A 131,061-nucleotide genomic window follows, 5' to 3' on the forward strand; every position below is an offset into this window, starting at 1 on the left:
CCTCTAGGACACGAGGTCCTACAACTTGTTTTGGCCACTTCCTACCTATCAGGAGGTGACTCGGGCACCATTCTGGACACTAGTCCTTGGCAGGCTCCAGGTTCTCATCTACATGGGTGGAGGTGGGGAGATGCTGTGGTCTGTAATGAGCCACTGCCCTCACTCAGTGTGGTGTGGTGAAGAAAACAGGCTTGGACCCACGAGGGCTTGGCTTACAAATGTTCCAACTTGAACCTTGGAAAAAAAATTTTGGTACAGCTGTAACTGTGTCAAGGAATGTAGTCCAGTGTCATTTTGGGTCTTGCAGTGTGGCAGGTCACTTGTCCACAGGTACCTGGACCACAGCACTCTCACATCCTGACCCACCACTGCTGGGAAGCTGCCCAGCCCATATGAGCTCCATCTTCCAGTCTCAGGAATGGGAAGACAGAACAGTGGGCGCCTGCCTCCAGACCCAGAAGACAGCACAGTGAGAGATGCCAAGCTCCGGGGCATCCTCTGTGGAATTGACTGCCGCTGCAGGCCCAGACGCCTCTTACTGGGGAAACCAGTGTTCCCTGATGCCACCCCCACTGAGCATCCAGAGACCCTGGTGCTATCTATTGCCTATTGCCCAGCTGCTGCTAACTCCACCAGGACTTGCTCTTTCCCAGTGGAAAATTCAGCAGACAACATTTCTAGAAATGCTCACACAGCCCCTTCTACTTTAGAAAGGTCCCACTCCTATCCCAGGAAGACTCCAGTGTAGTGACCACAACTCTATTCTATTTCTCGAGGAAACTGTTCTTAGAAGAGGCCTGAAGAGAAACATGACTGACTAGGTAAGAATAGAGGCTATACCAGATGTTTGGGGCACTCTCTGGAGGTTCCTAGGGCAGCAAGTAGACGCTCAGCCAGTATTACGCAAGGGGGCTTTTTCCAAGCCCTTTCAGGGGCCATGTGCTGGACAGCAACCTACGCTGAGGAGCCAGAGCACTGCGTGCAGGAGAGGAGGACCTGCCTGGAGAAGTCACATCCAGACATACAGCCCAGCAGCTCCTATGGAAAAGCAGGACTTGAGCAACAGGGGGCAGCAAAGCACAACCGCCTCCTTCAGCTGAGCCCTAGGGCAGCCTCGGGAGGCAGGCAGTGAGGGGCAGGAGAGTTGGCCTCCCTCCCAGGGGACAGCTGCTTGGCTGGCCAGCGGTACCGGCCAAGTTTGAATTTGAAGTAGAGATATATGCCAGAAAAAAAAAAGAAAAGAATGATGCCCTGTGCAAGTGGGATGTGGCTAAGGCTCAGAAGAAATTTCCTCAGCAAGAGGAAAGGATACACTGACTTCCCCCAACCCAAGTTATGACTGAAAACTGACACATACACCAATGACATATACATTTTCCCTTAAGTCTCTTCCTTCTAATTCCCCAAATTTCTCTTTGTGGCTTATATTTTGGGATAGAAATGGAAGCAGAAAAGGAAGGGCTAAGAAGGAATTAGAGGTGGAAAAGGCAAGAGAAATAATAATGAGAATAAACCAAATAAAGAGAAATAAACCAAGCTTGCCCCTGTGTTGGTTGCCTCTCTGAATTCTGAAAAATCTTTGTCACAGTCCACAGGGACCTCTGGAATGAGAAGAACTGAGACAGAGAGGCTGGAGTAAAGGAGCAGCAGACCTCAAGACACATGACGATAGCTACCCTTGCTGATTTCACCCCTTTCTCCGGTCTCACTTCATCCTTGTAGATGGAGCCCCTAAGACACAACACTTCATCTTCTTGTTGGGAAAAAGCTGAGTGTTGGGAAAAAAGCTGAGGCAGGCCTTGCATATCTGACATAATGTCCAGGGCTCAGTGCATAAAACCCCTCGTGGCCTCTGGAATGAGTCTAGACTTGCTGGCTCCTTGCTTCTAGCTTAAACTGGAAGAACATGCTCCCCATTATCTCAAGTAGCAGAATATGTTCCATATGCTTCAAAGGAAATGCTAAACCATCACAGCTGTAGATCATGTGCTTGCCCTTTCGACTCACACATTCTTGCCACCTGTTTCTTTGTTTGATCACCAATAAATAGTCTGGGCTTCCAGAGCTCAGGGCTTTCACAGCCTCCATACTTGCGTTGGCCCCCTGGACCCACTTTCTCTCTCTGTCTTTTCTCTTTCCTTTGACTCTGCCAGACTTTGTCATCCCCAAGGCCTGGTGTTGGATCTGATCACCCCAACATTCCTGGCTGCCCAACATGGGGCAACAAAGGCCTTGGTGAAGGAATCCTAGAGCATGTGAAAGCAGAGGATGCATCATCAAAGGACACCCAAGGATGACTAAAGGAAGCTTGGTGGGAAAGCTGAGAGCTCGGAAGAACCAGGGTAACAACAGGACAAAGTGAAAGCAAACATTCTGCTTATTTAAATTTCTTAAGGCATTTATTATGAAGAGGGGGAGTGAAATTAGTACTCAGAATTTGTTATCACTGTTTAGTACAGTAAAGGAGTTTTGCCCATGGTTCCTGGAACAAGGGACTATGGAGTTGGATGAATGGGAGAGAATTGGCAGAGATTTTAAAAAGGCGTATAAAGATGGAGCAAAAATTCCAGTTTTTGTTTGGTCAATGTGGGTGGTAATAAAGGCAGCTCTTGAGCCATTTCAAACAGATGATGAGGCAGATTCAGATGAGGAAGAGGAGGACGAGTGTAAAGAACTAATTTCAGATTCTGAATGTGAGGAACAGAAACCGGAGGAAATTAAAGAAAAGAAAGGGAAACAAAAAAAATATGTTTTACTAGCCCGTCGGCTCCACCTGTTGAATTAAGTGAATGGCCACCTCTTCTCTCTCCCATTAATGGGCGAGAAAATGAATTAGCTGAAGAACACTGCTCCTGTAGTTGCAACATTAAAACCTGGAGCAATTGGTGTTGCTATACAAAATTCTATTCAAAAAGCTAGAGCCGAGGGAGACCTTGAAGCATGGCAATTTCCCGTTACTATAATCCAGCAAGGAGGAAAGGAATTCAAGCAAGCCATTGCTCTGAATATGTTAAGGCTTGCAGTGGCATTGGAGGTAACTTACATAAGGCTACTCTTTCGGCTCAGGCTATGGCTGGATTAAGAGTGGGAAAGAGTATGTCCCATTTCTCAGGCTCTTGTTTCAATTGTGGGCAATTTGGACACAAAAAAGGAATGTCGAAAAGGAAATCAAAAGGCAAGAACTACTACCGTCAATCAACAGAAACGCCCTGGTGTATGCCCCCATTGTAAAAAAGGCAATCACTGGGCAAATCAGTGTCATTCTAAAGATGGACAGCCTCTTTCAGGAAATGGGAAGAGTGGCCCACCTCAGGCTCCTCAACAAACCGAGGCATACCCAGCACAACCAGTGACCTTACAAGCGTACAACAATTGTCCCCTGCCACAGCAGGCAGTGTTGCCATAGACCTTTGCAGCACAATTCCCATCTCCCTATTTCCTGGAGAGCTGCCAAAAAAGGTCCCTATGGGAGTTAGAGGACGCTTACCCTCAGGAACAGTTGGTCTACTACTTGGAAGGTCTAGTCTAAATTTGAAAGGTGTTGCTGTTCATACAGGAATAATTGACTCTGATTATACCAGAGAAATTCAATTAGTTATTAGTTTCTCAACTCTGTGGTCTGCCTCCCCAGGAGAAAGAATTGCTCAGTTGCTGCTGCTACCCTAAACAAAACTAGGAAGCAGCACAGTGAAAGAACAGGAGACTTTGGTAGTACTAATCCTGCAGGAAAGGCTGTATATTGGGTTAATCAAGTGTCTGACAAAAGACCTATTTGCACAGTGACTATTCAGGGAAAGGATTTTGAAGGACTAGTAGATACTGGAGCTGATGTCTCTATTATTGCTCTAAATCATTGACCCCAACACTGGCCCAAACAAAAGGCTTCTATAGGTATCGTTGGCATAGGAACCACCTCAGAGGTTTTTCAAAGTTCCTTGATTTTACCATGTCAAGGGCTGGATGGCCAGGAAGGGACAATTCAGTCTATTATTACACCTATTCCTGTCAATTTATGGGGTAGAGACTTATTGCAACAATGGGATGCTGAAATATCTACTCCTATGGATGAATATAGTAATAATAGTAGACAAATGATGAGAAATATGGGATATCGCCTGGGAGAAGGACCAGGAACATAAGACACTGCATATGCAATTGCATTTAGCTTTATTAACATTAAAATTTTTAAATTTACAAAAAGATCAACCCATAACTGCAGTGGAACGACACCTGACAGGACAAAAGGAAAATAAAAAGGCTGGACAAGATATATGGTGGAGGAATGCACATACAAAGAGCTGGGAAAAAGGAAAGATAATTATATGGGGAAGAAGATTTGCTTGTGTCTCTCCAGGTGACAATCATGTGCCTGTGTGGGTGCCCACCAAACATCTGAAGATCTATCATGAGCCACAGCACCTAGTGGACCCACCTGTACAGTGCAAATTGAAGGTTTGAGAAGCCTCCATTTGCTTTCTCTGTGCCTTTTATTAGAAGGGGCCTGTTTCTCATTATCAGTGGAAAGTTTTACCTCATGGAGATGAACGAACCGTGTGGGTGCAATCCCCATAACATGGGGACAGATCAAGAAAACCGCACAGGAAGCTGAGAAACTGCTGGAGCGCCAGGGTTTTACCTATAGATGCTTAACGGACCAATGCTTTCTGACTGACTGCCTCTCTACCCTGAATACAAGAGACCCTAATAGTTAGGCAGGAGTATCATTGCCCCCATTCAGCATGAAGAAGTTACAGAAGACGGACCTTCATCCTGAAACCCCTAGGATTAAGGGTCCTCTTGTAAAAGGGAAAGGGGAGATACGTGGGAAGCATTCAAACAGAGTGACTCCATTTTGAATAAGGGCTAAGAAAAGTGAAGTTGGATCACCAACTGGCAATTAAGGGCTGCACAGCCTGCAATTGCCTTGCTCAATTAATTTAAAAACAAAAAGAAGCCACCTCTTATGCTAGTAATAATGATAGCTGTGGCAGTTTTACAAAAAAGAGAAGGGGGACATGCTGGGAAAAAGCTGAGTGTTGGGGAAAAAAGCTGAGGCAGGCCTTGCACGTCTGACATAATGTCCAGGGCTCAGTGCATAAAAACCCCTTGTGGCCTCTGGAATGAGTCTAGACTTGCTGGCTCCTTGCTTCTAGCTTAAACTGGAAGAACATGCCCCCCATTATCTCAAGTAGCAGAATATGTTCCATATGCTTCAAAGGAAATGCTAAACGGTCACAGCTGTAGATCATGTGCTTGCCCTTTTGACCCCCACATTCTCACCACCTGTTTCTTTGATCACCAATAAACAGTCTGGGCTTCCAGAGCTCAGGGCCTTCACAGCCTCCATACTTGCGTTAGCCCACTGAACCCATTTTCTCTCTCAAACTGTCTTTTCTCATTCCTTTGACTCTGCCAGACTTCGTTGCCCCCAAGGCCTGGTGTTGGGTCTGATCACCCCAACATTCTTTTTTTGGGACCAGTCACCACAGTCTCACTCTTAACCACCTTACTTGCCCCCCATCCAGGCGGCACCAGCTTTGTCAGGCATCCACGTCTCCACATGCATACCCACCAGTTCCCCAATAACCACCTAAAGGGAAGGCCAGACCCATTCTATCACTTGGGTTCTTTGGAAAGATTTGCCCTTTCACCCGCAATGGGCTTGATCCAACTCTCCAGGAGAAGTCATCTATAACAACTCTACTCCTCTCTCCTGCTGGATAGCCCCTTCTCTCCCTTGCTCTCCCTTTTTACCCCTGCCACAGAAAACCTGGCTTCCTTCCTCACCCAAATCCCCAGAGTTCTGGTCAACACCTCTTATTTGCGTATAAATATTCTCTCTTCTACCTCTCCACACATCATAGCTCAAATCTGGGACAGATGCACATCTTTAGATGAGGGGGGCTAAAATAAAGGCCAGGAAGCACCCAATTAAATTTTTGTCTTCAGGCACTTGTTTGTCTGTTTTGTTTGTTTGTTCTTTTCCCCTGGAAGGTTGATTCCTATCTGACCCACAGTATGTACCATCAGCCAGTATGGTACAAAGTGCTTATTCCACTTAGCATGTTGCATTTCAAAGCCAAGTGTGCCCTGACTACCAAGCATGTCCAAAGCCCATGGCGTGAGGAAGTCTCCTTGGACAGCAAAAAGGGAATCCTCCCCAAGAAAAACGAAGACCCTCCCACCATGAGTACCCCCTTAAGAAGATACCACCACCTCTTCCATTCTACTCTCACCCCACTCAGGGTTCCCCAGCTGTTTTCATTCTGCAGACCTGTTGCTTTGTACCTGTGCAGCAAGGCAATCAGATGAAAATCACCCAGAAGGAAATAAAAGGCAGGGACCCAAGCATAGGAGGATACATTGGCTGAAGTACAGGTGAGAAGTTGACCCCTGACCCAGGAGATCTTGAGAGAAGTGAGCCACAGCAGATTCAGAATATACCTCTAGATGGCCTCTGGAGAGGACAGGAGGTCACTCTAGTCTTGCTGAGGCTGATTCTTAAAGAAAGAGCTTTTGACTGAACCTACCCAGCACATTCATCTGTGAGGTGGGTGGCATCAATAGAGGGCAGGGTTGGCAAGAGTGGAGCCGCCACCAGGTGTCCTACCTGGACATGACTTATCCAATGACAACTAGTGCACATAGCGATGAGCTCAAGATCTAAAAATCTAATCTAAAAATAGGACTTTAGGAATGAGCAAGAAAATGTATTAGTCCTTCCCTTCTTGCCTATCTTGTTCTTCCCAGCACCCCTGGTCAAACCCAGTCAAAATAGTGGAAAATATATCCTTTAAGAAAAAACAACTGAGGCTCCTCAGTCAAGGGAGAAGAAAGCTAAACATTGCTGTGGGGTTCACCCTATTGTCTCCCACAGGCGTTGCTAACGCAAAGTGAACCTTGATACCTGTGTTCTCTGGCATATCAGGCAGGTCTGTTTGGAATTGGCCTGGAAACAGAGCCCACTTCAATTTGGGGCTTCTTCACACCAGGCTGTCTCACATGCTACAAGTGCCACTTCCGAAGCTGTGTGGGCCTCGTCGGCACTCCTGGGCAGCCACAGCTCAGACACTGGTATCGCTGCTGTGCAGAAGGCAGGCTCCCCCATGCAGGCTTTGTCTCCTGGGCCCAAACACCTTTCCCCCTCACTCTGCCCTGGCCAGGTCTCCATCCTACCCTCAAATGCCCTCACCTTCCCTCATGCCCTCCAACCAGGTGTTCAGTTAAGACCCCCAAAGTAATTATTCAACTTAGTCCTGGTTTTCTTCAATGGTCTGGGGCTAACACTATAAAATGAAACAGAAGTACCACCTCTTTTGTGTCTGACCTGAAGCAGTCCCAGGTTGCCAGCCAATTTTATTGGCAACTAAAAGTCTATGTGCATCTTACAGCTGAGTTGAAGGTGGAATGTACAAAAGCTCAATGCTTCAGTGGAAAAATCAATGGGTAAATAAATTTGATATGCATAAGCTAAAGAGTATTACTGGAGTAAAATATGAGAATAGAGAGCTGCTTTTGTCTAATACTTTCAAAGCACCATGAGTTTGACTAAGTTTCTTAAGGCACTGGAGTCTCTATTTTCCCCAGTCTAGATCTCCTAGCAATCACAAACCTCTCAAGAGTAAGGACCATGTCTTACTCATCTTCCTATCCCTGGCCTGCTGGTGTTGGTAGCACTCAGCAGTTGTGCAGTGATTTTTGAATGAACGAAACCACTTACCCTTTGCCTCCTGTCCCCAGCCCCTACCATCCCTGACCCTCCTCAGGTCCTGACAGCTGAGTTACCTGTGTGCTCAATCCTGCCATACTCCCAGCCCAATCTGGAGACAGGAATTCTTGTTCAAGCTGCCACCGCTCTGCCCACTGTCCAAAGCAACTCACCGCCCAACCCCCATAGTCCACCCCTGGGTTGGCCACTAGTGTTCTACAGCTGCTGTTTGAGTCACAGCTTCTCCACCATCCCACACCCTTTGGGGGTTGCTGAAACCTGGAGTCTTGCACCTCAGGGTTCACCACCGCGTTCCTCCTTTATCTAAGGGAGCTTCCTCGTTTCAGATAAGCAGTCTGGTAAGTGCTCCATCCTCTCACCCTTTGGCATGCTCTGTGGCCCAGTACAGAGAAACTGTCCTCTTAGCCTTCTCCTTTGTTCTTGTCCCCACTCACTCTCCCATCCTTGCTTTTTCCTGAAAATCAGAGCCTAGATCTGACCTTCTGGCCCCACAAGCCTGCTCCTTGTTAAACGCAGACTGTTCTCAGGCATGACAGCTGTGATCTGGGCTCTGCCTTGCTCCTCTGGTGAGATACCCTTCCCCCATATCCTACTGTCCATTACAGAATTGCATGGGGGATGGCTGTGTCCTTTGCCCTCCCAGCCGGCCCCACCCACAGCGGCTAAACCAACACCAATGAGAGAGCCCTGCCATCTCCAGCCTAACTTGCCAAGCTTCGTTATGAGCAAAAGATCTGCAATGTGGCAGTGACCTCCCCACAACATAACTGCATTCTGACCTCCTTCTTGCAGTGCCAAGAGAAATGATGGTGAACTAAGTGCGGGGTGTGGGGTCATTCTCAAATGCGGTCATTGCTACAGAACTAGGGTTTTTGGTTAGTTACATTCTTTGTGGAAGGACAGGGTGGTGGGTACAGGTCCCTGACAAGCAGACATGCTGAATTGTTTGAGACAATCCTACTCCCTGTGACACTCTCTCTATGTATATATTTAAATGAAGGTAATTTACCTCGTGCTTTCCTAAATACACAAATCTTTGCATTTCAAATGCCTTGTTAGACTGTACTCAAGATTCCAGAGACATTTTAAAATAATTCATTTTCAAATCATAAATTTGGGAAAAGGGGGCCTGGGATAAGCAAGTTGACCGGGCCACTGCTTATGCCATTCCCAGCACAATTCTGGGCATGGAGCAGCTCTCCTAGAGCCCCTGCCCCTGACTCCTGCTCCAGGCTTCACATTCCCAGAGCCACACTCTCATCCACAGGGAGGTGAACTTGGCTCTGCTTGTCATCATTCTGGGTTTCTTTCCATGGGAGGCTTTTAAACCAACCTGTCTCACATTGGCTGGGTCCTTTGGGGCCTTCGGCAATGCTACAATGGCAGGTGTTTGCCTACAGCTTCCCACTGTGCCCCCTTTTCTCCCCACTCTCCAGCCAGCCAGGGTTCCTGGGCATCCTCTCCCCACCCGTTGCCAAATAATTTGAGGCAACCTTGTTAACCTTCTGTAGAGCTATTTGCATTTAAAGCCTGTTTGGAGTGAATCAAGGACTGAAAGCTCACCCCATGAAGGGAATTTTTAATATTTAACCTTGAAGGGTGGGGAGATGAGAGGGGAATGGGATAGAGAGGGAGGGGCTATGGAAGAGTCTTATTCCAGCTCCCCAACATCCTACACAACATTCATGCTACCAGTCCCAGCAGAGGCTGGTGAGGGCCAAGCCTGAAGAGCATCCCCAACTTTCCACCATGCCTCTGTCCCCCACTAAATGCCAAGCCTACTACTGAGTGAGTGGAAGTGATATAGCAGGCCTGAAACTGAGGTTGAGTTGCAAAACCATCTTTTGAGTGTGGTCTCCCCTGGGGTCGCAGGCCCATTGAGCCCTCACTTCCCTAACTCCTCAGAGTTTCTATTTAAGGTTCTGTTCAGTTTCCCAGGAACTACCTGGGACTGAGGCATTGTGTTTCCCTTTGCACAGTGCCTGGCATATAGTAAGCACTCAGTAAATGTTAGCTATTAATAATAAAAAGAAGAAACCCTGGATAGCATCCGTAGGGTGCTTGCATAGATGCTGCTAGGAGCAGCCATGGTGGTGAACAGCAAAGTTCGCAGCACATGGTGGACCATTCATTTACTGTTTCTGAACTGGAGGAAGTTTTGGTTCTTTAAAGTGGAAAAAGAATGCCTTCTGACCACATGATAACAGTAAGAGCCCTTTTTTATACCTAAGTCTTCAGAAGCATGAAAAATGTCTTCCATGAATTGGTTACACATCCTGTTCAATGCCTAAGATGGAGATTGACAACCCAAACCTCACTTGTTTTCTGCCTTGGCTGTGAAAATTCCAATTGGCCAGGTGATATAGGGAGCTTTCAGAGGACCTGGCACTTTGTATGGAAAGGGGTAAGTGTAGGGAGCTGTGTCAAACCAATTAAGCAAACACTATTTGCAACATACATGCCTAAAGCCAGGGAAGAGAAAGATGAACAGTTGTGTGCCACCCTCAGAATTAACCTAGAAGCCCAGGACCACTGCATTGCCTTTTTCCTTCCCTCCGAGCGTCATGTTGCTCTGTACATGGGGGTTGAGATTTTGCCTCCTTTTCCCAAGACTCTGGACTTCCAACTGGTCCTCTAGTGCTGCTCTGGCTTTTAAGCAGCTTGGCTGGGGCCCAGTCATTGATCCTCTTGCCTAGGATCTTTGCCATGAAGACCAGAGCCCAACGCCCAAGTACAGGTGAAGCCCCATTTCACTTTGAGCATCATTATAGCCCTAAAGCATTGCCCCAACCTCCAGATTGGAGGCTTTGGGATAGACACTGGCTACCCTGGTTACCCCACCCCCTTGGATTCTGTCACTGAGGTCCCAGCATGCCATGTGATTGAGCCATCCTAAGTTTGGCAGAAAACTAGGTTTGAGGCAGATCATTAAAAACCTTGAAAGTAAAGGTATGGAACTGAGAGTGGGGGCACTGGCAGTTTTTGGGTGGGAATATGATCTGAAACATGCTTCAGGCAGTAGCAGTGGGCAGAGAGGATTGGGTGGGCAGAGCCTAAAGGCAGAGACACTGGTTGCATGGGCCCAGATGACGCCCCTTAATATTGAAAGCAGAGGACCAACGTGAGAGGTGTTTCCAGAGAAATGGGCTTGCGGAGGTGTAGAGGAGGAGAAAGTACCTTATTACAATGAAAAACTAGATGATTCCAAGCCCACTAGAGAGGGGAAATGTTCTTGCTAATAAAAAATGAGGAAGGAGACCAGCATTTGACAAGTGCTTATTGTATAATCAGCATTGGTAGCATTCACAGAACATGAGAAAAAAGGACTTCATTTCAGAGGCCACACAGAAAAGTGTACAACTAGGATTCCAACTTAGGTGTATGACTCCAAAGTCTTGATAATTTCTGTAAAGAAGCCGCAGCGGGACCAACATAGAGAGGGAAGATGACAGCCTTGAACATGTTGACATGTGGGCATTGAGGACTGGACATAGATGAGACTGGCTGAGATGACTCTGGGAGTCTGTTGCAGAGTCGTTATCATGGAAACTCCACGAGTGGGTCAAATCTCCAACACAGAAGATAATCAGGGAAAAATCTCGGGCTAGAACCATGAGCAATACACTCGGCTTAGGCACTAATGAAGAAGCAGAAAAGCAGCCACGAGGGTAGAGGTAACTTGGAGAGGGTCATTTAACTGGAGTCCAAGGAAGAAAGCACAAAAAAAGGAAAGAGAAGCCATCAGCTTAGAACACTTTACACTGACAAATAGGGTGGGAAAACAAGAAAAGGCTGGCTACTTTAGCAGTCCAACACACTGGGACCTCTCGTCAGTCAGTCACTCAGTCCGTCAGATGCAAGGCAGAGAAGCTATTGAGACAGCAAGTGTGGACTCTTCTTTCAAGAAATTTGGCAGTAAAAGAAAGAGGAGAGACCCAACAAAGGTGGATGAAGGTGAAGGAACTCTCCTTTGGACCAGCCTAGCAATCAAATTGGACAGGCAGAGTCACTCGGCTCTCAACCCTGGTGATAGTCAAAGAGAGAAATCATCTCCAACTAGGGTTAATTATTGGCCCTGAACAGACTACACTTTAGTGGCAACCGTTTTATAATGTTTCTTCTTTCACCCCAACTCCTTGCTGGTAGTGAGTTTATAACCACCACCAGCCTGCAGAATAATTTATTTCAACACAGTGCTAGGCTCCTGGACGTCATCCAGTCCAGCCCTCCACTCCCCACTGCAATGGGATTGACCCAGCATGTGACGACGAGGTGCCTTGTGGATCCCAAATTTATGGAAAGCTTTCAGCATTTTTGCAAACTGGCAATCATCTCTGTCACAGTTTTAGTGTGTCCCTTGGCATATGCTTTTCAACGGTCTTGAGCCTTTGAATTGGGAAGGCAGCTGTCTGGGGAGAACAATGTCAAATAAACCTCAGGGGAAAGCTTCCTTCACTTGCACGGGGGCCAAGGGAGCTGAAATCCTGCCCCTGCTTTCCTGCCAAGCTTTGTGTCCATCCAGATGGGCCACCTTTTCCTCAACTGCACAAAAGAGCACAGGGTAGTGGGGGTCCTGCCTATACATTTATACTGGGGGAAGGTCAGGGTCCTTCTTCATGGGCAGAAAGTAGCTTTTTTTTTTTCAAGAGATGCCATTTCCTTTGACTGGGGCCGTTTAGTGGACACAGGCCTGGTCCCCAAACACCAGGTGCTCTGATTCTCTGCTTGGCATTGAGGGGCATGTCTGGGAGAATATGGATTGAGTGCTCCACTGCCCATGGTGTCTTGGGTAGAAAAGGCCACCCTCCAGAGGAAGCGACTAAATAAAGCAGGGGAAAGGACCAACACAATTGGCCGAGCTGTGGGAACAAGGAACAAGGCTTAAGAGTTCAGTGCCTTATAATGGACTTTGGGGATTTGGGGAAAGGGTGGGAGGGGGTGAGGGACAAAATAAAACACACTGGGTACGGTGCACACTGCTTGGGTGATAGGTGCACCAAAATAGAAATCACCACTAAAGAACTTGTTCATGTAACCAAACACCACCTGTTCCCCAAAAACCTATTAAAATATTAATAAGTAAAAGAGTCCAATGCCTGGTGAACAATATTGCCAACTGTAGAATTTGCACAATTATAAACAAATTTAAACTGAATTTAGCACTATGAAAAATAGCTCACTCCCTGGAATGAGCCAGCTGAGACCAGACTACAAGAGGTTAAATCATGTGAAAACTCTTACTTTTAAATGGAACTACATTTAGTCAAGAACCACTTGTGCAGGGTATGCCTTCAAATCAAATATTGTTGCCATTTGCCAGAGAAAATGTGCTTTAATTCCTTGACGCCAAAGAATGCCTGATACATTGCATAATGAAACCAGAATAATTGAGCTACTTGTTCATTACAAAGATCTCTAGCTGAATACTCAAAATTCTTCAGCAGCTGAGTGGGCTTGGAGCGAATTAACAACGTGGTTTGTTTGTTTTTTTTAATTAATTTGAGGTAGGACACAAAATTTACAATAGAATTTTTTGTGAAGCACTGCTGAAGGCTTTTTACTCCAAGAAGGATGATACACTATACATTATTCTTTGTTGACAATGCCAGGGTGATTCAGAAGGACAAGTTAAAACGTTAGCCAAGGCAACGCACAGGAGCGCAGACCAGCCCCACTCCAGCCCCTCTTCTCTCAGTTTCCTTAGGATCCTCTATTACCCGCTCCCCTCCGTTCCTAGGCCCAGCCTATCATTCCTCTCTATGCAGTTACTGCCAGATTGCCTTGCCTCACTGTAACTGGAACATCTATTTTCCCCATGAATCTGTGAGCCCTGCAAAGTCAGAGACTGTGCCTTGCTAACACCCCAGTCCTCAAAAGCACACAACAGAGTACTTGACACCCAGGAGGCTCTCAGGAGGCATTGCTGTTGAGTGTAGAAAGCTAGAGTTAGGTAAGACACTGTGGAATATAATGGAAAATTCTATTGAATGGAATATAATGGAAAAACCAAGTCTAAACTCAGAAAGACAGATGCAGGACAGCACTGAAGCATGGTCTCGGCATCTTCCCATCTCCTGGGCAGATAAAAGGACATTCAAGTTGAGCTGGGTCCCTCGGGTCCAGTTCTGGATGGCTTCGGGGAGCTAGCCAAACCCTTCTGTTAGGAAGTCCTGGCAGCACAGAGGTCTGTGGAGGGCAGAGAAGAGTGAGAAAAGAGAGAAGTGACACAGTCAAATGTGGCCAGACCAGGAAAGGCAGGCAAAAGAATGTTTCTGGGAGCACATGAACGTTCTTAAGAACACAGACAGGTTGAGGACGACCATGACCAAGGACAGACTCCTGGATTTCCAGAAGCTGCTTGATGATTCTTCCATAGATTCCAGAGAGGGGAGGCTAGAAGCTGGATGGCAGGGAGACCAGAGAGGCTGGGGCCTGGGAAAAAGATCGCATCTTTCTAGAGCCAACATGAAGGGGAATAGGCGGGGACAGCCGCAAGGAGAGGCAGGCAAGTCAGTTGGGGGCCAGGGAAGGGAACAGACACGGGAGCTTTATTTTAGAGTAACTCTCTGGGCAGGGGTTTTTGTAGAAGAGGCCTTGAGAGAAAGAATCTGAGGAGCAGAGGAAAAGTGTGTTCTTTCCCTGAGACCTGAGGGAAAGAAAAAGAAATGGATGTCGATTTGACATGCTTTTGTGAGTGTCCCTCTCCCAAGTCAAGGTGGCACGTGGGGGCATGACAGGGTTGGAGACCTTCACAATCACTTCTCTGCAGTGTGGGCCGGTCTTTATAAAGAACAGACAGGCAGTCATGCGGCTCCATGGGCCTTTGTCAGAAGGCACTGGCACCTCTAAACTGGTGATCCCCAGCGCCAATCCATGGGGCCAGTGTACGTCCATGCAAAACTTGCTCAAATTACAATGAGGTACATTTTTCATAGTGCTAAATTCAGTTTAAAAGGTTGTTCCTTTATGCTGAGATTATATTCTCCTCACTTTTTTTGGTGTTAAAATGCTTCATGTTTGCTGAACATTAAACAATGATGGTAGATCAGAGTTTGAGTTTTTTCCCTCAACGTCCTTACTTAGCAAAATTTAAAAATGGTGCTCTTAGTGGGTCCTTCCTCCCACCACAATTTATTTTTCATATTCCTGTTTGTAAAATAAATTATTGGGGAGCAATTGTTCTAAAACTAATGTTTACACACCTTTACAGTTTTAAAAAGACAATTTTTAAAAAAATGAAGTATTTTTGAACACCCAAGGGGAGAAGTTTCTGGTTTGCTCTCCCGGGTAGGGTTTACAGCCTCATGCCAGTGTACCCGTTGGATTGCGAACTGTTTTCGTGAGGCCCTGGTTAGAAATGAGCAGGAGGCCAACACTTTTTGACTCAACTGTTTCCAAAAGGGCCAAGTGATGACTTTTGTGTCCATCTCTCTCCAGAGACACCAATGAACAGGTTTGAGGTGGGAACAGGTTCGCACAGCCCTAGGATCCCAGACCTTTAGACCTGGAAGAACTTGAGAATTTATCTTGCCCACATTATTCTGATGGAGCAGATTTACTCAAAGCCATGCAACCAACTAGTGGCAGAGCTGAGACAGGCCGACTCCAAACAGCCCGGCCAGCCGTCTCCCTCATCTCCACATGCCCCCGTGCTTAGGTTTACACCAGCCTCCTCTTCAACAGATGAGCCTCAAGCCAAACGACAGCTGTCTTTGCCCAGCATGCTAGGTCCACTGGGGGAGACAGAGTCCTGTGGAGTAAAGCGCGTTTTCTCCTTTGTCATAATGGCTATTTGCCTCAAGCGTCCAATGCCTTCCTGATTGTGTGACTCAGAGCTGCTTGCTGCAGCCTCTCATTCCCCTCCAAGAGGGGCTTCTCTTTCAATGACCCAGGGGTCAGTTCTAAGACCCAGGCTCCCATAAGCTACCTCAGCTTCCATGATTTCAATAAGGCTTTCCTGCAGTCACCCCCACTGCTCTGCTCCCTCCCCTGTCTCCCCTCCCTGTTCAATGCCTACTGCAGTAGGGGTATCTTGTTTTTAGTAAACTCTACCTGGTGTGGATCCCAAATCTCCTATATTGGCAATAAAATTCTCATTGTAGTCTCCTTGTAGTCAAACCTGTTCACTGGTGTTTCTGGAGAGATTCACTGTAGGAATGACAAAAAAAAAACAAAAACAAAAACAAAAACAAAACCCTAGGTCTGGTGGGGGCCTAACACAGTAACCTTACAATGTGACTGCAGGGGTATTATAAAAAGAGGCATTAGGAGAGGATTAAGGCTACTCTGAGGAATGGGGGAAGATGCAGGAAGGCTTCACAGAGAAGACATTGGAGCTGGGTGTTGAAGCAGGAGTTAGATGTGGGGAGAGGACCTTCCAAGTCTGGCTCCCTGCCCCTGGATATTGAATTAACCCCAGAGAGCAAAGCAGCAGCTGAAGGGGAGTACTGCATCAAGAGGCCAGGAAGACTCACCAGCTGGAATGCTGCCACTGTTCAGGTGGTATAAAAACCAAATGGTCCTTCCTTACTGATTTGGATATGCCACCAGCTGATATTTCAGAGTTATCTGTCCACTGACTATAAACTGAGATTTAGTACCCTGATGTCATTTAAGTTACTCTGTGTCTGGTGCTTGTTTAATTAACATATTTAGATTTTGTACAATAATTTAGTTTTATGGAGCCCATGCTACAAAAAATAAAGTGTGATAATCGAAGCTCATTGAAACAAAGAAATCCAGAAACATTCTACTGGTCTTTGTGGAAAGAGCATTCACATAGGAATCAGGAAGAGTTGGCTTCCAGCTCAACATCAGCTAAGTGCCTCAGCCCTAAACCATCATCCACTTTACTTTCTCATCTGTAGAAATTTTCTAGGGAGGGAAACAGCAGACTAGATGGTTTCTAAGGACTCTTCTAGCTTGGCCATTTTTAGGATTAAATTCAAGGGCTTCCTTTTGTGAACAGCGGTCCAAAACATTCCCTTCCATGCCCATCAATCATGTTTAGCATTTGCTTCTGAGGCTCCGAATTCCCTGGCTTTCTGAGGGAACTCTTAGCATTGGTAGTTTGTTGACTTAAAAATAGCTCAACTGCTGCTGATCATCATCCCGCATTAGCTACTGCTGAGGAGAAGCCAGCAAGGCTGAAGGAAGTTAGAAAAAAGGAGCTGCGTCTGGGGCAAAGAATCATCCCTGGGATAATAGGATCACTGCTTTTCCTTAAATGAGCAAAGCAGGCCTGAGCTCATTGCTAATGTGAGCTTGCCCACATGGCTAGTGGGAAGTTGGGAGAGGAGTGGCTGGGACCAGGCACCCCATCTGCCACCCCCATGCTCCATGAAGTTTTGCTGGAAACCGGCAAGGCCTTTTTCTGCCCCCAGAGGGCTTCATAAAGAGGTGAGGGGCCGTCCGCCAAGACAGAGGACACTTCCTTCTGAGGTTCTGTGTACTCCTTTCCATTGTTGATGGGCATCTTCTATCTAAAGGGCTACTGGGCTTCTTCCCACCACCAGAGCTTCCATCTGATCCCTGGTTTACATGGCTTTCTGTTGAGCAAATAAACTTACACTCATCCCCACCTCCAACAAGACAAAGGCAATTCATTCACAGGAGCTGCTGCTCAGCTGACAGATGTTTTGGCCTTCTGGCCCTGAAGCCAGACATGCTGCTGACCCCAAAGGTGAAAGACTCTGTCCCCCATTCTCATCCCCCATTGGCCAGTTGCTACCCAGGATCATCGAAGAATTTTGTCATTTGTCTTTCCTCCTCTACTCCTGCCTCCACAGCTCTTAGTGGCTCTTAGAGCTGTTTCCAGCGTGGCCTTTGGTCAGGACAGCTGGAGAATGGAAAAGATGGGCCATGTGATCAGGGCTGCTTTGCCACAGCTGCTCAAATTCTGTGTTTGCAGACTTAACTGTGCATTTGCAAAGAAAAGGCCATCAGGAGTGTTTTCATGCAGTTCCCCACACACAGAATGAGCACCCTCAATGAGAAGTTCCTTTACAGGAATTTAATGGCAGCTGAAAAAATAAGTGCCACCTTTCTGGCTTATCCTAGTTTCGATGCTCAGCAATCTTCTATTCACTTGTTCACAGCCCAGCAGGGGAGATAAGACCTTTGCTAAACACCCTCATTTTTAGAGTGTAGGGGAGCACCCAACCAAATGATTGTTGAGTCCAGAGGAGGGAACATTGACCTCCCACTGGACACTCATTGAAGGTTCTACAGAGGAGGCGACATTTGAGCTAAGCCAAGAGGAGAGGTAGGATTTCACTGGGCAGAAATGGGGATGGGAGCACTTTCATTCATGCAGTTACATTTGTTTGAAAGCAAGAGAATGCACAGCCAATCTGAGCCACAGGAAGAGTGAAGCAGCAACCGGTAGTCAGGACCAAACCATTGTCAGTGTACTTCCACAGTGGGTCTGTCAGCTCCCCTCGGAGTCCTGAGCCACCAGGAAGTACTGACCCCAGTTTGAGGAAAACTCTTATTTAGATGATTTTCTTCATAGAAATCCATTAAAAGGGTTTTGAGGAGGAAGTGACTCCTAAGGAGCCTTTAAAAGAGAAGGCAAAGCCATGATCTCAACTTCTTGTCTAGGCTCTGTGGAGTATTTCAACATTTTTCTACACAATTTACTGGGTTCTGTGCTCATGACCTAAGCTACAACTAACAAGAGGGCCGCACGCAGCCTATTAGCTTCTCATTGTGGGATAAGACTCTCAAGAAATCACTTTGGTGCATTTCAACTGCTTTCATAGGAGAGATCATCTCTGGGGCAGATAGTTGGGTGTGACAGAGGTTTGAGTCACCTATAGGAGAATTGAGTGAAACTGACCCCTTGTTCCCCAATCAGTTGTCAAGGCAGAGAGTTCCAAAAAGAAGACCACAAAGGGCCTGCTCCGCCCACCATGCCTGCCAGGCCTGGAGCTCCAGAACCCCCTGTGCCAGCAGCCTGAATGCAGCATGTGAGCAGTACCAGCAGCAGCTCCTCCTCCAACCCTATATTGGGAACCAGCAGCTCCTGCTGCCTTTCCCTCCTACAGCGAACACGCTTGCCCCCAAATCACACCCCCATTCTATGCCTTTCTTATTGTATCAAATGCTTGGGGATCCCTATTCATGCAAGCTATTTAGTTTAAAAATATATGGTAATGAGGACATTCCTCAAAGAAAACTGTAACCCACAGAGACATAAAACAGTGGTAGGCCCCAAACTGAATTTGGACACCAATATTATTGAACGCCAGCAAAGTGTTTTTGGAGAAACAGCAGGAAGGAAAAAGAGGTGAACAGAAGTGAATAGGAGGCTAAGAAAGGGAACTACCTTTCCAGGGAAGACAATGGAAACATTTCACAGGGTGGTGAACTATCAGAAGGGAAGTCAGACCCAAAGGTGACTGCCACATTGAGCATTAAAGAGGTATTTTCCTGGGGCTTGGAATGATCATAGGAAAACTGGGCTTTTGAGGCAACCTACTGGGGGCTGACAGAAGCTGGAGAGATCAGCTGAAAGAACAGCTATATGAAGAAATCCCCAGAAGGCAGGTTTCTCATACTGGACTTGGCTATATTGCCTCCTCTCTCTGATACCCTGAGATTCTTTGTTCTCCTCTATGGCTGTTCTTGCCCTTCAAAGGCAGACATTGAGCATAAAACTGAGATAGCACAAAGCTTCCTTTCCAAGTTAGATCAACTTAGCCTTTCTGGTCCTAACTTGACCAGAGGCAGGCTTCATCTCATTTTGGATGCACGGGCTACACCTCCAAGACCAAGGCTCCTTCTGCCAAGGCAGGTACATAAAAAGTGAAGTAGAAAATGAATGCTCTTCCCCTCCCAAGGGGTCTTAGGATTGGAGGCCAGAGCCCTGCATACCAACCCCTATTTGTGCTGACCCCCCGCATGCCTTCCTTCCCTACTTTTTCTGGCCATCCAAGATGTGCTAGTGCTCTCTCTGGCCTGAGTCTTCTGCTCTTCATCCTTTGATTGACTAGACCTGATTTGTCTGTCAGCTTCTATTTTATCAAATATCACTGGTTGCTTTGTCTTTGCAAGGCTAGGGTTACTGCTGGCTAACTTCAGCCCATAGGGAATGATTAGAATCCTGGGAAAATACCGGTTATGCTGGGATTTAAAAACAAAAGTCCAAAGCATGTCGTGCCACCAAAGATAAAACAAAACTTATTCTTGAAATTTGCACAAATATTATAAAAGTTAAGATTTTGGTAATTATTTCTCTGTCAGAGAAAAAATATTCACAAGATTCCTTCTGTAACCTCCACAAAATGTAGAACTGCAATTCTAAAATAGCAACAGTGGGGAAAAAAAAAACTGGGTGCAATAAAGTGTAGGCTTCTTAATCTCCCCCTTTATCACCCAGTTACCCCTTCTTGATCATTTCTGGGGGGTTCTCATCAAGTACCTCACTGTCATGTTCTTGCCATCTAATGTTACCTTCAGTCTTTTTTTTCACCTCTACCTGCCCTCATACTCTTCAAATTATGTGTCCATTCTGGCTCTGCTGACAGGCATGAGCTAGTCAATAATCTGGAACTATTGTAAATTCAATTGAGCAGTCCTGGGCATATTCACTTTTTGGGGTGTTTCCATCTGCCATTCTCCTGTGAAGGAGCATTATTCCCCTGAGGGAATTCGCTGACCAAGAGGCCTTGCCTAGTCCCAAAGGTGTGTGATTGGCTCCACTTGTGAATCACAGACTCATAGAATCATGGGGCTGAGAGTTGGTTTAACTGCCCTCAGAGGGCCCTTGTCAAATCCAAGTCTGAGTTCCCAACTTTTAGCTAATTCAAAACAGCGGCCTATTTTCATCAGGGCAATGGTAGGCAAGATGTTAAAGCAGGCAAAGCGTGATCCTTGGTGTCCTCTTACTAGAGAAGGTGGCCAGGGTTTCCTCGGCCTTTTACCCTTCTCTGGCTTTCCCCCCTCCCCACCGCCCTCACAGATCACAGCCTCAGACTGAAGGTGTCTGGCTCCATAACTAGCACCATCTCCAATCTCTGCCTGTGGAAAGTCCCCTGCCATCTTTCGAGGTCCAGCTCAAATGCGACCTCCTCTGGCAGGCCTTCTTTGATGTCCAGCCCACATCTTTCTCTCTTCTGAAGTCCCACAACCCATGAAATTTCCCTGGGTTGAAATTGTACTCAGCAATTTTTGCCAGTAGACAGTAAGCTCCTCAAGGGCAGGATCCATGGCTGATTCATCTCTGGGTCCCTTGTAGGGCTGTGCCCCGTAAACCCTCAAGGAGGCTTGCAGGCATGGCTTGGGGAGGAGTAGGCTGTGAGGAGCTCAGGCTGGGAGTCTGCTTCTTCCCGAGGCTGGTAATTTCCCTTCCCTCTCGGTCTCCCAACCCTGAAGGACCTCTCTCTCTCTTTCACAGTCTTCAGCTAACTGTCACTGGGGGATAGAATCCTTTGGAAGGCTTCAGCTGTTAACAGTTTAGAATGTCGCTGTTCCCAGGAGCCTTTGCACTGAATAGTGGAGATGGGGTGGGCAGGTGTGGAGGGGTTAAAGAGGTGAGGGTGAGAATCTTCACTCCCCAGTGACCTGCACTCTGATTAGAGAATTTAGGCAGGACAGGCTGGGCCAGGGAGGCCTTTTGAGGGTGAGAGAGCTAGTTGTTGACACCCTGCCAACCATAGCCCCTTAGTACTCTGAACTGCTTTTCCTATCCCTCTGCCTATGCTCTTTAAAAAAATATATCTATGTCCTGGCACATGCTAGTCCTTAAATAAGTAGTAATTAGTATTGTCATCACTATAAAGTCAAGAATGAAAACAACATAAACAAGTGAAAATACACATAGCCCAGGCTAAACACACAAGTGCTTGGAGATGCCAAGTAGGAGATGTAGGTGGGTTTTTTTTTAGGCAGAGCTTCTGAAATGCAGTGTCCATCTGGGTTTTGAGGCATCTGCCTTCTTGGTGGAAAAAACTGTCTGAGCAAACACAAGGAAGTGAAAACCAACAGGTTGTGTGTACACAAGAATGGCTAATAACTGAAGAGATGGTCCCTCTAAGGGGCAGATAAGTAGAGCTGATTCGATGGCAGGAGGCAGTGAGAGGGCAGAGAGGAGCCAACTTGAAGGGACACCTGACGACCAACTCACTTTTGGCTGCAATTGCATGTGTCCACGCATCAGTAAGAGGAAATGTCTTCTAGGAGCCTGAAAATCCCAGGCTGAGGATGATACATGGGACCTCATCCAAAGCAGCAAGTATAAAGGAAGAGGCAAGGTGCAGGATGCAGCGGGGTGTTCAAATGCAGAGAGGAGGGTGGTAATAGTGGTGATAATAGTGGTTTCAGCCTTTCCACGCTCACCAGTTGCAGCAAAAAAGTTCAGAAAGATAAGACCAGGGAGAAAAATAGAGGATCAGGGAGGAGGAAGTCATTAGAAACAACTGTGCTCTCAGGGCAATTTGGCTTAAATATTGACATTGTATTTAGTATTTTGCTAGTGATTTAAAAAATTAACATTTTTATTGTTTTTCTGGGTTGGAGGGTATACTGAGGGCTTGACAAATGTTGAGTTGAAGTTCTGGGCTGGCCCCACTCCCTGGTGCTAAATTTGCACAAGTGATGACCCTTATCTTGGGGGTGTTGTGGAAACCATTGCTTCCACTCCACTCATCTCTTTTTAGCCCCTAGCTAGTCAGTAAATCTTGACAAATTAAGTCCTCTTTACATGGCTTATGCTTCTCCCTACAGTGTCGCTAAGCTAATACGGCTGTAAAGTTTGGAAGGGAGCCAGCAATGCTTTCCAGAGGTAAAACTCTCTCCCTATTTTTTTCCAACCCAAGCCCACTCCCATGTCAAGTTAACCATGGTTTTAAGTGGATGGTAAGATTATGGGAAATGTTTATTTCCTTTAAGCTTTCTTCATTTTCCAAATATTAATTCCATAGCTAACTTTGTCTGTTTTAATGAAAGAAACGTAGGTTGCAGATTATTGGAGATTATTGAAGTTATTCTTAGAAAGTCTTCTGAGAGAATCCTCCTAAGCCATGAAATTCCCAGTGACTTGACCATGTCTCTGTGTCTCTTTCAAGAGAAAATCCTCAGCCTAATATTCAAGGTTTTTAATTTATTTTTTTAAAAGATGCATGACAAGAAACCCTACAAGGTGAGCTTTAAAAATGCGTTTCCAAACAGAACATTTGCCATCCATCCCCCACGTAATTGGGTCTCTTCCCTTTTTTTTTTTTTTTTTTTTTTTTGAGACAGGGTTTCACTCTTGTCACCCAGGCTGGAGTGCAGTGGCACAATCAGCTCACTGGAACCTCCGCCTCTCAGGTTCAAGCGATTCTCCTGCCTCAGCCTCCCGAGCAGCTGGGATTACAGGCGCCTGCCACCACGCCCAGCTAATTTTTGTATTTTTAGTAGAGACAAGGTTTCACCATATTGGCCAGGCTAGTCTCAAACTCCTGACCTCAAGTGATCCGCCCACCTCGGCCTCCCAAAGTGCTGGGATCACAGGCGTGATCCATCGCGCCCGGCCATGTCTCTTTCTTTCAATGTAGGATGTCACTCATGAGCATCAATTCTTCACTGCATTAAGGAATGTTTGATTTCGGAAAGTGCCTGCGTATAGAATTGTGAGGGTGTGGCCTATGTCTTAAGCCTTGGAGAAACTCAGCTAGCAGAGAAGAATGGAGAAAGTGGTCATAACGTTACGATTATCTCAAAACCAAATGCAGATAATATGACCTTGAGCACAAGGTGCCACAGAGACAGGGTTGCGGGATGATGGCGGTGATAGACAGGGACACAGGATGAAAAGGGCTTTGGGCCTAGTGAGACCCTGAGCAGAGGAGCCAGCTGGTACCATGAGATAATAAATTTGTGTGTGTGTTTTTGTTTATTTGTTTTGAGACGGAGTCTCGTTCTGTCGTCCAGGATGGAGTGCAATGGTGCAATCTCGGCTTACTGCAACCTCTGCCTCCTGGGTTCAAGCAATTCTCCTGCCTCAGCCTCCTGAGTAGCTGGAACTACAGGCATGCATCACCACGCTGGGCTAATTTTTGTATTTTTAGTAGAGACGGAGTTTCACTATGTTGGCCAGGCTGGTCTTGAACTCCTGACCTCAGGTGGTCCGCCCACCTTGGTCTCCCAAAGTGCTGGGGTTACAAGCATGAGCCACTGCGTGCCACCTTATATTGCTTTAAATTAATAAGCTTTGGTAATTACATAGCAACAGAAAACTAATACAGTGAGTAAAGAGGGAAGTAAATGTTGAGGACTGAAAGGATGCTACATCTAGGGCACTATGAGAAACTGGGAAGCAAAAAAGCACCCTGGCTGGCTGGAGTCATTCTGCCAGAGGTGTTGAAATACAGTCAAGCAAAGAAAACCTGCTCTCCTCCTTAGGAGAGCAGTACTTGAATCCCCCTGGCAGGGATTTAACCCAAAGTCTCCTTTACAAGAGGAGTGCTCAGGTGAGTGGTGCCGGCTATGGCTCCGTGACTTCTACCCAAGAAAAGCTTGGTAGGGAGAGTGGAATCAAGACAGAGGTGAGGTGTACACACTTGGGTACACACAAGCACTGCCATTTTGTGGTGCATTCCCAGTTCTTTCAAAATATTGGAGAAATAAAAGCACAGCCCGTTTATTTTTCCTCCAAAAGAGCCAATATTTGGGTTTTCTTTCTTCTTTTTAACATTTTTGGAAGGGTCACAGCAGTTTTGTTTTTTTTTTTTCGAAAAACTGGTGAATCATTTTAATGTTTAAATCATAAAGGATTCAGAGGGACTATTTCTTTAATGTTGGAAATAATTGGAAGTTATATAATTTGCACAGGAAGAACAAATAGCTTTAAAAAAAACCCTTTATCTCCTTTTCTTGCACCATCTCAAGGGCCCTAAATGCCCACTGGAAACATTTTTAATGACAAAGTTACCTTTATGAAATTGCAAAGTTCTAGTAAATCGAATAATAGAATATTAAGTACCTATTCTGTGAAAAAGCATGGCACTGTACCACAATGATGTCTATAACACAGAAGCAAGTTACAGACATAGAAAGACAATTAACAATACAGGATAATCGTACGTGGCACAAGGAGTCCAGACAATCAAAGGTGGAATTGCTAAGGAGGAGGGAAATTATCTAGAGTCCAGGCAACCAGACTTAAGCCCTTCTTGGAAGGAAGGATGACTGTCATCAGTGGTGAGGAATGAGAAGAAGAGAACTGAAAAGGCATGGGTAAAGTTGGGAAGATCAGAAGGGTCTAGACATATTGATGTACCAATAACAAGTAAACCAGATAATAGTAAACCAGAGATAATAAGTAAGCCAGGTGGTATTCACAACAGGAAGTAGGGGAGATGTTTGGAAAAGCAATCAGTGGTGGAAGTTTTGATCACTGAGTCTAGACCTTTCCAACGTGCAATGGAAAGCCACTGGAGGCTTTTGGAGCCAACGAAAGCACATGTGCCATGAAGATCCATGTTTGGTAGTGTTTGGTTTTGTTTGGATTGGTGGCAGGGAGCCTGGTGAGAGTTTATGGCACTGATGAGGACCTAGCCAGGGCAGTGGCAGTGGAAAGGGGAGGAGAAGGTGGCATGCAAACCACAATATACAGAGAAATCAAAAGGACGTGATGCCACCGTAGAAAATCTACTGAAGTCATGAGGCTTCAAAGGCTTTGGCTGAGACCTTGCTTCCTTGAGGGGGAACAAGTGGTCTCAGGCAATCTTCCTTCTCTTCGCAGAAGAATATAATTGTAGTGTTCTTACTCTAACATTCTTACAGAATTAGCTCCTGACTAACTGAGAATGTCAGAGATTTAAAAAATTAGTCATGTCTGGCACAGAGCATGGTAGTGCTGTGAAAGAGCTGCCCGGAGCAAGTATGAGACAACTTTTAAAGATGCTCTTTGGGTGCAGGTTGGTGCCAAAAGTGCTGCTCGAGCTGTGAGATTCCATGGGCTGCCATATACCATCACCTTTGGTTCCCGGCTAAGTTGTCAACTTCTGGGTTTGCCTCAATTTCCTTCTCATGGAAATAGGGCCTCAAAAGAGGAGCACCCTGAGAAATGTATGTGATTAGCCCTAATGCCAGTCTCATTTTCCCCCACCCAACCATTTGACATTGTTCTTGCCTCCTTCCTGCAGCAGTTGTGAAACTGAGCCATCAACTGTGCCTGGAGATCAGTGAAATGAAGGACTGGAGACACTAAAGGTAAGAGTTAACATTTATTGAGCATCTACAGTATACCAAGCCCTCTTCTAGAAACAAATGAACACAAAGTTCTTGGCACAGTGCCTGGCACAGTCAGGCTCCATCAAGTTTCATTTCCTTTCTCCCTGCTATTAAATGAGAAAGAGGGCCTGAGGAGGTGGGAGTAAAGGAGCCAGAAAGGGAAGGTAGGAGACTGGCAAGAAGAAGCCCTGGCTGCTCTGGGATGCAACATGCAGGTTCCCCCAACCCTCCTGGAGAAGGAGGAGAAGCTGCCCCTTACTGACCACTCAGGAAGGAGAGAAGCCTCCCATGTCAACGCCCCCAGCTCTCTCTGGGTCAGAGCCAGCAATGAGGACAGGTGGGAGAGTAGAAGGAATGATTCTTCTCCCTTAGGCTACCTCTGATCCCTACCAAGTCAGTCCTCTGTCCCCAACTTACCCTCCTGGTCAGAGGAAAATGTCCTGGGAAATAATCCTTGCCTTCCCTTGTTTTTTCTTCCTTTGTTTCATAATTAGTTTCTGCATCATTTTAGTTTTTTTAAAGAGGGGAATAAGCACTTGATTGAATTATACCCCAGGAAGGTATAGGTCTGAAGAACCTGGGATCTGGCTTCCCAGTGGGCATCTTCCTCTCTTGTGAGCCCCCAGACTCTGCTATCAGTGGTAAGATCTCCTTTCCCTAAACTCCTCCCCAGTATGGCTCACATATCACTTAGAAGACTGCTGGGGCTCTAGTGGTATGAAGAGGTACATATTCAGACCCCAAAGTCTTAGAGGCTGGCGCAGTAATCATCCTGCATGACATAAAGGTGAATGCTCTTACAATGAATGGAAAAATAGAAATTCTCGGTCGAGCAATAGAAACTATATAAAAGAAGAACCAAATGGCAATACTAGAACTGAGAAACACAATATCTGAAATAAATTCACTGGATGGGCCCAATAGCAGAATGCAAATGACAGAGGTAATGTCAGTAGACTAGAAGGTAGATCAGCAGAAATTATCCAATCTGAAAGATAGAAAAGGTGTTTGAAAAATAATGAATAAAGCCTCGGGGATCTGTGGAACAATACCAAGTGGTCTAATGTTCATGTCGTTGGAATCCTTAAAGGCAAGGAGAAAGAGATTGTTACAGAAAAAAATACTTGAAAAAACAATGGCTGAAAACTTCCCAGATTGGATGACTGACATAAATTTAAGATTCGAGTAGCTCGTTAAACCTCTAACAGGATAAATGTAAACAGAACTGAATGTCCCACAACTCCCTACCTTCCTACCCGCCAGTGCCCTCCTCCTCACTTATCTGGACTCTGAAAGCATCTGAGCTTTTGACCCTGGGGTAAGGGAAGGAGCATATGAATAGGAGTCAGACCTCTGGGGATTTTAACCCTGGCTCACAGACATGTATGAGAGCTGAACAAAACCAGTCTTTCTGCCTGGGCCTCAGTTCCTCACCTGAAAAAAATCTCAGGGTTGAACTAGACAGTCTTCTAAGTCCCTTCAGCTCTAAAATATCACCCTTTATGAACTCTTATGTGAACTTTTTCTGTTCAAAAATAATACTATATATCAAACCCTAATGCTATGAAACAGAAAACTGCTTTTCTGCCAAGAGTCTTTTCAATCCTTATAATGGTACAAGTAACTGAAATGAAGATGGTCACAGAACAGAACCAAAAATGGAGTTCATAGCAACGAGAATGGAAGTCAGCTTTCCCAGCAGCTTCCGGCGGAGCCCTGCAAGCACCATGGGAAGCCTGGAATTCATTGGAAAGGACAGGAAGCTCTGTAGAAAACTTTTCATTTTCAATAAATGCATTTCCAATTTCATCATGTTTTCCAGATGCTAAGGCACAGAATATAATGCCCCATTGCCTTGGACTCTGAGTTTGGCGTCCAGTCTGTCAGACTATGTTAGCTCACCCGTATGTGTAAACACGTTAACAAGCACCGTTTGCATAGCATTTTACAGTTTACAGAGTAGCTCCACATGCATTACATCATTTCATCCTCCCAACCTCTGAGGTTGCAATCATCTGTTTCCTCAGAAGAAACAGTCTGAGAGAAGTGGAGGTTTTCCTCCAGACCATCCAGCCCTAGCTTCTCTGGCTTCCAAATTTGTCCTCTTTCCCATCACCAAGAACCAGAGTCCTGGGTAATGCCAGAGCCACACTGTGAGTGCCAGCCTTTGGGCCAGGGGCCGATTATCCCACATTTGTAGAACAGGCTGGAGAAGATTCAGATCTTCTCAGCTCGTTTCTCCAGATAGAAACATGTTGCTGAGAGCTGGCTCCAAGACCCTTCTCTCCCGCTTCCATTCCCTCCTTTGCCCTGAGGCAGATGGCTGGGCTTGGAGAGGCTCTCTGGCGTTAGACACAGCAAGTTTTTCTTTCCCACACCCCATATACGATGGCTCTTTTGAAAATATCTTTCCTCCCCTCCCTCCATCTGCTTGTGAGGGTGCAGGGCTTTAACTCAAGCAGACTTGTGGATGGATGGGACTCCTTCAGGTTTCACCATTGACTGGCCTTGAAGAGCTTTGTGGCTTGGCCCCCACTTGCTCTCCTCTCTGCCAAGGCGTTGTAGTTCCCCTCCCACTCTTGCACCTTCATGTGGCCCCCACTCTGCCCTGGTGTGCTGGAGCTCATTCTTCCCTCCCTTCGTGAGCCATTTTCAGCTCATTTTTTTGGCATATTGCCTCTTCACTTTCAAGAAAAAATACAAAGTAGTCTCTGTGAGTGTGACGATTCTGAGTCATTGCATGCTGTCATCATTCTAGAACAAAAAGATGTCAAAAGGTGGGTGGATTGATTTAATCTGCAAGGGAATAGGCCTTCTCTTCTTTGTTTTACCCTTGATGACTCATTCAACCTGAATCAAAGCTGAGTAGTCTTGGCCTTCAGATAGGAGGCTGGGGTGGTGGGGAGCAGAGTAGAGGCACCACCTAAACTGGGATTATAGGCCTGAACCTTAGGAGCCATGTTCTTATGTCATGGAGCCTGCAGAAGGGTCTGAGAAAATAGAGAGGTAGCATGCGGAGCCCTTGCTCATGTTTGGACCTCGGTTTTCTCATCTATAAAAAACTCAAGGCCAGGCTCATGCCTGTAATCCCAGCACTTTGAGAGGCTGAGGCGGGGGGATCACTTGAGGTCAGGAGTTCAAGACCAGCCTGGCCAACATGGTGAAATCCCATCTCTGCTAAAAATACAAAAATTAGCTGGGCATGGTGGCGGACACCTATAATCCTAGCTACTCAGGAGGCCGAGGCAGGAGAATCACTTGAACCCGGGAGGCGGAGGTTGCAGTGAGCTGAGATCATACCACTGCAGTCCAGCCTGGGCGACAGAGTGAGACTCTATCTCAAAACGAACAAACAAAAAACCTCAAAAAGATCACACAAGAGCAGGTTGGGAAAGGGCTGGGGTGCGTGGTCTCAGTGTAAATATTTCCCTGACTCACTGTGCTTTCCTACCTAGGAATTGGAACCTTGATTCAAGAAAGGAGGTTCAACCCTCACCTGGCTTAGGAACCTGGAGAGATGGAGAGAACAGGCTTTGCTGTCAGACAGACTTAGGTTTGGATACTCCCTCTGCTCCTTCCTCACTGTGTGACCCTAGAATAATTACCCAACATCTCTGAGTGTCAGTTTTGAGAGGGTGAGTAATTATTCTAGGGTCACACAGCCAGGAAGGAGCAGAGGGAATATCCAAACCTAAGTCTTCCACGGCCTTGGATTCATGTAGTCTCCGTGATGGGTTTGCTGGCCTCACTCACCAGTGCGGCCTATGAGGCAGGACTCTGCAGGAGCCTAGAAGTAGTGAAGCAGCACCCTGGGACAGCAGCTCTCAACATGGGGACTGGACCACAGCAGGAGGCCTATGAGAATAAAAGTATTGATTTTGGGAAAGAGGGACTTTTTGTCTTTATCATGGTGGAAGCCAGTATCTGTGGGGTCTCAGGCATGTTGGGCTGTTTAGTGGTCCACAGACCCCCTGAGGTTCCTACACAGGTGGCCCGGGGGTCCATGAAGAGCTCTGTGCCATTCTGGGAGAGTGATGAGATTCATCTCTGTAGTCCCTCCTTTCAATAAGAGTTTTAGTAACACCCCCTGGAGAGTCAGTTCTTTGGGACTCTCCCAAGAAAACCATGACCAAATCATGCTAAACAAATCACACACTGTTCTGCCTTTAAACTCTAACCTGCGTCATTGTTTAGCCTGGAATGTCCTCTCTACCCACCAAAATCCTACCCATATCGGAGACCCAGCTCCAATTCTAACTCTTCTAGAAAGTCCTTCAAAATCTCTCCAGCCCACTGCAATTTTTCCTTGCTCAAAACACATGGTCATGCCACCATTTTCTTCCTGGAGAATGGCTATTGCTTTTGTTTGTCAGCCTCTGTCTTTGCTTCTTCATAAATGTTGGTTTCCTCCATCTTCCTCGTTTCCTACTTCCGACCCAGTCACCAAACCTGTTGGTTGTACCTCTTAAAGATGTCTCAAATTCCTCAACCTCTCTGCACGTCTCTGGGCTGTTTCCTGGTTCAAGCCACCATCCCTGGCAACAGCTCCTAATTGACCTCTCTGAATCTGATCCTGCTTGCTTTCATCCACTCTCTATGCTGAGGCCAGAGGACTCTAACATACAAATCTGCTGCTTCAAGCCCTTTATCTCACTGGCCTTGAGATAACACAGAAACTCTCCAACAGGCTTTTCAAAGTCCTTCACTTACGGGCCCCTGCCTACCTTGCTGGTTGTGTTTCTCAACACTCCCCACCTTCACCACCACCGTCACCCAGGCGTGCCGCAGTCTGGTCAGAAGGTTATGCGTGCTCCTGCACATCCTCTCCATGGGGAGTGCTCTTCTGTCCCAACTGCCACACCCCTCATGGTGCATGCTTAGCTCACACATACTCAGTCTTCGGGTTTCCACTGTGATGATATCTCACCCACTCAGCCTTGCCCACCCCGCCCCAGTCTACACCCAGAGTACCCCCTCCCCTCCCCATCACTGCAATCGTCATTCCATTTTATAGTTGCTTGTTCACTTGCCTCTGTCCTTCACTAGACTACAAGCAATTTTAGAGCAAGAACCATATCTGCACAGTTTACTGTTGTATACCCAGTTATATGGTTCTTGCTCTAAACCCAGTGCCAGGCTCAGTGTCTGCTGCTAGTAGAGGCTCAAGAAATAATTCTTGAATAAATGAATGAAAAGTAGAATGAACCTATACATCCAGGCCCTCGAGGGCAGTGACCATTCCTCACGCTTCGCTGGATCTCCCTTCAGTGCCTAATTCAGGGCCCTGCAGATTCTGGGTGCCAAGGAAAGGAAGTGATTGTTTGCTCTTAGCAAAAAGTCCTCGTCATTTTAATAGCATGCTCCTCTATTTCTTCATGTTTCCCTCTCTTCAGATGGAAAGTTTTTGAACTATGTGCTGGCAGGAATGTGGCTGACAACACAGTGACCTGGATCTGCCTCCAGGGGTGCTGGCAGAGCAGGGCTCTCACGCGGGGTTAGGAGATGCACGGAATTCAAGGCCTCCCAGTGACAGTTAGCAGAACCGGAACAGGCTGCTCATCGAGGAAAAAGCCCTGATGGAGTCCAGGAACTCAAGTCCCAGTTCTGGTTCCTTCACCGTTCGGCTGTGCCATCATGGACACATCACTCAGCCTCACTGGAGTTCAGTTTCCTCAGTAGTAAAATGTGGTAAGGTAAGGGGAAGGGCCAATACTTTATCTTCACTTACAATTCTGAGTTATTATTCTATGAAAAAAATATGTTGGCTGGGCATGGTGGCTCATGTCTGTAATCCTAGCACTTTGGGAGTCTGAGACAGGAGGAATTCTTGAGCCAGGAGTTCAAGACCAGCCTGGGCAACATAGCAAGACCCTGTCTCTACAAAAAAAAAAAAAAAAAAAAAACATGTCACCATATTTCCACTAGAGATGAAGAAAAATTGGGCTGTTTTCAACCTAAAAGTCAGGACAATTAACTTACCTAAATGAGTTAAGTGTTTTGTAATAATAATCTCATATATTAGACAGGGCTTTAAACTTCTTAGTGAGTTTTTATATTTTTGGTTCTTTCAGTAGCTGTGGCAGAGGCACTGTATGGGTTGCCAATATCTGTTCTCCCAGCCTCCCCTACCAATTTTATTAGAAATGGCAATATGGCCAGGCATGGTGGCTCACCCCTGTAATCCCAACTCTTTGGAAGGCCAAAGTGGGTGCATTGCTTGAGCCCAGGAGTTGGAGAGCAGCCTGGGCAACATGAGGAGACCTCTGTCTCTTAAAAAAAAAAAAAAAAAAAAGAAAAGGAAAGAAAGAAAGAAGGAATGGCAATATGCACAGTTAAAAACTATATTCCCCAGCCTCTCTTGCAGCTAGATATGACCATGTGACTAAGTTCTAGCCAAAAAGCTATAAGCAGAAGTGTCACGTGCAGCATTTAGGAAGCCTCCCTCAAGGAAGAGAATGCATGCTTTGCCCTCTTCGTCCTTTGCTGGCTGAATGAGAATAAGAAGTCTGAAACCCAGGCAGCCATATGGGACTATGAGGTAAGGTGCCAAGAGTGCTGTTGTGGCGAGACCGAGGGAGCATGGGTCCCCAACACGAGGAGCCACCTTCCCAGTCCTGGGCTTCCCTCCTTTTAGGATTCTTTTGGCATAAGAGAAAAATCACTTCTGGTTTTTTTTGTTTGTTTTTTTGACAGAATCTCACTCTATCGCCCAGGCAGGAGTGCGATGGCGCATTCTCGGCTCACTGCCAGCTCTGCTTTCCAGGTTCACGCCATTCTCCTGTCTCAGCCTCCCGAGTAGCTGGGACTACAGGCATCCACCACCGCGCCCGGCTAATTTTTTTTTTTTTTTTGTATTTTTAGTAGAGACAGGGTTTCACCATGTTAGCCAGGATGGTCTTGATCTCCTGACCTCGTGATCCGCCTGCCTCGGCCTCCCAAAGTGCTGGGATTACAAGCAGGAGCCACCGTGCCCAGCAAGAGAAAAATCACTTCTAATTTGCTAAATAACTATTATTTTTGTTTTCCTGCCCCCAACCTAATCCTAACTGAGAAAATAATGATCCGCTTTATGCAAGCCCCTGTGCTAGATGCTGCAGGGGATGCAAATGTATATGGGCTTGAGATACACAGAGACCTGGGCAAGAACATTCACCCCCACACAGAATGCAATAACATTCTGTCTAGGGGTGAAAGAAGTGCCCAGAAGAGTTTGATATGGCAGAATCATGTGGGCATGAAGAAGACTCATGGGAGATGTGGTGAGGGAATATGATGGAAGGTTCTTGAATGCCAGGCTAATGAGGCTGGAGTACATCCTGTGACAGAGCAGATAATCTTGTTCCAGTGTACAAATGAAGAGGCCCAGACCTCATAGGTTGAAGGACTTGTCCAAGGTCACCCAGCCAGGGAGTGGCAGAGCCCATTTCAATTCTCCTGACACTTGGTCCAGTGCTATCCTTCAATTCTGTGCTCTTTGAGAGAATCTGGGGCAGATGGAGTATAAGGATTTCACACTTTGACACAGCCAGGGAACAGGACTGTATCTCCCCACCCCCATCACACCCCAACGTGTTCAAGAGGGGGCTGTGGGTGTTGCTAGAAGTGTAGGATCTGGACCTATCCTTAACTCAGAGCACCCTCCCTGGGCCTCCCGTGTAGCTCCCCTCACAAGGCTGTCATAGCCAGGGTGCTATCCCACTGTGTAATAAGTACCAATGTGTGTAGCACAGTGCTGGGTGCTTTATGTACATGATCTAATTTACTGCCCTCAACAGTCTAAAAATTAAAAAAAAAAATTTTACAGGTGAAGATGAAGAAACTGAGGATCTAAGAAATAAAGCCACTTCCTCAAAGCCACTCAGCTGATAGCAAAGTGGAGATGCAAAGCCATGTTTGTTCAGCTCCAAAGACAAGTTCCAACAACCACATTCTAACATCTTCCTGATCCTTGCCAAAGCATAGAACAGTCTCCTGTCCCTACTCAGACTCCAAGGACTTACCTGGTTTGATAGGCTGACCAGTGCCAGGGACCTCCTGTCAGGCTCCAGTTGGTCACGTTCTACCTGGAGCCAGGAGCCAGTTTCCCATCACATCACTCATGCCCCACCCATGACCCCACATGGGTCAGGGATCTCCTGGAGAGGGGGCAGGCCCCTGCCTTCTGTGACCTCAATCTTCCTGGGACTATTAGTCTTGGTTGGTCATGGGGCAGGGGTGTCAGAGTTTTCCCAATCTAGTTTCTAGAGTTCACAGATTCCAGAGGGCTGTTTCCTGGGATCAAGGACACTTTGTTTTTTGTGTCCTGACTGTGGCTGTCATGGTTAGAATGCATTCATTATGAATCAAGCTGACATTCTTTCAGGAAACAACTGGTCATTAGAACAGAATCTTCTCTCATTACCAGCATTTGGAAAGTTGAGTTTCATTTTGTCGGTCATTCAATGTGAATCTTTCCAATAATGTGGTATGTCCAGCATTCCAGCATGAACCACATATTTCCCCAAGCTGACCATACAGCTTTCTTCTGGAACTTTCACAGGAGACACCCTGAGATGTAGCCTGCAGAGCTGAAGGCGACAGATGAACCTCAGCCCCTCTGCATTCATTGCGCAACTATGAGGGGACAAGCACTTTGCCCTCAGTTGTCATCAGCCCACACTATTCCTGTCTGGCACAGCCTCCCTTCCCGTTGGCCAAACTCTCACCATTCCTTTTCAAGCTCCGCCTAAGTGTCTCACCCCTACACCCTTTCCCTTAATCAGGCTGAAGTTGGAATGTGTTCACCCAATTTTATTATAACTAAATATATTCAGCTTAGCCCAAGCTTTAGCAGATTTTAATAGTTATTAATGGAATATTCATCTATTTCCCTATACACACTGTAATCAACAGTCCCATTCTCAAATGCACTACTTAAAGTGTCTGAAGTTCAGACATTTTAAGTAATTTAAATTCATGACAAAGTTTTCTGAAGATATAAGCAGATCCTGTTAGATACAGATGCACATACAATTCTTATGAACACTTTCATGTTCACTGTAGCATGATCAAAATATCTGACCAGAGCCTGTCACTGCACCATGTAGACATTCTTACAAACAGCTCTTATCTAATCCTCATAAGCCATCACGTGTCACCCATAAGGGACAATTAAACCACGGATCCACATGATTACTGTAGGCTTGCTTCTTCATTGGCTGCAGGAATCTCATGAAAATCATGTCTTCATATATAGCAAACCTTTGGGCTTATGCATCCTTCTAGGAAGAATAAGCAGTTAATGGGCATGAAAGGCCTTTGAACCCTATGTAGCCCTGTACGTGTGCAAGCTGCTCTTTTAAGTGGACAGCAAAAGCCAGTGGCAGAAGTCAGGCTGGGCTCCAGACCCAGCTCTACCTTAATAGTCAGGTGATCTCAATCAGATCATTTGTATTCTCTGAACCTCAGGTTTCTTGTCTGCCAATGGAAATTATAATAATGCCTGCCCTACTGTGAAGTTCAGATGAGCTCATGGATGTGAACACATTTTGAGGGTCACAGAGCGACACTTGAATGCCAGCCATCATTTGTTCACGTATATTAACTCTTAGTTTCCACAACACTAGGAGATAGATATCATCCCCTCCTTTCACAGATGTGGAGACTCCAGTGAGTAGACCCTTGAGGATCTGACCTTCCGACTCAAATCTCTCCATCCAATGCTCTTCCCCTCTGTGCTCAGGCACCATCCTCGGCTCCCGTCCCTGCTCACAGCTGCATCATATGCATACTGTGAGCATCACATCGTATAGTCTTACCTTAAGTCTGGGGTCCAATCAGTTGTCAAGAGCCACACGCTGGGAAGACAGAGATCAAGGAAAACCAGCCAAGCTCCTCCCAATATAAGGATGTTTGCCAAGTTCCAGGGAGCACCTGCTACCCCCAGCCCTGGGTGAAGTAAGCACTGGAGAGAACAGACAGGATACAATGGCATTGCCCTGAGAAGGCTTTTCATCTGGCTGAGGCAAGGACTTAGAGACACAGGTAAGCAACAGTCAAGTACAAAACAGCACATGGTTAGGTGCCAGGTGAGTAAGGAGGCGAGATGGACATTTCAGGTGCTCTATGTAAAGACACTGGTAATTTCTGAAGCTCCTTGTGGCCCCAAGAGGCCCAAAAGCTGCCTCAATCTGCGAAGACACCAAATCTGTATCATCTCTCCTCTTTCCTTAACCCCACTTCTCAGGTCCTCCTCTCAGCCCAAAGCTCTGCCTTATCCTCTTCCCCTCTAACCCAGTGCTGTCCAATGGAGATAGAATGTGAGACATTAAGTAATCTTAAATTTTGTAACACACATATTAAAAAGAGAAACAGGTGAAATTAATCTTAATAATATATTTAATTCAACCCAGTATATTCTAAATAAAATTATTTCGTCATGTAATCAATATTTTAAAAATGATTGAGAATTGCACTTTCTTCACATCAAGCCTTCAAAATCTGGTGTGTGTTTTATCCTTAGAGCACATCTCAATTCAGACCAGCCACACTCCAGTGCTCCACAGCCACCTGTGGCTCATGGCCTGTACTGGACAGTGCAGCTGGAAACCAATGGGTGGGTTCTCTCCACTCTGTGCCTCCAACCCATTCCTGTCTCCCCACTCCAGCCCGCTTACTTCATCCAGGGCCTTGCTGTCTCTTGCCCACACCCAAGCTACAGCCTTTGAACTTCCCAACCACCCTGCACACTCCTGGCCAAACCCCCCATAGAAGTCATCTGTGGCCCACCAGTACCTCTCCATTGCACACATAATTCAGGCCCTTCACAATCATCACTGATGGACCCTGTGAGCACCTCTCCCCATCCACCCACCATGCCCCTAGATCTCCCATGACTGCCTACTGTCGGGGGAGCCCACCACATTTTCCTTCCCAGCCTGTGCTCACCCTGCTCCCTCTGCCACAATCCAATTTCCCTCATGATGCCCTGCCCAGTGGCTACCTTCTCCAGGAGCTCCTTCCCCATCTTTTAATTCGAAATCACTTGTGCCGTCCTTGGAGTCCTCCAACCAGTTCATCCACTCCCTCTGGCCCTAATTTCATCTGCACATCTAGGGGTAGATTGTCTCTGGGTTCTTTAAGAAAAGACCTTCTAACTTGATCATATCTCTCTCTGTCTTGTAGATGATTTTTTAAGGTCCCACTTGTGTCCCTCACTCATCTACAGGCTCCATGAAGTTAGGTATCAAACATTTCCATTGCTACATTCTCCAGGCCTAATCTGGATCCTCCCAGGGTGGCTCTTCAGTGAACATCTACTGAATTGAACAGACATGCACAGAGCAGATGGACAGCACTAGGGACTGGTCCTCTGGACCCAGAGGCCATGAAAGAGTATCCAGGCAGGCTGGACTATGCTGGGAAGGGGGAAGGCCTGGGACCTCATCGAGAGGGAAGGACCCCAAAAGGAAGAGAAACCCACCAACATCCTGTTAACTAAATGGAGAGAAATGCTGTTTAGGAAAAAAAAAAAAAAAAAAAAAAAAACATGATAAATAAAATTCCTGAGAGCAGCTGCTAAGTCAGGGAGCACCAAACTTATCCCCTTCTGCAAGAGAGTGAGAAGATGGAGCTACAGCTCCCGTCCCACATCTGCATCTGGTGTGGCCTTCCCGCCAAGGGCCACGGGTCGGACCTGGCTCCACAGACAAATAGGCTGCTTAGGCTGGGCTTGAAATAGGCTGAGTGGAAACCTGCGAGCCCCTGGCTGCCTCCCTGTGCATGGAAAGGAGCTGTCGGTGAGTATGGAGATCTCTGCCCTTGTCAGAGGAAGGCTTCCTCATCACAACGCAGGGCAGGTGTCTGTACCCAAGAGCTGAGCAGAGAACAAGCAGCCAGTGGAGGCTTTCGCCTGAACTGTGCAATCCTTACCTGACTGGGAAGTGCAAGTGACAATTAATAAATTAATAGCGAGTCACTTTATGTAAATACCTCCCTCTTTTTGTATGCTATATTTAGAGAAACAAACTGCTTTGGCATTTAGAGATAAATTTTATGTAAGAGTTTGTTGCTGCTTCTGCTGTTGTTACTGTTCATCATCGAGATAATAAAAGCAAACTAGAAATACTCAAATGACAGTACCACTGCCAAATATATAAAATATATCCTAGGCCCCTTTCAGTCATCACATTGTTAACTTTTAGGAAGAGCCCTTGTCATAATCTGATGCTTGACAAAATGTTCTCCATCCTTGCATCACCCCCACCCCCCACTTCCGCACTAGGATTTTGCAAGTGCATTTGACTGTAACAATCTTGAGGGACACTAACTCCCTGGGTGGCGTTGGGCCAGCCTCTACTGTGCTGGGTCTCACCAGCTGGATTCAGCACCTCTCAGTTTCTCTCCCACTGTGGAGACTTTTTCAGCTCCATGAGTCCATAACCTGTGATCCCATTAGGAAACAATGCAGTTGCTAAAATTTTATGTCTGTAGGGAACACATCCACTTCTGGCTGAACTGTCCCTAAAATGCTGCTAACACAGAGCTTCCAAACTTTCAAGCCTCAGTAATGGCTCCAAGGAATTCAGTGTTTTCTTCTGCACCAAATGAATGCTGGAGCTAAAGGAAGGGCCCTGGACAAGCCTTAGTTGGCTTGGTTTGAAGAAGGAACTTGACCTACTGCCTTCTTCCTGTTTTCCCTTGCAGTGGCCTCCAGGGCCACTGTCTCTGGGCCTCTCTCCAAACCCCTACCACTATGTTATCACCACCCTGAGAGTCCAGGCCCTTGGGTGGCCCACAATTGCTCTCCATGCCTGGCCTTTCTCCAGCCCTCTCTCTCTCCTTGCCTGCTGAGAAGCTCCTTCTTACAGGAAGCTGCTCTCAGGTAGGGAGTAGCCACACTCAGGCATAATACTTCCTAAAGAATTTAAGTGCAGATGTCCTACGGAAGGAAAACATCAATTAAGCGTCCGAAGAAAGTAAAGTAAATAGTAGAACTTGTGGGATCAATGATAAACGGAGATGAAAATGTTTTATGGCATAAAAACCTCCCAGCACAAAATTTTTGGATTTGGGTGTGTCTCTACTTTTTTTTTTTTTTCAACCATGTGGTCTTGGGAAATTTATTTAACCACTGTGAAATTCAGTGTCTATGCCTATAAAATGGCTATGGAGTCACTGATCTACCCCCACAAGATAACGTGAAAGTGCTTGCAAACTGTAAAGCTCAGCACAGACCTCAATGTCCATGCCCCGCCCCCAGCACCCTGCCTCCTCCTCTGCCAGGGTGTCATCTTCATCTCAGGCCTGACACTCAGAGCCCTGGAGGGAAGAGGGAGGGATGTACACCGGCGCTTTCCGTTCCAACCTTCCCACACTGCAGCCCCTCCCCACCTCCCAACTCACCACAGGGATTTCCAAATGTTGCTTTGTGTGTGCAGATTTTTCCCCCCAAGAACACTCCAAATTTCTGGAATCCACAGGCTGAATTTCACCACAGGGTTTCTGACACCGCCTATGAAAGGACAACGGGACTCTGTGCCAGGGCGGAAGGGAGGAGGGTCTGTGTGGAGCTTTTCTACGTCATGGTTAAAATCAGGGGACCTGGGGATCTTGCTTTTTTTTTCCCCCCCATCCAAAAACGTGTCCCTTCTGACAATATTCACAGAATCTCTCAGCTTCCCCCACCCAAAGACTGGGCAGTGTGATGACAGGCTTGGTCCAATTTTACAATCAAGCAGCCCTTGGAATGGGGCTCTTCCCACACACGAAGGCCAGTCAGAAGACACCCCACCAGCCCCAAAAAGAGTGGACACACTTACTTACATAAAGGTAGACATTTCTGGTCATTGCCAAAGATGAATATTTTATAAAGCCGTAACTTCTTGGGAATTATTCTAGTTATTTCTAGTTACCGTTAGCTTCATATAATAACAATTTGTTCCCAAATAAGTTTGGAATTTTTCCAAAGATGCTAACATAGAAATAGGAATGAATAAAACAAAGCCAATTTATAGGCTACTAAAACATTGTAAAGAGAGGGGCCATCACACTGACTGAGCTCCACTCTGATGAATTAAGTAATGTACCCTGTGTGACAACGTAACAGACCAATGAGGGGTAGATTAGAACCCAGTTCTTCTAATCCGGGCCAGCTCCTGGCTGGTTGAGAATGAAATGGCAATAAAATAATATAAACTAAAACATAATTATTAGCCAAAAATAAAAGGCAACTTTAAAACTGGTTAAAAACGAAATGTCTACTTAAATCCAACTAACAAACAAACACATAGAAATTAAAATTGAGAAAAAGCAATGGAAGATGCAAATTTCAGACAGGTAGAGTGAATGTTAACGGGAAATCCTTTAAGCTGTCCACTGATGTAGAATTTTTACTATCAGTTCTAGGGACCCTAGGGGTTATAATTCTGAGGTAGAAGTGATTTTATGTTGGGAAAACAAAAGTCAGAGGCAAAACAATAACAAAATTCTGGGGGTTTGTTACAAATTAAAGTCAGAAGTAGATCTGTAACCTCATTTTTGGTGACAATGAGAAAGCAGGATAAATAAAGAAAATACTTCCTTTCCCTTCCTCACAAAGGGAACAAAATACCAGTTACAAGAAAAACAAAATAATTAAGAGACTTCCTGAACCAGATAAAATTTCCAAGTTTAGGGCACACGGTTATGTGCCTGTAGTCCCAGCTGCTTGGGAGGCCAGAAGATTGCTTGAGCCCAGGAGGCTGAGGCCAGCTTGGGCAACAAGCAAGAGACCCTATCTCAAAAAACATTCCCTGTTTGCCTAGGGTCAGTGTCCAGGCCAAGTTGCTACAGGGTGAAGCCCTTATAGTGGATCTGAATGGCAAGCTGAAGACATGTCCTGTGGGTGTTCTTCGCTGGCAGGGTGTAGGGGTGGTGAGGACTAAGAAGTCTGGGAAGAAAGATCCCATCGTAAGGACTTGCAGCCCATAGATATTCGCCTCCCCTGCCATCCACTTTCTCTGCTCTAGCCTCTTGCGCTAGCAGAGTATGACACTAACCATGGGGATTGAGCCTCATACTTATCCAACAAGTACAGATGCTCCTCAACTTGCCGTGGTGCTACATCCCTATATGCCCATTGTACGCTGGAAATACTGAAAAGTTGAAAGTGCAGGCCGGGCGCCGTGGCTCGTGCCTGTAATCCCAGCACTTTGAGAGGCTGAGGTGGGCAGATCACTAGGTCAGAGATCAAGACCATCCTGGCCAACATGGTGAAACCCCGTCTTTACTAAAAATACAAAAATTAGCTGGGCGTGGTGGCACATGCCTGTAATCCCAGCTACTTGGGAGACTGAGGCAGGAGAATCGCTTGAACCCAGGAGTCAGAGGTTGCAGTGAGCCAAGATGGCGCCACTGCACTCCAGCCTGGTGACAGAGTGAGACTCCATCTCAAAAAAAAAAAAGAAAAAAAGGGCATTCAGTCCACCTAACCTACCAAACATCATAGCTTAGCCCAGCCTACCTTAAATGTGCTCAGAACACTTACATTAGCGTACAACTAGGCAAAATCAAAGCCCATTTTATAATAAAGTGTTGAATAGCTCTTGTAATTTATTGAATATTGTACTGAAAGTGAGAAACAGAATGGTTGTATGGGTACTTGAAGTACAGTTTCTACTGAAAGTGAACTTCGCACAATTATAAAACTGAAAAATCGTAAGTTGAATCATTGTAAGTCAGAGGTGTCTATAATTAAGATAATTCCTGAGTCCTCCCCAAATGTTCCCAGTTTGATTAGGGTAGGTGTCCAAACCAGATTGCCACAGAGTAAAGATTTGTCTTACTGAGCACTGTCAGCTTAAGGCACAGTTTACTCCTGGACCTCCCAAGGCCTAGCTTCCAAGTGGCCAGAGGCAAATCTCTTCTAGAGAAAGAAAGGAAGAAAACTGCATGGGTTGCATCAGATGTCCAGAACTATGAAAATGAGACTGAAATGAAACTCATAGTAACCCAACATAGATCTTACAGTTAAAGATTTCTTGCTGTAGAATTTTCAGCTACGATAAAGTTGAGAATGTGGCTCAACTTTAAGCATTATAGTAGTAAATCCCAGGGATCTAGACTTTCAGTTTTCTTTATCAGATTTGTCCAAAATCTTGCTAAGTACCTAAAGAAAAGAACAATGTGTATATGACATCGTGGTGTCCTTGAAACTAAAAAATTACAAGTTATGGAATAGAATGGAGTTGTATAACAGAAAATGTTCTTTTTTAAATTCATTGGCCAGTAACATAGAATTTTGAACCTGGAAGAAACCTTAATACGAGACCCAGGTTTTGGATAATGATATCATCTAACAAAATGAGACACAGGGCTTTGGAAGGGGCCAGGGCAATGAGAGGCCTGAAAGTTCAAGTGTTTTTAACTTCATGGTGTATCTACTACAAACACATCGCTGTGTGATTCCTTTGAATTGACTGCATTTCATTGAACCATAGGCTTTCAAACCTATGGCTTTCAAACTAGCTTGCCCATGGCCATACAGCTAGTTGTGGGGAAAGTCTGGGGTCAAGTTCAGCCTTTTGAATCCAAACCCAGAACTGTTTTCCCGACTCCCACCACATCTCCAGTGACTCTGCATGCACCACTAATCATCCAAAAGCAGCTCGTATTTTTGGTTTCGGGTAGTCAGGTCTTAATCATCTAGCATCTTGAAAGAATAAACATGAGTAACATTTAGAAGTAAAGTTACCTAGGACTCAGTCCAGCCCTAAGGCCAATGGGTGATCCACGGTGCCATATGCCAGGCTGGTTACTGCCCAGATCTCTCCTGTTTGTGTTCATCACTGCCCTCCATTTCTTTCAGAATCAAGCGCCAGGGCTAATTAAACTCCTGAGTAAAGCCCAAGGCACCATTAGGGGCTCAGTTGGTGAGCTGGCTGGTAGAAAGCACAAAGCAGTCTCCTGTGTTTGATTCCCACAGACACTGGGATTAAATGAGTAGAGCCATCTAATGTTCCCACCTCCCAAATCATGCATGCATGCATTCACTTATCCATCCATTCACTAGTTTATTTGACATTCTTCTTTTTTTTTTTTTTTCTTTGAGACAGAATCTTGCTCTGTCATACAGTGGCATGATCTCAGCTCACTGCAGCTTCTGCCTCCGGGGTTCAAGCAATTCTCAAGGATCCAGTGTCTTCAGGATCCAGTATCCACAGGCCCCTTGGGGCCAGGCTCAGCCCAACAGACAGATGCGTGTTCTTCACAGGCACTAGTTCAGTTGAAATAGTGGCTCTCTGCCACATCAGACTCAGTGTCCCTTCTTATAACACAAGACTCCGTCTCAGAAAAAACAAACAAATGAAAACAAACCAACAACACATAACTTGTAACTCTCCTTTTGTTACGCTCAAATGAAACCCGTAGATAATATATCTACCTACACAAAAAATTTCCTCCCAGAATTCGTAATATAAAAAAAATGTAATGCACTCACTGGGTTATAATCAAGGAAGAAAGAAAAGCAATTTTACAGAAAAATAAGTATTTTAGTACCTAAAAAATCTTGTACATGACTACAATGGGAAACCTACTAAGTAGTTAGATGTCTGCACCTATGTGTAGAGTCACCATGAATGCAATAGATGTAAATGCACACAGATTCACGTGTGTTTTTAGTATGGCTCAAACACTGGGATTACCATTGCCATTTGTAACATGATTTTCAAAATGGTGAACAATCTTCATAAAGTCCTGAACAAATATGTACCATCTTCACCCTATGCTGCATTCCTGAAAAATTCAGTGTATTTTAAAACTGCAAAAAAAAAAAAAATCCTATGTGTTTATATATAAAATGGGGTTGGATGCCAGATCCACCTAAGTATAAACAGGTTTTCATGGACATAAACATGGAGTGGGACATTTGAAAGTCATGAGGGACAGTCACTTGTGATGCGGATGGTCCTGACCACTGCAAAGCATCTGACATTCCCCCCCCCCCATCCACTAAATGTCAATGGCATCCCACATTCATTGTCGTAACAAACTGTGATAGTAACAAATGCCTCTACAAATTTCCAAAGATACATCTTAATGGGTGGAACCACCCTCACTGGGAATCCTGAGTTACAGGGCAGGGGTGAGTGTGTGTGTGTGTGTGTGTGTGTGTGTGTGTACATTAAGTGTGCCTTCCAACAGCTGGAGTTGAGAGTCACCTGATCACCCTATTGCTCCCTGTGATGGTTAATTTTATGTGTCAACTTGACTGGGTCATAGGGTGCCCAGATATTTTGTCAAACATTTTTCTGCGTGTGTTGGGGAGGGTGTTTCTAGATGTGATTCACATCTAAATGGAATGAGTTGGAGTAAAGCAGATTGCCCTCACCAATGCAATTGGGCCTCAAAAAATCAGTGGAAGGCCTGAATACAGCAAAAAGTTACCGTCCCACAAGTAAGAGAATTGCTGCTGCCTGACTGGCTTCAAGCTAGGACACTGGTTTCTTCCTGCCTTCAGATACAAACTGAAACATTGGCTCTTCCTGGGTTGTGAGCCTGCTGGTCCTCAGACCGGGCCTACACTCGTGTAGGTCTCCGGCTTGCCAATTTACCCTGCAGATTTTTGGATTTGTCAGCCTACATAATTGCATGAGCCAATTCCTTATAATAAATCTCTTTCTGTATATACCCTATTGGTTCTGTTTCTCTGAAAAAACCCTTACTAATATACTCCCACACGAGTCTGAGCCATGTTCTTGCCCTGGCTTGCCTCCTCCCTTCTCATCACTGACTCTGGGATGCGCAGCTCTTGGCCATAACAGCCCTTGGTTCACGCTGAGATGATCTGGAGCACTCTAACAGGAAGCTACTGCTTCATACATACGGCCCCACTCCAGACTCAGCAGGAGCCAGGCAATGGCAAACCAGAGGGGCAGGAGACACCAACAAGGCACCCTCTGAGAGCTGACTGCCCCCAGGATTTCCACCCCTTTTCAGTGTCTATTTGGATAGTAAGGCTAGGGGTCTTTTGAGAAACAGCAGAAGACATGGGTATTAGTAGTGCCCCCCAAGAAGTGTAATGTGAAGGCCAGCAAGGCCAGGGCCAATGACAGAGGGAAATTTTACAAGGTAAACATGTATAGAGAACTCCCTTCAAATACCACCGGGGATGAAGAAAGTTTCCCAGTGGAGAACCATCTCTCAGTGGGCAGAGGGTACTGCTGGTATGAAACTGATCACTCCCCTTCAGCGAGTGAATCCTGTGGTCAGGAAGGGAGATCTCAGAAAGAAATCGTGAGGGCACTGCCCTCTATCACAGACTCACTCATTCAAAAACGTATTGAACATCTACTACATACTACAGGTATGTGTATTATACTATGCATACTACATACTACAGGTATGCATGAGGTTCTGGGAGTATTAGATGAGCAAGATACAGGCATATTCCTGAGGAGTTCACAGCCTAGCAGGGAGACAGACAGGGAGTGACAGGCCATTGTGAAATGACCAGATGTACACCAGGGTGGGTAAATACAATTACAGCGGGAGCACACAGTTGGAGCAGCTAGCCCTCCCTGGGAGGTGGGGCTGGAGGGCTCCCCAGAAGGGACATCAGATGTCTGTTTTAAAGAATAAGGTCAGCCAGTCAGAGAAGGGGAGAAGAGGAAAACAGGCAGAGAAATGAGCATGACAGTGGCAAGGAGCAGGGAGGGAGCAGGCAACTCCCGGAAGCTGGAAGAAGGAACATAAGGCACAAGGGCAGAATGGTGAGAAATAGGGCAGAGATAGAGTAGGCAGGGGTGGGGTTGTGGAGGGCCCTGTGTAAGAACATATCACATGGACTGAAGAATTGAGTCTGGGCTCACAAACTAGCAGACTGGGAGTAGAAGTTGCACTTGGAGAAGTGGCACAGCGACATCGTTGAGGTGTGTTGTGGACCCAAACTAAGGTGCAAGACAAAAAAGAAGAGGAGGAGGGAAGGGGCATAAGAAATGTCAAGTGAGGAAAGGATTTATACACATACACCTATAAACATGCACAACTGATCAGTAAAATATGAAAAAATCTTGCTATCAATAATAAAGCAATAAAAAATAAAATGACATGGTACCTTCCATCATACATGGAGTCACACCACTGGTACTTGGCCCTTTGAGTCTAGAGCTCCAAAGAGAGCTCTGGGCAGCAGGCAGGGTTTGGGTATGTGGTGGTCAGAACCCTCGGCAGTGGATAAAATCACCAAGGAAGAGTCAACAGAGTGACGATGTAGGGCACAACCCTGGAGAACACTAGCAGTTGAGGTGCACAGAAGTTGAAGAACAGTTCAAGGAGGCTGAGAAGGAACAGTCGGAGAAGTAGGAGGAAAACCAAGAGAAAGTAATGTCATGGAAGCTCAGAGAGGAAGGAATGTCAAGGAGGAGGAAGTGATGCAGAGCTTTGAAAGTTGCAGAGACTTCAAGTAAGATTGACCTTTAGACTGAAAAGTTTTCATTGTATTTTGCAAATAAGTCATCAGCGACCTTGGCAGGATGGGTTCAATGTTTAGTGGGAGAAGAAGCTACATGGCCGTGACTCGGGGAATGAATGAGGGGTGAGGAAGGGCAGATGAGGAGTATAGCCACATTAAAGATGGCTGGTTGACTTTGGGAAGAATAAGGTGGTTTTGGAGTTGTAAGGAGACCCCCAGAATTGAGTTCCTGTTTTCTCCACCACAATTCTAAACCAATCGGGTGGTAGGATGAGAGCAAGGCAGATGGAGATCAAAACGTCAGCTTTATTAGGGATAAAGCTGACATTGGAAATGGTGACATTAAATGTTCAGCAACAATTTTTCCAAATGAGAAAGACAGACCCACTAATCACAGGCAGCACTGAACACCCGAGGCCTTCCTGCAGAGAGGCTGCCCCTGGAGAGCTGGAACCACATGAGAGTAGACTAGAATGAGAGCTTGCTGATAAGGCCAGCTACAAAAAGGAAAGAGGAGAGGTGAAGAAGATGAGTCAGCCAAGACATTCCTCCTCTCTGGGGAGAAGAAAAGGGGGTGAAGGGGAAAGAGGACAAGGGGCATTTTAGGGAAATCTCTCCTGATGGAAATAAGGAATGGGGGCAAACCTGTAAATACTGACCCAGAAGGAGATAAGTACAGTTAGCATCTTTTGTTTGCATCTTTGCAAGAGCATATGTATTTGTATGACCCAGAATGGTTATTCTGGACTGGACTGGATAGAATGAGGGCAAGTTCAGGGGGGCGTGACTTCTTGCTGTCTGTAAAGAAAAAAGGTACTGGAATCACACATGGCTTTACTGTTTTTCACATTTGATTTTTAACACATACTGGTTAGGTACTTTTTGCAAATTATTATCATTACATAGCAACTCTATCTTATTCAGTGCTCTTTACATTTCATTTTGTTGGGTATTAACAGAGTAGTTCTTTCCTGCTTTGTTATTTGCATTTGCCTGGTATTTTTTCTTGACTTTTTATTCTCAACCTTTATCCCATTTGTTAAATGTGTTTATTTCTTGTATGTGTGTATATATATATACATGTGTATATATATACATACACACATACATGTGTGTATATATATACACACATACATGTGTATATATATATACACACATACATGTGTATATATATATACACACATACATGTGTATATATATACACACACACATACACACACACATACATATATATACACATACACACACACACATACATATATATATACAAGAAAGCATACAACTGTCTGCTTTTTATTTTACCAAATCTAATAGTCTCTATTAAGAATAATTCTATTCACATTTAATAATACATTGAATTTTGTTTATTCTATTTTACTTAATATTTATTACTCATTTAAGCCCCCTTGATGTTCTTTATATTAATTAGTTATCAAGTTGCTGTTCAATTATTTTCTTTCTCTTCTTAATTTGGGAGCTCTAGTCTAGTTTTTCATTCCACCAGCTCCTTCTCCTTTTTGTCATTGGTAGTCAAACTCATTCTTTTGTTCCATTATACCAACATAAGAGTCCAACTATTTCCCCAGATTCTCTCCTCTCCTGCTGTTCCTCCTCCCCCAGCATGAGGCCTTTAGGACGCTTTCACTTCCCACTCTCACACACCAATGTGAGACCTGTGGAAAATTCACTTCCCCTCTTTCTCCTTTAGAACTTTTTGATCCAGGCTATTGTTAACATTTCCCTTGAAATATGTCTCTTCTATTTTCAGCAATTATATTACACATTCCTGAACTGTGTATTATTATCTGTCTGAATTTAACTGACGATGTGTTGTAAGGCTCCTTGCTCACCACTAATTTTTTTCTCCCTTTTCCTCCTCCTTCCATCCTGTAGCCTTTAAGCTGATTCATCTATTGTTTGGTTAGATCTGAACACCTTTTTATCTGATGGAAGATACGGGTGACAGGTCTTTTCCTTGCATATTCTCAACTATGTTTCCTTGACCCTGACAGAGGAGTGGGGTCTTGCTACAGGATTCTTGGCGTGCAGTGTTTTTCTCTCAGTAATCTTCACATGGTTGGCCTCAATCATCCCTACTTCAGGTGTCATAGAAGAGAAAGTTGATGCCCCCATGATCCTTCTTCCCCTATAAGTCACTTGTACTTTCTTTCTGGAAGATCGTAAGATTTTCTTTTCTTCCTTAGACTTCTGGAATTTCTCAACCTATGAATCATTTGTCCAGCCCATAACTTGCCAAAACCTTCCAAGAGGCAGACTCAGGCCCTGGGAAATTTACTTCCTATTAACTACTACCTTTCTTTCCTTCAGCTACTGAATTTGTCTGCAGATCTTGTCATTTAGTTCTGGAAAGTCTTTTTGTACTCTACTGGAATGTTTATGTCCTAATGTTAATATTTTTAAATGTATTACTGTTCCCTAGTGGCTTGGTTTTGTGTAAGCCTCTTCTAAGAATATTGCTGTGCCCCTTAAGTATGAGGGTAATGTTTTCTTTTGTCTGCTCTCTGGGCTCAGGGCCAGCAGCTGAGGTGCCTTCTCAGAAGGGAGAGATCCAGGCAGGGCGCGGTGGCTCATGCTTGTAATCCCAGCACATTGGGAGGCCGAGGCGGGTGGATCACGAGGTCAGGAGATCGAGACCACGGTGAAACCCCGTCTCTACTAAAAATACAAAAAACATTAGCCGGGCGTGGTGGCGGGCGCCTGTAGTCCCAGCTACTCGGAGAGGCTGAGGCAGGAGAATGGCGTGAACCCGGGAGGCGGAGCTTGCAGTGAGCCGAGATTGCGCCACTGCACTCCAGCCTGTGCGACAGAGCGAGACTCTGTTTCAAAAAAACAAAAGAAGGGAGAGATCCACAAATGGTGGTTATCAATCCCCTATCAAGTCACTGTGGGGAGACTCTCATTCTCCTGTTTTCCCACACCTCCCAGGCTCAGGAGTAGAGATAGACTCAGCATACCTGTACAACTCCCTTTTCTCATCCAGCCAGGTCCATCTGCCAGGATACTCACTGATGCCCAGATACTGGTGCCCTCTTGATTACAGAATCAGGGGTGGTTTGGAGACCATGTGTTTACTCACACAGCTTTAAGAAAGTAGCACATGTTTAGGGTCCACAATTTGACCTAAAAAGTGGTATTTTCTAGAACTCAGCACTTCCTTATTTCATTTGGAAAGGTGCTTTTAAAGGCTGAAGTTGGCCCTGGTGGAGGTCAGAGATCATACGTGGTTTCCATAGTGACAGAAGCCAATGCAAGTCTTGGCAACGAAAGGTAAGCTTCCCTTAGCCGGGGCCACTTCTCTGGTCCCTGGCTTAAGCCTCCAGGCTCAGCAGATGGGGTGTCATCTTCTCCAGGCTTGATATTGGCAGGAATCCCTTTTGGTCACTCCCAACCAGTCTCTCTGGAGAAGTAAGGCATATCTATTCTAACTTGTTACTCTGCCTTTTCAACCCAGGAAGGAAAGGTCTTAGGCTATCAGGCCCCAAATTTGCCTTTTTTTTAAAGGGCCTATATGCACCTATTCACTGCAGAGATGACAGTTCCCCTACATGGTTTTTAGGAAATCATGTTCTTACATCATTGCTCTCTTAAAACCCTCCTCAATCTGCTAGACCAGGCTTGGCTTTCTCTCTTGACTAGCTTACACATTCTAGCATTCAGTGTCTGCTCCAGGTTTGTTTTTAAACCTTGGAGCCAAGTGCCAGTCTGAGACCTTTTCCACTCCATCACTTTGAATCATTTCCCTGCTCTATTGTTTCTCTTCCTGTCCATCATTTTGAGCATTCCTCAGTGGCCCAAGATGGGGGCCAAAAAGTTCCTACTTTTGATAAACAGTGCATGGGTGAACGCTGATGAGGTTTCAACGATGTGACCTTGGGCAGATCACTTAAACTTCCTGAGCCCTGACTTCCTCATCTGTGAAATGCTTATAAAACCTGCCCTGCCCCATTCACAGGCTTATTATGGAACTCAAATGACATGAGGAAGTACTTTGAAAACTGAAGTGCTCTACAAATGTAAGGCTTTGTTTTATCCTTTCAAAAACAGTGGCTTGAGTTCCATAAGTGGAGCTTTGCAGTATTAACTTACTTCTGTGGATTTAGCAGTTTCAAATTCATGAGCCATTCTCATGATTTCACAGAATCCACTCTTAGAGCTTCCCTTTACGTTTTCATTGTTTCTGAAAACAATCACTTTTTCATTTATTGAAAGGCCATCACTCCAGGTGAAAAAGGAAAAGATTTCTTTCTACAGCATGACACGGTTACAATTTAAAGCCTACTAATGTTGGAATGGCAGATTCAGGTGGTTGATGTGGTAGATGTGGAGATGTGCCTCAGGTCTCCCTTCAAGAAAGGACTGACTGCCTGGCTGCGGAGATTAAGATTAAAGCATGCTTCAGCTGCAGAGAGCCACCTGGCCCCAGGTCATACCTTCCCAGGGCAGCCCACATCTGTCCTGTGACTGAGTGAGGTAGGTAAAAGCCCAGTCACTCTGGCCTGACACGGGACACTGTGATGAGCAATTCACAATCCAGAGCTTCCCAGTGGGTTGGCTGAGCTTTTGCAGGGTTCGACTGTGCTGGATTTCTCCCTCTGCCCAATCCCGCTTCTCCTTCTTTCCTTCATAGGTGCTGATCCCTAATAACCATCTTGTACTCCAAATTCCATCTCAGCACTTGTTTCCAGAGAATCTAACCTGTGACAGTCAGGTACACTACACTAGAAAGGTGGAGTGGGGTGGGGTGGGAGGGCATGTTTGTTGCAAAGAAGGAGAGAAAACAATGGGAAGTGGGGATTTGAAATGGCATCATCTTCACAACCACGGACAGCTCCACGTCGAACGATGAGTGGGCAACTCAAAGGTCTAAGACACTGCTACCAGGATAGGTGGAAATCTGTTGTTACCAGCCCGACTTGGACCAAAATCTCACAACGGAAGCAATAGCATCTATTCTTATTCCCAACCCTAGAGATAAGCAGATTTGGTGCTCTTACCTGGAAGCACCAAAGGCTAACTTCCAAGAAAATGCTGACAACACACTGTGTATTGTACAAAAATCCCTACTAGTATCAAGATTGGCTAAGTGATCTAAATATTAGTCATAGTTCTGTTTTTCAACTACCTTTTTACATACAGACGAAAGAGAAAGTGACATTTTCTAGAACTCAGCACTTCCTTATTTCCAGGTGGGTTTAAAGGCTCAAGTTGGCCCTGGTGGAGGTCAGAGATCATACATGGTTTCCATAGTGACAGAAGCCACTGCAAGTCTTGGCAATAAAAGGTAATCTTTTAAAATGAAAATCTGTTATCCATCTACCCACTCCTCCCCATCCCACACACATGTAAAACTCCTCATTTCTTTCCCATTGCTTTTACAGTAAAGGCCTCAACCCTACAAGGAAGGTCCCACCCACAGAGTCTGGCCCCTGCCTTGGTTACAGCCTCATTTCACTCCCTCCTCCTTGCTCCTGACACTCCATGCGGCACCGCATTGCCTTCTTATGTCCTCAAATAAACCATGCCATCCCCCGCCATAGGGCCTTGAACATGTTGTTCCTCCTCTCTGCAATTCTCCTCACCCCCATCTTCGCCTAGTTTACAACTCAGATTCAGGTGCCAACACAAGCATCCTTTTCTCAGGGAAGCCTTCCCTGAACCACATATCCAACTCTAGGACAGGCTCTTCAGTGACATGATCTCAAGGAACTGCGTTCCTTTCCTCCAGAGCATTTATCTTGTGGCCGCATTTAGAATTGCACCCTCATGTCTAATACTGCTTGGTAAATCTGTCTCCCCACTCTAGGCTTCAGGAATGGTGCCTGGCTTTGCTCTCCATGCTATTCCTGGCTCCCAGCACAGTTCCTGGCAGATAGTAGGCACCCAATTGCCATTTGCTGAGTAAATGAATACATGAAAGAATGAAAGAACAAAAGAAAGGAAAAAGGGAGAATTGCTGACTTTGGTTGGGTGGTGCGAGGTTTCTTGGGGTTTAACAGTAGGAATGGGGAGTTAAAACCAGAAGAGGCTGAGTGGAAAGTGCATGTGGTGACAACTTTTAGGGTGGCTCTTTCCCTAATCACCAGTGGGGTGGACGGGTGGTGGGGCAGCAAAGCCATCAAAAGTCACAGCGTAGCTGTCAATCTCATCACTGAAGACAAGAATACCCAAGTGCTAGGCCAGGAAAATTATTCACTTCACAATCAGGAAGAAATGCTGTGGAACTAAAGTTGGGATATATTCTTGAATTTGATTTTATTCTCCAGAGCCCTAAAGTTAACCAGCTGGAATCATTTTTAAGGACCATTCTATTTAACTTTTGGAAATGAAGCATCTGCCTTTTAATGGAAAAACTACCTCCCATTGTAAAGATAGCACACAATGTTCTTGGCTGCTTTGGTCTCCAAAAAAAGGGAATTGAGATATCTCCCTGTGTCCCCATTATATCTTGAGCCTCCTGTGTCAACAAAACAGGCCAGATTGATAGCTGACTTTTTTTTTTTTTTAATAATAAGTAAAAAGTAGCAGCCCATTCTGTGAAGTATCAGGCAGGGCAGCCTATACAGGCATATCTGCCTCTCAAGAAATCTCAGGAGGCTTAGGGATCCACACTGAAAGGCTCCATATAACCAACCTCAAAGCCATGGTATTCAGACAAGAACCCAAGTTTATCATGCATTCAAAAGTTCTGTTCCTCAAAAAGCATCTACAAAGTGTGATTAGCTAATCAATCGATTAATCAAATATTCCTACTTGGCACAAGTCCCTGCTGTGAGAGGACACAGTTAAGATAGGTCCCTGCCTTAAGAATACTGTAACCCAACTGAAGAAATAGGATGTGGAAGAACTAAGATGTCAATTAACAGCACAAGGCACAGAAGAACTAAGATGTCAACTAACAGCACAAGGCACACACAGTGTAAGTCTCAGCTGGTTCATATGGCCCATATCTAACAATACCAACCCGTGTTGAACATTCATTATACAACGAGTGCTTTACATGTATTTTCTTATTAAAGCTTCACAACCCTATGAAATAGATACAATTACAGTCTCTTTAAAGAACTTGAGTAGCATATCTAAAATCATGCAGTTAAAAAACAGTTTCAAGGTCAGATCTGATTCCAAAGCCCAGGTGCATAAGGTGCATAACCACAGAGCCCCTGCAGCTTGTAGAGCTCACAGTGCTTGGGGTTGGCCTAGGAAGGCAAGGCTGGCTGAGGAAGGGGGCTCTGAGCTAGGCCTTAAACTGGGCAACACTGATAGGCCAGTGATGGAGATAGGTCACTGTGTGGCAATGCGGTGGAAAGAGGGTTGGAGAGAGAAGACAGAGGAGAAGAGGAAAGAGGGCAGAGCATGGCAGCTGCTTGGGCACAGCCACTTTAGGGTGAGGGAGGAGTGAAGACGTCTACCTTGTAGGCCATATCAACATATCCCCCTTCTTCTGTGAAAAATGCCATCATCCCTCACAGGAAGAGTTGGAGAGGATCTGACTGTGGAATCTGGTAGGAAAGGAGTCTGGCTTTTCCTTTGCCCTTCCTTCTGCCCCTCTTGCCCCAGAGCAATATCCCAGGCTTTCTACCCACCCAGCCCACGGGGTGGCCATGCTACAAGCCTTTTGAGTCCTGCATCCCAAGAGGGGCAGCTCCTTGGCTTGAAGTTGTCTAATAGAGCCTGCCTGGCTCTAAGCCAGCCTCATCTCCGCTCTGTCTACTGGATCTGGGCTCTGAACTGGGGTGGGAGGTGGTGAAACGGGGAGGCTGGTTTAGGCTACCACTTCCTCTCCTCACCATTGGATAGCCAGTCTTTCAAGGAAAGTGGGGGGCTAGTTCTGTGGCATAGAACAGTATAGTTCTTAGGCCTTCCTATTTCAGAAAAACACTCAAGCCGTGTTTTCCCTCTGCTCTCACACCACGACAACAGTCATCAACACAGAAGACTTCCGCGACCAGATGTGTGGGGATTTTCCCCCACACACCAAGCAGCGGGCACCAGCTGGGTGTCCTCCAACTCAGTTCCAACACTATCTACCTGGAAAGAGTGTCTGATCCCACAGGTTGAGGGCTCAGTCAGATGAAGAGATACATACGCAAGGTCTGGAAGATCCCGAGCGCAGGATCTTCTGTCCTGATAGGGTAAGTTCTTCTTCACCTTCCTGTTTGCCTCCAGGTGTTCAGCCCTCCAGAAACTCCCTGAACCCTGTCCTTTGGGCCTTTTATGGAGATTTCATTTGTTGTCCATGACTGAAGCATGTGATTGAACAAAATGTGATTGGACAAAAAGGGTATGATCTAATCTCAGCAAGGTCTGTCTGTCCAGATTCTTCTTCCTCTCTTTGTGTAGCATTCCTTCCTCCAGGGTATGGGGCATGACATCCTCTGGAATGAGGGTCTTATGACCCACAATCAGATTATAGAGTCCTGCCTTGGGTGGATGAAAGGAGGGCAAAGAAGGCCAGAGAAATATGGTTTCCTGAGGCCTAAAGCACCTCTATATTATAGCAAAAGACTGTAACAAGTGTCGTGGGAGTTATGGACCAGAACCATGGACAAAAATCTATATGCATGTAATCATAAGATCACACCCCCCACCACACACCACATTATTCTACATAGAAGTGCCTTCACTATACAGCTTTTCAATTATTCATTCGTTCATTCACTCACTTATTCAATGGGTAATATTGAATTCCAAACCAGAAACTGTGCTATGTGTTGGGGGTGACATGGCCCCTAGCCTCAGGAGCCTTCTATTCCATGGTTAATGGTGGGTATTGCTGAGAGATGATCAGTCAACAGTAACTGTAATGAATGTTAGGATAAAGAGAAGCCCAGAAGGCTCTACGGTGTTCCAGCTGCTCACAGGGTAATCTGCTTGTCTTGTTTACTCCTGTATCTCCAATGCCCATTATCATACCTGGCACAGGAAGTGCTCAGTTAAGTGTTTACTGAATTAAATGAAGATCTGAATGATGCTAAGTGTCAACCCTCCCTCTCAGTGGCTCCTCCCCATTGGCCCTAAACCTGATACCTGGATGAAAAGAGATAAGGACACATGACAATTCTTCAAGTAGGTCACAGAACGTTTGAGTTGGGAGGAAATGGTCAAAGCTTTTTACATCACTGCCATCCCCTCCCAGTCATCATATCCCCACAGTGGGGGTACTTTATGAAACACTTGGACCTTCATGCTTTCCTAATTTCTCCTTATCCTGTATGCTCTTCTAAGAATACTGAAGTTGGTCAACGTTCCTATTAAAACTCAGGAATCTAAACTTTGACCCAGAATTTCTGATTGAGATGTCACTTCAGTTTCCTTGTGCATTCTCAGAGGCTCTACCCTGGCTCACCCTGGAGAGTAGGGGGCAAGAAGTCTGATACTATTCAGCTTTCTCTCCTGTGCCAAAAAATCCTACCTGCAAGAATTAGAATGTGTATTTGTCCATTCTTGCCTTGCTATAAAGAAAAGCCTGAGACTGGGTAACTTACAAGAAAAGAAGTTTAATTGGCTCATGGTTCCACAGGCTGAACAGGAAGCATGGCAGCACCTGCATCTGGGGAGACCTCAGGGAGCTTTTACTCATGGAGGAAGGCAAAGCAGGAGCAGGAACATCTCACATGGTGGGAGCAGGAGGAAGAGGCACCAGGAAAGATGCTACACACTTTTTAACAACCAGATCTCATGATAACTCACTATCATGAGAACAGCACTGAGGGGATGGTACTAAACCATTCATGAAGGACCACTCCCATGATCCAATCACCTCCCATTGGGCTCCACCACCAACACTGGGAATCGCAATTCAACATGAGATTTGGGTGGGGACACAGATCCTAACCACATCAGAATGTGAATCTTTGGGGAGTAGATGGTTACAGAGCTCCTACCATTAAGTCAAAAGGTGCTTGCTCTCCGATCATTTTACTGGTCTCTCTCAGGTGCTGAAACAGTGTGGTCTCTGCTAGAGGAAGTCCTTTTTCTATAACTGCTCCAACTGGCTCATTGGCGGGGAGCCACCTCTTCCTTGAGTTATTGGGCTATGGAAACAGCAATCCTGCCTTCCGGTTGGGTCTCCCAAATGGGAGACATCCATACAGAGTGATTTTTTTTTTTCTTAAACAATGTCAAACCCGAGGTTCTTAACATGAGGCTTGAAGATTGCTATCTACGTTGGTTTCCCATAGGTCCTGGGGCCCCAGGGAAGCAGAGCCCTTCTAGGAGAAGCTGAGAAAGATCTTGAGTGAAGAGGTTCTCTGAGGAGACTCAAAAGTGACTCTGCATTTGGTTGACAGTGGCCCTCGAGGCAGAGCACGTATTGGGCAACATAAAAGTTGTGAGGAGTAAATGAGAGGCATTGGACAACATGTTTTCCTAGGGCTAGGTGACAACCCAACCCTGGCCCAGCTCTCCAACCCTTAGGCCAGAAAGCACCTCCTCATGGTCTGGGGACATGCTCAAAGCCTCCCAGCTGAGTAGCAACGGAGTGGCTTTAGGACCAGGTCTCCTGATTCCTGGGGTTTTTTTCCTCATCGTCCTGCCATTTTCCGGATATGGATCTCATCGCAGAGTTCCTGGCTTGTTAAATCCTGGAACTCTCCTTTCAAAGACCAGTCCTGTTGGCCAGGCAGTCCTGGGCTTTTCTGGTTCTGACGGGTGGCCTTTTTTGCCTTCCAGTGCCAAGTGTCTCCCCGCCCCTATCCGTCCCCTTCCTGGGATAGGTCATCTGGGGTCTTCAGTGGCCTCGTGGAGCCTCATGGCCATGGTGGGGAGTGATGGGCAGCCTGGTGCTGGGGCCGGGACCAGACCTCGCATGGACAGTGGGCACGTGCCTTAGCATCTGGGCATGCTGATTTTCTCCAAAGAGGGCAGTGTGGAGGTAGAAGGGGGTGGAATCCGGAGACTTCTCCCCATAGGAATTCCTGCTCTCCCCCTCAGTCTGACCCTTGCTTTGCCTGTCTGGGCCACAGCAATGCCCACAGGCAGAGCAGTGGGAAGAGGAGGAAAGGGTTTGCTCAGCTGTCGGGACTCTGGGAGCACAAGCCCTGCCAGCCCCTCCTCCGCAGGCTCTCTCCACTGGCTCCTCTCCTGCTTCTGCCCGCCTGTCCCTCTGGGCTGCTCGGGCGCCACCACTACTGTCCCCATCCCGCCCCGCCGGCTGGGCCAAAGGGTGACTTGACTCACGGCGCTGCCACCAGCCCACGGCTTGCCCGAGGCGTATAAAGGCTGCCAGGGCTGAAAGCTGCCAAGCCCTGCCCGGCCCGAGGCGCACAGAGCATGGCCCGAGGCGCTGAGCGAGGCCGTGGAGACGCGGGTTGGGGCCTGCGTGGCGCCCTGGCGGCCGTGGCGCTGCTCTCGGCGCTCAACGCTGCGGGCACGGTGTTCGCGCTGTGCCAGTGGCGCGGGCTGAGCGTGGCGCTGCGGGCGTTGGAGGCGCAGCGGGGCCGGGAGCAGCGCGAGGACAGTGCCCTGCGCTCCTTCCTGGCCGAGCTGAGCCGCGCGCCGCGCGGGGCGCCCGCACCACCCCAAGACCCGGGCAGCTCAGCTCGCAACAAGCGCAGCCACAGCGGCGAGCCCGCGCCGCATATCCGCGCCGAGAGCCAGGACATGCTGCTGATGATGACCTACTCCATGGTGCCGGTAGGCGGGGGCTCGGTTCCCCGTGGCGCCCCGGCCAGGTGGGCGGCTGGGGGTGTGGGGCGAGGACGCCGACGCCCTCTTCTCCCCTGGCCAGGCTGCGAGGTGCTGCGGAGAGGGCTGTGGGCATGAGTAGTTGGGGTGTCACCACGGCAAGCACCTCAGCCCACTGGAGTCTGTTTTCTCATCTGTGAGGTTGGGGACAGGGTGAAGGAGGGAGTCTCTTCTACCTCTGACATTCTTTGAGTCCGCATGTAAATGAAGGGCGACGGCAGTGTTTCTAAGAGCATATTTTTCTTCTCAGCTTAGACAAGTTTTCGTCTCCTGATGTGAACGGAGCCACAGCAGCCTTGGGGCTCCGCCTGTGCCACTGACCTGTGGGTGGGGCCCTCTGAGAGGATGGAGGCGCGTTTCTGAAAGAGCGTAGGCTTTTTCAATAAAGGGATTCTTTCCCTGGCATCAACTAGTGGTCTGGCTTTTCACCTGGCATCGCCTCATTCCTGCGAGACGGCTGGCCTAATTGTCTCCGTTTAAGTGAAAACAGCCCTAGTTTTACTGCCCACCTGGGACCTAGATGCTGGGAAAGTTGCCCCTGGATCTCAAACAATTCCAAATGAGGGACGTCAATATGGTGCAATTTTTTTTTTCTTAAAATGCAATGTCAAAGCTGAGGTTCTTAACATGGGACCTGCGGATCGGTCTCCCCACTGGGCTCCAGGGAATACATGGAACTGCAGAAATGGCCAAGTGTGTGTGCCTGTGCCCTCCTGCCCGTGTGGATGAGGGTCTGCAGCTTTTCACTAGATCTTCAAGGGGTCCCCCATTGCATGCCTCCCCCAAAAGGTTTAAGAAACACTGCTCTGAAGAAAGTCTTCAAAGCCTCAAAGATTTGTTTTCCAGTGTTAAGTTTCTTTGCTTTTGCCGCTTTTAATTCAATAAGTATTTAACAAATACTATTAGATCACATTGCAGTTCCCTATCCCATTTCATTATCTATTACAATTGCAACAGTCTTGTTTCACTTTATAATCAGAAAGATTTCGGCTATTACCTCTAGTCAAGTGTGAGCCATACTTCAGAATCCTAGGTATTTGAAAATAAATTGACTTAAAGCTTCCGTTCTCACAGAAGCTTTTAAATATCTTACATGAGCTGAAATGCTTTTAAAACTACGTAAAAGTACTACATACTTCAAATACATCTTTTGAGAGAGATCAAGTTTTCCATTCCTCACTTCATTTGTTTTTTAAGTTCATGTTATCATTTAAAAATCTGGACCTAAGCAGAAGTTTCAAAAAAGGACTGCTATAAGATGAAAAAAACCTCCTTAGGGGAATTCATTCTCGCCCTCTCAGCTCTCTACCCTACATTTTAAGGCTTTTTAAAAACCCTCAAAAAGGGATACATCTGAGCATCATTATTTTACATTTTTAATCCTGCTTTTAAGGTAGAAGCTTTTGTATCCAAATTGCAACCTATTCTGTCACTAACAAATTGAATGGAGACACTCATCTCTATGTCAAATTAACTCTAGGTGACCTAGCAGTGCTACCACTAACTCTGTTACAGGTCAGAGAGCAGAACTATCACATTTGTCAGACTGGAAATTATTAGTAGATTATCATCAACTCATCCCCCACCTGCAATGGGTATGTTTTGACCTTTTAGAGTCATGAGGGCCTATCCCTAAGGCTAGGAGAAGGCAATCATCTTACTACTGACTTTCCTCTTGGGAGCAGTTCTCAAACAGTAGGCTTAGGAATCAGCTGGAAGCATATTATAGTGCAGCTTCCAGGGCCTCTCCCTCAGACCTATAGAATCCTCTCCAGAATCTGCTTTATTAGAAGTCCCCTCATGCCCCCACCTCCTATGCCATTGGTGAGTTTGATGCAGATGGTCCAGGCACCACACTTTAAGAAACACTACTCAGTCTCTAACACTGAGTCTTTATCGTGCACAGGAATATCTTGGGGATCTTGTTAAGATGCAGATTCTGATTCAGATGGTCCAAGCTGGGGCCTAAGATTCTGCATTTCTACCAAGCTCCCACTGCTACCAATGCTACTGGCCTGAAGACCACATTTTGAGTAGTAAGGTTGCCTACTGGAACTATTTGGGAAGCTTTCAAACTTACTGATGCCTGAATCCCATCCCCAGAGATTCTGAATTAATTTGTTAGGCCGCAGCCTGGGGGTGGAGTGCTTACTCTCCAGCAGGAAGGACCTTGGCATAACTTCTTATCCATAGTAGCTGTGTTAGGCGTCACTCTCCCACCAGATCCCCATCAAGGCCTTTGCTTCAGGCCGGGGAGCCAATTTTATTACTGAAAAGCTTTTAAATTTATGACAGCAATATTCTTTCCATTCAGCTTCACAGTTTTCCTCATCTTTACTCTCTGCTTTTCTCAGAACAATTATTCATATGAGAAAACCATTTTTAAAGAAAACATCATTTGGTTGCTCTTGGAGAGAAGTTAAGAGAATGGTCTAGTATATATTGTGGAGGCAAGTGTACACACTTCTTATAGGTGAAGGCTACACCTTCCCTGGCCCTTTTATACACCACCAGATCTTGAATGAGAGTGAGATCCAAGGTCCTCACCCTGAGGTCTTATGTCCTTAGAGGTCTAGGAATAAAGAAACAAACTCTATGCAGACTAATGTCAACATTTCAAAAAGCCTTCCAGAATGGTTCATTTATCCACGATGAACCTCAATTTAACTGATACTTTGAGTTTCTGTACTGTTGGCTGAAAATACATCCACTCAGCATGAGAATTCTGTTTAGCTGAGCACATTCTTACCAGAACCTGGTTGGCAGCTGTAAATGACTTCGTTAAAAAGGCAAGATAATTATTAAGTACAGTTAATTTGACACAACCAAGAAGCACATTAAATCTTTAAAACCATGTGCATACTTTTGGGAGAAAGTAATAAAAGGGGCCCTGGATGGGGCTTGGAAACCACAGAATTAGGCCAATAATGGGAATAGGGATCTGGTGAGCGGGGAGAGAGAAAATTTGACCCATCTGCTACTAACTCCTGCAGGAGATGCTACTTCTGTTCACTCTCTTTTTCTCTGACCTCCTCTCATATTCTTTTTGTTCTCTTCCCATCAGCTACCCTCTCTCATTCCTCTCTTCCTATCTCACATTTGCTGATGTTCTGGTAGCTTTATCATCCTGTCTTTACTTGTCCAAAATCTAGGGTCAAGCACCCAGAGGGAGTTTCATAAATATTTTCATAAATTAAACAAACATAGAGAAGACGTAAGACACTGAGACTGGTGATTATGTATCCATGATAATTGTTGTCCTTGAGGGACCGTATGCATTTCTATGCCCAGGATATTGTTCAAAATGTCCTTGGCACCTCTCTAAAAAGAAAATCAGCCTGGCTATTTTAAAGCAGGAGTTACAATTCAAATGATTTTTTTAAGGAAGGCAAATATGATTCCATAATTGTCAAATGATGAAAACTCATTTGATAAAATTTAACAACAATGCTTGATTTTTTAAATATGCAATAAAATGGGAATCATTGGATCCTTTCTTAACATGATAAAATGTAATTGGGTCTCACCCCCAAAACTATAGCTTTCCACTGAACTGTCAAATCCTGGAGATGGTCCTACCAAAATCAGTATTAAGACAGGGCTGCCCACTATCACCAATAGTATCTCGAATTGTCCTAGGAGGATCAGCCAGAGCAACAAGACAAGGGAAAATGGTCTAAATATGTTAAGAAGTGAGAGTCTGGCTATATTCAGATCATACGATTATATACCTGGAAAATCTGTTGATAACCTACTACTAACAATAACAGAATTCAGTGGGAAACAAGGTATTAAAATATTACTAAGAAATCAATAGACTTTTTATACCCAAACAATCATCTGTTGAAAGATATAATGGAAGAAAAGATGTGCAAAACCTGTGTGTGTATCTATATACTTATCTTTTGTGTTAAGAAAGGGCTGGGGGACCGCTCTTGTAGAACAGAAAAGATTTAAACCAAATGGCAACAATAGCATGTTTTTGGATAGAAAACTTAGCATCATAATAAGTTAACTGAAAGTTAACTTAGAAACCTGATGCCATCCCAACATAAAACTATCAATAGGTTTTTTTTCTGGGATTAGACAAACTGATTCAAAAGTTCACATGGAAAATTAAGCATTCCTGGCAAGGAAACCACTGAAAAAGAACAAGGAGGAACAGTAGGTTCTACAAGATATTAAAATATAATTAAAGCCTGAGTAATTAAAACAGAGTGGGATATGAATAGATAAACCAACGGGACAGAGTGGAAGGTCCAGAAATAATCTTAAATACATGTGGCAATTTAGTGCATAATAAAGACAGTATCTCACGCCAGTGAGGAAGAATGAATTTAATAAATGATTTTGAGACAAGGGGCAAGCGCTCTGGGAAAAGAGAGAGTGGAAAAGAATAGTTTTATTCTCACAGTGTGTACTTTAACAAGCTCTAAATGGCTCAAAGATTTACATTTTTAAAATATGAAACTAAAAGAAAATATGAGGATATCATTTTTAATTTTGGAATTGGGAAGCCTTTTCTTTCAAGTTATAACCCAAAAGCCAGATGCAAATAATAAATAAATAAATTTGGCTATATTTTAAAAGCACATGAAACAGCAACAAAACTTCAGCATAGCAAACAACAACAAAAATAAAAACACCACAGACAAAAGCAAAAGATAAATAACAAACTAGAAGGCCGGGTGTGGTGGCTCACGCCTGTAATCCCAGCACTTTGGAAAGCTGAGGCAGGTGGATAACCTGAGATCAGGAGTTCAAGACCAGCCTGGCCAACATGGTGAAACCCTGTCTCTACTAAAAATACAAAAATTAGCCAGGCATGATGGTGAGGCATGATGGTGAGGCTGAGGCAGGAGAACCGCTTGAACCCAGGAGATGGAGGTGGCAGTGAGCCGAGATGGCACCACTGCACTCCAGCTGGGCGACAGAGCAGGACTCCATCTCAAAAAAAACAAAACAAGCAAAACAAACTGGAAAACTCATATCATATCATAGACACATAATCTTTCTAATACACTTAGCATTCCTAAAAGTTGATAAAAAAATTTAATAGGAAAATCAGCAACAGAGATGAGACTCCAACAGGAAAATGACACAGACAGTTCTCAGGCAAAGAAATACAAATGTCTCATAAGCACATGGGAAAAGATCTCTTCATTTAAAAATGTAGGTTTCAACTACCCCAAAATATAATTTTCACCTAACACAAGCTTGTGCAATCTGTGGCCTAGGATGGCTTTGAATGTGGCCCAACTCAAATTCATAAACTTTCTTAAAACATTGTAAGATTTTTTTGCGATTTTTTTTTCCTTTTAGCTCATCAGTTATTGCTAGTATTAGTGTATTTTATGTGTGGCCCAAGACAATTCTTCTTCCATTGTGGCCCAGGGAAGCCAAAAGATTGGACACCCCTAACCTAACAGAAAGACAAAACTACAAAAGTTTGACAACACACTATATTAGGGAAGCTGAAGAGAAACAGACGTGCTCTTGCATTGCTGTTCGTAGTGCAGAATGACGGAACCCATACAGAAGGCACTTTGGCAAAATCTGGAAAAAATTACAAATACTCTTTGACTCAGCAATCTCACCATAGATTTTATCTCCTATGAATGACATATGTATATATTCATTGCAGAATATTTGTAAAAGCAAAAGACTATAAATAACCCATATCTACCAATCCAGTACTAGTTAAATGAATCTATACACCCACTGGAATACTAAGTAGCTGTAGAACAAGAATGAGGAAATTCTTGATATAATAAGAGTTAGAACAATCCCCAGGATATATTCTAAGTGAACAAAGCAAGGCAGAGAAAAATATATATTGTATTACCTTGTGTAAGCAAGAAAGGGAGAACTAATCGAAGAAATTAACAAAAGTGCTTACTTTTGGAGGGTATAAGGGAGGAATGAACCCCTCACTGTATAGCTTTCTGTATCATTTTGACTTTTGAACCATGTGACTGTGTTGCTCTCTTCTTTGTGGGAGTAAAAGGGGCCTTGCACCCCAGGTCATTTGGCAGCTGCTCCTGGGCCGGGGAGCAATAGAGCATGGTAGGGACTGCACCAACCTGAGGTTCATCTGCTTTGTCTAAAGGGGAGGCTCCCGCTGATGGTGACTGAACAAGAACCAGAGCCTCTTGCTTCTTGTGCCTGATTTTTTTTTCTTTTCTTTTCTGTTCTTTTCTTTTTTATTTTTTTATTTTATTTTATGTTTTATTTTAGAGACAAGGTCTCACAGTGTTGCCCAAGCTGGAGTGCAGTGGAGTGATCATAGCTCACTGTAGCCTTGACTAATTGGGTTCAAATGACCCTCCTGCCTCAGTCTCCTGAGTATCTGGGACAAGTGTGTGCCACCACACCTGGCTAATTTAAAAAAATTTTTTTTCTTTAGTAGAGATCTCACTATGTTGCCCAGGCTGGTCTTGAACTCCTGGGCTCTAGAAATCCTCCTGCCTCAGCCTCCCAAAGTGCTAGAATTATAGGCATGAACCACTGTGTCTAGCCTGATTTTTTTTTTTAAGAGAAGTGCAAAATCTGTATTTTTTTTATGTGAAATCTCCCGGCTTTTAAATATTGACAGCAATTCAAAAAAAGTTCTTTTTTTTTTTTTTTTTTTTAGTTGGCTGACAGAATGTTGGCCAAACAACACTCACATTGTTAGGGGCCATGTTAGGACTTCCAATCATGCATTTGCAGGAGTCTCATCTCAGAATCATGAGTGGCTTTAAACCCAAAGGGCTTTATTTAGCTTGACCACAATGCCCTTATTTACCAGCCTGATTCTGAAAGTGTAGTAGTTACAGTTACTGTGTTATTGTGATTGTTGCTGTTACTGATTGAGGTCGATGTGGTTTTTTGCATTGGGTTTGGTTTCAGTTTTTTGTTGTTTTTGCTGTTTCTAAAAATCAATTCCAGCTTCAGTGGATGGAGATTTCCTGTCACTACGGCTTTTCAAAAGCATGTGCTCCCGATTGTTAGGGTAGTTCCCAAGCCGGAGATTCCAGCTGGATTAAGCAGTAACACATTATCGTAGCAAACAGGTAGCTTTGCATTATGACTGCTGTAAACTACACTGATATGAATCTAGAAATTCTATTGTTTATAGAGAAAAAAATCACATTACCTACAGTCACAGCTCCTGCTTGTGGTGCTATATTTCCTTAAATTGGCTGTGTCCGAGTTTATCTCCCTTTCCCACTTCCTTGGACTGAGTTATTTCCAAATGTTGTAAAAGCTGAGGATTTAGACTGGGGTCAGCAAACTATGGCCTGTAGGCCAAGTCCAGCCTGCTATTCTACTTGTTTTTGTACAGGCTATGAAGAATGGTTTTTACATTTATAAATGGGTGGGGAAAAAACAAAAGAATAATAATATTGCATGACATGTGAACATGATATGATATTCAGATTTCAGTAACCATAAATAAAGTCTTATTGGGATACAATCATGCCCATTTGTTTACAAACTGTCTATTGCTGCTTTGGCACTACAGCAGCTGGGATGAATAGTTGCAGCAGAGACCATGTGACCCACAAAGCCTAAAATAGTTTTTGTCTTGTTCTTCTCAGAAAAACTTTGCCAGCCAGGCGCGGTGGCTCAAGCCTGTAATCCCAGCACTTTGGGAGGCTGAGGCGGGCGGATCACGAGGTCAGGAGATCGAGACCATCCTGGCTAACACGGTGAAACCCCGTCTCTACTAAAAACACAAAGAATTAGCCGGGCGTGTTGGCGGGCGCCTGTATTCCCAGCTACTCGGGAGGCTGAGGCAGGAGAATGGCGTGAACCCAGGAGGTGGAGGTTGCGGTGAGCCGAGATCGCGCCACTGCACTCCAGCCTGGGGGACAGAGAAAGACTCCGTCTCAAAAAAAAAAAACAAAAACAAAAAACAAAAAACTTTGCCAGACCGCCACTTACATCATAATTCCCTGAAACAGCACTGGGGTTGATCCTTTTTTTTTTTTTTTTTTAGACAGAGTCTCTCTGTGTCACCCAGGCTGGGGTGCGGTGGCGTGATTTTGGCTCACTGCAATCTCTGCCTCCTGAGTTCAAGCAATTCTCCTGCCTCAGCCTCCCAAGTAGCTGGGATTACAGGCGCTTGCCACCACGCCCAGCTAATTTTTTGTGTGTGTATTTTTAGTACAGATGGGGTTTCACCATGTTAGCCAGGATGGTCCTGATCTCCTGACCTCGTGATCCACCCGCCTCGGCCTCCCCAATTGCTGGGATTACAGGCGTGAGCCACCGTGCCCAGCCTAGGGTTGATTCTTAGTAGCTCGGGCTACTAAATCAGGGATGCTCCAGCCTTGGTTAACTCTGGGGTCTAACACCTCTCCCAAGGAGACGGAATGCAAGACAGAGGCACCCTAAGAGTGCTGTTGCGTCTACAGTGAAGCTGTAGGGCTGAGCCAGGCTGCTTGCTGGCTTCCCAAACTGAGAACAAACAATGTTAGGGGAGCTTTTAGCCATCCATTATTCCCAAATCTAGGCCTTGTTTCAAACTCTATCTGTTCTCCTTGATTGAAGGAGAGAGATGCATACCACACTAGGTCCTGCAGGGTGAGGGGTTTGGGGAGCTGATGAGAGATTAGAGGCCTGATACAGGAGGATTAAAAAAGACAGGGTGGCCAAAGTCATAAACCCCATGCAGAGCCTGGGAAGTGGGTTTCTGTGGCCCTTCTCACTGCAGCGTGTGCACACGTGCACTTAGGACATCAGGGCTGTGTACTCTCAGCACACTTGACACGATATGTTTGTTCCCATGTCAGAAGCCATCTCTAGGTATCAATTAAGGTTTGGGAGAGAGCTTGCAGCCATATCTCTGCTTAGATTGTGTCTAGTGGTGTTGGTGATGGGAACACACCTATAAGCCTAACTCATGTCTCAGGCAATGATGGTGCACAAGGAAGACAAGAGGGAGCTGGCCCCTGAGATCCATTGCACACACACAGATAAAGCATTCCTTGTAAGAAATTATTGGCATGATTCTCTAGGGACATATAGAAGAAACAGGTGGGTCAAGGCTGATCATCTGGACTCATGAGAATAGAGCAGTTGTGTTGACCAAATGAATGGCATGAAACCATCAGGACCTAATCCCATGTCCTGGAATTATTAAAAGTCTCCAGTCTCTTTCTATGCAAAGCAGCAGAGGTGAGGGCAGTAGGAATGAGCCTCCCAAGGCTTTACAGACTGAGCAGGGTAGAACCTTCTGGAGCTTGGTGAGTTGTCAGCTCTTGTCTTTTTTTTTTTTTTAAGTGAACGTAAACTCAAGATTTTATTGTCTTCGTAATAAAACAAAAGATGACACTTAAAATGAGATATCTTGGCCCCTTCTCTTCTTATCTCCTCCCAGTTCAAAATGCTTGCATCTCTTGATGGCCAGCCTTCTCTTAGATCTGTTTAGAGACAGGGTCTCACTATGTTGCCCACGGCGTTCTGGAACTCCTGGGCTCAAGTGTTCCTCCTGCCTCAGCCTCCCAAAGTACTGGGATTACAGGCATGAGTCACCATGCCCAGCTGCTCTTGTCTTTATCCACACTATTTCCCTGCCTTTCCCTCAATCTTCCCTGCCACTAGGCCGGGGATAAAATTGATTTTTGTCTTGGAACTCAGAGTCACGTTAAAAGTACCTGAAAACTGTCTCTCCACTCTAGGGAGAGAGCAGTACCCTGTGATCAGCCAATTATTTAGTAGCACTGCCCACTGGACCACAGGCTGAGAGATCCTTTGGCAAAGGTCCCTCCCTGTGTGAGTTCCAGAATAATTTCTCAGATCACAAGCCCTTCAAAGCCAAGGGCTGGTTCATCCTTCTCAAGCTCTCATGCCAGGATCTCCCTATGGCAGTTGCAGGCTCACCTGCCCATGGTACTGCTGCCACCTTCAGCCCTCATGTACCTGTCCTTAGCTCAAGCAACCTGGGATCTTTCTTCATTGTTAAGTTCCCAGCCCCATTCTCTCTCCCTAATTCTTTGAAGTATGTGGTGGTGATAAGCAGTGTGGACTTGGAAGTCAGATGGATTCATATTCTGGACCCACAGCTTGGTAGCTGGGTGATCTTGGGCAAATGTTTTAACTTCACCAAGCCTCAGTTTCCTCATCTGTATGACTGAGAAATTGGTATCTACTTCATTAGGTTGTTGGGATGTTTAAGGGAGATCATACAGGTGAAGTACACTGCCTGGTATAGTCAGGTTCTCAGTAAGTGTTCATTGTTGCTCTTATTAAGATTTATCATATTCTTAGTTGATTCATGCTGCTATAACTGCTATAGGCTAGGTGGCTTATAAATGACTGAAATTTATTTCTTACGGTTCTGGCAGCTGGGGGAGTCTAACATCTAGGTGCCAAAAGATTGGGTGTCTGGTGAGGGTCTGTTTTCTGGCTCATGCATGGCACCTTCTCACCTTCTCACCTTCCACCATGGTGGAAGGGTAAGGCAGCTCTCTGGGGCCTCATTTTTATAAGGTTATTAATCATTTTTATGATTTTATAAAATCACTTTTATAAGGTCATTAATCCTATTTATGTAGGCTTTCCCTTCATGACCTAGTCACCTTCCAATGGCCCCACCTCCTAATACCATCGCATTGATGATTAGGTTTCAACGTAGGAATTTGGGGGTACAAAATTTTCAGACCATGGCACTCAATATTGCTTTGCCATTGGCTCTTTTTGCCCTGTGCTCCTAGTGTCTTGTTTCTGGGTTTACTCTTTATTTCTATTTCCTTCAGGGTGCCAACTTGTCTGTTCATCTGTGCTTTTATCAGCTGCTGCTTTGGGATAATATTTGGCCTCTTAAAGCCTGGATTTTAATCATACCAACCTAAATCATCTTGGCATTGACAACAAAAGAGAGTTCCCCTTGATATGGCAACAGGGCTTCTTCAGAGATTCAGGATTTCCCATCTCCTACCCCTCTGAAACTGCCTTAGCAAAGATTATAATAGTGTGAAAATTATGACAGTGAAAGAAATCTGACATAACTGGCTCCGTCTTGCTTTTAACATCCAAGCTGCCCTCATTCATTCCTCAAAGTAGGCTGAACTAACTTTGGAAGGAACTTAGTTTATAGTTTAACTTTTTAACAACAATGATATCAGCCCCTGCCCAAAATGAACTCCCTCCTGGCTTGGGAAGCAGAGCACCTTTGTAAAACAAAAAAATTAGCCACAGGATTAGAAGTTACAGCTCAAGAGTCATGCATCCAGAGGCCACAAGATTCCTAACCTCCCCAATTGCTCCTATAGATAACATGACTATTGTAAAACCTAACATTGGTATTCAAGGTATTTTTTAGACTCTGCATTCTGATGGATCAGCTGGCACCACCAAGACCAATAAACAGGTTCATCTGTCTTGTGGCCCCCATCTAGGAGCAGACTTGGCATAAGAGGAGAGCTTCGACTCCCTGTGATTTCATCCCTGACCCAACCAATCAGCATTTCCCATTCCCTAGCCCCCGCTGCCTGCCAAACTATCTTTTTAAAACCCTAGCCTCTGAACTTTTGGGGAGGCCGAGCCAAGTAATAATAAAACTCTGGTCTCTTGTTTAGCCAGCTCTATGTGTATGAAACTCTTCGTTGCAATTCCCCTGTCTTGATAAATCGACGCTATCTGCACAGCAGGCAAGATGAACCTGTTGGGTAGTTATGCCTCTGTGTGCCCACTGATGATGAGGTTTGGCACTCACTGAAAGGCAGTCATCTTTACCACTCTCTGACTGGCTCAGCTATTGTTAACTTCTGTTGATTCCTGTTGGAGGCATTCCTGAAAAAAAATTTGTATGCTGGCATTTGGAAAATTGAGAAAATGTGAGTGGAAGGTAGAGCAAAAACAGATCGAGAAAGAACAATTTTACTTCTTAGGGGTCTTGTGTTCTCCAGGATATTGTTGCCAATGTGGGAACTATCAGAACAGTCCTCAGATTTGATTTAAAAAAACAAAACAAAAAAACACAATTAAAAAAAAAAAGACACTCTTTTATTCCCTCTACATTCCTCAAACTCACCACCACCACCACCACCACACACAAAAAAGAAATTCTTGGACAAATCTACTTGACATTCAAGATTAATTTACATGCATTTTATCTACAGACTAAAGGTCATGTTGTTTAAAACAAGCTGAAGCTTTTAGGTTGTAATTAAGCTACAAAGGGAGCATTTTGCAGCCCATCAGTTGCTTTTATGTAGATCTTTAACAGCTCTATACTTTAAATAGATATAATCTGCTTCTAGTTTATCTAAAGTTGAAGACACGCATTTCTTTCTGAAAGGTAGCCTTAAAACAACAAGGCCAACTAAAGATCATTCAAAATGCAATTTGTGGAGTTTGTTCTGAATCCGATAGAGCAACCCCTTCATCTGCCACTCAGAAAAAGTTTTTGCTTGCCAAAGTGCTGGGAAATTTGGAGGTCCTGCTTAGGCTCTATATAAAAGCTGTGAAGTACTTTATAATGAGTTATGAATAAGTGTACACTAAAATGTTGAGCTGGTGATGGCAAAATAATTCCCCGGTTTTTTTGTTACTCAGTGGGTGAGTGTTGGAGTCTGGTGTCCTTTTTACTGGAAGGTGGAAAATGCCTACCCCCACCTAAGCCACATTTGGGGACCTTGGAATGAGTCTCTAAACAGGAAGACCTTTAGAGGAAAATCCTTCACAGTTACTGTGTGGAAAGCATAGGGGCAGGGAAGAAGAGAGAAAATAAGTCCTCACTAAGGAAATTGAACTCAAAATGGGCAATGGAGAGTTGTTGAGACTGGGGCAGGCAAGGAGGGTGAATCATTCCAAGTACAGGCAATAACTTGAGCCAAGGTCTAGGGACTGAAATGAAAATGGTGCAAGTCAGGAAGAACAAGAAGCCAGACAGGCCTTCCTGTACTGGAGAGTTTGGGGTAGGCAGAAGGGAACTAAGGTTGGCTGGGTTACAGAGAGGCTTGAATTTCTACTTTTGAGAAGTTGAGAATGAACCTAATGAGGAATTGGGAGCCATTGTAGAAACTTTGCCAGGGAGGAGTCATAAAGACTGTGGTTTTATAGGAGGACAGATCTGTTGGTGCAATGCAGGAAAGACTGGAAATGGGGAAAGACTGAGGCAAGAAGAAAGTTAGAAAGTTATTACATTAATCCAGGCAAGAAACAATTCATGTCTGGCTAAGATAATGGCATTGGAAATGAAGAAGGGTTATATCCTAGAAATATCAAAAGAGAAGCATGAATTAATTTTGCTAACTAATTGGATATAAGGAAAAGTGTTACTGGAAAGAGGTCCTTATCCAGACCCCAGGAGAGGGTCCTTGGATCATGCACAAGAAAGAATTCAGGGTGAGTCCACAGAATAAAGTGAAAGCAAGCTTATTAGAAAAGCAAAGAAACAAAAGAATGAGTACTCCAGCCCTTGGGGCTGCTGGTTGGCTATTTTTATGGTTAGTTATTTATTATAGGTTAAATATGGGGTAGATTATTCAAGAGTTTTCTGGGAAAGGGGGCAGGGATTTCCCAGAACTGAGGGTTCCTCTTCCTTTTAGCCTATATAGAATAACTTCCAGCCATTGCCATGGCATTTGTAAACTGTCATGGTGCTGCTGGGAGTGTCTTTTAGCACACTAATGCATTAGTAATTGGCATATAATGAGCAGTGAAGATGACCAGATGTCATTTTGATTGCCATCTTGGTTTTGGCTGGCTTCTTTACTGCATGCTTTTTTCTTTTTCTTTTTCTTTTTCTTTTTTTTTTTTTTTTGAGATGGAGTCTCACTCTGTTGCCCAGGCTGGAGTCCAGTGGCATGATCTCGGCTCACTGCAACCTCCGCCTCCTGGGATCAAGTGATTCTCCTGCCTCAGCCTCCCAAGTAGGTGGGACCACAGGCATGTGCCAGCACACCCGGCTAATCTTTTGTATTTTTAGTAGAGATGGGGTTTCACCATGTTAGCCAGGATGGTCTTGATCTCCTGACCTTGTGATCTGCCCGCCTCGGCCTCCCAAAGTGCTGGGATTACAGGCGTGAGCCACCGCACCCGGCCCTACTGCATGCTGTTTTATCAGCAAGGTCTTTGTCACCTGTATCTTGTGCTGACCTCCCGTCTCATCCTGTGACTTAGAATACCTAACCACAGCCAGGTGCGGTGGCTCACGCCTGTAATCCCAACACTTTGGGAGGCCAAGGCGGGCGGATCACAAGGTCAGAAGATCGAGACCATCCTGGCTAACACGGTGAAACCCCATCTCTACTAAAAATACAAAAGATTAGCCAGGCATGGTGGTGCACGCCTGTGGTCCCAGCTACTCCAGAGGCTGAGGCAGGGGAATCTCTTGAACCCGGGAGGTGGAGGTTGCAGTGAGCTGAAATTGCACCACTGCACTATAGCCGGGGAACAGAGCGAGACTCCGTCTCAAAAAAAAAAAAAAAAAAAGAATATCTAACCTCCTGGGAAGGCAGCCCAGCAGGTGTCTCGGCCTTATTTTACCCAGACCCTATTCAAGATGGAGTCGCTCTGGTTAGAATACCTCTGACAAAAGGAGCCACTTGGTCCAGATCCATTGAACATCAAGGATGGTTGTGCTACGGACAGAAGTGAGGAAACATGGAAGCGGGCTACTTTAGAAGTGAGGATGCTGAGTTTGTTTTGGGACTGAATATGACATTAAAAGAGAGAAGGAAAACTGAGATAAGAAAGAATATTCAGGGAAAGGAGAACATCCTCCTTCCAAGGAGAACTCTGCCTTCTCCATGTAAGAGGACTTTCCAAATTAAAAAGTAAAAGGCGGACTGCAAAATGATCTAAGCCTTTATAATGGTAAAGAGCATGGGCATTGGAATCATACTGTGAGTTCACTTGTGGCTCCCCATCAGCTGTGTGACCTTCGGCAGGTCACTCAACCCCCTGCATCTCAGTTCCCTCAGCTTTAAAAGGTGGTGATAGCAGTATCTAACCTGCAAGTTATCATAAGAACTCAGTTCAATAATCTATGTAAAATCCTTAATACAGTGCCTAGAACTCAATATGTGTTCACTCATCAATATTATTTTAGCATTTTTCAAATGCTGCCATTCTGTGCTTCAGGGAATTTGGAAGCCTTGTAATAAAAAGAATTTGGAGATAAATCAAAAGAACTTGCCAGAGAAACAGCAGATTCTAGAATGACCCTAAAGTCTGGAATCTTGGGTGACTGGGACAACACAGAGACCTCTAGAAAAAATACTGTTTTCCAGATAGGTGTTTTGATAGTTAATGGGGACTAAAAAGGAAAAATGTATTTTGGATATTGGATTTAGGGAGATTAATTATACTAAGCATAATAGGAAAATATTTGACTGTACTCAGGCAACCCTTCCAGGTCCCCTTCCACCACATGGAAGCTTTACTTTCGCTTTCATTTTCCTTTCACTTTCACTTTCCTTTCACTTTCACTTTCCTTTCACTTTCACTTTCCTTTCACTTTCACTTTAATAAATCTTGCCACTGCACACTCTTTGGGTCCACTCATTTCTCTAATCGAGCTGTAACACTTGCCACTGTGGCCCACGGCTTCATTCCTTGAAGCCTGTGAGACCATGAATCCTTCAATCAAGAAAAACCTTTGATCGGGAGACTTCTCGTCTCATTTCTGGGGGCCTGTCTGGGATTTCTCCAAAGCGGTGAGTAACCTTGGACCCCTTTCACTTGCTATTCTGTTCTATCTTCTTGCTAGAAATTGGAGGAAAACACCAGGCACCTGTCGGCCATTTAAAAGCAACAAGTGCAGCCATCTGACTTAAGACACAGGTGTGAGGCTTTCTGGGAAAGGGCTCTCTAACAACCCCCGGCCCTCTGGGCTGGGAGCATTGGTTTGCCTGGAACCAGTTCCACCTTTTTCTACCTTTCCTGAGAAAAGCCAAGGGCTGACTAGAGGCGGAAAACTGTCATCCCAAACTCCCAGCACTGACCCAGTTGAGATCATGGCACAGCCAGAAGCCTCTACTCTGCAGCCGCCCATGCATGCATTCCATGCCTCCTGGTCCTAATGTCCTCAGAGAAGACTTTCTTGAGGCCCTATCATCTAGGATCTTTCCTACCCCTGAATCTAAGAATCTTTGGCCTAGGAGCCTAAGTTGAGGGAGGTGAAAATCCAAAGACCCTTGCCCATGGTGCCCCCAGGCTTATCCTTATTCAAATGGGTATCAATATACTTATAGGGAACCTGTCCCTCGTACCCTGTACCCTAGGCACTATCCGGGGCATCAAAAGGCATGTCAGTGGCTGATAGAAGGCCTAGGAGATTTTTCCTTTTGTTGCCCTAAACTTGCTCCAGATTATAGAGGCTACTTTAATTACCACCTTTCCCATCTGGGATCAGTGATTAGAACTGTAGAACTTCTCCACTCAAAGCAGTGAGACGTATGGGCCAAAAACAATATAATAGATTATAGGTCCCCCAATTCAAGTCCAAAGGTCAATGAATATTCTTAGGAGAGAAAATAGGTGGCAGAAAATTCAGGTACGAAAAGCACTGTTCTAACCTTGGTCCTCCAATTTGCCGCTGCCTACCCTAAAACTGTTGAGCTTCAGTGCCATTTTAAAGGAATTTATCTTGCTGGGACAGCTCCAAGCCCAGAAATATGCTAACTGGTACCCGGTCTCTGAACTCAAAATACACTCCGAACCTAAGACTCACTCGCAGATGCAAAGGTAATAGTGGGCATGCTGGCAGGGAGCCACTAAAATCCAGCAGCCCCGGTCCCCCTTTTTGGGGGGCTAAAAAAAGACAGGAAACAAGTGCGGGCAAAACTGCTACGTCGGTAAGCGCAATTAAATTCATTAAGCAGGGTTCCATGGGTGATTGCATACCCTGGAAAGAAAAGGACACTAGAACCATAGGGGACGCCCTAGGGCTAGTGCTCACTAGGGGATGACTAGGGGTGTGGGCACTCCTATGTTCTCCTTTCAGATGGGAGACGTCCCTCAAAAGCAAACCACCCCTGAGGTGTATTCTGGATAACTGGGACCAATTTGACCCTCAAACGCTGAAGAAGAAGTGACTTATATTTTTCTGCAGCACCACCTGGCCACAATAGCCTCTTCCCGGAGGATAGACATGGCCACCTGAGGGAAGTAACTGTAATACCATCCTACACCTAGATGTCTTTTGTAAACAAGAGGGCAAATGGAATGAAGTGCCATATATACAGGTTTTTTTCTCACTAGGGGATAACCCACAATTATGTAAAAAATGTAATTCACATCCTACCAGGGGTCCTCAAAGCCTACCCCCATACTCAGGTCTCCCCACGGCTCCCCCTCCCACTAGTAAGGACTCTCCTTTGGCCCTAATGGCCCAAAAGGAACCAGATAAAAAGATAGTCAAGGAACCAAAAGGTGCCAATGGCCCTCGATTGTGCCCCCTCCAAGCCGTGGAAGGAGGAGGAGACTTTGGCCCAGCACAAGTGCATGTCCCCTTTTCCCTCTCAGACTTAAAACAGATCAAACTGGACCTAGGAAAATTCTCAGATAATCCTGATGGATATGTAGATGTCTTACAGGGATTAGGACAATCTTTTGATTTAGCATGGAGAGATATTATGTTGTCGTTAGGTCAAACATTAACTCCCAATGAAAAAGAGGCCGCAGCTAAGGCTGCGGGATCCCTGGGAGTTTGGGGATCTCTGGTACCTAAGCCAGGTTAATGATAAAATGACATCAGAAGAAAGGGAACAATTCCCCACAGGCCAACAGGCTGTTCCCAGTGTGGATCCCCACTGGGACCTCGATTTGGAGATTGGAGACTGGAGTCACAGGCATTTACTGACTTGTATACTAGAGGGATTAAGAAAGACCAGAAAAAAGCCAGTGAGGTACTCAGTGATGTCCACCATAACGCAGGGAAAGGAAGAAACCCCTATGGCATTTTTAGAGAGGCTAAGGGAGGCATTAAGAACGCATACCTCAGCCAGGCGCAGTGGCTCATGCCTGTAATCCCAGCACTTTGGGAGGCCGAGGCGGGTGGATCATGAGGTCAGGATATCGAGACCATCCTGGTTTAGCGAAACCCTATCTCTACTAAAAATGCAAAAAAAAAATTAGCCAGGCGTGGTGGCAGGCACCTGTAGTCCCAGCTGCTTGGGAGGCTGAGGCAGGAGAATGGTGTGAACCCGGGAGGCAGAGCTTGCAGTGAGCCTAGATTGCACCACTGCACTCCAGCCTGGGCGACATTGTGAGATTCTGTCTCAAAAAAAAAAAAAAAAAAAAAAAAAAAGAAGAAAGCATATCTCTTTGTCACCTGACTCTATTGAAGGCTACCTAATTTTAAAGGATAAGTTTATCACTCAGTCAGCTGCAGACATTAGAAAAAACTTCAAAAGTCTTCCCTGGGCCCTGAGCAAAATTTGGAAACTCTACTGAATTTGGCAACTTCAGTGTTTTATAATAGAGATCAGGAGGAGCAGCCTGAACGAGACAGATGAGACAAGAAAAAGGCCTCCACCTTAGTCATGGCCCTCAGACAGACGAACTTCAAACTTCGGTGGCTCTGAAAGAAAGAAAGGCTGGGCAGGCAACCCGCCTAACAGAGCCTGTGAGTGTGGCTTACAGGAGCCCTTCAGAAAGGACCTGCCCAAACGATAAGCTGCTCCCTCGTCCATGTCCCTTGTGCCAGAGGGATCACTGGAAGGCACACTGCCCCTGAGGGCAAACGTTCACTTGGCCAGAGGCCACTAACCAGATGGTACCACAACAGGACTGAGGGTGCCCAGGGCAGGCACCAACCCACGCCATCACCATCACAGAGAGCCCCAGGTAAGCGTAACCACTGAGGGCCAGGAAACTAACTTCCTCCTGGACACTGGCACAGCCTTCTCAGTTTTAGTCTTCTGTCCTGGATAACTATCCTCCAGGTCTGTCATCATCAAAGGGGTCCTAGGACAGACGATACTAGGTATTTCTCCCACCCCCTAAGTTGTGACTGGGGAACCTTATTTTTCTCACATGCCTTTCTTATCATGCCTGAGAACCCTACTCCTTTACTAGGGAGGGACATACTAGCTAAAGCAGGGGGCCATTATATACTTATTGTTCATGACATAAGTAGATATCCCCTGTGTGGAGGGAGGAGGGGGCTGAGCAGGAAGTAGGTTGAGAAAACACTCTTACAGAAGTTTTTGCTCTGTACAAAGGATGCCACAGGGCAGCATTTGGAGATAATGGTCTTAATTCTTTTGTCCATTCCTCCCAACATCAGACGAGTTGGTTAACTATGATTTCTGACTATCGGATGAATGTAAGAATGCTTAGATAAAAATCAGAAAGTATCTGAAGTTGTTTTTGAAGGGAACAATGTGAGTACAAAATATTGCTGTTGGCGGTTACTGAAATATGATTCCAGCAGTACTCCTGCTTAGAAACTCCATTAGAGGCCTGGGGAAGACAAGTGATTCTCAGCTCACTTCAAAACACTCATCCCTTCCTACCCTAACGTCTTCTGCACTTACTTGTGTCATGCAACTCAAACTTTGGTTTTCTACAATTTTGGCCTCTAATTTGTCACCTTTAGTCACCTTATCTCTTTAGATCTGTCTCACGGTTTTTTGCTATGCCTCTACTGAAGTATTTGATGAATACCTCTTGACTATAGACTGATCCACGACTTGAATAGTGCATATATAAATTTGGATGTCTGCCAGTTTCTGAACCTGGTTTCTTGCCATACTAAGAGTTTTAGAGGTGGGTCCTAGAACATAAAAAAAATCCCATCCTAGGAATTCGTGCTACTCACCAAATAGCAGACGACATCAGGTATCGGTAAGGCTGACTTAGAGAACTGCTCTACCGATCAAACATTCATTCACTCAGTATGTAGTCACTGAGCACCTATTATATCCAAGGCACTATTGTAGGTACTCAAGAAACAGTGTGAACAAAACATATATATCCCTGTTCTCTTGAGGTTTATGTTCTGGGGGGAAGGAGACAAAAACCAAAGCAAATAAGTAATTTATCTATAGTGGTAGAAGGTTGATAAGTGCTATGAAAAACAATACAGTGGTTGGGCGTGGTTGCACATGCCTATAATTCCAGCTACTCAGGAGGCTGAGATAGGAGAATCGCTTGAACCCCAGGAGGCAGAGGTTGCAGTGAGCCAAGATCATGCCACTGCACTCCAGCCTGGGCAACAGAGCAAGACTCCATCTAAAAAACAAAAAGAACAATAAAGCAGAGAGGAGGATTAGGGAGGGGTAATAGGAAGCTGTAATTGTAAGTAGTGTGGCTGGGGAAGCCTGACTGAGGAGCAACTTTTGAGCAGAGACTTGAAGGAGATCAGGGAATGAGCCAGGTGGATATGTGGGGAAAGGGCCATTTGGGCAGAGGGAATAGCAAGTGCAAAGGCCCCGAGGTGAGAGAGCTCAGGGAAGGAGACTGGAGCAAAGTGAGTGGGAAGAAGAGTAATAACAAAGGAGGTTAGGGCCAGGCACGGTGGCTCATGCCTGTAATCCCAGAACTTTGGGAGTAGAAGGCGGGCGGATCACCTGAGGTCAGGAGTTCGAGACCAGACTGACCAACTTGGAGAAAGTCCATCTCTACCAAAAATACACAAATTAGCTGGGCATGGTGGTGCATGCCTGTAATCCCAGCTACTTGGGAGGCTGAGGCAGGAGAATCGCTTGAACCAGGGAGGCAGACGTTGCAGTGAGCTGAGATTGTACCACTGCACTTCAGCCTGGGTGACAGAGCGAGACTCTGTCTCAAAGAAAAAAAAAAAAGAAAAAAAGAAAGAAAGGATGTCAGAAAGATAATTGGGTGGGGTGGGGGAAGGAGGAACAAGAGACCAGTTCATGTAGAGCCTTGAAGGCTATTGTAAGGACATTGGCTTTTATGGGGAATCTTTGGAGGGTTTGGAGCAGAAGAGTGACATAATCTCACCTGAATTCTCAATGAATCACTCTGACTTCTCAGTGATGAGAATCTGGCTTCTCAATGATGAGAACAGACTTTGTGGGTGGGCAAGTTAGGTAGTGGAAGTAGGGGGGCTATTTATATAGCCATTGCAATAATCCGGGTGAAAGATGATAGTGGCTTAGACCAAGTGAAAGCAGTGGAGATGATAAGAAGTGGATGGTGTATAGATATGTCTGATAGTTGAGCTGATAAAATTTTCTGACAGTTTAAATGTGATGTGAGAGGGAAAAAAATAGAGGAATTGAAGGACTTCAAGGTTAGTGGCTGAGCAATGGGAAGGAAAGATTTGCCGTTACCTGAGATGGCAAAATTGCAGATAGAACAGGTTTAGGGGGAAGATCAAGAGTTCAGTTTTGAATGTTGTTACATTGAGATGTTCATTAGATGTCCAAGGGAAGATGTCGTCAAGAAGTAGCTGCATACTTGGGTCTGGGAGGGGGTCCCAGCTGGAGGCATAGTCAGGAAATCATGGAGATGCTAAGCATGATATTATTCATTACTTGGACTTAGGGAGGCTTCATCAAGAGTCTGTCTATTCCTTATGAAACCCAGACTGTTATTTTTTCAAGTCCTTTATAAACAACAAAATTCAATCAATCAACTATATTGTGAGCCTTTTGTGCCCACAGATTTTGCCGTATTTTTAAAAGCATAGGGCCCGGCTTATCATGTGTTTGCTGATGAAAACATCGGTACTTCTAAATCAGTCAAAAATATCTTGGAAAGAAGCTTAAAAGAAGCCTTTGGCAACCAAGTAAAATGTAAATCAATATAACAAACACTCAGCGCCTGTTATGGGCATGTGGGTGCACACTGTGGGTGCTGAGGAAGAACAAGAAAGGAACCCTCAAGGAATTCACAGGCGAGTGGGAGGGAAAAGAAAAATCCTCAAACACTTACGACACAAGCAATAGATAATAGGACCCTAAGAGGGATATGAATAAAGCCCAGTGGGCGATCAGGAAGGGTTTCGAGAAGGAGGCAGCATACCAGTCAAATCTTGAAGGATGAGAGAGGGGAATGCCCTTGAAGAGCAGGTGGTTCCTTTTAGCTTGAGCACAATACAGGTAGATGCAAAAATGTCCAAAGATTCTTTATTTTATCTTTGCTTTTGAAAATTATCTGGACTATAGAATTCTAGACAGAAAATGTTTTTCTTTCAGCACTTAAAAATGTTACTCTACTGTCTTCTCACTTGCATTGTTTCCGTTGAAAAAGGCTGCTGTTATCCTTAGCTGTGCTTCTCTCTGTGGAATGTGCCATTTTTCCTTTGGCTGCCTTTAAGATTTTCTCTTCGTCATGTGTTTTAAACAGTTGTATTATGATATGCCTTGGTGTCAGTTTCTTCATGTTTCTTATCTTTGGAGCTTCTTGAGCTTGTTGAATCTATGGGTTTATAGTTTTTCTTGAATTTTGGAATTTTTTTTGCCATTGGTACTTCAGAAATGTTTCTGTCCTCCCTGCCAGCACTGGACTCTAATTACACAGGTATTGGGCTACTCGAAGTTGTCCCATAGCTCACTAATACTCTGCTCACTTTTAAAAAGCATTTCTTCTCCATGTGTTTCATTTTGGATAGCTTCTACTGCTACGTCTTCCAGTTCACTAACCTTTCATCCGCAATGTCTAATTTGCCCTTGGTCCTGTCCAAAATAAGTCCTGTACTGATTTCTTCTTTAGAGACAGGACCTCGCTCTGTCACCCAGACTGGAATGTAATGGCGCAACATAGCTCACTGCAGCCTTGAACTCCTGGGCTCAAGTGATCCTTCTGCTTTGGCCTCCCGAAGTGCTGGGATTACAGGTGTGAGTCACTGCACCTGGTCTAGTTTACTTTTCATATCAGACGTTGTAGTTTTCATTTTTAGAGTTTGAGTTGGGTGGTTTTTGTATCATTTATATTTCTGTCTAGCATGTTCAATCTTTCCTCTAGGTTCTTGAACGTAGGAAAATGGTTAATTAAAATAACCATTTTATTGTCTTTGTCTACTAATTTTTTTGTATTATTTCTGAGTGGGTTTCAGTTAATTGATTTTTCTCCCTCATTATTCCCCTTTAATTACCAAGGGGAAGAAATAGCCTAGAGTAAGTTCCACATGGCTGACCATCCCAGAAACTACACATTCTAGCCTCATGCCAAAAATGTCCCACTGCTTATTTAACAGTCAAATAAGAAATAAAAGCACAAAAACAACAGAAGATAAATACAAGTGTGAAGCTGGTACTTCAACAAATGGCCCTAAAATTGGAGAATCAGCAGCCTGGAATTAAGCCAGACTAGCTGGGAAAAGTATTAGAGTCTTGGTAGTTCAAAGTTTTTTTTTCAAAGAGGAGAGCCCAACTCCTGATGGATTGGATCACTGACACCAAGAAGGGGCTGCAGGTGTTTCATTATGGTGACAGTAATTTTTTAAAAATATATTCATTGGTTATTTGAATTTTTTTCATTGTATGAGATTTTTTCATTAATTTTATTTATTTTTAATTGGAGCTTTTAATCTTTTTTTACTAATTTGCAAGTGCTCTTTATATAGGAAAGTTATTAGTTTTTTGTGTATAATACACATTTCCATATTTTTCCTGTAATAACAATTATAATGTTTATTGAGAACGTACAACATGCCAGGTGTTATGGTAACAGCATTAGGTATGTGTTTCAAAAAGGTCTTTATCTTATCCTGATGATAACTCTGTGAGGCAGTCATTATTGTTATTATCATCATCATCATTATTCCCATTTTACAGACAGGTCATTGAGGTTTGGAGAGGTTGAACAACCTGTGCGAGGTCACACAGCCAGTGAGTGAAGGAGCTGGAATTCAGAGTATGTCTGACTCCAAAGTCCATGATATTTACACTACACCTTTGGCCTAAGGTGTTATCTACATTTTGTTTATGGGCATTTTGGGACGGGATTGGATATTTTTCATTTTCATGTAGTCAAATCTGTAAAATCTTTTATTCGTGGGTTCTTCTTCTGCTTTTATGTATAGAATGTTCTTTCCTACCTCAAGATCTCAAGATCAGGTAAATGTTCACCTGCATTTTCTCATAAATACATACAATTTCAGTTGAAAGCTATCCTGTTACATTTGTACGTGTTTAAAACAGAGATAAAAAGAGCCTGTCCCCTTTAAGAAACAATTGTCCAGAATAAGTTGCAGGACTTACAAATAGGCAATTCACTACCAAACAACTTCTTAAAAATAAAGTAAGGGCAAGGATGTGAGATTAGTAAATGGATTTACAGATGCTTCCTTTTTTATGACTCGGGAAGAACTATCTCAGGGTCAGCTGCAGTAGTTAAGCAGATAGAACGTCAAGTTGTCACTGTGTGTGTGTCTGTTTCTGACCGGGAGGAAGAACAATCCAAACACAGCCATATTGGGAGAACACGGTCGGAGGCCACCTTTGGGAGTGGCCCAGGATTTCTGGGTCTGGAACTGGGTCAGCCAATTCATGCAAGAAGGAGGCCTTGCTGCTGGCAGCTGCCATCTAACCAGGCAACCGAGGGAAAAGCACAGGGACTTGTCATTACTGAGTGGCGGTTGCTTGAACTGAAGACTGGGCAAGGCTGAAAACCTGGGGCTTGATGGAGCCTGTAGGGCTCCAGGTGGGAGAAGGGAAAGGTTTAGGAAGGTGGTTATAGTGACCAAGGACAACTTACAGTTAGTGCATTAAGGCACTTATCCGTTTACGCCTGGCGGTTTCTATAAGTCTTACTCAGTAAGATTTATTCAGGTTACATTTTGAATTCAGTTGTTAAACTGAGCTGGTGTTTAGACTTTCATGAATATCTTTATTAAAATAGCTTGAATTCAAATAAGCGAGGTGGCTCACACCTGTAATCCCAGGACTGTGGGAGGCTGACGCAGGATTATTTGAGCCCAGGTGTTTGAGATCAGTCTGGGCATCATAAGCAGACCCTATCTCTACATTAAATTTGAAAACTAGCCAGGCATGGTGGCACGTGACTGTGGTCCCAGCCACTCAGGAGGATTGCTTGAGCCTGGGAGGTTGAGGCTGCCACTGCACTCCAGCCTGGACAACAGAGTAAGACCCTGTCTGAAAAAAAAATATGAATTGAGGATTTTTCAGAAAGCAGAATTAATTGATTGACATTTAAATCATGACCAAATGTGTTTCTATAACAGTACAAACATGCAAAGATTGTTTTTATAAGGACTTCTTAATTTAATCCTCATAGCCACTCCCTGGGTAAATACTGTCACCTTTCCTATTGCATTTCCTATTTCATCAGAGAGGCTGGGAATCTGTCCAGGATCTTGCTGTGGTTAGTAAGAAGAACCTCCCAGGCCATCTGCTGCCTCTGCTGGCTTATCCAGCCTTCCCCTTGACCTGGGGTTGGATCCTGAAGAAGAACACCTGGTGGGGGAAATCCTCCTTCGAGGACTTCAGCCATGCATTTTCAGATGTTCCCAATGTTAATCATTGTCACATGGAGTTTTTCTCCAAAGCCCTGATTTCAACTGAAAGTAATTTTGCCAGAGACATTGGCGTGCAGGCATTTGCTGGAACTGCCCCTTCCAAATGAGATTGCTGAGGAATCCTGAGCAGAGCCCCAGCTCCTGTGACTGCCATAGCCCTTGCGTGCAAGAGGGCTGGCCAGGGCTCGTGGGTGGACTTCAAACCAACACTTGGTAATTATTTGTTTAAGATTTTATTAGAGAATCAGGGCAATGATGGAGGCAGAGTGGGAAGGAGTGCTGCTAGAGGTTCCACCCAGTCTCCACCAATTCAGCGCAGCTTTGCAGACTCGACTCAGCAAAACAAATGACTCGAGAATAAGCCCTACCCCTTGAAAGGCAGGCTGGCCTCCATCCCCATCCTAATCCACTTAGCAAAGCAGGAAGATCTAGTGAATACTATGGTTTCCCCATTGCATTGCATTTTCAGTGATGTCTTAGCCTCCTTGACACGTCAGCACCCCAGTGTCAGCCTGGCTGACCCAGCCCGGACCAGCCCTGGGTGCAGTCACGCAAGTGCCCTGACTCAAGATAGTGTGAAAGGCTTGTGTATTATTGCCCTACAGACCAGGCCACATCAATGGTCTCTGGTTTTGCTGTGATGTTGATAGAGACAGGAATGGAATAGTCATGTCTCAGGAACCCTAACTAGATAACTCTAGCATCTCCAAGGTCCTGTGTTCTAGGGATTATTGGAGTAGCTGCAAAAATAAAATTATCCTAAGCAAGCAGGCACAAAGAGAAGCAGGTATCCCATGAGCGATTTTCAGTTTCTGTAAACAAAGTGACTGCCTGTCTGAAAGGAATATTATCATTGCTTGAGGAGCACATTCCCTTCCCAGTTGAGCAAGTAATACTGAAGTCTTTTTTGAGTACCTACTATGTGCTTAATGCCATTCTGGTGCTGAGGAAGGGAATGGATAAGTGAATGTGGCAAACAGAAAAAGGACAAAATAGCCTCTACTCTTCAGAGCCTAGATGAGAAGTCAGCGTAACAGCGAAAAAGTGAGCGGCTGCTGGGCTCGCAAGCGGGCAGTCAGTAGGGACCGGGCTCTTTGGAAGGCTGAGAAAGATTCCGCTGGACTCTGCAGATCCCTGGCAGGATGAACTGATGAACACTTGCCCCCCAGGCTGCTGATGTGGGATGGCAGAAGATGGCTGGACAGGCTCACTTGAGCTGTTAAATGGCTGTGGCCCAACACGAGCTGGGGCCTAGGAGTCACACCCCAGAATTTCACCGTTGTGTTTCCAAGCAGCTGCATACAAGATATCAAAATTAGGTCAAGTTAGGATTTTAAGAGTTTATTGTGCCTACAAAGAAATGTTCATGAACTAAGAGACCTCAAACTGGAAAGTGGCAGGAAGTCTCAAATTTACAGCAGTTACAGCTCAGTTTCAAGAGCATGAAGGAGAAAGTGTTCTGGCCTGTTTCAGGATTGGATGGCATATATTCTTTCTTAAGGCGTATGACTATGTAAGCTGATTTGCCTATAGCCGATGGGTTTAATTTCGTTGAATCGTGCTGATAAGATGAAAAGCTTACTGAGCGTTTTGTTTATGTTGAAGGTTTATGTTTTGGGGTCAGGGAATAAGTAAGAGCTAAGTTTTGGTTATGTGGCTATGAGTAATTGGCCTTGGGTACTAAACTGTGGCCTCCAGTTTTATTTATTTACATTTAACAAAGGCAAGACTCACATTCCCGTTGGTGTTTGCAGAGTGCCCTCACCAAGTCTTGGCCCCTGTGTGAATTCCTGCCTTTCCCAGAAATGAGTCCAGGGAGTCTGACCCCAGCTTCAGATCCCATGAAGGATTCTTCCAACATCTGTGATCTAACCCTCCAGTGACAAGCAGGTGGGCCACCACATTCATAGCCCCATCTCTCCAGTCCAAGTAATCTCAGCCAATGGTAAGGTGAATTATCAGCTCCTGGAGCTCTTTCTAACACGATCATTTGCATGCATATAATAACAGCAGTTTGCATAATTAAGGAGAGTCATACAAAGTATTCAGTTTTCTAAGAGATATGGAATTTAAGTTACAAAATAGATCAGACCTGGAAGATGACTTAGCATTTAAACAGTGTTCCAGCCAGCAAACTGTAACCTGTGCTTGGAGAACTTCAGAGAAACCATGACGGGCCTCATTGTTTTAGTAACACACAAACCAGAGTAGCTGATGATAATGAGTGGGTTTGCTCTCTGACTTTTGCGTGAATTCATCCTGAGAGTAAAAGGTGAGAGAAAGGGAGTTCAAGAGAGCAGCCAGCCAAACACTGAGGTTTCCAGTTCCAATCAGCAGTAGCAGCTTACCACATTTAGCTCTATTCATTCTGATGAGAAAGACATGCTTTTTATTCAAGCCTTTCACCTACACACAGAAATTGGCACATTTTAAATTACACATCTATTAGTAAAAATTTAATATCTTGTTTATATGAAAAGTACACTAAAGCAAAAGTCTGTGTTTCAAGTTGAATTCAGACAATTCCTTTTGCAAAGGCTGAGCAGTACAAAAAAGTAGCAGTAGCTCATGTCTATAATCCCAGCATTCTGGGAGGCCAACACAGGAGGATTACTTGAACCAAGGAGTTCAAGACCAGCCTAGATAACATAGAAAGATTCTATCACTACAAAAAGTAAATAAATTAGCCGGGTATGGTGCCACCTGTCTGTAGTCCCAGCTACTTGGGAGGCTGAAGCAGGAGGATCTCCTGATCCTGGGAGGTTAAAGCTGTAGTGAGCCACGTTCACGTCACTGCACTCCAGCCTCAGTGACAGAGCGAGCCACTGTCTCCAAAAAAGAATAAAAAAGAAAAAGTAGATGAAGGGGAAATAGTCTCAGCTCTGGAAGCCAGCTAGGTGAGCCTAAACCAGCTACTCCCTGGCTTCTCTGGGCATCAGCTTTCTCATCACTCCTCCCCACATCCTCTGAGTGTTTCTCACCACCTCCTACCCAGCATCCTCTGATGGGATCAGAGTCTGAAAATCATCTGTCCTGTCCAACCCTCTCATTTTACAGACAAGTAACTAAGGTCAACCCCACCTGTTTACCCAGGGAAGCTCCATTTTTATTTGCTTTATATTTTGGGATTTGGTACTTATATAAGAAAAAGAAAAGTCTCATGGCTGATAAACAATTTGAAAATCACTGGACTTTACAAGAGTTCTAGTTCATTCTGTTCATTTGCCTAGAAACAACAGAAATCTATTCAAGTAATTTCAAGTGATGGGGGTAATTGTGAGAATATGATGTTTGGGTTCACACAACACTAACATGCTTTCCATTCTCTCTGGATTACTAAAAACACAGCAAAGTAAAAAAAATCACTTATTATTCCAACATACCTTTACAACCATCTAAATTAAAAAGTGGGGAAAAAAAATCTGCCAGGTACAGTGGCTCAGGCCTGTAATCCCAGCACTTTGGGAGGTTGAGGTGGGCAGATCACCTGAAGTCAGGAGTTCCAGACCAGCCTGGCCAACATGGTGAAATCCCGTCTCTACTAAAAATACAAAAATTAGCTGGGTGTGGTGGTGTGCACCTATAGTCGTAGCTACTTGGGAGGCTGAGGCAGGAGAACTGCTTGAACCTGGGAGACGGAGGTTGCAGTGAATCAAGTTGGTGCCACTGCATTCCAGTTTGGGCAACAGAGTGAGACTCCATCTCAAAAAATAAAAAATTTTTTTAAAAAAAGTATCCCTTTCTTATTCCCTAGTCTCTGTCTCTAGGGGGAAGAATATTAGTTGGTTGGGTTCATGAACCTCCCAGTTTTTTTTGTGTACTTATACAGAAACATCTAGGAATTCTATTTCAACCAAAAAGTTGTGTTGCATTGTGTGGCTTGGGCTGCACTTTGCTTTTGTCACTTAACACCATGCCAAGGCTGTCTTTCCAATAGTACATATAGATCTACGTTATCCTTTAAAATTTGTTCAACAAGACCCTTATTGACAAACCTTTGCATGTTCTGCCACACAATGTTGCATTGAGCATTTTTGTCCAGATATCCTTGTATACTCTTCCAAGTGGGATTCCTAATTTATAGCATTTTCTTTTTAACAGATACTGCTAAATTATGTCCCATCTCTATTTAGTTTGAATTAAAACAAGCTCAAGCCATCTGATGCCAGGTTAGCAAGAAGTCTGTTCTTTTTCTCCTGGGGCCCCTTCCTTGGCCAAGATCTCCAAGAGTTCCGCTAATCCAATGAGAATAGTTCCCTTTTCAGAGAAAAAACTGGAAAAGCTGGTCAGGCTACCAGTAGGGCCCATTTGTGCTATCTTTTCCCCTAATGCTATTGTATTAGTCCACTTTCTGTTTATTATAACAGAATACCTGAAACTGGATAATTTATAAGAAAAGGATTTTTTTTTCAAGATGGAGTCTCACTCTGTTGCCCAGGCTGGAGTGCAGTGGCTTGATCTCAGCTCACTGCAACCTCTCAGCTCACTGCAACCTCTGCCTCATGGGTTCAAGCAATTCTCCTGCCTCAGCCTCCCAAGTAGCTGGGATTACAGGAGCGTGGCACCATACCCAGCTAATTTTTTTGTATTTTTAGTAGAGACAAGGTTTCGCCATATTGGCCAGGCTGGTCTCGAACTCCTGACCTCGGTGATCCACCCACCCTGGCCTCCCAAAGTGCTGGGACTACAGGCATGAGCCCCTGCGCCTGGCCAGGAATTTATCTTTTACAGTGATAGAGACTGAGAAGTCTAGGGTTGATGGGCTGCATCTGGTGACAGCCTTCTTGTTGGTGAGGATTCTCTGAAGAGTCCCAAGTGAGACAGAGCATCACATAGCAAGGGATTGAAGTGTGCTCACTCAGGACTCTCTTTCCCTTCACATGAAGCCACCAGTTCCACTACCATGATAGCCCATTAATCCACGAATGGATTAATCCATTCTTGAGGGCAGAGCCCTCATGATCCAATAACCTCTTAAAAGGCCCCATTTCTCAATACTGCCACAGTAAGGATTGTTTCAACATGAGTTTTAGAAGGGACACTCAAACCATAGCAGCTACCAAACATTCAATGCTGAAAACAAGTCCCCATGCAATGTAATGTGTCCCTGTCTGTTGCTGCGTTGATCTTCCCACCTGGGAGATGAACCTGATGGGCCCCAGTGTTTCTTCTGGGAGATAATTCTCACTCCTCTGTGATGCTTACAGCCAACAGTGCATTCATCCTGAGCTCTTGGGGCTACTGTTTATTATCTTGCACTCAGGTTGACAGCCCATCGTTCCCACTAAGTCTGTCCTCCATGCTAGCGTGGCTGGGTTGGACTTTTTCCTGTGCCTCACCCACCCTCTCCCCAGCACCACCAGATCCTCATATCATGAACTGATTAGCAATTTATTGTCATCTTCTCTCAGGGAAACTCTCCCTTAGAGACAGTTGATGTGCTTTCCCACTTGAACCACTTCTCAGCAGAGAAGTTCCAGGCCTGGGACCGGGCACTATTCTAGACACAGGGTACCTTAGTCTCTTTTGTGCTGCTGTAATGGAAAACCACAGATTGGGTAATTTATAATGAACAGAAATTTATTTCTGATAATTCTGGAGGCTGGGAAGTCCAAGATTGAGGGACCAGAATCTAGTGAGGGCCTTCTTCCTGCATCATGCCACAGCAGAAGGCAAAAGGGTAAGAGAGTGAACTCAAGCCCTCTTATAATCAGCATTAATTCATTCATGAGGGTGGAGTTCTGCAGACCTAAATGTCTTCCTTTAGGCCCCACCTCCCAACACTGTTATGTTGGGGATTATGTTTCCAACACGTGCATTTGGGAGGACATATTCAAATCATAGTACAGGAGATGCAGACAAAACAAAGAAGTTTTTCTGCTCTCAAAATGCTTCCTTTCTCTGGGGAGCAGGAGTAGGTAATAAATATGTAAGCAGGATAATACAGTCATTCCTCAGTATCTGTGGGGGATTGGGTCCAGGACACCTGTGAATTACCAAAATCCGCACACGCTCAAGTTCCTGACGCTGGTCTTGTGGAACCCACATATGTGAAAAGTCAGCCACCCATTTCTGAGAGTTTCGCATCCCTCAAATACTGTATTTTTGATCCATGTTTGGTTGCGGATGCAGAACTTGTGTATATGGAGAACTGGCTATATTTACTGATAAAAGTTCGTGTACAAGTGGACCCACACAGTACAAACCTATATCATTCAAGGTCAATTGTACTGAATAATGATAAGTACTACAAAGACAAAAGGCCAGATGAGGTGATGGGGAGTGGCTGTCTGGGCTCCCTTCAGTTGAGAGCCAGGAAAGCCTGGCTTGAGGCATCAGTGAAGCTCACCATGTAAAGATGTGCGGCACAGCACACTAGGCACGGCCAAGACCAGCGACGAGGCCAGTGTGACTGTAGCAGAGTGACAGTGATGGGCAGGGAGGGGGAGAGCACTGGGAGATGCCCTACAAGGTGCGGGTGCAGGGCCACAACATGGATGGGTCATGCCCAGTACGCCCAGGACAATGACCTCTAAGGACTCTTCCAGCTTCAACCTTCTCAAGACCTACCTCAAGACTTAAGAGGCCCTTTATGCTAGATATGACTCCTTAATTTGACCATCTAGATTTTGTGACTTTCAATTGGGAGTTTTCTTATTCTGATTCCAATTTTTAATCATTATGACCAGAAAAAAGTTTCTAACTTTATGGCCACACCTTTTCATATCATATGTTTCATCTCAATACAATGTTACATACACAGCCCAATGTCGTTAAAAGACTATTCTTGAGTAAAGATTAACATAATTTACTGGTAAATATCTAAATTGACATTTAGTATACAAATGAAACCAAAAGGTCAGGAAATGAAAACTGCTTCATAGTTTTTACAGAAGCTGCACCTGCCCCAGATCAGTGATTAGTACCAAACAAAAAGGCTAATTTTCCCTATTGATGCTGCTGTTGTTTCCAGCCACCCCCTCTGCTGTGATCCCCCAGGCAACCGATGAAGCCACCGTGAAGTGTTTTCTGGTCCTCTCAATGGGCAATTACACATTTTTTAAGACAACAAATTTTGTTCCTAGTGCAGCTGATTACATTCATTTATGAAAATGACTTAAGGCAGTGAATCAATTTTTTTTTCTGTCTGGTGATGTTAAGATAATCACCAGAGCCATAATAGAAAGTAGAGTGGACCTGGAATCAGGAAACCTGGAGTTGAGTCCCATTCTTCTACCAGCAAGCTGTGTGATTTTGAGTAAATGATGGCATCTCTCTAAGCCTCTATTTTCTTATCTGAATAAGATGGATAAGTGCACTCCAACTCAGAGAGCTATTGGGGGTGAGGGGACATCCAGAAGTCTTCCAAGGCATTGGTAAACTTTCATTTCATATATATGTGTTTGTCATATTATTCATCGTTAAATTCTCTCTACACATTTTTTTTCTTTCTTTCTTTTCCTTTTTTTTTTTTGAGACAGGGTCTTGCTTTGTCACCCAGGCTGGAGTGCAGTGGTGGGATCATTGCTCACTGCAGCCTCAGCCTCCAGGGTTCAAACAATCCTCCCACCTCAGCCTCCTAAGTAGCTGGGATTATAGGTGCATGCCACTACATCCAGCTAATTTTTAAATTTTTATGGAGAAAGGGTCTTACTATGTTACCCAGGCTGATTGGGCTCAAATCAATCTTCCCACCTTGGCCTACAAAAGCACCGGGATTACAGACATGACCCACCACACCAGGCCCACATTTTCTACATGTGTGATGTGTATGAATATTTCGTAATAAGTTTCTAAAGCAGGCAATAAACAGCTGTTGACATACTTGACAAAAAGTAAATACAATATAAGTTTTCCTCTGGATCTCCTAACAAACAGAATAAATCTAGATACAATACAAAAATTATTTTCCCCACACATCAAAACATGGCATTTTGAAAAGTAGTTTAATGGAAAGAGTAATCAGTGAAATTTTTGAAAAAGACAAAGATGGTATCATGTTTAGTACAGCTCCGTTCCACCCTGGCCCTCCATTTTCCCCTCACTTGAGGTTTTCTAAATCTACACAAATATTCTGGAAAGATAAAGAGATTATCTTAAAAGCAGCAAGAGACAAACATATAGAAGAATTTCTGTGTGCGGCACTGTTTTACATGAACAAAAGTGTGTTATATGTGCTGCTCTGTATTTGCATTTTTTCATTTATCTTAGAGATCTTTCAGTATCAGCCTATGAATTTAGCACAGTCAGATTTGTTTTTTCTGAAGCTCGTTGGAGCAGTGTGGAGAATGGGAAGGGGTATACAGTGGGTGTGAGGCAGCCAGATGTTTTCCTTATTCCCATTGGTTTTGAAAACATCAGGCTAATGCCATGCTGCAGTGACCACCTGCCACAGGTGGTCATCCAGTGGGGAGTGTCCACATGGCATGAAAATCACTGCCACCCAGGGGCAGTTTCCACGTGCCAGGTACCGAGCAGGTGCAATCCTCAAGGCCAGGTGCTTATATTATTCAGAGGAGGAGATCAGAGTTCCAAGAGGTTAAGAACTTCATCTGTGTTCACCCAGTTAGTAGGCGCTTCCTCCCAACCACTAGGCTCACCATCCCTTTTATTCAGACCCAAAAATTGAGCCCTTCAGATGCTGTGGGGGCGGGCTCATTATGGTGGTGAAAGTTGGATTTGGCAATTCCCTCGTCATTCTCTGTCAGAATTCTATAGAAATTCAAGGAAAGTCTGTTGATGATGTTGATAGATAAGCTGCTGATAGCAAATATTCTTAGATCTTTTAAGGGTTTCTTTCAAGTGTTGTGTTAACTACAGTCATATGTCATGTAACCACAGGGATACATTCTAAGAAATATGTCATTAGGCAATTTCGTTGTGTAAACATCGTGGTGTGTACTCGCACGAAACTAGATGCCACAGCCTACAACACACCTCAGCTATGTGGAAAAGCCTATTGCTCCTAGGCTACCAACCTGTACAACATGTTACAGTACTGAATGCTGTAGGCATTCAGTAACACAGTGGTGAATATTTGTGTATCTAAACATAGGAAAGGTACCATGAAACAACAGTATAAAAGATTTAAAATGGCTCCCCTGTATAGGACACTTACTATGAATGGAGCTACAGAACTGGGGTAGCTTTGGGGGAGTCAGTGAGTGAGTGGTGAGTGAATGTGGAGGCCCAGGACATGACTGTACACCCCTGTAGACTCTAGAAACACTGTACACTTAGGCTACACCAAATTTATTTTAAAATATTTTCTTTCTTCGACAAATTAACCTCAGCTTACTGTGACATGTTTGCTTTATAAAATTTTAATTTCTTTTACTTTTTGACTTGTAATAACACTTACATCACAAACACATCGTACAGATCTACAAAAATACTTTATATCCTTATTATGTAAGCTTTTTTCTATTTTTAAAATTTGGTGGTTTTTGTTTGTTTACTTTTTAAGCTTTTTTGTTAAAAATGAAGACACAAACTCATACATTAGCCTAGGTCTACACGGGGTCAGGATCATCAATATCACTGTGTTCCATCTCCACATCTTGTCCTGCTGGAGGGTTTCCAGGGGCAATAACATGCATGGAGCTGTGATAACAGTGCCTTCTTCTGGAATGCCTGCCTAAGGCTGTTTCACAGTTAACTTTTTTCTTCTAAGTAGAAGGAGGACAGTCTATAATAACAGTACAAAATATGGTGAAGTCAAGATGTCAGCTGGAAACTTTTTAAAAAGATTTTAAAAAGTATAACATAGTAAATGCATAAAGCAGTAACAGTCATTTATTATCAAATATTATGTACCATACATACTTGTACGTGCTATGCTTTTTACAATCTGCAGTGCGATAGGTTTGTTTATACCAGCATCACCACAAACACGAAGTCATGCGTTGCACCAAGACATTACCCCGTGACTGGACAAATGAGGTTGTCAGCTCCATTGTAATCTTATGAAATCACCATTGTGTACGATTCGTTGTTGACTGCGGCATCCCTAGGTGGGACATCACTGCGTTTTCCTTGAACTTCTGCGAGTTCTCCTAAAGTTACTTGGTGACTTTTTATCATTGCTTTCTGCTCGTCTGAATAAAGGGGGAGCTCAGGGCCTGCTGCCCACTGTCTGCTCTGATGACCCTCTCTCCCCTGCAGATCCGAGTGATGGTGGACCTCTGCAACAGTACCAAGGGCATCTGCCTCACAGGTAGGCCGGCCGCTGAGCAGAGCTGCTCACACAACAAGGACTTGTGCCGCCGAAGGCCCGTGGCGGAATGAACACCTAGGGACACTTTATGTTATAAAAATACATGTTGGTTTACTTTTACCAGATGTTTTTAATGAGCTGAAAACCCATTGTAATATGATTATGAAAAATAATATTTTCAGTATTGCCATAGAAATATAGCCATGGAAAATAACTAGGGCTTGGGTAATTAGAAATGTGTAGTACCTTGAACCAGAGCCATAGATGTTTTTCTTATTCCCATTAGTTTTTAAAAGGGGAAAAAAAGGAAGGGAAAAGACCTTGCTAATTGATACAGTTCTTTTATCAGAAGTACTTATTGGCCAGATTGGCCAGGTGTGGTGGCCCAAACTATATGTTGTGGAGTGCTAGAGCAGTCCGCTCTGACTCTAAAACATTACCATGAGACCTTGAGGCCACCCGAAGCTTTTGCTGGATCTCTCAGTTGATGGTCCCAGTCTCTGGGGAGGCCAGGCTGGAGCTTCTCAGGGTTAAGAAACCCTGCACAGTTTGCATCAGGTTGTAGGAAGCCTAGCCTTTTCCACGGTATTGCCCCCACCTCCCTCTCATTACCTGCCTTGCATTAGGAGTGCAATGTGAGTTTGCTGAGTGAATAAACCTATGGGTATATGAGTATGTGAATGGAGGTGAGATGGTAAGAAAGAAACTCCCCTCAGGAATCCCAAATCCGAGTCTGACTCTCTTTCACTTATTTTGGCCTCAGAGAGAAAAACTATAATCCTGCGGCTTCTTGGGAAATGCTAATTGAATAACTCAAGTCATATTCCGGCCCTCACTGAAAATTAAAGATCTTCAGAACAGCTTGGTCCTTTATTCTGAAACTCTTGTAGCTTAAGCTTCTTTCTTCCATCTCTTGAAGTCCTTTTTCAGAGTTACATGCGACAGTAACGAGTGCTAGAGAAATGGATGGATGGAATTACAGGCACAAAAGCCTGTTGAGAGGCACAGGAAAAGCCCCTTCCTTTTTGATTTTTTTAATAGTGATAGACCTGAGAGCCAGGCTGTACAGTGAATGCACGGGACGGAGCTATTGAGACCACTTAGCAGAGATTGGCAGAGAGTGGGGAATGACGTCCGCGCTGGAAGTGGGTTGAGTAGGTTTTTCTTTAGCACTTCGAAGTGCTTTTCAAAAGACAGCACCTTCTCCTTTCATGCCAGCTTGAAATTGGGCCTGCTTTTGCACAGAAAGTTCTTCAATTAAAATTAGATGTGAAAAGTACAAGTTGCAAAGTGAGAGGATCCTTTGGGACAGACCACGAGGCCTGGATTGGGGGCAGGGTAGTGGGCAGGAGGGTGAGTGACAGGACCCAGGAATGAACTGGGTAGCTTCAGAGGGTGGACACAGAGCATTGGTCTCGAGCCCTAAGAGGATGCCTGGCAGGAAGATGTGCCAGAGCAGAACCTGGGCTTGGGGACTGGGAGCAAGATTTAGCTTTCCACTGGATTCATCTTTGAAAAAGCAGGCACTCATAACTTGAGGCTAGTCCAGCTGTGACCAGGTAACCCGGCTCCCAGTCCTCTTCCTTGCCCAGCTGTTGCTGCTATGGCAGTCAGGACAGACACTATGTGATTCTGTGCAACCTTTAACATCTCAGGTGGATTGTGAGGGTAATCCCCTAGCTAGAGTAATTAGTTATTTTGCTAGTACAGAGTTTGTCAAACAACACATGCTTTTCTGAATGCATCTTACTCTGGAGCCCAGATTTCCTTGGGAACCCAGAAGCATATCTTCTGGGAGAGCAGGTGTCTCGAAGAAGCCATGTTATTGGATTATTCTTCACTCACTGCATCCTCTTCATGTGTATCTGTTAGAAAATATCTAAATCATCATGTTACTGAACTGCGTATTGGGGCAGAAGCACTACACATTCTCCTTGCAGCCAAGTGACCCTAACCCAGTTATGATACGTGTCACTAGTCTCTCATTCTATACCTAGGCAAATATCAATCACAGATCAATGCTGCTGAGCACAGCCTCATAGCATTCTTTTCTGCTGTTCCAGAAAGCCAGCACTAATTGACTGGAACTGGCACTTCTCTCTGCAGACTGATTTGTTTTCGGTGTTCGTGGCCATCACAGACCCCAAGTTTACATAACTAGGGGCACTGTGAGCCAATTTTAGATTTCAAGGGAAAAAAAATATCTAAGTGGCTCAGCTCTTCCAAGCATCCACCCAATTTTAATCGATTCTGGTTAGGAGTGTGGGATGGGTACAGTTAGCATGAGCTACATAATTTGCAGAGCCCAGTGCAAAATGAAAATGCAGGGTTTCTTGTCCAAAAGAAGCAGGAAAAAGGCTTTCTTCTTTCTTCCACAGTCTTGACCTGTTTTGGTGTGAGTTTTTATCTGCTACCTAATGTCATACTCTGTGAAGCATAGAATACTTATGGGGCAAGTACAGACCCTCACAGGCACCAGGGGTCCTGCCCTGTGACTCGGGCACGCAGGGCACCACTCAGCCCCAACTTTCCTGCACTTGTGCCCCAGCCCCTTCCAGAGTGGAAGGTGGCAGAAGTTACTGATGGGGCAAGGAGTACAGAGGACACATCATGGGGCAAGGGAGCAGGTGGCAGTTCCTAGGAAGGTGGTGGGAGTTGGGACCCCACCAAGCCCTCTGTGTATACTTTATTGACCCATTGGACTTCACTTACAAAACACAAATTCAAAGACAAGATCACTGGGAATCTCTAGATGGCGACCGCAGAGCATTAAGCCCACACCTGAAGCCCCCTTGTGAGGTGAAACCCTATGCACCTGCATGGGTGGCAGGCCCAGGACACCAGCCCTGCATGCACTATTAGCATGATCGTGGATGTCTGCACATATTCCTTGAGGATGTGCTATTCAAGAAAGGGAGAAGGGTCAGGAGCTGAGAAACAGTTTTCTAAACACCCAGTTGGCACACATCATGACATTTGACATTATTTGACACATGTGGGAGCTCTTCCAGATGTCAGGCCCCTGGAGAGCCAGGCTGGCATTCTGAGAGGACAGGAGGGCATCCCGCCATCACCATAGCTCCCTATGCCTCAGTACATTTTATGTCTGCCCGGACTGCTGAGCTCTCTGGGGCTGTCTTTCTCTTCTGAAATTCTCTCCTCATCTAGCTGCGGGGCGTTAGACCTGCTGGATTTCCTCCTCCACGTGTCTTCTGCCAACTCTCTCTTTCCTGGTGCCTCTTCTCTCACTTGCCTCTCCCCAGGTGGGGTGTGGCCCTCCCACTCTTCCATCCCCAATTCTAGCCTAGACTTTTTACTCTTGTCTTAAGACTAGCAGCTCTGGACCTTTTTAGGGTCAAGAACCCCTCTAAGGATCTGCTGATGGTGACTGATTCTTTCCCCAGAAAATTTTCACACCACATCAGAGGGCCCATGACCACCTGCATTCCAGTCATCTGTGACGCTTGGATAAAAATGCAGATTCTTGGGCCTCACTCTAAATCCAAACTGAATTAGGAACCCCAGATGGGGCCTGGGTATCTGCATTTACTAGGTATTGCCGGCGAGTCTATGGATTCATATGAGAGGAACTTTATCCATAGGGCGTCTGTGGAACTCTTGCAGGACACCCTAATCTAATCACCATAATGAGAGCCTTGGCCACGGTTAATGTGTCCTGAATATACAGTTTCAGCCGGGAGCTCTCACCAACAGTACTGATGCATGGACATGGTTATCAGACTGTCGTGAGAACTCTTGCAACCTACTGTGTACAGGCACGTCTTGTGTCGTACAGTCAAATTACTCCTTCCTCCAGTCTCTATATCCGAATTTGGCTCCCTCTGTCGTCGGCAACGATGATTGATTGATTTCCTCTGACCTCTGTTAACCGGCCACATCACCCCCTTCCCAGTACGTGTGCGCCATCTGGTGGTAAAGTCATGGAGACACAGGCTGTACTGACCCTAGAGAATGTGGTACCATTTTAGCCAGCCATTTTTGCCCAGAGTAGGACTGTTATGTATCGAAAGCATATCCTCAAACACCTTTTTCTCCCAAAAGTCCCCACGCCTGTCAAAATAGCCTCTATCCATCTGTATTGCAGGCCCCCTGTTATCTGAAAGTCCTCCTCCTTTTCCTCCTCCCCAATCAGATGTGGATTCTTGCTCATTCTGCTGAAATACCTCTTGAATGTCTAGCTTTCTGTACAATTCTACAGTCAGCTCATTTATCTGCAACCTTGTCACCGAGTTGACAGCTACAAAGATCCCCTAGGGTTTGTTTTTCTACAATGCCCATCCTCCATGTCTCTCTTCCTGTCTCTGTGTCACTGTCTCTCTCGTCTTTTTGCACCTAGTTCTATTCATCTTCCAACTACAAAGAGGATATCAAACCCACACTGCTTTCACAGCATCATCCCCCTGCCTAAGAACCTCCCATGGCTCCCTCCTGCCTCACAGATACCATCTACACCTCCTGGCTTGACATTCAAGTGCTTCTGCCACCCACCATACTCAGGTCCTTCTTCAGCCTCATCTCTACACACTTGGCCAGTCCTCTAACTTCCTCCCACCCTGAATCTTGTAAGTCCCCACCTCTGTACCTTTACTCCTGGTGGCCCCTTCATGGAATGCCAGACCTCATCTGCTGCCATCTTAAGCCCCATTTCTTCAATGTTGTGGCTCCAGGATCATCTTCTTGAGATGCCTTCTCAGACCACTGCATGCCCACACTTCCCCAGTATCACTTGTCAGGGGTATGGGAGTGAAGACGTCACTGTAGCTCTCTCATACCATTACGGTTTCAAAGAGTCCATCTTTCCCACGTAGACTGTGAACACAACAGATACAGGGACTAAGATTTCTTGGTGGAGTTTGATGCACATAGTAACTGCTTAGCAATGCTTGTTTTGTGAATGGTCACAGGCTTAGATTTATGGAAAGACCTCGCCATTCCAATATTGGTAATCATTATATGTGGTCTAAAGAGGCAGGCAGATCATGAGGTCAGGAGATCGAGGCCATCTTGGCTAACACAGTGAAACCCTGTCTCTGCTAAAATTCCAAAAAAAAAAATAAATAGCCGGGCGTGGTGGTGGGTGCCTGTAGTCCCAGCTACTCGGGAGGCTGAGGCAGAAGAATGGCGTGAACCCAGGAGGCGGAGCTTGCAGTGAGCCGAGATGGTGCCACTGCACTCCAGCCTGGGCGACAGAGTGAGACTCTGTCTCCAAAAAAAAAAAAAAAGAAAAGAAACAAAAGGAACTCAAGTGCTCACGTTATAATCTCATTAGCTTATCTGAGTACTCCAATAGAATAGTCGACAATAAGACACCCCTATTTGTGGGAGCAAAATTCATCTGAACCCCTTAGATCCTTGGGTAATTACATGCTAAGGAAGGTATTTGTTACCTGATCTGGGCTCTCAATTTTCCTCAGGCTATTTCCTGTAACAAAAGAGAAATCTAGCCAGCCAGCTTTCACTCCCGACTCCCCCCAGTGGCTCAGATGAGACAAGCTAGCTAGATTAGAGCACTTGGAGAACCCCTGGGACAGCGAAATCTCAGCCCCACAGTGACAGCACCATCATTTGCTAACCCCCTGTGCTAGGGCTGCACTCATGGCCACCAGCATTGTTACTGGCCCTCCATTTATTAGGTTGACTGCTTGAGAGATGACTAATTTATGAATCTACAGTGAGGACGGCTCAGAAATTAATCTTGGTTCATTGAAACAAGCAAAAGTGGTTTGATTGGCAAATGGGTCTTTGTTGAATTGCTCTAAAGGGTCTTTTGGCCAAATATAATGAGTTCTAAATACAAGGTGTCGAATCCATTGCTTAGGGTCAGTAGATAATTAGGAGATTCGAAGGTGGGGGCGGTTTCTGGGTTCAGTGCTGGTTTCTGTTTCTTCCACCCATGGTTTCTCATCTAAATTTTTTTTCTGTTGTAGGACCTCCTGGACCACCAGGTAAGAGCCCATGGATTTTCTAGTTCAAGGGGAGGCTGTAGGTGGCCAGACCCCTATGATATCCCTGATGGGACAGATGCGGGGAGGGCAAGAGCCTGGAGGCAGTCCTGGCTGTGTGTCTCCTTCTTTGTGCCCCTCACCTGAGGCTCTGCCATCACCATCCCCCTACTTGGCACTGCTTCAGCCAGAGAAGGAAGGGAAGAAGTGGGAAAGAATGTGGAAAAGGAATTGATGCCTGCTCAGTTTCACTGGTAAAGGAAATGACAGTAACTTCAGTGAAGAATTATTATTTTTTTATTTTTATTTTTATTTTTTTTGGTTAATGTCCCTGTTTCTGTGTTTTGATGCAGGGCCTCCGGGAGCTGGCGGGATGCCAGGACACAATGGATCAGATGGACAGCCTGGTCCTCAGGGCCCAAAAGGAGAAAAAGGAGCAAATGGAAAAAGAGGAAAAATGGGTAATTTGGCAACTCTTCTAATTAATTTCCCTGTTATTTATCTCCATGATTGCATGTGTGCAGCAGGGGTAAGGTGTTTCATCTCTGCACAGTTTAAGGCCGGTTTAACTCTTAACCTAGAAGCCATTGTGTTCTGGGATACCAAGGGTATACTTTTGGTCTCACCTTGACAGACGTTTATTTCAAACTGGAGAAGCCGCCTCCTGGGAACTGACTCCCACCCTTCTGCTGCAGATGGGAAGTGGAAGGAGCAGGAGCCCACAGCCCTGGGAGGGGTACTCTGTGGGCCGTGTGACAGCTGGTGCTGGCGCATGCTCTTTCGAGGCTCAGCTCCTGCCTTGCCCTCTATTGCCTCCTCCTGTCCAGCGAATCTGTGTTTGGTTGAAAATCAATGAACTGATGTTGGCCCCTGGTAAGGCGTTTCTTGGCTAGAGGAATAGCTGAAACTGCCTGAGTGGAAAGGCAGCATCCTGCCCTCCCTGCGGCCGGCACTCAGGTCAAAGGGTCTCCTCTTCAGGGGCTACAGGATAACTATGAAGATATGGCTGGCATCTCAGAGGAGCTTCCTTTGCCTTGTTATGAGCAGGCCATGCCACCACTGGAGAAAAGGCCCAGAAGCACCGAAGCATCAGACGTGCCCAGGGAGCAGTAAGAAGCAGGGGCTGGTGCAGGGCCTGGCAGGAGGCTGGGGCACAGAGGGGAAGATTCTGAAGGGCTCTGAGCACCAGTCCTGGGGAGCCGGGGCCAGGGCAGATCCACCTGAAGAAAGCTGGCATGTGCTGTGGTGGGAGCTCAAAGACAGAGGGTAAGAAACTACTCAGGAGGCTCCTACGAAGGCCTGGCTCTCAGCCACCCATCAAAGCCACTGCTGAGGGTGGAGGGAGGTTGTTTTCAGCCAGAGACTCCGCTGCACCGTCTTATTTTCAACCTCTTGGCTCTGCTACCCAAACTCACTTGGACTGGCCCTGGATGAGAAGAAATGGTAGAAAATTCTTCCAGACAGCAATTACTCCTTTGGTCACCTCCACTCTTATTCTCATTAGCAATTGAAGTAAGGGCCAGTGGAGGGGGAAAAATTGTCGAGCACCTCTGACACTTGGCAGTGCCTACCTGCTTGTGTTCCAGAGGGCAGCTTCAGAGAAAACGGGCACACACCGTCCAAGCCAGCTCAATCCTCAGAAGGCCAGTAATTACCATTGGAATTACAGAGCAGCAATGGATCGTTCATATAGGATAATAATTATAATTATACATGAGCATCGCTGTAGAATAATGATGCCTATTGGCTTATCCTGGGAAGACTCCAAAAATGTGATTCAGTCCTGAGGCCTCAGCAATGGGCATGATGAGGGCAGGCTCAGGGGCAGGAGGGGACCCTGCTAGAGCTGGGTGTGGGGCACATAGGAAAGGGATGGTTTTCAAAAAGGCTTGAGACAGATCCCTAGCCTTGAGGACGTGCTTCGCATGCAGCCTGCAACCCAGGGAGTGCAGAAAAGAAAAAGTGCGTTCGTTTATGGAGCACATATTTGTGTGGCAGGTACCGTTCTAGATGCTGGAGGTTCAGAAATAAGCCCCCCTCCTCCACCTTCACGAGGCTTACATTCTAGTTGGGAGAGATGGATAGTAAATAAGATAAATAAATAGAATATATGGTCTGTTCCATGGTGATAAATGCTAAGGAGAAAAACGATCATAGAAAGGGGCAGGAAATTTATGTGGGGTTAGAGGTGGTACATGTAGATTGGGAGGCCACATAAGACCTCCCTGAGAAGGGACCGTGAGCAAATACCAAGAGGAGGTAAAAGAGGGTCTCAGGGTTTCTGGGGCAGAGGGCTCTGGGCAGAGCGTGTAAGTCACCAGGGTACCTGGACAGTTTAAGGATCAGCAAGGAAGCCAGGGCAGCTGGACAGAAGGGATGAGTGGCTAACCTAGTCTATTTGAGATCAGAGAGGTAACCAGGCCAAATCAGGTCAGCCCTGGGCATTTTAAGAGCTGTGATTTGTACTCAGAGCAAAACGGGGAGGATGTGAAGCGGAACAGTGCTATGCCTGACATATGGATGAGAGGATGGCCCGACAGCTGTGCTGAGAGGCTGTAGGAGGGAAGGGAAGAGGCTGGAGCAGAGGACAGCAGCAGAGAAGGGAGAAGGTGTTGGATTCTGTTTGTCACTGGAGGGTGACCCCAATCCTTGGTTTCTGGGAGATCTCATAGGAACTGCAGCAAAGACACCCTTCTCTACAGCAATCTCCCAGAGAGCAAGGCTTGCGGGAGGTCGGCAGCATTAGACCGCGAAGCCTCCACTCATACTGAGAGTGGAAGTTGAGTCCCCGAGGCCCCCACAAGGAGTTCATTGTCCCAGGCCAGGGGAAGTGGGAGACTAACCACCAAAGGCTATCTGAAGAGCCCAGCTCAATGGGATCGCTCACTTCATGGGCCAGCTCAGGCTGCAGAGCAAGAGCCGCACTGTCCTGTTCACCCTGCTGAGGCCCCGGGGCTGCACTTTCCCTCCTCGCCCACTCCTGAGCCCTGGGACAGATTCCCTTCATACCCAGCACTTGCAGGAAAGGGATAGGGAGGAGGGACCAGAGGCAGCAGGGCCGCCGAGGGGAGCAGGGTTCCTTCTGAGGGCCATGAGAAGCCCCAGAGGGCCATCAAGTGGGAGAGAGTGATGGGATCAGATCTGCCTCTCTAAATGCCGCTGTGGCTGCTGCGTGGAGAGCGTACGGAACCGGCAGGTGAATGAGCCAGAGTAGAGGCAGGGAGATAGCCTCCGTAGGCAGGGGACAGCGGGCAGGGGCGGAAAGACCCACAGGGATAAGTGATATTTAGGGGTGAAGCCAGCAGTTCCCAGTGGACAGTGGATACAGGGAGTTAGGGGGTCAGGGAGGCATCAAGACTGACCCTGAGGTTGCTGTCATGCTCAGCTGGATGGATGGGTGAGCTGCTCCTGCCTGAGGTGGGGAGCCCCGCACTCAACTCAGATCTAAAGGGACAATCGTGGACTCCGCATGGGATGTGCTGAGTTTCAGATGCCCTGAAGTATACAGGAGGAGGTGGGGCAGTGGCCTTGGAAAACAGGTCTGTAGTCAAAAGAGGCCTGGGGTGAGAGGTATATATCAGGGAGTCATCGAGGCACCTGGGCATGTGGGCAGGGGTGAAATCACTTAGGGAGAGAGCCTGGCAGGAGAGGAGGGCCTGGGTTTCAGCCCTGAGAAGCTCCAACCTCAAGTGACCAAGTAGAAGGGGACGAGTCGGCAAAGGAGACTGAGGAGGGGACTGAGCAGCAAGATGAGCACCAGGAGAGGGTGGGGACATTCATCAACAAATACTTATTCAGCAGACGTCGAGTGCTATTGGGGAACCACAAAAGACACAGACACTGTTCTGGAACTTTCCATCTTTGGTGGAGAGGCCAACATCCACAGTCAACAGTCATATCCACCTACCGTCTCAACATGAGACGTGTGTTTGAAGGGAAGAACGAGGTGCTCCGAGGTACAGTGATAGAGAGGGAGGGCAGAGAGGTAACAGCTTTGGCCAGACGTGAAGGGAGGGCCTGGCGCACACAGAGGGTGGGGTCACACAGCCGGGTGAGGTTGGAGGCTGGCCCCAGGCCTTTCCAGAGCTTTTGGACGAGCAGCCAGCTCTCAGGATGATACTGCAGGTCCTCACGTGGGTATGCAACCTTCCAGGCCATTGCTGTGACTGTGGAGAAGGAAGGCCTGTCATTTAAACTGAGAGTTAAAGGATCATTCGCGGTTTGCCAGGCAGGGATGGGGTAGGAGAGGTGTGGGAGTGCATTCCACAAAAAGGGAACAAGTGTTGTTTCCAAGAAAAGGAAAAAAAGCCTGTGTTCTACAGAGTTAGGGACCCAGTTAGGGTGGGGTGTGCCCTCTAGCAACAACCTTTGGAACCATAATACACAGCCAGCATTTACTGCTGGACACTCCGCTAAGGTATCCGTACACTCAGCTCATCTAGTCCTCAGACCAACCCAAGGGCATGAATACTTTTGTTAGCCATATTTTTTCCAGATGAAGATACTTCTGTCTTTCTCAAACAGGCCAAGCTCACCCTTGCCCCAGGACCTTTGCACGAGTACTGCCAGGGACCCAGAGTAGATTGGGGTGAGACTAGGGCAGAGTGGCCTGTGCCCACTGCCCAGAATGCCCTTTCCCTGACTTCCCCTGTCTTCCTGAGCAGGTCTTAGCTCAGATGTCACCTCGTATACAAGATCATCCCTGGCCTCTGTGTCTAGCCCCTGTCTCACCTACTCTGTCACATCCCCTGCTCTTTTGAAATATTGACCCCTTCCTGAAATCACCCCATGGTGATTATTTGTTGTTGTACTGATGGTCTGCCTCCCCAAGTAGAATCAATCAAAATATTGATCTTTCCCTGAAATCGACCCATGGTGATTATTTGCTATTGTGCTAATGGTGTGACCTCCCAAGTGGAATCAATCAAAATATTGATCCCTCCCTGAAATCACCCCCTGGTGATTATTCGCTGTTGTGCTAATGGTCTGACTCCCCAAGCACAATCAATCAAAATATCCCTCCCTGAAATCACCCCATAGGGATTATTTGCTGTTGTGCTGATGGGCTGACTCCCCAACCAGAATGTGAGGCCTGTGAGAGCTTGGCCATGTCTGTCTTGCTTAGTTCCTACCTCCAGTGCCTGGAACACACAGCCAAGGAGCTCAATAAATTCATTGTTGAACGACTGGATATAACTTGTCTAATGTCAAAAGCTAATAAGTGGAGGAGGCAGGACTTGAATTCAGGTTTCTCTGACTTCTGGACCCCTGCCCTTAACCACAGTGACACTCAATTTCCATGCTCAAGGGGCTTGGGCCCTGTTGTGAGAGCAGGGTTATTGGAGGTGCCGAAGAGCAAGAGCAAACAGGAAAGAAGCCTGGGCCCTGAGCACTGGCGCAGTTAACGATTGAGAATGTAGGGCTTCAGACACCCTCCAACCTGAGCTCCAAGGCTGAGTCTTCCTGGGAGGGCTGGGAGGGTTCCAGCCTTTCAGAGAGGCCTGAAGGACATTGTTGAGAACATACAGTTCAACGAGTATAACCTGACAGTCAGAGACAGTTGATTTTGTCCCTCTCGTTCCCTGCCTTCAAGGCAGAGGGGAACAGTGGAAGGAGTTCTAGTAGCTCTTGCCTTTATCCCTTATTGGCCCTGAAGCCCTGGGCAAGTCACTCCAAGATGAGGCCTTGACCTCCTCATCTGTAGCCAGAAGAGGTTGGGTTATGACAACTCTAATATGGTTTCTGGTTTTAAATACTCCACTATAGTGTTGGTCAATGAAGGCAGGGACTATGTATTATAGATTTTATTATTCATGACATCTCTTAGCTAGGGCTCAGCTAAGGCCCAATAAATACTTGATGAATGAAGAATGAATTAATGAATGCATGCATGAATGAATGAATGAGAAGACTAGAACATTGTGTCTGTATGTAAGGGCTTACAATCCAGTTGAAAGAGAAGATATATCGTGCAACAGCAGGTACTCAGTAACTATTTATTCTGGTTGGAAGACTCCTTTATACTTCATAGCAGGCAATACTGCCAGAAGAAAAAGCCAAACTTCCCTGTGCAGAAGATGAGCAAATAGGACCCTGTGCAGAGGGTCCTATTTGCAGAGGATGGATTGTGCAGTAGAACTAAGCATAAAGGACAAGAGAGAGAAGAGTGATCAGCACTTTGGAGTTAAGTAGAGGAGCGGTGGGAAAGGCGGGGGAACGGGGCCCAGTCCCAAGACACGAATAAGAAGAAGGGCTTTCATTTCTGTTTTTTATGAGAATTTGCTTTTTAGAGAAGATAACTGCAGCAGCATTAACCGCAGGGAGAGAACAGAAAGGCCTAGGCTCACAGGTTATGAGGCCACCCCTGGGTACTAGTGGGGACCCTGGCTAGATTGGGGTAGGACTAGAGGGTAATGGCCTTCAAAGTAAGGTCAGGGGGTTCAGCTCCACATATGCAGGAGGCAACCAGGAGTCATTATAAGACTACCCTGATGAAGCAGAGTTTAAGCTCTGTAGCCTAACGGTTGCTTCCAGGAGACTGACACATCAAAGCTTCTCAGGTTCTGACCTTAGAAAAGCTAAGAATGATGGTGCAATAGCTCAGAGCCAGAGCTGGAGCCAGATGCTTTGTGTCCCGGCTCTTCCGCTTACTACCTGTACGCTCCTGGGCAAGTTATCACTTCGTGCCACAATTTCCTTATTTGCAAAATAGGGACAATAATAGTATTAACCTCATAATGTTATTAGGAAGATTAAATGGATTAAAGTATATAAAGTGCTTAGAAGAGGGCCTGACGCATTGTAAGTGCTATACTGGGGTTAGCTATTGTTGTTGTTTTCAAAAGTGGGGAAGGAGAAACTTTATTTTAGACCAAAAGGCGATCTAGGTGGAAGTGTTCTGTATTCATCTGGAAACACTGACTTAGATCTGAAGAGAAGAGTCAGAACTGAAAGAGACCTAAATGTCAATTGTGCAACCAGCATCTTCTATGAAGTCTGATGTTCCATTGCCTCAAAAGCAAGCAGTTTCTTTCCTTCCATCTGCCTCTCATTTTCTCACTTAAGAGTTAATGCTGCAGTATCTTCTCTAAAAGTCAAATTCTTATAAAAACAGAAATGAAAGCCCTCCTCCCTATTCGTGTCTCAGGACTGGGTTTTGTGTGACACTCTCTGGCCTCTTTCCCCCGCCTTAGCAACAAATGATACTGCTGGACATAAAACATCCTCCCTCACCCCATGTTGTGAAGATGAGAGTTGACCTCAACCCGGAGATATCACACAACTCCAAACTCAAATGCTGATGAAACTGTTTGTTTTGAGTGGGTGACACCAGAGAAAAACAGTAGAGAGCCACTCCTAGCACAAGTTACACAGGCAGAGTCTGGCCTTTCTTCTCTGGCAGAATGCGCCGACTCAAAGCCAGCCAGGGGTCCCGATCACATAATGGCATAGTGTCACTGTGCACGGCTAGCATCCCTGACCTTCCCTGGGACAGGGCAGGGTAGAAAATGCCACACACAGGTTCCTGATGATGAATCACGATTAGGTGGTATTTAATTTCTGACATATCACGGTGAAAGCACAGCCAGGGCAATTTTACCGACAAAGACGAGGGGATGCTTTGTCAGCGCTATGGTGGACAAGAGGGCAAAGGCAGACTCTATGCAGACAAAATGTCCCCCAACCCTTTCCTAATGAAAGCTGTAAAACGATCATGCATTTCCCAACTACAGTAAAAACACAGCCTCAAGCAAAGGCCTTGAATAGTGTTAAATACCTGCCCCTGTGGGGGCCGCATTACAACAGCTGCCCGGCAGCAGGAACATTTTCCTATTTCACATATGGCCTTTCCGGGAAAGAAAATAAAAGACATAAGAGGAAGAAAGAAAAGAAAGGAAGGGGAAATAAGATGATGATGCAGAAGGCTGTTTGCGACTAGAATAAATGCCTGAAAAAGATATCCCTGCAGTAACCAGCAGATAGCCTTTCCCTGAGCACTGCTACCTCTGGGTCATGTGAGACCTTTCGAAGGTGTCAGTTACACTTGGTGCACTGTGCGGGCTGGACTCTATGGCAATGCCCTCGTCTTTTGTCTCCTTCAGATAATGTGCCAAGTTGCCTATTTAAAACACTGACAAAAGAACGTCTTCTCACAAAGAGGGCCTGGCAGAAGGGCTCTTCTCAAGTGAGTGAACCACTTTCCACCCAGATGGCCTGATGACTGAGGGCCCGGAGGGGTCAGTGCAATGGGATTTTGGTGCTATTGTGAGGGAGATATTACGAGGCATGACCCCTCAAAGAGGCATGATTTGACCCCTATATCACTGAATCCATGGCAGAGCCAGTGCTGACAGTGGAGGGGCACCCTGCTCCTCTTCACATCCTCTTCTACTGTGCTCCCCCAGTTCCACTGGACGGGCAGCCGCCACCCAAGCTTACCACTGGAAGTGGTGAGGACCCTGGGGCTTCTGACTCCCAACTGTGGCTGAATTTCATAGTTTTCACCAAGGTTTTTTTCATTGGTTGGTTGAAATCTAGCAAATTTTTTTTGTTCACTACAGTTTTCTTCTAACAGTAATCAACACTTTGAGGCTTTTTCATGCACTGCTGCCTTCCTTAGAATAGTCTGCAGACAGTTCCTTGAATATGGAATATGAATATGAACATGGAAGAGCAGAAACTATTTTGAATATTTATTACTCCTCTGGGGTAAATGAAAGGTGCTAAGAGCTCCAGGTTTATGTTTTAGGGTAGGAGTCCCCAGTCCCTGGACCCATATCGGTCCATGACCTGTTAGGAACCGGGCCGTACAGCAGGAGGTGAGCAGCAAATGATTGAGCAAATCTTCATCTGTATTTACAGCCACTCTCCAGTGTTCACATTACCGCCTGAGCTCCCTTCAGATCAGCAGCAGCATTAGATTCTCATAGGAGTGCAAACCCTATTGAGAATCTAATGCCTGATGATCTGTCACCATCTCCCATCACCCCCAGATGGGACTGTCTAGTTGCATGAAAACAAGCTCAGGGCTCCCAGTGATTCTACATTATGGTGAGTTGTATAATTATTTTGTTATATATTACAACGTAATAATAGAAATAAAATTCACAATAAATGTAATGCATTTGAATCATCCCAAAACCATCCCTCCCCACACCCCAGTCTATGGAAAAATTGTCTTCTGTAAAACTAGTCCCTGGTGCCAAAAAGGTTGGGAACCACTGTTTTAAGGAATAATTAATCTGATGGCAATGCAGGGCATTTGGGTATGAACTGTGGGGTATTGTGACATGCTATCTTCCCCACCACTGAAATCTCTGCCACTTGGGCAATACCTCTGTTGAGCAATATCTCCAAGGGGCTGTTGTTAAAATGAGCACATATTCTCTGAGATAGGGTATCACGTTAATTGATCCATATCTGGCAATGGCTTTGTACAATATTAGATAATAACTTCCCCTCTCAAGGACCCTGTGTAACTGTATATTCAAGAGTTCTAGTAGCCTTTTTATAGATTCCTTGAGATTTTCTACATACACAATCATGACATCTGCAAACTGTCTTCATCCTTTCCAATCTGTATGCCTTTTCGTTATTTTTCCTTGCATTATTGCACTGGCTAGGACCTCCAGTAGGATGTTAAATAAAAGTGATGGGATTAGATACCCTTATCTTGTTTCTGATATTAGGGAGAAAACATTCGGTCTTTCACCATTAAGGATGATGTTAGCTGTAGGTTTTTTTTGTAGATGTCCTTTTCCAGACTAAGTTCTCTTCTATTACTAGTTTGTTGACAAATTAAGAATGGATACTAAATTGTATCAAATGCCTTTTCTATATCGTTGAGATGATCGTATAATTTTTCTTGCTTAAATTGCTAATATGCTGAGTTACATGAACTGAATGATTCAAATTTTGGACTCTCAGCAGGCACAGAGTCAGGCAGTTAAATCACTGGAAGATAGGTTTCATCCTTTAGAAACTTGTGTTGAAAATTTGTAATGGTGGGGCCACCGCAGCCTTTAACCTGGGGCTAATTTAGCCCCACTACTAAAACTAGACTTTTTCAAGGACTCTACCCAGTATTTCAGTATTTGATGAGATTTCCCCATGGTGGCTGTGGGAATGAGAACTTTTTCCTGTGTGAGCCCTGAGAATTTTATAGTGAACAGTCTGTGAATTCCTTTCCCAGCCCTCTGGAATTCCCTCATGTGTAGAAGTCATCCTTCAGTCACAGGTTCAAGGGAGCCCTCTGCAGATCTGCAGGGCTCTTTCACACAGCTGTCTCCTCTCTGCTTTTCTATCTTGCAAATTCTAGCCATCTCCTTCTCCCCAAACTCTGATTTTTGGCCCCTCAACTTAGTGAGATTGACAGGCTATTTGAGATCCTCCTTCCTGTGCCACTGGGAACTACCTCCCAGCAGTGAACTGGGACAATCCAAGGGTGCTTTCACTGCTCGGGGTCCAAGGCTGACACAAGCTGTTACTTAGACCTTGACTGGTTTCTAGCAATGTGCAGAGGACAGCAATTTCTGTAGTCATAGCTCCCTGTGAACAGAGGCAGAAATTTCACCCACTACCTTTTGTTCACCATCCCTATTAATGGTTGTCCTAAAGCAACTTTACCTGTTTTGCTATTGTGATTGAAAGTATTTTGCATTGGAATGTCACAGAAAAGGGCATTGGAGATGGAATCAGAGGCGCTTTGCTCTCTGACTTGGCAGCATCTGTTATAACCACTGTAGGCCTTAGTTTCAATATCTGTAAAATGAGAGTAAGGATGACTGCCCAGCCTACCACTCCAATATGTTGTGAGGAATAAACTAAATAATGTATTTAACACTCACTATTATGGCAGCAGACACACCCCTCTGAGCATCATGGCTGCAGACTTCTCATTAGGCCTTCCTTGCCTTCTTTCCACTGTTGCTGTCATCGCCCGCTCTTGCGGTTCACTCCTCTCTCCAAACTGTTGGCTCAGCCAAATTTCTCTAAAAATAATCCAGCAGGCCAGGAGCAGTGGCTGACACCTGTAATCCCAGCACTTTGGGAGGCCGAGGCAGGCGGATCACCTGAGGTCAGGAGTTCAAGACCAGTCTGGTCAACATGGCGAAACCCTGTCTCTATTTAAAATACAAAAATTAGATGGGTGTGGTGGCTCACGCCTATAATCCCAGCTACTCCGGAGGCTGAGGCAGGAGAATTGCTTGAACTCGAGAGGCAGAGGTTGCAGTGAGCCGAGATCGCGCTACTGCACACCAGCCTGGGTGACAGAGCCAAAGTCCGTCTCAAAAAATAAATAAATAAATAAATAATCCAGCAGAGCCACCTGGAAATGCTGTTCTTTAATGAATGTATGGTCACACTGCTGCTCTAAAATGGTTATGAAAAGCTGTGTGTTTGGTATTTAAAACTGCTTCCCTGGAAAGTACAATAATATAAAGTGGTATGCCAGAACTTTTTGCACCATAGGCTAATATGTCTTTTGTTTTTTTGGTCAGGGATACCTGGAGCTGCAGGAAATCCAGGGGAAAGGGGAGAAAAGGGAGACCATGGTGAACTGGGCCTGCAGGGAAATGAGGGCCCACCAGGGCAGAAGGGAGAAAAGGGTGACAAAGGAGATGTGTCCAACGATGTGCTCCTGGCAGGTAAGAAGGGTGCGCTGTGGCTCTCTTTGAGGGCTTGTACGCCCAGAGAACTGCCTGGATTCCAACACCAGGGCTGCTCCTGTGTCTTCTCTCCTTTATGGCCTTATGTGGCCATCTGTTTTGCAGCATGTTTTGGAGTTCTATGCTTTCAAAGAGGAGAAACGTGAGCATGTTACTCCATGTGGCAAGACCAGATCTGGGATCTAAGTGTACGTGGTTCAGGTAATTGGGTCTAAAAGCCATGGTTGACTTGAATGGAATGAAGGAAGTTTTCTTTTCCAAGATATATTGAAATCCAGCACAATCCAGAATAAGACAAGTAAGCAGGCAACTTACGACACCTCAGAGGACAACTGACAGGAAGCACAAGCATTTGCTTCACTGATGAGGTTGAGCCATCCTCAGACCCTGATCCTAATGGCCTTTTTACATAGAATTGGGGCAAAATATTGTTGTGCCAAGCCCCGGCCAACCTCAGTAGGGATGGCAACAGATTCAAGAAGCCAAAGAAGAGACCCAGGGCCAGCAAATGTGACATGGGGCTTTACTGGGGGCTTCGTACAGAGGAGAGAGTCCAGTGGTGGCAGGCTGTACAGGAGAACCACCTTAGGACAGAAACAGCCCAGGGGCCTTGGGCTGGATGAGCTAACTCTCTTACCTGCAGTCCAGGGGCAGTGGACTGAGCAGCCACTTGCAAACAGCATGCAATTTACCTGGCATTTTCACTTAACACCTGTACTAGTCTGTTCTCACATTACCCTGAGACTGGGTAATTTATATATTTAAAAAAAGGTTTAATTGGCTCATAGTTCTGTAGGCTGTACAAGAGGCATGATGCTGGCATCTGCTCAGCTTCTGGACAGGCCTCAGAATAATGACCCTGAATCAGTTGCCCATCCAACCATCTATCCATCCATTCAGACTTGATTGAGTGCCTGTTGTTTACCAGGCACTGTTCTTAGACCAAAGCATCAAGGAAAGATCGAACTGGGTTTAGTACATTTTGTTTCATGAACAGCAGATGTTGCTATGCAAAACATGTATAATTTAAGACGTGTTTTGACAGGGTAATATACATAAATGTATTTGAAAAATATAAAGTTATATTACACTTCCGTTACATAGGAAATCTACACATCCAGAGTACCATGTTCCTCCATGCTGCTGACCAAGTGAGGGGTGATGACAAACCCTTCAGAAAAGCACCATCCCTTATGAACCCCAATTGAAAAGACCAGGTCAGAGCAGAGGGTGTCCCCTGGAGGAGAGTGGAGAGGGCGTAGGAGGTTGGGCCACATCTGCTCTGCCTGCAGATCTCTGCCCCTTCCTGGTGGACAGAGACCTGCCTCCAGCTTCTGTGGCCCCACTTGTCCACTGGTAGAGAGACTGAAAAGGCTTATTTGGTCTGGCTGTGAGGAGGCAGCTGAAGAGACCTTAGCTGACCACTCTTTTCCCTTCCTCCCACCCTCTCTCCCTTCTTCTCTTCCTCCCTCCCTCCCTCCCTTCTTCTCTTCCTCCCTCCCTTTCTCTGTTCCTCCCTCCCTCCCTTCATCCCTTCCTCCCTCCCCTTTCCTTCTCTCTCTCCTTTCTCTCTTCTTCTCTCCCCTTCTCTGTCCCTCTCTCCCCTTCCCCCTCCTCCCTCTTCCCTCCTTCTCTCCCTTTCTCTCTCTCTCTCTCCAGGTGCCAAAGGTGACCAAGGCCCACCAGGTCCACCTGGGCCCCCAGGCCCTCCAGGTCCTCCAGGGCCCCCTGGAAGCAGAAGAGCCAAAGGCCCTCGGCAGCCAAACATGTTCAACGGCCAGTGCCCAGGTCACCACCTCTGCCCTACGGGGCCTGCCTCTTCTGTCAATTATTCCAAACTCTTGGTCTGCACCCCAGGCTCTGTGACCAGATTTGTTTTAATAGAGGGAGGAGGGTTTTGTCCAAAATGAGAATTCCCTTCTTGCGAACTTCTCACAGGAGGTCTTTGTAGTCTGCCCCAGGGCTGAGGACCAGGGACAGTTTTAGAATTAGGCCTCCCACTCCCCTTCCCTCCTCCTGCTTCCTTCATTTACCAGCAGACCAGTCCTCCTCCTTGCTCTGTCCACCATCCCTCCCCTCTGAAACAGTCTGGAAAGCTAAGCTGCTAACTTTTTGCACTCTTGAGAAGTGAGAAGCTTGAATGATGCTCAGGAGATGAAGGGGAAGTTTGGATTGGTTAAGTCCTCACGAATAGTAACAACAGTGCTACATTAAGCCAGGCCCAGGGCTATGTGCTTATGTAATTCTCACAACGATCCTATGATATTGAAATCATTATTGTGTCCAACTTACAAATAATAAAACTGATACCCCAAAGAGCTAAGGAACTTGCCCAAGGTCCCTCCAGGAGTAAGTGGCGGAGCTAGGATTCAAACCCAGCTCTGCCTAACTGTAAAGTCCCAGCTCTCAGGGCATCTTCCATTTAGATAGAAATTCACACTTTGAGACCTGACCCAAGGTCAAGCCAACCAACAGCGAGGAATACTTGACCTCTGGTGGACTTGTTCTTTAGCCAATTTGTGGCACAGTGGCCACAGGGTTGAAAGCTAACTGGAAATCAAGGATTATATTAATGGAAAATACTTCTAGGGTGATGCTAGGACTTCTCTCCCAAAGGGGTGACCTAGGATCTGTCACCTAACTGAAACTATGAGGGGGGCCACTTGCGGCCATCTCCTCAATGGCACTCATAAGGAGGATCCTCACTGGAATTTCTCAGCCTTGCTGGGTCATTGCTGTCATTTTCCTAAACAGTCTGAGTTCTGTTTGGTGCACTGTTCTTTCTGGAAGAAGTTTGGGGGCACACAGTCAGCTGTCAAAGTGGGCGAATCTGTGCTCTCGAAGATGGCACCATCCCCCTCCCCAGCTCAGTGGAGCCTGATTATAATTCTGCAATGTGATGAGACCACGGCAGAGCTGCTCCTCCACTGGGCTGCCGTGCAGTGCCTCCCCAGCCATCAGCATCAGCCCTTTGCTCAGCTTCCCTTGAAGAACGAACTGAGCAAGACCTCCCCTGAGAGAAGGGGGCTCTGACCTGAGCTTTTGCAGAATTCTAATTTGTCACAGGCTCTGCCAGCCAGTGACAGCCCTTGTCTGGGCTTAGCCTAATCTACCAGGGGGCTGGATCGGCAGGGGCTGGATACAGAGCAAGGAAAATGGCTTTAAATGAAAGGCATTATCTTCCACTCTGCCTCCTAGAAATGAGTCTTTGGTTGCCAGGCATTTGCATCTGAACTTGGCCCTCTCTCCTGCTCCAGCTCCACATCTTTAATACCCTGTAGTTCCCTAAGTGAAAACCCCAGTTGAAACTCCGGGGGCAGCAGGACTGCCCATGGGAAGTTGTAACAGATCCCCGAGACCATTCTCATCAGGTGACAGAAGGATTTCAGGGAAACACAGGCTTATCCAGCTAGCAGGAAGCTTAGAGATCATGGAGGCTCGGGCCCCCTTATTTTACTGATAAAGGAGCCCTTCCGATTACCCTCAAGATTTCCATCAAGCAACCACAAGGTGATTTGAACCCCTCAGGATCTGAGTGGCCTGCGCTTCAGTCCATGCCCTGTCCTCTTCACCCTGGCCACATTCATCCTCCTCCCTCCTCTCCCTCAGGTTTGCTTCTGCTGCCCTAAGGCACCTCTTCACCAAAGGTCTAAATTCAGCCCATTCATTAAGGGGCACACTGATAACCCGAGGAGGACGAATCACAGCTCAGCTGTAGCCTCAAGCCAACTTGAACCAGGCCCCTGTCAAGGACCTGTGTTTCTCTCGGCCCTTAGACAGAGACAATGGGGAAATGGTCGTGAGGGGACTCCCATGTCTCTGGGCTGGATGGAATCTAGATTACTTCTTCCAGGAAGATGCTGCATAAAGTGGAGCACCCCATTCTCTGGGGCTGCTACTTCACAGCTTCCAGCAGCTTCCCTGAAAGTGAAAATCCTTCCAGAACAATGCAATCATGATAGTGATGCCACCTGCCAGACAGGCCAGGAAGGCATCAGCAAGCCTCTCATTTCCCCAAATTGCTGAGCCCTTGAACAGGCTGGCTCAGGCCACTTTGTCGATTTTACTGACATCCTTTTGAGATTGTATTATCTTAGCAACTCTACTCCTGAAAAGCTTCTTGGGAACTCAACAAGCAGGATGAAGAATTTGGAAGGCTATGGCTTGGAGTTGCTTAAAAGCAGGCAACCAAGGAATCTGGTGATCTATTGCAAGGGATGCTAATGAGACTATAGTCTAGAATGAGGTGGAGAAGAGCAGCAGCTATAAAGTCCAACAAATCTCGCCGTGCCAACTGTATTTGCTCTGATGATTATTGTTGTCATTTTAGGTGAGACCTGTGCCATACCAAATGATGATACCTTGGTTGGAAAAGCTGATGAGAAAGCCAGTGAACACCATTCCCCACAAGCAGGTATAAAAACAAAGCATCCTGTCTTGAAATTCAGAAACTGAATGCCTTCAAGGCATAATTGGCAGGTAAGTGACTTTCTTTTTCTCTCCTTTTGGCAGAACCCATGATCACTTCCATCGGAAACCCAGTGCAAATACTGAAAGTGACAGAGACATTTGGGACTTGGATAAGAGAGTCTGCTAACAAGAGTGATGACCGGATTTGGGTGACGGAGCATTTTTCAGGTACTTGCATTCGGCCGATGACCCATACCTGTGTGGTAACTGTATTTTTCATCTGTTGCCTACCTTTGGGAGTATTCCATTTGTGTGTGTCTGAAATCCCCGGTAGCTGGCGTAATAAATGTCTCTTTATTTTAGAAAGACCAATGAGTGGGCAGAAAACTTTCTTCCTTTGAACATGCTGGTAGAAAGCCTTGAAGTTCAGGTCACAGGGGCATGACGAGGGTAACCCAGATATCGCCTGTTTTAAGACAAGTATCCAGAAGGAAACAAATAGCATTATGACTGCAGGCCTCATAAACCTCCAAACCATAATGGGAAAAAAAATATCAGAGACAAAATCCTTGTACACCATCCATCTTTCTCTAAGGTTGTCCCCCTCCCAGAAGAGTACTTTTGGCCATCTTTCCCGGCCACCTGTTGGACGGAGAACCCGGGGAGAAGGTGAAGTTCCACCTTGCAGTTACACTGTATCTGAGCAGGACCCTAGTTGTACTGTCCCAAAGAGACATGGTCAGGAATTGCTGGTGGTAATAACAGTGGCCTCATTAAAGAAGGGGTCTGGCCATACTCACTGGTTGGAGAAATAGCTGAGAAGAAATCACTTCTTTATGTCATCAAGGCCAGTTATTCAATTGGGAAGCTGGTAGTAACTGCCCAGATTACCAGGATTTGGGGACTCAAAAAGAAAGTAGTATTGTTCATTAGTAGTGGCTGCTGCACAGTGCAGGAAGAGGTGGGAGGAGGCAAGAGGTGACCACCCAAGCGCCAACTATCTGCTATTCCTGGTGAAGGCCTATGCTACTCTCATAGAGAGTTTGATAAACAGTATAGAGTAGGGTGGGAGAGGGTGATACATAGTTCTCCCAGGAGGAGCCAGGCCAGTTCGATGCCTACCACATTTGAAAGACATTTCAGAAATCCATATGGAGAACTGAACTTTGAGCTTGGGAATCTTAGACTCTTCACACTGGACAAGGGACCTTCGGGAACATTTCGCTCTCAATTTCCCTCCTTTGAAATTCCTCCCAAGGACTCCCTCCCAAGCTGTGATTGTTGGAGGTAGGTAACAGCCTCTCCCTGGCTTCCCTCCTACAGGCATCATGGTGAAGGAATTCAGGGACCAGCCCTCACTTCTGAATGGCAGTTACACGTTCATCCACCTTCCGTATTATTTCCACGGCTGTGGGCACATCGTTTACAACAACTCTCTCTACTACCACAAAGGGGGGTCCAACACCATACTGAGGTGAGTCGCACCACGGCACCTTCTCACACCTCTCAGGCAGCACCTGTGCTGTGGTGCTTTTGTGAGCAATTGGGGTAGGGACTGTGTTTTCATCATCTTTGTGTCCCTAGGGCTGACACACTGAGGTCAATCAGGGTTTGTCGACTGAATGAATCACAGGATATGTTAGTGAGCCCCATGGCCCAGCCCCTGCCCGGGGTCTGCATTTGTTGCTGGTCTGGACAGCCCGAGGAAGGTCGGAGCCAGGGAGAAGTAGACCTGGAGTGGTGATGGCCATAGCTTCCCCATCCTCTGAGAGAGAAGCAGCCCGAACTCATAGCTCCCCCTAGTGGAACGTGCTGCTGCTCCCTGATAAAGTTTTGTTTTGGAAAACTTTGGGTGTGGGGAATTTCATGTCACAGCTGAGATCACTGAAGACTGGGGAATGAACCCCTAGTCAAACGTCTCTGCCTTCAGATCCGTCTGTCATCCTGATGGATAGTCCTCCCAGGCTGTCCTCTGCTCTCCCATGGGGAAGGGAGGAGGGTCACCTGGGTAGACACTGCCCAAGGCAGCCGCTGAGCCTTCCCCACAAGAGTTGCTGACGTTCTGTCTTTAGGGTTCAAGAAGAGGAAATCAAGCTCTGGCCTTTGGAGGCAGAAGCAGGTCGTCTTGGGCAAATCAAGAGAGCAGTGAACTGAAAGCCAGGACACCTGGTTTCTGGCTCCAACTCTTCTGCCTCCTCTATGGCCTTGGACAAGAGACAGCACTTCCTGTGTCTCCCTGTCCTCAACTAAAAACAAAAAGATGGACTACAACCTCTGAGTCCTTCTAGCTCTTCCCCTATCTGAAACAGTAAACCCAGTATTACGAATGCCACAGTCCTACTCATTCAAAACGAGAGACAGTGACTTTGAGGGAGGACTGGGTCCCTTCTCTCTCCCTCATCCTTCTCCTACCCTTAGTGAGGTCCAGCTTTAACAACCTTTGGCATTTGAATGCTCAGGTTAGAATGAGGCGAGTTTCCTAATGTAATATGCGATATGATCAGACACATCAGACACTGGCGTCAGCCGTGGCAGGAAGCATCCCCTCCTTTGCCTCTCACTCCCGTCTACATGACACCCCCATCATCATCTCTACACCTCCCTGGCCACCCCATTTGGGCAGTCTTGTGCTAGTAGAAAAAGACAAGTGACCTACCACCTGCTCAGCAGTCCCCGCTGTCAAGACACACTCCCTCCGATGCTTCTCACTGAATCTCGTGGTTCCCTGCTGCCGTGTTATATGGGGCTATTGCCACACGGAGGTGGGGTGGGGGGCAGTTCCGCGGTGGATAACCCCCACAGTGAGAATTGGCCTCTTCAAGGAGGTGTATCTTCTAAGGAAGCTAAGTTTGGATGCAGTGGTTAGGAGGCTGTACTGCTCTATGCCGGGCCACGGGCTGGGACCTGACGGAGAAGCAGAGCTGAATTCGACCCTGTAATTGCTGGGAGAGATGGGTCTCACCAAGGAATGCAGCTGTGAGGTGCCAGGACTAGACAGGGCCAAATGGCAGCACTAAATCCCAGGTATTCAGAGGAAGGAGAACTCCTGTGTACTGAGATGTGCAGGGACCTTCCCAAGCCTCACTCTTCTCTAGTTTCTTCACGGTTTCTTGATAGACTTCAAGTCTGTTATGCTCAAATGCATATCCACGATGCACACAGTTCATGTTTCTTCTGCTGCTCAATGGCACCCTCTGGTGTTTTCTTTTAGCCTAATGTTCCTGAGTTTTCATTCCTGGAGTTACGTACCTTTTGAATTATAATTCACTTTTATGATACAGCCTAGAGTTGGAATCTGTCAAATCATACAGCCTCCAGGAGCTAAGGGGCATGAGATTCCATGCCATAGTTTAATGTATCCAGCCACTTACTTGACAAGAAAATGGTTTTCACAGTCATGACTTTGGAACAGCCCTTCTCACCTGGTGACTTTCTTCTTAACTTAGCAGGCTGTGAAACTCTTTTTTTTAAATTTCAGCAGAGAGTAAAGGAATAACCCCCACACTTAGAGTTAGAAACCCTAAGTTCAACCTCTGGCTCTGCCTCTTACTTGTATTCATGGGCCAGTTTCTTCTCATTTTTTGCTTATAAAATTAGAAGATTGGACTAGATCCTCTTTTACAGCCCCCTTGCAGCTCTGAGAATCTTTGAAGGGGCATTTCAGGAGGTCAACAAACATCTGGGCATTAGTGAAGTGGGGGTCACATGGCTAGTAATTCGTCACTCAATGCAAATTCATTCTGACTTTAGTGATTATTCTCTTTAACACCACACCACTGTCTCCCTGTTGCCTCTGCTGGCACAACCAGTCATTGTCTCTTACATCCTCACTGCTCACAGCATTGCCCAAGGACCAGCAGAGCAGGCGTTACCCGGGAGCTTATAAGAAATGCAAAATCCCAGCCCTCACCCCAGACCCACTAACTCAGTTTAATAGAGGAGCCTAATAAACCACCTGTGTCCACAGAAATGGTGATTCATGTCTACTTTTCTTTGTTTGCATATTTCAGATTTGAATTTGGCCAGGAAACATCCCAAACTCTGAAGCTTGAAAATGCCTTGTATTTTGATCGAAAATACCTTTTTGCAAATTCCAAAACTTACTTCAATCTAGCTGTAGATGAAAAGGGCCTTTGGATTATCTATGCGTCAAGTGTGGACGGCTCGAGCATTCTTGTAGCACAACTGGATGAGAGGACATTCTCAGTGGTGCAACACATCAATACCACGTACCCCAAATCCAAGGCCGGCAACGCCTTCATTGCCCGAGGAATCCTCTACGTCACAGACACCAAAGATATGAGGGTCACATTTGCCTTTGATTTGTTAGGAGGGAAACAGATCAATGCAAACTTTGATTTAAGAACTTCCCAGTCTGTTCTTGCCATGTTAGCATACAACATGAGAGATCAGCATTTATATTCGTGGGAAGATGGCCATTTAATGATTTATCCTGTGCAGTTTTTGTCAACTACCTTAAATCAGTGATGTGCTGCATTCTGCTCCCTTCAGCAAAGTTCAGGGGTTTTCTGGGACCAGTTATCTCCCAACAGGAAACTTGTTTTTTTAACAGCAGCCAGACATTTAGAAAATAACCTCATAAGTGTTTTTATATGGTCAGTGAGCTCCCCTTAGTGAAATAGCAACAGATTGGAAGTTGAAATGGCTGAGATTTGGTGATCTCCCCACAGCTGGCTCTGCAAGTTACCTCTTTCTCCTTGGGCCTTAGTTTCCCCATTGGTAATCTGAATTGGCTAAGATGACTGGCGAGATTTTCTCTACCTGTAGGAAATTTGGTGATTCTTGGCGGCTGCTCTTCTCACAACTTTTATGTATCTGCTTCTGTCGTTTAGCTTTTTTAGCCACGTGCTGACCAAATTTCCCTTTGAGTTGATAAGTCCAGTGGCTTGAGTAGTGAATCCCTCAGTGCTGACTTACATCTGGTTCTTTGAAAAAATGCATTGACTCTTTAAGACATCTAAAGTATCACATTATCCATAATTTATTGCTTTTCTTTGCATCTGCACCTGCCACCCCAGAGTAACCATTACCCTCAGCTGCTGAATGGGCAGTTCTGAGATTAGCAAAAGCCAGGGACAGCTACATGTTCAGGTTTCTTTTTTTTTTTTTTTCAATAAGCTATTTTTTTTTTCTTTTCTTATTTTATATAGAGAGAGAGTCTTGCTATGCTTCCCAGGCTGGTCCTGCCTTGGCCTCACAAAATGCTGGGATTACAGGCATGTGTGCCTGGCCCAGGTTTCTTAATAAAACAGAATCACGATCTTCCAGGTTCCTCCCAATTTCTGATCATGTTGATTTGCAGCCGTGGATCATGAACACTGAATCCTCGGATCACTCTGACTTCTTATGCTTCTCCTGTGGATCCACTATCAAAGTACTAAACGCTGTGTAAGTAGACATTAATCTGGCTGGAACCATGGGAAGCACTTTGCAGTGTTCAGAAGAGAGGCGCCATTTGTGGCTATTATGTAGACCTGGGCCAGAGCCAGTCCATTGCCTGTTTTTTTAAATAAGGTTTTACTGAGCACAGCCACACTCATTTGTTTATGCAGTACGGCCTGAGACTGTCTGCAACAGCAGGGTCGAGTCATTGCAACAAAGAGCGTATGGCCCCACAGCGCCTAAAATATTGATTAGCTACCCCTTTATGGAAAAAGGTTGCTCACTCCTGATAAAGAATATAAAGTGAGCCTGATTCTTGAAAAAATCAGAACCAGAGCCTGTTTTGTTTTGTTCTAAACTTAGAAGCCGCATAGGATGTGACTTGCGTTTTGAGTAGAGGGGAAGGGTGATAACGGCGTAAGATGAAGTGGCCCTCCACAAAGGCCGGTTAGGGGACTGTTCTTTCTCTAACATAGTTTTAAAGGATGTGATCTGGTCCCCTTGGATGCCAGGAGAGAATCCAGTTGAACTTGCTCCTAAATGCTCTTAAACATGCATATTTTCTGCCAACTCACTTCTTTAAACATCTTTCAGCCCAGCTCTGCGGCCCCCGGAAGGGCCACTGCGAATAGAGAGGAAGCTGGAAAAGTTCCTGGGGTTCTGCAGCCAGGAAGGGGAACCAGGGCAAATCTTATGTAAAGATTTTTCAGCAACTTGTCCCAATTTGTGTGTGTTCTGAAACTTTTTCTCTGGGACTAAATTCATTCTCAGTGGCCCTGAGTTCAATACATTATTAACAGCAGTATTTTAAAACTTAGGGGATGAACTGGGCACGGTGGCACATAACTGTAATCCCAGCTACTCTGGAGGCAGGGATGGGAGGATCACTTGAGGCCAGGATCTCAGGACCAGCCTAGAGAGACCCCATCTCTAAAAAATAAAATATAAGTAAATACAACTTAGGGGATGTACAGATTTAAATACTCAAATCTCCCTGCTCCCCTGAAAGTCCCCAGGCAGCTGTTAGTGACTTGTTTGTTGTGTTCTCAATATGACGGCTATTTGAAACTTCATCTACTTTTTCATTAGATTGGTTGTGCCATGTCGCCTTAGCTTTTAAAAGTACTCTTTTCAGATTCAGGTTCTCTAACAAAGAGTCTCATGTTCAAGATCAACACATCTTAATAAGTGCTGGTGTCCTTTTAAAGTATTTAAATATATACGTTGCTGTTGCTGAATACAGGAGACGGGGTAGGAATATAGTTTCATAATAATAGTGTATACAATACTAATTGTATATAAGGTAGCAACCAAAAGAGGTTGTTAATTAGCACATATTCCTTTAAATGTTTTAGAAACCTCAGTCTTGATATCTGAGCTCTCTTGGCTCCCTTGCTTGTGAGTAAGGGATCATGCTAACCACTGGAGAAGCTTACACTGGGACTTTTTTTCTTTTTTCTTTTTTTTGCTATGACAGAGTAAGCTAATGTGAGGACAACTGAGTTTGATCAGTGTTTAATGGCAGTGGGTAATCTTATCTGATTGTCTTTAAAAGTGAAAAGCATTAAGATTTTATTCTTTCTTGTAAACATTACTTGATTTTTTAAAAAAGTTTTGGGCGCACTGCTAAAATAGAGTGTACAGCCGAATGTTTTTAAGTCAAGATACTGTTTTAGGAGTTTACCCGCTCATTTATAACCAAAGTTGCTCTAAAGCACTTTCCAAATATCTGCACTTCTGATGTCAGAATCAAACCAGATAATTCTCTCATTCTTCTTTAATCTAAAGTAGATAGCTGCCCACTGGAAAGTAAACAAAGCCATCCCTCCCAACCTCAAAGCTAGGCCACACTCTATTTCAAAGCATTTTCTTTCAGCTGATAAGGTGTCCTCCTGAAGCCAAGCAGGTGGTTCTGGTCTCAAAGTATCGTTAGGCACAGGTGCTATGACAGAAAAAGTTCTGGGATGGAAGTTTTAAGATGAGGAGTTCTGATCTTAGGCATCTTAACGGTCACAAGGTGAAAAGTCAAATGAAACAGTACAATTCTTGATGAGTGAGGTGTCATCTTCCAATCACACAGAGGACATTTTGGCTACGATCATCTGATGGCAAGTGAAGGAGAAATGAGTGATAGGGCTTTTCGTTTTCATCCAGGTGCTGTGGCCTTGTGTTTCACAGCAGTAAGAGCCATAATTTCCAACCTGCACAGATCCTGAACAGCAAATGAATAATGATGAATGTCTTTTTGGTTGTAATTTAACAAGTCAAATAAAATAATCATTGCTGAGCACAATCACATGTTGAAACAAGTGTGCTGTTATTTTTATCTCTTGTTAATTTATATGTAACATTTAAAAGAAAAAATCCAAAACAATATTGTGGTAGAATTATATTAGTTGCTCCTCTGTGGAAACTCAATTTGCTAGCTCCTTCTGAATACAGTACTGAAAAATTGTTGATATGGACTGTCTTTTCTCTATAAGAAAACATGAGCAATGGAAATCTAGTACTAGAACTGGGTTATACGTAGACATAAATGCAATCAAGATTTGCCAGTTCATCAGCATGGGCAAGGCAATTGAGGACATAATATTTGAGGCTAAAAATTGAAAGAACAAAAATTTAAAACTGGATTTATGTGAATTTGGGCAAGTCTCTTAATCCCTCAGAGCCTCTTTCATCTATAAAATATGTCTAAAAAAAGTAATAGTATTTACTTCCCTTGGTTTTTCTATGTGAAATGCTCTGATAATTATACAGTTCTTGGCAAATTATAATTGTTACTTTTATTGTTCCTCCCTGCAGGGAACCAGAGTGACCCTGTTCTAGGGTACATGTGCACAATGTGCAGGTTTGTTACATACGTATACATGTGCCATGTTGATGTGCTGCACCCATCAACTCGTCATTTACATTAGGTATATCTCCTAATGGTATCCCTCCCCCTCACCCCGACTCCACAACAGGCCCTGGTGTGTGGTGTTCCCCACCCTGTGTCCAAGTGTTCTCATTGTTCGATTCCCACCTATGAGTGAGAACATGCAGTATTTGATTTTCTGTCCTTGTGATAGTTTGCTCAGAATGATGGTTTCCAGCTTCATCCATGTCCCTACAAAGGACATGAACTCATCCTTTTTTATGGCTGCATAGTATTCCGTGGTGTATATGTGCCACATTTTCTTAATCCAGTCTATCACTGATGGACATTTAGGTTGGTTCCAAGTCTTTGCTATTGTGAATAGTGGCCACAATAAACATACGTGTGCTTATTCACATGGTGTCCCTAACCATTTCTACAGCCCTAGATAAGGCCATAAGTACAACAGGGGCTGCTATAAAGACCCTGTTGTTCTTATGGCCTTATATAGGGCTGCAGAAATGGTTAGGGACACCATGTGAATAGTTTCCATGGGCTGAGACCAAGGACCTGGTAGATCAGGTAACACTGTCACAACGCCAAAATAGGATCCCTTAATTATACAACAAATTTACATAAAACTCCCCAAATAATGAAAAAATGGTTCAAGCACCTGTTACCTTGACCTATAGAGCTTCTTTCTAACCTTCCCTAGAAGTGCCTGTTACTGGACTTTTGTAATTGAAATATTACAAAGTGAAAAAGAAAAGTCCAAGGAGAAAATAATAGTCTCACCCCTTTAAGTGGACCGTTCAGACCATGCATGTGATTTTAAGATCTCTAATCTTCTATCTATTCACTGTAAAGATTTTAAATAAGGATGAATTTGGTCTTTCAGTCCCACTGCTGTTTCCTCCAAACACTCTGCTATGATGGAGCTCGACAACTGAGTTAAGCTTCAATAAAGAAGTGGTTTAAACTACTTCTAAAATCAGATTCTTGTGTCTAGCAACATGGCATTGTCAATGTCCCAAGCTGCTTGCCCAGAGGCCACATCCACAATTGCAGGATGATAAAAGGTCACACTGATGGGACCCCTACAGAACACTCGACCCCACTCTCATTTTAAAGTCTAGGAAAGTGAGACCAGAGGAGATTCATGACTAATTCACCCCACGTGCAGCTTCAGTGCCAGAGTCAAGAGGAAACACTGTTCCTGACTTTATGTTTTCCACCTCATCCCACCGCTTCCAAAGATGGGATTTGGTTCTTATAACTGGAAAGTGGAAAAATTAACTTTGAATGGTTTTTAGGGCACTCCTTTTTAAAAAGCTATGTCTAGAGAAATATGCCAAACCCAGCCTCATCTCGTAGACAGGTTCCATCACTCGGTAATGCCCAGCCTCACCTTCTGGAGCAGATACACATGCCCAAGTCCAGCACTACTTGTTAGTCTCAAGATTACCACCACTGGACAGCCCTTCCTGGCCCACTGCTTTAGAAACATCAAAGTAGCTGCCACGTGGTGCTCATCATCTCTATGCCACGGTGTCTTCTGGGCAATCTGCACACATGATTTCACTCAATCGTGCCCAAGTGGAAAAGTCCTTAGATATCACCCCTTCCCTCTATGTGATGTTTAAATCCTCTCTACAAATGCAGTGAACACTGTAATGCACTCACAACTTGGATTCTACTTCAGAAAAGACATTCTGCTTTTGGTGCTGGAAGTGCTGTCAGCATATAGCCTTCAGCTGTCAGCCCCTACAGAAATGGTCAGAGCTGCAGAGAGCCGCTTTGTCCAAGGACGTGCCTCATCATCCAATGACTGATCAGTGTGAGAGTGTAAAGGCCTAGACACCTCAGCCCACCTTGGAATTACTCTAAAGAGCAATTCTAGTGCCAGAGTACCCCATGGTTCAGCCAAGTCTGTCACCGTGCCTGTACTGCAGATTGACTTTCTCTGTCCTTCCTGCTTCTGGCACCTACTTTCCACAGGTGTTGATCCGAAGGGCTCTTCTTAATAACATCATGCTGACTAAACTCCATCTCAGAGTTTGCTTCCCAAGGAACCCAACCTGTTGTAGAATTGCCACATAAAATACAGGATGCTAAGCTACATTTTAATTTCAAATCGAAAGAAAAATTACAGTAAAAATATGTCCCAGATATTGCATGAAATATACTAAAAAATGTATTTGTTTATTTAAAATTCAAATTTAACTGGGAGCCTTGCATTTATATTTACTGAATCTGGCAATCCTAACCAGGTGTGATCCCAGAAAGAAGCCACTGATATGGGGCTTTGGTGCTGGATCACTCACCATCCTTCCTTCAGTGAGGACCCCAGGTTGGTAATAGATAAAGCACAAATAGCAACTGGGACAAGGAATTGGTCTAATTGCTCAAACTTTCATTGGTGATCAACTGGCATGGTATAGTGGTAGAAAGGAAGGCATTAGCTGATGTGATGTGTCAGATGTTTGAGATTTGGGAGAAATAGGGACTGAAAGGATAGAATCAGGTGGCTACTGCTAGCTTGATTGGCCCACTGAAAACAGATAAAAAGCTGAGCATGACTAATCACCAACGGAAAGCTGAGTGAGAAAGCTAAGGGCCTCCTAACCCGCTCCTTACACCTCCAGCTTACAAAGAGGCTCTTGTCTACTGCAGAAGGGGAGAAAAATCTTAGGATCAGACCCTGGACTTAAAGATCAGAGCTGCCAACCTCCAAAGAAGGTTAAACTCCCAACAAAAGAAGACCTGCTATGCCAAGGTTAGAACACGAACAGGGACAGACTGGGGCTCTGACATATGGGATAAGATGTCTGTGTTGGCGACTTCCAAGTTGCAGTTTGTGTAGACTTTGTGGGCATTTGGAAGTAAAAGGGAAATTCAAAGATGGGTTAAATCAAGTTTGTTGGCAAACTTTTTCTGTAGAAGACCTGATAACAAATATTTTAAGCTTTGTGGGCCACACGGTCACTGTTGGAACTAGTCACCTCTGCCGTTGTAGTTGAAAACTGTAACATGTAAATAAATGAGCATGGTTCTATTAAAACTTTATGGACACTGAAATTTGAATTTTATATAATTTTTACATCTCACAAAATGCTTTTCATTTGACTTTTTCTTTTGTTCTCAAACTTTTGACAAGCACCTTTGACTTTTAAAAAAGATTTACACAGTAAAAACTATTTTTAGTTTGCAGACCATACAAAAACAGGTAGTGGGCCAGATCTAACCTGAAGGTCATAATCTGCCAACCCCTGGGATAATCATGCTACCTCAAATTGTACTTTCCGTTAAGAAATCTACCACCTTGTTATTGCTTTATCTGTTCTTTGTTCCCTTTTTTCTTTTTCTGGTGACTTTGGAATTGACCGAATGTGTTCTAAAATTTCACTTTATTTCCTTTCTTGGCTTTTTAGTTATAATTTGTGTAATTGTTATTTATTTGTTTTACTTTAGGGTTTATAATGTGTATGTTTTTTGAGAGCCTTTTTAAAAACTAATTTTTTGGAAGTAGGTGGAGCAAGATGGTGAAAGAAGCCTCCAGCAATCATCCTCCCCACAGGAACATCAAATCTAACTACTATCTACACAAAAAAGCACCTTAGGAAGCCTAAAAATCAGGTGAGCAATCACAGTACCTGGTTTTAAGTTACCACTGAAAGAGGCACTAGAGAAGGTCTGAAAGACAGTCTTGCATTGCCAATGCCACAGTGACCCCATGACACAGAGAGAATGTGTCCTTGGGGGAGGGAGAGGACAGTAATTGTGGGACTTTGCATTTGAACTCAGTGCTGCCCTGTCACAGTGGGAAGTAACACTAGGCAGAAATCAACTGACCCGATAGAGAGAACATTTAGATGAGCCCTAGCCAGAGGGGGGTCATGCCTTCTGGTGGCCAGAAATTGAGCTCCGCAAGCCTCGCTGCTGCAGGCTAAGGTGACTTGGGTTCCAACTAACCTTGAGAAGCAGTCTAGGCCACAAGGACTACAACTCCTAGGTGAGTTCCAGTGTTGTGCTATGCTGCACTTGGAGCCTGTGGACTTGGGGGGCACACCATCTGGTGAGATACCAGCCGGGGCAGCCAAGGGGGTGCCTGGACCACCTCTCCCCCAGGCTCAGGCCACACAGCTCACAGCTCAGAAAGAGACTTTCCTTCCAGTCGAGGTGAGGAGAGGGACGAGTAGAGAGGTCTTTATCTTGCAAGTTGAAAACCAGTTCAGCCACAGTAGACTAGGGCACTGGGCAGTGTCCTAAGCCACCCATTTTAGAGCCTAGTTCCCAGGCAACATTTCTGCACATACTCTGGGTCAGAAAGGAACCCACTGTCTTAAAGGGAAGGACCCAGTCTTGGCAGAATTCATCACTTGCTGAGTAAAGGGGCCTTTGGGCCCTGAATAATCAGCAGTGGTCGCCAGGTAGTACATGTTGTGGGCCTTGGGTGAAACTCTGAGACTTACTGGCTTCAGGTGAGACCCAGCACATTCCCAGCTGTGGTGGCTGTGGGGAAAGACTTCTTGTTTAAAAAAAAGCAGAGGGAAGAATAAAGAGGACTTCATCTTGCAGCTTAGGTAACAGGTGGGTCATAGTGGGGTAGAGCACCAAGTGGGTGCCAAGTGGGTTTGGGGTCCCTGATTCCAGGCCTTCACTTGCCGATGGTATTTCTGGACCTGTCCTGGGCCAGAGGGGAGCCCACTGCTCTGAAGGCTCAGTCCCAGGTCTGGCAGCATTTATCACAAGCTGACTGAAGAGCCCTTGGGCCTTGAGTGGGCATTGGCAGTAGCCTGGCAGTACTCCCCATTGGCCTGTGGCAGTGGTGGCCATGGGAAGAGACTGTTCTTGTGGAAAAGGGAGAAAAGAGTGAGAAGGCTTGTCTTTTGGCTTGAGTGCCAGCTCAGCCACAGTAGAATAGAGCACCAGGTAGATTCCTAAAGTATCTGACTTCAGGCCTTGACTGCCAGACAGCACCTCTGGACCCATCCAGGGATAGAGGGAACTCACTGCCCTAAAGCAAAGAAGACAAGCCTGGCTGGCATTGCCACCTGCTGATTGTAGAGCTTTGAGCAAACATAAGTGGTAACCACATAGTCATTACAGTGGGCCTTGGATGAAACTCAGTGCTGTGCTGGCTTCAGGGCTCACCCAGTGCAGTCCCAGTGGTGGTGGCCATAAGGGTGCTTATGTCACTCCCTCCCCCAGCTCCAGGCAGCACAGCATAGAGATAGTGACTCGATTTGTTTGGAAGAAAGTAAAGGAAGAGAACAAGATTCTCTGCCTTTAATACAGATAATTCTTCTGGATCTCCTCCAGGTCCACCGAGGTAGTATCTTTGATTCTGCACAAGCCACAGTATTGTTGGGCATGGAGTACCTCCTAATGCAGATACAGCTGCGGTGACCAAAGACATAAATCACAACACCTAAGTCCCTTTGAATACCTGGAAAGCCTCCCCAAGAAGGACAGGTACGAAGAAACAACAACCATAATAAATACCTGTATTAGTCTGTTCTCACACTGCTAATAAAGACATATCCAAGACTGGGTAATTCTTAAAGGAAAGAGGTTTAATGGACTCACAGTTCCACATGGCTGCAGAGGCCTCACGATCATGGCAGAAGACAAAGGCACATCTTACATGGCAAAGGCACATCTTACATGGCGGCAAGCATAAGAGGTGTGCAGGGGAACTCTCCCTTTAAAACCATCAGATCTCATGAGACTTATTCACTGTCATGAGAACAGCATGGGAAAGACCCACCCCTATGATTCAATTACCTCCTACTAGGTCCTCCCATGACATGTGGGAATCATGGGAGCTATAATTCAAGATGAGATTTGGGTAAGGACACAGCCAAACCATATCATTCCACCCCCGGCCCCTCCCAAATCTCATGTCCTTACATTTCAAAACCATTCCAAGTCCCCCAAAGTCTTAATTCAGCATTAACTCAAAAGTCCACAGTCCAAAGTCTCATCTGAGACAAGGCAAGTCCCTTCTGCCTATGAACCTATAAAATCAAAAGCAAGTTAGTTACTTCCTAGATACAATGGGGGTACAGGGATTGGGTAAATACACCCATTCCAATAGGGAGAAATTGGCCAAAGCAAAGTGCCTACAGGCCCTATGCAAGTCTAAAATCCAGCAGGGCAGTCAAATCTTAAAGCTCCAAAATGATCTCCTTTGAATCCGTGTCTCACATCCAGGTCACACTGATGCAAGAGGTGGGCTCCCATGGCCTAAGGCAGCTCCAGCTCTGTGGCTTTTGTGAACCCCCAAAATTTGAGATAGGTCTCAGTTATTTTAGAAATTTTATTTTGCCAAAGTCGAGGACATGCACCCATGACAGTTTCGGGAGCTCCAGATGATATGTGACCAAGGTGGTCAGAGCATAGCTTGATTTTACACATTTTAGGAAGACATGAGACACAACCAACATATGTAAGATAAACATTGGTTTGGTCCAGAAAGGCAGGACAACTCGAAGCAAGGAGGGGGCCTCCAGGTCACAGGTAGATAAGAGACAAAAGGTTGCATTCTTTTGTTTCTGATTAGCCTCTCCAAAGGAGGCAAACAGATACGCATCTGTCTCAGTGAGCAGAGGGGTGACTGAATAGAATGGAAGGCAGGTTTGCCCTAAGCAGTTCCAGCTTGACTTTTCCCTTTAGCTTAGTGATTTCGGGGGCCCAGTGTATTTTCTATTCACATTTTCTCCCTTTTTTAAAATCTTTTTTTTTTTTTTTTTTTTTAGTTTTCTAGTTGTTTTTTTTTTTAATTATACTTTAGGTTTTAGGGTACATGTGCACAATGTGCAGGTTTGTTACATATGTATCCATGTGCCATGTTGGTTTGCTGCACCCATTAACTCGTCATTTAGCATTAGGTATATCTCCTAATGCTGTCCCTCCCGCCTCCCCACAACAGTTGCTGGAGTGTGATGTTCCCCTTCCTGTGTCCATGAGTTCTCATTGTTCAATTCCCACCTATGAGTGAGAACATGCGGTGTTTGATTTTTTTGTCCTTGCGATAGTTTACTGAGAATGATGTTTTCCAGTTTC

General features: G+C 45.3%; 1 protein-coding gene and 1 long non-coding RNA gene across 2 annotated transcripts; both read left to right on the forward strand.

Annotated features, from left to right (window-relative positions):
* Window positions 1–25,860: 25,860 nt before the first annotated feature.
* On the forward strand, window positions 25,861–35,103 carry LOC131381182 (uncharacterized). The gene is made up of 3 exons (XR_009209731.1): window positions 25,861–25,927; window positions 31,342–31,641; window positions 33,753–35,103. It is a non-coding gene; the product is annotated as an uncharacterized LOC131381182 (long non-coding RNA).
* Window positions 35,104–57,635: 22,532 nt separating this feature from the next.
* Window positions 57,636–121,419, forward strand: GLDN (gliomedin). Its single transcript, XM_032175140.2, has 10 exons — window positions 57,636–58,034; window positions 93,640–93,691; window positions 99,640–99,657; window positions 100,008–100,115; window positions 111,156–111,302; window positions 112,983–113,111; window positions 115,654–115,737; window positions 115,836–115,961; window positions 117,057–117,207; window positions 119,744–121,419. Exons 1-10 carry the CDS (start codon window positions 57,672–57,674, stop codon window positions 120,219–120,221), a joined length of 1,656 nt encoding a protein of 551 aa, XP_032031031.1. The 5' UTR covers window positions 57,636–57,671; the 3' UTR covers window positions 120,222–121,419.
* Window positions 121,420–131,061: the final 9,642 nt, after the last annotated feature.

Source organism: Hylobates moloch, unplaced genomic scaffold, assembly GCF_009828535.3.
Source record: "Hylobates moloch isolate HMO894 unplaced genomic scaffold, HMol_V3 SCAFFOLD_14, whole genome shotgun sequence".
NCBI classification, from domain to species: domain Eukaryota; kingdom Metazoa; phylum Chordata; class Mammalia; order Primates; family Hylobatidae; genus Hylobates; species Hylobates moloch.

Coding starts and splice junctions, on each gene's coding strand:
- GLDN (XM_032175140.2), top strand. CDS start 57,672: ATGGCCCGAGGCGCTGAGCGAGGCCGTGGAGACGCGGGTTGGGGCCTG. Junction 113,112..115,653: donor GTTCAACGGCCAGTGCCCAG/GTCACCACCTCT, acceptor TTGTCATTTTAG/GTGAGACCTGTGCCATACCA. Junction 115,738..115,835: donor ACACCATTCCCCACAAGCAG/GTATAAAAACAA, acceptor TCCTTTTGGCAG/AACCCATGATCACTTCCATC.